The 115687-nt window shown below is 40.3% G+C and overlaps 1 protein-coding gene across 2 annotated transcripts; it reads left to right on the plus strand.

Annotated features, from left to right (window-relative positions):
* Positions 1–6477: 6477 nt before the first annotated feature.
* On the plus strand, positions 6478–98200 carry nell2a (neural EGFL like 2a). Of its 2 annotated transcripts, none has more exons than XM_055009309.1 (20): positions 6478–6897; positions 7163–7291; positions 17746–17896; positions 19288–19461; positions 21911–22007; positions 24760–24832; positions 25922–26004; positions 26428–26556; positions 28511–28613; positions 31688–31779; positions 33327–33432; positions 34237–34365; positions 52165–52290; positions 65814–65936; positions 67792–67887; positions 82780–82920; positions 86143–86336; positions 90593–90769; positions 93942–94163; positions 97438–98200. In XM_055009309.1, the coding sequence occupies exons 1-20, from the start codon at positions 6846–6848 to the stop codon at positions 97477–97479; spliced, it is 2439 nt and encodes an 812-aa protein (XP_054865284.1). In that variant the 5' UTR covers positions 6478–6845; the 3' UTR covers positions 97480–98200. The 2 variants fall into 2 exon arrangements, with proteins under 2 accessions (XP_054865284.1, XP_054865283.1); XM_055009308.1 differs by having other exon boundaries at positions 6480–6897; positions 93939–94163.
* The last annotated feature ends 17487 nt before the right edge of the window (positions 98201–115687 follow it).

Below are 115687 nucleotides of genomic sequence, written 5' to 3' on the forward strand. Positions count from 1 at the left end.
GATAACATTCAGGATATTTGTTTTTTTCACTTTTCTCATAAATTAGCCTGTGAGCAACAAACGAGACTCTCTGAAAAGTTTAAAAGTTGCAACAAACACCTCAAAACAGCAGACACTCATTACAGGATTGTGTGTTCATATTAAATTGTATATTTCTCTGTGTTCACTGACATTTTAGGTAGAACCAATCTCACGCGACTTTGTGCACAATTTAAATCACTAAGAGCGTATCATTATTAAGATTCACCACTGTGTAATTAGCCAGATTCCAATAGAGCTCTCTGGGAGAGGGAGGTATAATTAGGCTATTCTTAAACAGTAGGTCTTAGAAACAAGTTCATGTGAATTTATTTGATGTCCATCTCTTTTTAGAAATGGAGGGAAAAAAACAGGGGTCCCTTCATTCAGAATCCTCACAATGGGTCTGTTGAAAGCTAGCACTCTGCAGACCGGCTGAGATCCCTTTTCTCTCTTTCTTAACCCCACTAAAGCTCTTTAAAAGATACCGGCCCATTGCACACGCAATTGATATTCCACCACTCGAACTTAATATTGTGAATGGAGGGCCAGGTTCTATGAATCAGGAGGACAATGCGCTTAGCTTAGCAGCAAACTGGCACTTTGTGTGCGGTGTCTGTGCCCCAGAGGAGGAAGTTTCTAATGTGAGCCTCACAATTGTGTGTCTATAGAGTTCTAATGAGCTTCTGTATGCTGAGTGAATGGCTGTGGGCCATTCACCATGAGGGCCCAATGAGCCAGCTCACTGCACACATTCACAATAGGATCCAGAGGGAATGGGAGTGGCTGTGTGGAGCAACTGCGCTGCTTAGACAGTCTATAAAAGCTCAGCATACGTGTGAGCATGTTTTGATGAGGAGTACGACCATATTATCCTGGTTACATTAAAAGCATTTCTGTCTGGCTCAATTTCAAGTCTCCATTTGTACTAACCGGATGCTGTTCTCATCAAAGAGGGTGGGCTTCTTTAAAATGATCAGATGAGAGGATATAAGCAGAAATGTCAGTTTGCTGTCTTTGTGTGTAACTTTCACAAAACAGTGTCACAAGCCAGTCCATATATATTTATTACATTTATATTTGTGAAACTGCAAGATTTCGAAAAACAAGCACATACACTTTGGAGTACTTTAGAGTGAAGGACCTCAGGCATCTGAGTTTTCAAGGACAGAAGGAGCAAATTTGTTCTAAAAAGTCAATGTTTTGGTGCCTCAGTTAGGCTGTCTTTGAAACAAAAGAGTGATTTTTTAAAAAGAGTTGAAAGTTAAGCATTTGATACGATGACTTTCATTATTTGTAATGAGATGTATTTGATTATTTCTTTGGTGCAGTGCTCATTGAACACTAGCAAAGCCTCAAACCTTGACTGAAGGAAGAGCCAGCTGATTAAAAAATAGAATATTTGGAGTAATATTTGAAAAGAGGCTGTTGCTAAATGCTGTAACACCTTGGTCTAAACATCCCAGTGATAAAATGATATAGCTCCTCAAAGCTGTTCCTTTTTCGCTCCACTGACATTTGCAAACTACTTGCCAGCAAAGCTAATACATAAAAACACATTATAAGCTAAACTCTGCTATATGATGAAATGTTATTTCACATTTTTCTCTACACCAGTTCACATTTAGAAAGCTAAGCAATTATTTTATTACCTTCCTTTGTATGTTCTGCGTCAGAAATAATGGCATACGCAACAGGTGGTCATACCTCCTCTGATATACAACATCTAAGTAATATTTTGGATTTAGCATGTAACCTCTATGGTGTGCATACTGTTCAATCATGTCTGGTATTTCAAGGTACTTCTGCTCAGTAAGTCAGAGAAGACAGCATCACCAAAAGAGTAAATTTTCCACTCCTCTTTGGGGCACATTTGCCCTCAAAGATCCTGAAGTAACGACTCTGCTGCTTTTAATTAGCTTGCTTTCTAGCTTGTGCCTGCAGTGACATCTTTCATATAATCAAGGATTCAGCCTGGGGATGGTCCAAGGGTGACACTGTCTGTCTGACCTCAGTATTGCTCCTCTGTGAAAGTGTGGTTGCAGTTCACTGCCATGCACACAAGATGGCATTGAGAGAACGAGAACCATCAGTACTTAGGGAGCCTCAGTTCAATGAAAAGTCACATTCTGTGTGGTGTTTGCAGCTGTTACAATGTTTGATCCTTTTGTCAGAACAACAGCATCAAATCCCTGAAAATGCAACTGAACAGTCACCAGATGGGCACCTTTTGGAATCACCAATACTTTGAATCACAGGTTAGTTGGATGTTGAAAGTTAAAGCTCTTCTTTGTCATCATTGCTTAAATCACATTTTTATCCATAGTATGTTAATTAGGAAACATCAAACTCCTCAACTCAATATTGGGCAGACTGATAGGCTGAATAATTACAGTTATTGCTAAAACTGATGAATGTCTATTGGTAAGACAGGCAAGGTCAATATAACACAGAATTATACAACAGATGAATCCCAGGAGAGCCCTGTGGGAACAATTGGCCAGTGTTTTCTTCGGTTCATTCAAATCCTGGCACAGCTACTGCAAGTGATTCCATTTTGTCTGTGGCATCAGTATGTCTATACACCGCTGTTATGGCCAAAGTGAACAAGCCCCTGAGAGCTCTGAAATGCATCATCCATCTGGTTCTTTCAGAGATAAACGAAAGAACTTTCACTGTTCTTCTGTCCTTGCCCTGAGAAATTTGCTGTGTTTGCGTGCAATGGCAGCAGAGGAGGTGTGTGTTGGCCCTATGTGCGTTTATTACTTTTCATTCTTTCCTGTGCACATGCTTTAATGACTCTTATTTTCCTGATGGCACTTTAGGAAATGACAACTTGTGGGCAATACAAAGTAATTACATTTCCTGTGCCTGGACCCAGAAGAAATCTTGTTATTATTAATAATGAATAGAGGGTTGCAGGCCCTCTCACACAGCAGATGTGGCACTGCATGAAGAGCCATTGCTTGCCTTTGTTTTATTGACAATAGCCACCCATTAGCTGCTCAATATGGACATAGGAACGAGCTATCTCAGCGGGTGATGGATAACGGCATTGTTGTCAGAACACATCTGTTTTGCATGAATAATATTTAAAACCAAACATATTATTGGCATTAGTGAAAGCTATATCGAAGGGGAGGCAGATTGCTATGACAAATATGTTTTTGTTAATCTGGGGTCCTTGGGATAGATCTGTGCACCACACAGGATCTGGAACAGTCCCCAGAATCATATCTGCTGGCGGCTACTTGTCAGCACTTCTTCAGCAGACCAGCACAGCCAGCAAAAGACTTTCCCTGCGATCCAGGGATTGGCTAGACTTTGTTGTGGACTTGAGATTGCCTCTGAACAAGCCTTTACGAAAAAGCTTCAATTCATGTCCATCTGGCAGGAAATATATTAGAATTCAGGGAAAATGTAACAGTTTATCATCCGTGGGGAAAGAAAACAAAACATCACTGGCATTTTATGGCCGCTCATAAAACGGTTATGTTTCAAAATGGTAATTGGCCCCATGGATGAAAAAGATGCAAGACGAATAAACAAATATTCAAACCACAAAGCATCTGTGCTCTAAAAAAAGGTATTAAACGGCTGAGACGCACAGGCTGCCAAGCACACCATTTTTTATTCATTTTCACATCACCTGCTCAAAAACCAAACTGCAACTTTAGTGAATGGCTTAACCATTTGAAGGAATGAAACCATATGCTTCCAGGAGGTCACATCTCTGATCATAGAGGAGTTTCTGCATTTATGACACCCGGGTAAACTTGTGCTTTCAGACAGTTGATATTTTCTCCGTCGACCGCTATTCCTCACAAGGACAGAGAAGACAGATGGTTTGGAAGCAGAGTAAAGGAGGCCGTCAATGTCAAACTGGAATAAACATTCCTAAACAGAGGAGGGGGAGCTGCCGCACCACTTATGGGCTGCTTACAATGTGTCCCAGGCACTTTCACACCAATTTGCACTTTAATTCATGAGATCCTTATCTGCCACGATTAGTGTATGACCTTGGCAACTTCTGTGACCTCATGTAACATCAATGTAAACACACCATGTGGACCCACCGCCTGTCAAAAGAACAGACGAAGCCTCATGGATGAATGCTGTAATGTCCAAAAAATGAAGAGAGAGCAAATGTGGATACCTTTGGCCAAGGACTTCTGGACCACATAAATTTCCATCTAACCAAGTATTTTCTCACACTTATCTAGGGTGAGGTTTGGGGTTGTGATGGCAGCAGGTCATTCCAGGCCCTTTTTCACAAACAGTGCTTTCCACCTCCTAATGAAGGATGCCTAGGTGTTCCCAGGCCAGATGAGATATGTAATCCCTCTAGTGAGTTTTAAGTCTATCCCAGTGTCTCCTCACTGTTGGATGTGCCCGGAAAACCTCAATTAAGATGCACAGGAGGTATCCTGATCAAATGCACCAATCTCCACAGCTATCTTCTGTAAATGAGCAACATCTCTACTTTGAGATCCCTCTCAGATGTCCTCTCCCTATCTCTAAAGTTGAGTCCAGCCACCCTACAGACAAAATTCATTTCTGACCCTTGTATCCACTACACATAGTTTCTGACCATAGGACCATAGGTGAGGGTCGGAACATAGACTGAGCAGTAAATTTAGAGCCTGCTTCCCTCTTCATCATGATGGTCCGGTACAACTCTTGGTCTTACTGCTTATGCTGCTGAGCACTTTGCTCCGTCTTCCAATCACTCGTGAATAAAATTCAGAGATACCGAAACTCTTTTGCTTGGGGCAGGAACTCACCCCAAACCCAAAGGGAGCATTCCACTGGTTTCCAGCAGAGAATGACTTTATTTATATGGACAAATGGAAACAGGCATTTCTCACCAAGGTAACTAGTAATGTTCATGTATGTTAGTTCAAAGCCACAGCTAACATGCTAACTGGTATACCAGTTCAAAGTAAGAGGAAATTATTAAAGTCCTCACAGGCAAGTCTCGATACTGTGCACTCTTGCTGGCAGCCTCAGGCAGTTATTTCAGGCTAACAACCAGTCCCCTATCTAAATAAATGAGGAGAGAGTCATAACTACAATTTAAATAGTCACAGGGACATAAAAATTGCATGTATACAATCACCACTCATGAAGGTCTATCCCAGTTTGCCATGCAAACTGGTAAACCTAAATAATAATAATAATAATAATAATAATAATAATAATAATAATAATAATAATAATAATAATAATAATAATAATAATAATAATAATAGCTGGATAAAAATATGTAAAAATTAAATAAAATAAAAAATTAAATACAAAAAAAGATACAATTAAAGATAAAGCTAGATGGCAGCTTTTGAGATCAAATACTAAAATATAGTACATATATCAAATACTAAACAAACAAGATAAAATTGAGTAACAGCTTGTTGAATGGAATCCAAAATAAAGTAAATATAAAATAAAAGATGAAACAGGACTGCTTGTACGATCAGCATCTAAAATTCAATAGATTTAAAACACAAAAAAACAGGATAACAGCTTGTGAGATCAAAGTCTAAAACTAAATCTTAAATACTAAGAAAACAAGATAAAATGGTATAGCAGCTTGTAAGATCAAAGTCTAAAATAAAATAAATTTAAATACTAAATAAACAAGATAAAGCAGGATAGGAGATTGTAGGATTGAATTCTAACAATATTTTATATTATTAAATCAACCCTGAAACAGGATAGCTACTTGTAACATCAGAGTCTAAAATAAAATAAATTTCAATACTAAAAAACAAGATAAAACAGGACAGCAGCTTGTAAGATCAAAGCCTAAAATAAAATAAATTTATATACAAAAAAGGAACATGATAAAACAGGATAGCAGATTGTAGGATCAAAGTCTGAAATAAAATAAATTTAAATACTAAAAAACCAAAAGAAGATATAACAGGATAGCAGCTTGTAATATCAAAGTCTAAAATAAGTTTAAATTTATATACAAAAAAAAGATCATGATAAAACAGGATAGCAGATTGGAGGATCAAAGTCTAAAATAAAACTAATCTAAATCTTAAAAAAACAAGGGAAGAAAAAAGGATAACAGCTTGTAAAATCAAATTCTAAAAGAGCATAAATATGAAATATCAAAATATCAAAATAACCAACAACCAGTAAACACATGAACAATATGTTATGGAGGCTGCTTGAGTTTTTAAAAGCTGATCTTTGTGATCTTTTCAAATTGAAGCCCTAATGTAGAAACATGTCACCTGGCCAAACGACTATTTCTCCATCAGTGCGCACTGGAGACATGATCTTCTCTTGGAGCCGGACTCTGTGTACTTATTAAACCGATGCAGGCTTTACTCATCTCAGGCCACAAGGGGGCTTTATTGTCCCTCTCAGTCTGTCGCTCCTTGACAGTTTCTCCCTCCCTGCCTCCCCCTCTCTCCCCCTCTCTCCCTCTCTCCCTCTCTCTCTCTCCTCCGTCGGCGGACGCAGCTCTCCTCATTCACGCTGCTGTCGGAGCGTCTGTGGAGCCGCTGAGGCGGAGCAGCTGCTTTTGTGCGTCCTCCGGTGCCCACCTGTGCTGCGGACGGTGCTGATGGAGCAGAGCCTGCGGTACATGGAATAATTTCTGCAGCGTTACTATTGTTTTCTCCCCCGGATTTGCCTCTTTTCTCTGCACCATCGGGCATCTAAAGTTGTGATGATGCCTCCGCTCAGCATTTGGGATTGGTAACAGCCTCCTGTGCGAGGGCGAGACATCATTTCGCATGTGATTGAACCACACTGTCTCTCGGAAGTGGACAAAACATGGACTAATTTTTATTTTTTTTTACACATTCACCATGGGATTATTACAGCTATTTCTGGTTCTCGGCATATTCTGCCCCTCCTCAGGTAGGACACAAGGCTGACAGTGATTTTACAGTAACCATCTCTAGCAACATGTAGCCCCTTAAGATGATACACTGTGTGGTCACGTTGTGTGTTATTTTGGAGAACTTGCCACCAAGGTTTGTTAGAAGTAATCACATCAAGCTTGCTGTAGACAGTACAGTAACCTCCCATGTCTTCCTCTGAGCATTTTAGAGCATCACAGGTGTCATTTCCTGCTAGTACCAACTGTAATAATGCTTTTTTCTGTTGTGTGTTTGTACATTAGTTGTAGGTTTTGGGGTTGACCCTGCCCTGCGCATCAACGTGTTTGATGAACTATCGCTTGGAGAAGGCTTTGATGGAGTTACTCAGGTCCAGGGCTTCCACAGCGAGTCTAGAGCTTTCCACTTCCAAGGTACCCAAACACACACAATCACTGTATTTTTGTCTGAAACCAAAAATGTGCTCAGATGAGGTGGTGTGATGTGAAGCAGAAAAAAACTGCTTTCATGGAAACTGTCACAAAGAGTTTGTTTGCACAACTTGCAGGACTAACATCATGCGGCACAGATCGGCTCCTCTGGTGAGATGACTGTTGCAGATATTTTTCTAAAAATACCAGATCATCTGATAAACTGGTCCATTTGCTTTGATATGATTCTTCCTGCTCCTAGCACAACTATGTAGCAGACTCTCAGCAGCAAACACGGTTGATTTTCAGTTTTCCTTTATAACAGGAGTGAGCTGGGGGGGCCCTCAGACTGCCACCTGCCTGAACAATAGGAGATGTTGGGTCCCCATGAAAAAGTGGGGTGACCAGGGCAGGCAGAGGGGGAGAGATCGGAGGATCATGCAAAGAATCATAGAATGAGTGAGCTTAATCAGATTAGGCAGGGACAAACTCCTGTGCTCACAGAGCCATGATGATGTGAGTCTTTATGGCGAATGGGCCCCCTGTGAGAGTTTACCCATTGGTGATCCTATGAAGTGTGTAAGTAGTCTGAATGGTTTTTATCCCCAAAATATGAGTGGATTACAGAGTGAGTCATGAGTGTTGTCATTTGCAAGGTAGTGTGTAGGCTAACTACTGTTATCTGCAGCATTTAGTAAGTGGCACTGTGCAAAATGGAGTTATCAAAGCTGCGGCCGTGTTTGAGTTTTGCATGCATTTTTTTTTTTTTTTTTTTTTTTTTGCCGGTGTTACATCTTTGTCATTTGATGTCAGACACTCATTACAATCCAAATGAAACCGTTAACAGCCTCATAACAGGGATGGGGATGTCTGTCATAACCCAGCCAAAAGTAGCAGCGCAGGAAATTGCTTTTGGCTCCCAGATCAGTAGCAAAAACCGAAGATGTGGCGGCATGCAAATCTTCACAAGGAGGATCTCATCACCGATCACATAATGTACCAAAGTGACAATGTTGTTTTGGGCCAGAGAAACACCACGATCATTTGTCGACATTTCTCTTCTTGCCTCCCTCCTTGCTGATATCTTCTAATCTCCCCGCACAGCCGCTGAGACAGCAGCACTTCTGCATGGAGCAGCAACTCCAGCATCTTTGTGAAGGCAGGCCATTTGATGTCCTCTGTGTAGACAACACTCAGAAGTGCTCTATCCAGGCAGGTAGCAAGAGGCAAGAGGAGCGACTACAAGGAAGAGTTAGAGCGAGCAAGAAAGGGAGAAACAAAGGCAGTTAGAGAGAGAAGCTCCCACAGCTTTTGTCACGAAATGAAAAACACGACTGCTCCTCGACTGGCACCTCTCTGTCATTACGCTGCCTTATTTTTCTGCATTCCCTTTGCTAAGTACATTCAGTTATCCAGGCAGAGAGGGCGGTGTGTTATTTATGGCCGAGCTTGCCTCCATCCTTCATTTGGGATGGCTATGTTAAGTCAATGATGTTGGGTGAGGGGGAGGCAGAGCTATAAGGGCGAAGGAGACCTGGGCCTCGGTTTGTTTGTGATCAGAAAGAGACAGGGAGAGGCACATTCTGTAGAGATGCAGAAATGAGTGAGTGAGCTAGAGAGAAAGAAGCTGATACAGAAAAAGGAGAACCAAAGGAGAGAGAGGGAGAGCGAGATACAGGGCAGAGCTGTCTGCCAGCTGTTTGATAGACTGTGCTGATTCCACATGTATGGATGCTTGGCTGGCTGGGACCAGCAGACAGGCCCACGGTGACATTCCGACGCTCATTAGATGGCAGGCAGAACATATCCATGGCTGTCCCCTCTACAACCTGCCTGCCCGCCCGCCCGAAGGGATGGCTGTTATCTCTGGGTGCTGGGTGGAGGTGGGAGGAGGGCTATAGCTGCTGAGAGCTGAAAGAAAAGTAGAATGTAATTCAAAGTATAGAAATGCGTGTATGTGTGGATAAGAGATTGTGCTGTTTGCTATCTTTCCATCTCTGCCCGCCAAACTATGCTTTTTTTTGTGTCTGTGAAAGAAAGAGAAAAGCAGTGAGCAGAGGGAGGATTGCTGTTTAGCGCACCCCTGCTGATGCTTTTGAAGGCAGCTGTCAGTGCTACATTGCATGGCATTAGAAGAGGTGGGCCTCAGGGACAGGCATAATAAAGAGGGAGAAAAGCCCTCGGGCGAGGCTCCTCTCATGTCCTGATGCCAGGTGATGGGCAGCCTCACCTCAGAATTATCACATCATTAGCACTTCCCCCACAGTTTTTAATATCTAGACACCCATATATCTCTGTATCTACAAGCACAGGGGCCACACCCAGAAGCACTCCCCTCCCCCAGCACACATACACCCACACTCTCTCTGGCTACATGGACCAAACTCATTCCAAGTGCAAACAACACAATTGCTAGAAGCATCCTTTCAGCTGCAGCACAAGACTCCCCTGTAATTGCATCTGTGTGTGTGTATGTGAATCCTGTCTGTCTCAGACGCAGGTTTTTGCTCAGACTGTTTGAACACTGCCAGTGAGGTGTTTCTGTGTATGTTGTGGTGATAATGTCCCTGACTGCAGCAGCACTAAAGTGTAACGGGATGGAAGAGACTCATTTATAATACAACCGTGCTGTGTGTGTGTTTTCTTGTGCATGTGTGAAGGAGGGAGGAAGACGGGGTAAGACAGGCACACTATGTGTGAATGTCAGTTTGTTGTCCTGCTTTATTGTGTATGTCACAGATGTGAGGGTTTCTCTTTGAGAGACTACACTTACCAGCTGCTAGTAACAATGATACAGTGGAGCACAGCGCTACAGAAGGATGTAAAGGGTTTGGAGAGTAGTTTAGTCCTTCAACTGTAGAGTCCAGATTCATGCTTCCATATGTTAGAGCAGCTTCTGCACTCTGCTGAGTTGTGTTGAGCAGGTTCAGATGGAGCTGTTGTGCAGCTAACCTCGCACTTAAAGGAATGACATTGAAAGCTTAACAGGAATGTAAATACAGGAATACATAATGAAGTAACCATTGACAAAAGAGGTCAGTTGAACACTTTTGCTGAATTTTTGTGCCCTAATTATACTGCAAAGTTCTTTTTAACACTGCGTTGACTATATTTGCTGTTTGCCTTACTGCAGATGAACTGCAAAATATTACTTAATGTAGAGAAATGCAGCTCTACCATTTAAATAAATAAGTAAAAACATAGAGTAAATGGTAAAATCTGCAAATGGGGTCAAACTAGGATACAAATCTAGGTTCAAACAAGGCATTGAAGTATTTGTAACACTTGACACAAGTGACCTGGTTTTGTTTCTTTACAAAACAGAATAACCTGCCAGAGGGATATTTTAAATGAATGATAAAAGAGGAAGAATTTTGTCCTTAATATGGGTCAAGATCTAAAAACACTGCAACCACTTCCCATAATACTAATCAGTGGTGTCTATCCCTGCCTGCCTGGAGCTGTCGCCGGCTTGCTAGCAAAACTTTTCAGTTAAAATTTAGATATTTCCTCGTAGATTTCTTCCTCCAAAAAAACAGGTTGTGTCATGCTGTCCTACATAAACTGCATTTATTTGACTTGCAAAGCTTGTGGAGATTTAACAGTTTTAATTTGATGTAAATCATAGTTTTCGAAGTTCAAGTGAAGATTCTCAAAACAGTTTCGATACACAAAACCAAATCCTTGGAAAATGAATCCATCCTCATGGTGAAGAGCTATGAAGTTCACTATTTTTCAGAAAGCAGTGCTGACACAACCAGATGTACGTCAAAAAGGGTTAATGAGGGGTTAGTTAATGGTTCCTCTTGTCCACACTGGATACAAAGAAATCCATTCATAAAGTGATGGGAAGCAAAATCCACAGTCCTCCCTCTGTTTTAAAATGCACTCCAAAGTTTAGCTGAAGCAAACATGAAGGTTTTACAGTCTGAATCAGATAAATCATTTGGGGTTTTTCCAAAGTTAAAGACTTCTTAGTATGAAATTCCCTCTTTGTGCTTCCGCAGAGAATGTTTCCTTGGTGAGCCACAGTAGAGGGATTGTAACACAAAGTGACAATGTGGTACTAAAGAGACTGTAAGTCTGGAAAATACCCAACTGACTGTCTAACTCCGACTGCAGATGCCTCACATTGGTTTAAGCAGAATGGTAGAATTTTTGCGTGGAACAGTGACTGAAAATTTTGTCCCACATCATTTATGTTAAAAATGCTTTAAAAAGGGATCTTTGTGACAGTATGGACTGGAGGAGAGACACATTATTTTTTGATTTTTCTTAAACCGAATGTGATTTTTATTGATAATATAAGATAAACAATATCTGTCTTATTCTGTCTAACCCCCCCCCCTTTTTTAAATTAAACACTTGAATTAATTCCACATTTTGAAATGCTTGCACAGTGAGGATTCCCTTTCAATAGTTTTCAGAAAAATAAGACATTATGGGACTTCTTTGTAATCCTGTGAAGATCTTTAACAGCCATCATGTTTTTAGCCAGTTAGAAATAAAGACACCAAATAAAGATAAAACAGGTGAAATTTACCTGAACTTAGATAACCATCTAACTGGATAACCTGAATTTTAAATGTTAATATGAAATGATCCCATTTCCTTTGCCGTATTCAGTAGTCTTTGCTCTATTCTGTTGCATTCCCTCAAAAAGTTACCCAGTCTTTCCAATCTGATGACTGACATTATCCCAACTCCCTGTGGTCAAAGTCATTTTTGTTTGCTGCCTTCTGAGGCGAACCTGATCCCACGCTCCACACAGGAGGGCTAGTGAGCATGGAGGGAGAGATATTTCTTTCCCCCCAGGGCAGTTATACAGTTGGGTGACTGGAAGGCTGTCATTAGCTTTGTGTGAGTGTGAATGTCAGACAGGCGGTCACTGAGGAGCCGATCTGAGAATTGGGGAGAAATTGCTGGCCAAAGCATTCCTGGAGGTGCCCTTGGCTCAGTTTAGTATTTGTTCCAGGAGAGTGGAGACGCAGCGGGGGGAGATGGTCCGCCGAATGCAGATTGCCCGAGTGCGGTGGAATATTCAGGAGCTGTAACGACCAGCTTCTGGGGGTTGGTGTGTGTGTGTGTAGCACAACCTTACTGCATATCTCTGCATCCGTCTCTCTCTTTGTGTTGACTCAGTGTTTGTTTAGAGTTGTAGCCTAGCCAGAATGCCGGTGTTATAGTTCCTGTGTGAGTCTGTGTACACCTGTTTGTCTACGTGCATGCGTTCACAGACATCCATGTGTGTGTGTGTGTTTGCTGACAGTAATGAAGGGTTTGGAGTTTGCTGCCGGTGGAGAGTTTATCATTACTCTAATCCCTCTGGAGAGATATTCTCTTGCCTAACCCTCCCACACATATCCCTCTGCACTCCGGCCAGCAGATAAAATATCTTATTTGAAATATGCTCAGTCATTTTTCAAATGAGAAACATTATGCAAGAAGGGAATATTTCAGTTTTATATGGTTTACCGTAGTGCTGCTTTGCCTCGTGCCGCTGATTGCATCACCATGTTTTTTCGGACATCTCTTGGCTCCGTGCATTCGGTGCATCTCAGGGCTCGCTCACTCTCATTTGCAAAGTGCTGTTGAAGTGAAGAGTTGTTGCAAAGATGTAGGAGGTGTTATTTTGTTCTGGCAAACCACTAGAGACCAGAGAATGAAAGTCCTCATTATTCGCATACAAAAGTGTCTATGATCTTATCTAATATCAGTGATGCTGCTTTTAGTCACAATTTCCTCAGGGAAATAATTAATTTAGAATCCAAACTTTGTAACGAACATAAAAATGTACCTCTGCCTGTCCTTCAGAGTATGGTGGTGGGTGGTGGGGGTAATGGAAACGCTATCTCTTTTCACTACAAAAACTTCCATTCTGTAAATACAGGTAGGAGTGAAAGCAATGTGTGAGAAAAGAACGGTGGCAAAGCTGGGAGTATCTGGACTCTCAAGCTGTGCTGTAGGACACCTGTTCTAAATGCTAAATGTGTGAGCTGGTGATTGGTGCAGCACTGCCAATACACTTCTTTGAGAATGCAGTGGTGGAAGGGTGGGGGGGGGATTACAGCTGTGTGTGTACTAGGGGTCAGACAAAATAAGACCATTAGACAGTTTAAGATTAGGAGTGAAGCTGAGGGATGGAAATCGTGGTCTGAATGTAACTATTAAAGCACAATGTACCCAGGAGATAAGATTAGGCTGTAGCCCAAAGCTGTGCTTCCTAGGGATGCTATTGAGCCCAAGGCTTTCAGAGATCTCTAGTCAGCTGATAAAACTCTGCATGTCTCAAAAACATAGTTTCGTCACAATCAGCTGGCCCAAATAGATTACTAGAGCTGTGTTATTGCACTGAAAATGTGCTGATTAGAATATTTCTATACTAGATCATCATTTTCAAGCTATTTTGTGTCAGTAACTCACATCAGAAGCCGTTAGGAGCAGGTGGCTGCCCCATCCAGCCGCCTGCCAATAGATAATCGACCAAAGGCCCCCTCAGCAGGGCCACATAGATTTGGCACAAGGGAAAGCTGGCCCACTCATCCCAGCACAAACTCATCCACTGCTCTTTCATGTATGTTTTGTAGGAATGTAAAGATATTACTGCCGTCGCTGTTGAGATTATGTGCTTTTTATAGCGCCAGCTCTATACAGGCCATTAGTAGCACTACATCCAAATGAGGAGATGCTTCTGGCCTCCAATCCCCCCATGTCCCATTTGAAGCAGCCCTTTCCCCTCAAAGTGTAAAGACTGGTGATGAGAATCATCCACTTATAGGTCAAAAGCTCACTGCTGCCAAGTTGTGGTGCAGCCCGGTGGTAGATTTTCCTTGGTGCTCACCATCCCCCTGCCTCATCAACCTTCTCTCAGTGTGGGCCCCGCCCTGACACCTGCTCCCACTGTGCTCATTTTGCTCATGATTGAGATGTCAGCGTATTCTCTGTTCAGCCCCGTGGCATGGCAATAGACTGACCAGTGCATATATTCTAACTGACATTATAAATCTTGTCTGGCTTCCACTCGTCTTTTCTTCTAAGACAGAATATGCATGACAACATAGAGCACAGCAAAACTGCTCCAATAAAACAAACGTGCTTGTGGTTTTAATTACAATTCAATCATTTGAATCAAAATAAAAGTCATTTCTAATAATTTCAGAGATTATTATCAACTGTGCCATTTGGATTTGGATGCTAAGTAGGATCTGTTGATTGCAGCAGATTATTGCTAGGCAGAACTCCTGTTGCAGTCATTGGACCATCTGTCCCTCCTCAGCCAATGACACTGGGATAATATTCCACTGGTGATGCAAAATGCATGAAACTCTGCCTTGTGCATCTCTTGTGGTGAGGGACAAGTCTAGTGAACATTTTTGTTTAGACAGAAATGACTCAAAATATGTCCCCGGTGGGCTTAAAAGCCTACATGAGGCAAAAGCTAAGGACAGTGAGTGTACACTGAAAGTATAACAACAGAATGAAAGCATGCTCTTCTTTCCAGCATGCTGTCATTGTATCTTTTATAAGCCACGAGCATGCTGTGGATTCAGCCTTCATCATGGAGTTGCTTGCTATTTCACAATTCATTGTGTTAATTGGATACTCCCACCAGCTGGAAGTAATGTTAATACACTGAGGAAAAGCCGCCATGCTAGCTTCCTGGAGCGCTTAAGTGTGCCAGGGCATCTTGCATGCATCCCATAGCTGGAAGTGCGCTCTTTGATGTGATTGCTTCTGAGAAACGTCATCATTTATTGATGCTTCCATTAAAGTAGCATAGACGTCTGCACAGACTTGGAAAGGAGAAAAGGGGCACACTGGTGCAACAAGAGCTTACGACCTAACTATACACAACATGCAGAAAATGCCCTCCCATCTCCTCCAGCTCCAGCATCCTTTTACATCTTCCCTCCAAGTCTTCAGCTTCACATCTTTAGACCTGTACCAAGCCAGAGGGAAAGTGTTAGATCCACTGATGTGATTTTTGGGCTACAAACTAGCATACACCAATGAGCCAAAACATGACAGCTCACAGATGAATTTGTTGACTATCTCGCAATACAACCTCATGCCATGATCTGGGCTATATTGGATAGCAAATGAAGAGTCAGTCCTTGCACTCATCATGAATAGATGTAAAATCTTGAGCCATTTTAACAAGCCAGGCCAACTCATTATGGCAGACGACTGGGGCAGTGTATTTCCAAAATGACAAGGCATATGGGGTGCCAGCAGTGGTGAGCACCTACTGATAGTCTGAGGAAAGACACACTAATAACCAACAGTAGTGTTGGACGAAGTCTGATTTGCAGTGGCTCCAACTCACGACACACAGGACTTAAAGGATCTGCAGCTAACGTGTTGATGCCAGATACCACAGGACAAGCTTGAAGGCGCTGTCCGGTCAGAGTTGATTTGACAGCAAATGAAGCACAGACAGCATATTAGTTAGGGCTGTTATGATGTTTTGGTTCTGATTGGTACAATATTTGGTAGAATGACTTTGTTTTCTGCTTGTAGAGAGTGAATACTATCAGGTATTGATGGCGGTGAATGACCTAACCTCAGCTTGAAGAACAATTAATCTTCATAGTGACTGGCTAGTTTCCTAATGCCTTTGACAGACATTAATGTTATTTTAGTCCTGACGTTAAAACAAACGCAATCAAAAAAGTCTTGAGCACAAAATTATCAACCAACCCTGCTGAGTAGAAGACGGTGAAAAAACACAAAACGTGTCCTTTTCTGACATAGAGAAAAAGTTAAATATCTAATATCTATTTGTTTGTGAAGGGCTTCTGGTTAGAAAAGCCAACATTTAGCCATTATGCACAAACAGTTTTTCAGTTGTTCACCTGGTGACAAATTCTATATAATCCACAGCCTGGCCAGGTGTGGCTTGAAAGGACAGTGATCAGATAGTGTAGCCAGTACACACACACTTCTTTGACCTGTGGCTATAAAAAAACATCTCAAAATGCAGCTTTATTCAAATGACACAATGCCAAATGACATGATGACAAGAGAAAGAGGAAAAGGGGCTGTTGGCATGCTGGATGCTGCATGTCAGTTGGAGCTGTAGGCAGGCACTTGAATGTCTATAACTCCACCATTTGACATCTAAGAAATCGCTTCAGACAGCTCTAGATGGACATGTCTGACTACATGATTCTGTCCCCCAAAATGTATGCCAAGCCATTCAGGAAGTAGCGGGACAACATTCCACAAGCAGCATCGACAACCTCATTAACTCTGCATCCAAGTTGTGTAACTCATTACTGACTTTCTGCCCTATGATTCCACTCTCAATCTGCCCGTGGTCACTCCAAATAAACGTTGTTTCATGACGTTCACTTGGTTGTAGAGATGTCGTGTGCTGGAACAACAAATACTTATCACCTGATGTTAAAAAGAATGACTACAATTTAACAATCTCCATCTATATGTTTGTTTAATATAAATTAACAGCTTTACTTGACAAAAATGTTTGAGCTTCCACAAGTTGGAGCGAAGCTTTAAGCTCTGTATTTTTCTTTTAGATTATTTTTTGGCAGTTTGCCTTCAGTGGATAGTTGGCAGCAAAGAGGCAGACAGAGAACATGAGGTGAGAGAGAGGAGATGACATGCAGCACAGGTCTCTGGCTGGAATTGAACTGGAGACACTGTAATAATGTGGCGTGTGCTGTTCCTACCAGGTTATTGAGGTCCTATGCCCTGTACTATATAAACAAAAACTGAAACTTTGTGATTTTGTAAATCATATTTTTTTGTATCGTTAAGCCTGTTTTATGTGTTTAATGTGGTTCTTTCATTTATGAATTCACATTTGTCAAGGGTTTGTTATGTGATTACATCAAATATTTACAACATAAGGCTTGTGAAATCCCAGTATAATTGCTTTTAGTTTCCTGCAGCAAATTTTCCCGATCACTACAGTAGTTTCCTCTGTAAAATACTTTCCTCATCACTTTGTTAATTGCTGTTGCTACACTTTTATTTCTGTATTTCGTTAATGATCATAGATGGAGTTACCATCAAATCAGCAGTGTTTTCACTATGAATTCAATGTAGGAAAACTACTTGTATTTAATTGACTTTGTCGAAGGGAAATAATCAAATCGAGAACATGTTGATTTAGAATTTTTTTTGGTGCCTCCATATAAACTGTTGTACAATGTCATCAAATCTGACTTTAGAAATGCAAAATACAAACTGTGTTTATATGTGGCTTTAACAAGGGATCCTGCAAGCCACAATCACAGATAAAACCAAACTTTCAGCTCTTTATCTGTGTCTTACTGTCAGTAAATCATGTCAAAATAGTTTCAAGATTAAACACATATTGTTAGTTCTAGTGTTATTTTCTGTTAATGTTTAGACTGATGAAATTACAGGTATTCCAGTGAGGCATCTTCTAATGGTGTTAATAAATTCTGATGTTCTTGTCTTCACTCTAGGGTCCTCCAGGGAAGTGAAAGCTCCTGCTGAGGTCTCAGAGCAAATGGTCCAGAAGCTTCGAGGCAAGAATGAGTTTACTGTGCTGGCGACCCTCAAACAGGATCACCTCAACTCTGGGGTCATCCTGTCCATCCATCATTCAGAGCACAGGTATGATCAGGTCACGTTGCATTGTCATATGTGTGAAACAGGGTTTATTATAGATGGTATTCTTATTTTTATTTAGATAATATGTGCAAATATGCATACAGATATACAGTTTTCAAATCAGTGTTGTATGCACTATGTACAGAATATGTTTAAGGAATATTTAATTGTGCATATTTTAGTTAAGTGAGCTAAAAATGATAAATAATAAAATCTAGGGTAAAATGTCACATGGAACACAGTAAAGCTGTTTACCAACCCATTGATAGACCATAATTAAAGTCGTATCCTAAATTTAGCACCTCGCTGTTTTATCATATTAGCAGACTGGATGTTTGTATTTGATAAGCACTTAGATGTTTTACACACCAGTCGAGTAAACGAAGCAAATCAGTCTGTATGCCAATGTGTTATTCACAGTCCATCAACGACGCAAACACTGAGTCGGTAATTGTGAATCGAAAACTGATGGGACTATCTGCAGTTAGCATGCTAATGTTTTCCATTAGTTTGTGGTAGCTGAGCCGTTCCATGATCAGAAGAGCAATCTGAATTCCACATAATGCGCTGATTGAACGGTTTGTACATTAAAGTCATTCCTGAGAAGAGAGCTCACACGGATGTTAATGACTTTCCCCACTGCTGATCAGCTTTCCCAGCCATTCATATGCAACAAAGCAGCGCTGCATGGTTTCATTTGGAAACACGGCCAGGACTAATTCAGTGTCAGATGTGTTAGCTAGTGCATTTATGGAGCCAGGATGAATGTGCATGCATGACTAGGGGAGAGTAAATCTATTTGATGGGGTTTGCAGATAAATCAATTCCACTGCTACACTTTTGTGAGTGTCTATTTTTCTTTTGAATAATGTTTCCGGCAAATGACTCTAGTTTAAATAAGTCTGTCTTTAAAGGCAGAGGTGATGAGTGTGTATCGGCAGCTCTTTCCATTAGTGTCACTATGCTGGGTGAGTCTCAGTGGTGTGGAGAAGAGGATTCTCCCAGAATACTAATACTCCAATGTAAAGAGTTGAATCAACACACGTGGGACATTGTTGTGTGCTGCTGAAGTTGCACTAAACACCCATATAGTACCATTATGTTTGACTACTGATGTGATTTAATCCTAAATAGTATTGCATATGTGGTAAAATGTGGGTGCACTGCTTGGAAAAGGTGTTTATCTCCCAGCACTCTACTGAGAGGAGCCCTGAAGTTAGACACTATGGTGATGCATGCAGTTTCCGTACAAAAAGAAGTCAGGATTTTGTTTCAGTAATGAGAGTTTAATGCAACAAGACACACTGTACAATGCAGGGAATGCAAATTCTCCGAGAAGCTGTCACTGCGTGGTTGTTACTAGAAGCAGTTTTGCTGAAAATTTTATTCTGCAGATTCCTGGAGCTCGAGAGCAGTGGCCAGAGGAGTGAAGTGCGTCTTCATTATCGCACCAAAGGCCAACAGGATCACACTGAGGTGTTTCCTTACAGCCTGGCTGATGACCAGTGGCATAAAGTCTCCGTGGCCATCAGCGCCTCTCATGTCATACTACACGTGGACTGCAACAGGTGAGGTATTGTTACTGTATGCATATGCTCTAAATATTAGATGCAACAATAAAATATGAAGTCAACACCATGTGTGTTGTGTATCTTGGAAGAAAACAGGTATGACAGGAGAGGCTGTCAGCTTTCACAACTCATTAAAACTGAAAACACAGATGGGATTTTCTCCTGTGTTTCTGAAACTAACTTGAAAACTATGGATGCACTGATCTCAGCCACCAGATTGGTATCAACCCCCACAATATCCTTATTAAATAGATCAGCTATCTGCCACGATGGAACCAATCCACCTTCTGTCTCGTTTCTTTGTCAGCATCATCATAAAATTCTGTGTGTTTCTGGTTTCAGTAACATTTTTTGTGCCAATGTAAGCCACCAACTCACACAACAATACCTCCTGCTATGATGCCTTTTCAAACAATGATTCCAGTGAGTTCACACAGTGACAAATACAGATTTTAAAGTAGGTAACATTCATTCTTAATTGGCACTTGTTATTTACTTGTAAGAACAGAAGTGTATTGCTGTCACACCAGAAAAAGAAAAACAGATCAGTTTTATGTTAGAATGAGAAAGGCTAATTGTTAAAACAAGGTGCTTTTAACGTTATAACGCCATACCAATTTATCGTGTGAAAGGAAACTTTTCTTGTTAAAGCAATAGACTATTTATGTTCTGCTTCACATTCTAACATTTTAACTTACACTACCTTTCAAAAGTTTGGGCTCATTTCTAGGGACGTTTCTAAGGCTCACTTAGAAATGTTCTTATTTTTGAAAGAAATTTCAGTGAAGATAACATTAAATTAATCAGAAATACAGTCAGTGTGGTAAAAGACTATTCTAGCTGGAAACAGCTGATTTTAATGGAATATCTACATAGGAGTACAGAGGAACATTTCCAGCAACCATCAAATGTAGACATTGTATATTATTGTGTTTTTTTTGTCTCAGACTTTCAGATATTTCTGGTTTAATGAATGTGTCTTTGTCAAAAAATCTATAGTGGTATCTCTAAAAAATGCTTTAGAAAAACACTGTACTGCTACACAGTAGATGTCCAATTCAGTGCAACTCTCCTATCAATGTTGTTTAGCGAAGCAGTCTTTAGTAGATTAATGCATACACTTAATGCACTCTGTTATACTGTACGCACAAAGGAGAAATTACTTTGGGTGAAACTACCTCTTATTTAAAAATGCTATCACGAATAAGAATAGGGACTAATGCACTTTTGGATTGGCTTGTTGCCCCATTTATCCCTTTTCCCAGTATTTATAGGTGGATAACAAAGACAGTATATGTAAGGGGATGTACGCTCTGCGATGTCACCTAAAGGTTACCTGACAGGTAGCTGTGAAGCTCAATGTAGAGGCTCTGAACTTTGTCAACTTGGCAGTGTCTGACTCTGCCTAACTCTTGGCTAATCCAGAAATGAGCAAAGAATTAGAGTGTGAGTGGAGCTGAGGCGGGACATACAAACATCTCATGAACCGTCCTGTGACAGCACCCACCTGTCACTCAAAGCGGCCACGCTTGTTGAGCCTAAATACAATTTAAATGGATTTTAGTTTGTTGTCATGATAAGGGAAATCAGTTATGGTGACAAAACCTGTGTTATGCACCAGACTGTGAACACATTTATTTGTGTTGTAAAGGATCTGCAGTTTTTGCCACTTCCACATTGGCTTTATTTTCATCCACAGAGGTTGCTGTATGGTGGGAGGACGTTAAAGGATCACATCCCTGTACACCCAATTCAGACTGACACAGTATTGCAAGACAAAAATATCAAATCTGTCGTAATTAGGCAGTGTGAGTCAGGAAATTCTCCTTGACTATAATCCTCTAGATCAGGGTTTTGTTGTGGTTGGAAGCTGCCTGTATTTAGTGCTCAGACATGGAAAAATAATTGCATGATGCTGAAGCTGAAATATTATTTAACCACCTCCCACAGAGGAGAGAGGGAAAAACAGGAAAGAATGGAGGAGAGCAAACATATAGACTGAAAGACAAAGGTCAAACAGAAATTATTATTATAACCATTAAATTACAGTTAAGTATATAGAGGTATGTTCACTGCACAATGGAGTCTCTGCTGACTGTAACATCCACATATTGACCTCGGTCAGCCGTCTCATGGATTCAATGCAGACTGAATGTAAACCTGCATTATACGTGTATCTGTTACGACTTGGGTGTTACTGTTTGTGTGCGATGATCCTTCTTGGCACAATAAAAGAAGCAGACGGCAACACTGTGTGTATCGCAGAAAGCATGTGGCTATCTATACCCTCCTCAGGGAAGAAGTTAACAGAAGGATTTAAAAGGGCAGGACCTGCCGTGTGGAGGGGAACAGCTATTGATAACATGACCTGAGCAGAAAATACTCAGGTAGTCTAACTGCAGTTTGTGATGTTTAATATCCACCGCTTCATGTATTTATTTTTCAGGATCTATGAGCGGGTGGTGGAGGCCCCCTACATGGACATACCTGAGGATACTTCCTTCTGGCTCGGACAGAGAAATGCTGCTCATGGCTTCTTCAAGGTTAACACTGCAGTGCAAACTTCCCTCTCAGAATACATGAATGCTGATGCCTGTCCTGATCTGTCATCTTACTAAGCGATAAATGATTCAGAGTAGCAAGTACAAGTAACTCAACTCGCTATCTTTGCACTCCCATCTTGGTTTTTACTGTATCTTCTGCCTCTTTGTTGGGCTTGGTTTTTATTTATTATAGCTGTTGGATTTAATTGCATGCATTTCTCAAGGCTTACCATTTTAATTCGAGGGTTGCTCTGCCTACCCTAGAAATTGACTTTTTTTTTGTCATTGTTTGTTCCCTTTCCCTTAGTCTGCAGCTAAGCCCAGTGCAATTATCTCAGCAACCCCCACAACACTGATTTGGGAGAAATCATTAAATAGCCTCTGGTCTATGCTCATTAAGCTTAGTCTATAGACTTGTTTACCAGGCAGAGAGACATGTATCGCCTCTCTCAGACGAGACTAAACTCCAAAATTTCCCACCTGGGGAGATATGTCGGGGGCAAAATGTCAGCTTACCAGCAACTCTAACCATTTTAATCAGTCTGTCGGTAACTAGCTGTGTGTGTGTGTGTGTGTGTGTGTGACGGTGTGGTGATCTTTGTGTATACATGCACCTGTTCATGCATCGTGTTCTGGCTGTTGAGTTTCTTCTGTGTTAATTGGTTAATGAAAGTAGCCTCGGAGTTCACCCGCTAATCTTGTCACGGCGCCGCATCTCTCCTCGCCGCTCTCTGAAGCCTTGATTAGTTGCTAGGAAGGCACATCTCCTCTTTAAAACACACTGCTTCATTAGTGCACATGCACTCACACACACACACACACACACACACACACACACACACACACAGAAACAGTCAATGTCTGTCTGTACGTGGGCGTTAGCTGAAGACGAGAAAATCACAGCCCGAGCAGTAATAGTAAAGACTTTAATCAGAATCAGCGTATCTGCACCTCTGCTTCACAACTCAATAAATATCTTCTTTATAGTCTACACACAGAGGGAGATGGCTAAATCTGTTGTATCTTGCTAATCTGGTGACATAGTTCCCTAATTCCATCAGTGATGTGTCATTTATATGCAAATGAAATAAGTTATTCAACATCCTAACTTGAAAGAAACAATTTACTTTTAATTCAAACAATCCCCAATGCAACGAGAAGCCACTGTTGAACCAGACAAATTGCATTTTGCTGCACAGTCAGATTTCATTCTTGAGTTATTTTTAAGCCTGGCAGGGTGGATCTCCTCGTGACTGTTTGCTTTATATAGAAAATTAATGTAACTGTATGATTCAACCCTCAGCTTGCCCCTCGCTGTTTTGCACAAGTCTGTGTTTCCGGCTCAGACAGTATGCAGAGGACTCAGCATGGAGCGTTTTAAAAATGTCACTTTTTTGGGTTGCCAGAAGGTGCAAAGCAAAATCTGGCAACTGGTTGTTTTGATAGAGCTACATAACAGCACAGGCTCGAGAGAAAGAAGAAAAAAAACAAAACACAATGTTAATTTTTAATCCTGTATCTCTGTGTTAACTGTTCATCTTATTCTTATGCCATTATACACTAAAAAAAAGTTTCTTTTTTTAATTTCTTTGCAACTGCTATATAAATCTGCACTTCACTGCGAGTGGATTGTAGCTTGCAGAAGGATATCAGATGAGGCTGTTTTTAGATGTCAGTGGGCAAAATATGTTTACATTTTCAAAAAAGTGAGGTCAAATTTATTAGATTGTTGTCAGCTTTCTTCAGCTCTGCATCGTGCCATGTTTGCAAAGTCACATCCACTTTTAAGTGATCCAGGATAATCTGAAGGATTTGATTTAAATCCTTCTCATATGTAATCCCGCTCACATGTTCAGTTCTACTTGCAAATACATCACAATACTGAGATGAGTCCAACTGTTGTTTCACTGTGGCTTTAACTGCAAAGACTCGAAAGAGCTCGAGTGGCATTAGCGCAGCATTAATCACGGCTGAGAGGAAGTTTACGCAGTTGCTCGGTGTGAAATGTACACAGCGGCCCCAAACAAACGTGTGGTTTTATGGTTTCATCACAAGTTTGATAGACACAACTCCCATCTGCTTCCATTTCTGCGCATTGCCGTGAAAAATCAGCAAATCATTTCCGCAGGATTTTAAATTTATGGCCGGTAAATTGAAGTGGCAAGACAATTTAAAAAACAATTTCTCCTAAGTTGCACCGCTCCACTTCTGTAAGGGTAATAAATGCACTCGAGGAGCGAAACGGGCCAGGTTACCATGGCAACAGAATATCTCTGTGTATATGTGTGCATGTACGTATGCGTTTGGGGTTTGGAGACAGGACAAAGGGCTATCAATTTGGACTTATGAATCAAATTGAATCTGTATCTGCTGTTTATGCTTGTCAGAGGAGATTGGAAGAAAAAGAAAAAAAAATCATGTTCCAACTAAAACATCATTGGTTCACTTAACTTCGGTTGGCGTCCGGATATGAGACGAATCATCAGAGCAACAACATAGGAGACGGAACACCTCACAACCATCTTCTCTGTGTGTCACTCTCCAGATTGAAAAATAAATTTCCGCTCGCTCTCAGATTTACTGCTGTTTCACTGTATTCAGTTTTATGATTGCATCAATTACCAAGACTCTCGTAAACAAGGCGGTTGGTTTTGTGTTTGCGTGCGCTGCGTATACCCTTCTGGGTCCTCATCTACTTACTGCTCATTAACACACTGGCTGTTCTCTGTTCTCCATGTGTTTGTGTGTGCAGGGAGTGATGCAGGACGTGGAGATCCTGGTGATGCCGCAGGGTTACATCTCACAGTGTCCTGATCTGAACAGAAGTGAGTGCAGTCTCTTACTTAACACATTTAAAACAGTGTTTTTCTGAGCATTTAATTTAATCTAAATTACCTCAACTCACACTTATTTTGCCAGGCTCTCGAGTGCGCTGATCTATTTTTTATTTAAAACTCTTGAAAGGCTGTGTAATCACTGGAGTAAAACAGCTTAACACAACTTAGCAACCGAGAAACGAGTTTTCCCTCAGTAAGACTTTGGGAAATATAATGTTTTACAAATAGTCCGTCAGTTACTGGCAGGAGGATTTGTCACCGCCTCTCCTGTGCATGCATGGAGGATCTTTTTCGCCTTGACTTTGGTGATGATACTGTTAAATTCACGTCAGCTGCGACTAACACTTGTTTACATCAGCGTACAAGTTCTAAGATTTCATCTGAGTAGTCTAGCATGACTTTTAAGTGGTAATCTGGGAGATTCTTTTGAGCTGGAAAATATTTTTGACGCAATGCTGTTTTTACAATTCAATTACTCTCCAGTGCAGTGATGCCCTTTGTCTTCTGCGCTATGATGATGATGTGTTTTTGTAGGCAGCCTTCTTTTCTGTACCAGGTGACTGTTGCAGCTCTTTTTGTTATACAAGTTTGTTGCAGACAAACTGCTTTTTTAAATCTGCTGACAAGGAAACACACAAACAACGCATGATTTCAGTTGATTTGGATAATTTTTCCTGTGCTTCCACAAGTTTGCTTATTGTGTTTTAAAGTGAGTGAGGTCCTTTTGAGGAGGGTGTACTTTAGAATATACGTCCAATGGCAGAAAATGAAAGGAATTTGAAAGGAATTGCAGCAACTACTGATCAAGTCGCTTAAAGAAAGAAAATGTGTAAGCAAATAAATAGAAATAAATGGCTGCATTATATGTTTGTGCTGTGGACCATAATTGCATGAACCAGTTTTACTTAAAAAATGTATTTTCTTAAAATTCTTTATTGTATTGCTATTTCTTGAAAGAATTAAGTTCCTATGTATCTGCTACAATTACATTTGTTTGCAATTACCATAGATTATCATAATGGCAGGTAATTGTATTCCATGTGCTGAAGCTGCAGTATATTGCTTTTTGTATCCCAGCATGTCCAACCTGCAACGATTTCCACGGACTTGTGCAGAAAATCATGGAGCTGCAGGATATCCTTGCAAAAACATCCAGCAAGGTAATGCAATGTAAAAAAAAAAAAAAAAAGAAAAAAAGAGAGAAGTGTCCATATTTGACATTTAGTCCAGAATTATTTCTTAAAATAAAACCTGTTACTACAGCTCTGAATCAAATGTATAATTATGCTATAGTCTAACATATTAACTTGCTAGCGTGCTCCTGACATTAACATTCATAGCAACAGGCAGTCGAAGGCATATGAACATCAGACGTTGGCTGTTACTGAAGTCTTTTCTCTTCTTATGCAGAGACAGAGTAAAAGGTGTTAATGGTTTTTAATGACTGACTCTTGTGGTGCCGCTAGTTTGCTTTTGAGGCTCTGCTTTCTACATGCCAATATAGACACAGACTGAGCTGTATCTTCTCTCCTTCTTGCCTTTTGTCTTATTTTTTTTTGGGGGGGGTGGGATGGCGTGAGCAGCTGTCCAGGGCGGAGGAGAAGATGAATGGGCTGGATGGCTGCTATTGTGAGAGAACCTGCAGCGTCAAGGGGGTCGTCTACAGGGAGGACGAGGGCTGGACAGATGGCTGCAGGAACTGCACGTGCACGGTGGGGCTTCACACACGGGTGCTTGACTGTGTGTGTGTGCGTGTGAGTGCATGTCAGTGTGTGTACGCCGGGTACAGGGGTGTGTATGTTAGAGTAATAAAGAGCAAGGGGGGGCATTCAGTTTTAATTAAGTGTGTGCGTGTGTGGGCCTCTGTGTGTGTGTGTGTGTGTGTCTGTGTGTGTGTGTTTCAACATACTGAGTCTGAAATTATGTGCCTGTCATTCTATATGTGATTGTGTGATTACATTCGCAGGCATGTGAGTGTGTCGTAAAGTACATGATACGTGCGTGTGTGTGTGTGTGTGTGTGTGTGTGTCTAAGAACATACATTTTTAATCACGTCTACATCACCTTGTAGAGATGCTGTGTGTGTTCACGCCTCCGTGTGTGTGCGTCTGTGTGTGCGGGAGACGCACACATTCTTTGCTCCCATTGTAAGTGTTGGCTTTTGTTTTGCTCCCCTGTTGATCGAGTGTGTGAGGTTGGGGGTGTGTGGGTGCGTGTTTGGGTGGGGAAGAGGTGCAGAGCGCAGGGGCCCCGTTGTCGACAGCTTGTTTTGTCATTATTTCCTTGCATTAGAGGAGGGTTGCCCCACTTTCCGAAGAAAAGATACTGTATTAAAAACCTCCACCGTACTCAGGATTAGACACATCAACAACAGTGCTTAGTAATGCTCCGTTCTCTCAAGGGTCTACTTTGCGCTGCGTAAAGTGTGAATAATTGCCAAAAGAAGAATTAGACGCGACTGGAGATCTTGGGCTTGTACCACATCAGCAGACAGATTTCACCCCCTGTCAGTCTACTCAGTTTTGGAACACGGAACTCATTGGCTGCCACTGAACTGCTCCAACCAGCCAATCCGATGCCTTCGCGCACCGCTAACCAACATGCAAAAAAAATAGGAAATCACATATCTCTCAGTGCACTGCACCTAATTGCTCTTGACAGATGATAATTATCATCAGGGATTTGTTCTACCCACTCATCCAATGAAATGGCTTCATTCACCAGGAACGGCGTTGTGCCATTCCTGGGCTGCAATTAAGGAATTAGACAGGATGTGTTTCTTACCTTATGTGTGGCAATTAGCTGTGACCTTTAAAATTCAAAGGTCGTGCATTAAGATGTTATCAATTACGCGGATCAGGTTCATAGATGTTGCTGTCATAGAGCTGTCATCCGTGGAAACAATGTTAATTACAGGGACAGCTGGAGAATAGGAGATATTGGATGTACAGGTGGAATTCTGCTACAGAGCACATTGAAAATGCAGATTCCTTTATTTAAAGAGTTTGCACAGCTTTGACTTCTGCCAGAATCATGTAAGCATTTAAAAATGCAGCAAAGCCTGGCCCCACCAGCATTATAATGGGGTTATTTCAGGATAGAATGATAAAATTTTAATGCAAGTCACACATAGAGTGACGTGTTTCTTTAACTTAGTTGAAATGGGTAGACAGAATAATAGAAACACCTGTCAGTGTAATGTAAGGAAGGACCATAACAGTGAATCAATGCCTCTCAAAAGCCGTTTCAACAAAAAGGGAACATTGTGACCTTCATAAAGCCTAAATTTAATGTGAACTGTTGTATCAGATTGAATGTACTATGTTGGCCAGTAAATAATAAGAAATAGCATATAGTAGGAAATGTCAGTGCATTAGTTTAGAAACAGTGTTTCCATGATAGTTTGTTCAGCAGAGTGCCCTACAAAGTTTATTTTTCAGTTTTAAAATACTCAAATGTATCACAATTCTGCAATTACCTCATTTAACGGATCCTCATCAAAAATGTTTATGTGTCTGTAAGAAGGCAGGATCAGTGTAAATATTGTTAAATTTTTCCAGATCTTTGATTTTTGTGTGATATCGCTCAGTATAGGCCTTTAACATTCCAAATCGACGGGTTTCTCGTAGTCGCTCTCTAAGTGTTGTGTTTCTCTCCCTAAACCAGAATGGCACAGTGCAATGTGAGGCCATCTCCTGCCCTCCCCCTCAGTGCCCGGCGGGCACATCGCCTGCCTACGTAAAGGGTGCCTGCTGCAAGGAGTGCCAGCGTGAGTGGAGTACCCTTAACCTCAGCACCCTCCTACACTCATACAATCATGGACACAATTGCACACAAACACGCACACATAACAGCGATGCAACCTCCACCACCAGATTTAGAGCGCACATAACGCCTCCACAAGGACTGCCTGACAATTGACCAGGGCTCTGCTGTGTTGCTAAGCTACCTCCTAACATGTCTCTCGAGATGAGTCCATCCTTTTGCATATACATGGACCAATCAATTATTCACTAGCTGGCTTCAAAACACAGATGGCCACCAGTCACACAGACATGAGCCAGTAAATCTGGGATCACTGCATGTGATGTAAAGTGGCTCCTGTTTATGGCGTTACGTGTTGACGCTGTGAGGAAAGTGTAGAGGAGAGAAATGTTAAAGACCTGAAATGATGCGCACACTCTCACTGGTGATAGTGTCTTCATAAATGTCCATTTTATTTCCCCCACTTTTGAGTACTGATATGTTCAGGCTGGATAAATAATTCTGTTTCATCACATTGCTACATAGAGGGTCTGTTTTTCCAAAAGACTTTGAGCTAAGCAATGAACTCTTATTAGCCTCCTCACCGCAGCACTCTGCATCTCATATTCTCTCAATTCCCCTCTCAATAAAAAGGGATTTCAGTGGATATTATCTTTTCTCACCCCGGCATTGTTCTGATGATAACCCATATGAAACTTTAAAAGATGTGATATATTTGTTTTTGAAAGGCGGGAAGAACTGCCTGCAATGTAAAGAACCAAATCAAGCGAAGTAGAGGAATTTATAGCCTTATTAAATGTTAATAAATGATATTCTTACCTGAGAAAGGTTATGACTGATGGGAAAATACTGCAGAATTCATCTACGTATAGTACTTCTTTGTAGACTTGACTTCACATCTTGTGCTAGTTGACTTAATTTGAGAACTTTCTCATCATGAACTCCCGCACACTTCTGCCATGGCCCCCCTGCTTCACTTGCAAGCAACTAATACACACGATTTAACTCTCTATCAGGGCGAAACCATTTGTCTTGGATTCTAATCATCTTGCGTCAGCATCATTTCCATTGACCCAAGGGTCAGAGCTGTAACACAGGGCTGTTCAGCACGACTCTGAATCAGCTGCTGAGTTACACAAATATAAACACGGAGCAGGTAATACCCTTAAAGTCAATACCCCAGCGCTCACTTATCTCAACGAGGTAGACAAACACGCAGCTAATTACGCATGCTCCGGCTTTGGAGAGAAGAGAGCCACAAGTTTCCCCACTACAAAGACACGATTCGCTCTCCAAATTAAAGCGTTATCTCACAGCACAAGGCCTTGCAGGGAGGAGTTCTGCCTCTGTTGGGTTTTTTTTTTTTTTTTGATTGTCTGTCAAGTACGGCGTCAAATGGCTGTTTTAGAAGTCGCTTCGCTTTCATGATACACCGCTTTGTGATAGGGCCTGACCTGCGGTGTCAATCATCTCTCCCCCTTATATCAGTCTGAATCTGTCTGACCCCAACTGCTCATCAAACACACAGTTTCTCCCCCGTGTGATTATTTCCGAACAATGCCCCCCTCCTCCAGTTACATGAAACGGCTTCTCCTCGGTGCTGCGGCGAGGAAGACTTCCTCTCGCTACATATTAATTATGTCGTCACTCATTTTGTAGCATTACCTAATTGAGTTTAACATGCTTCATTTGGACTGAATTGCATTTACCTGGAGACTTAGAAAAAGCTTAGAACTGGTGCACAAAATAAAGAAAAATGGATTCAGGCATGCACAACAACACTTAACTAACACTCATGGGTTAAATATTTATGTAATTAGTATTAATAATGAAAAGAATTAGTAGGGGACAATAGGAATAATGTATGTGATGATTTATTACTCCGCCAAGGAACGCAGCAGAGTTATGTGACAATCAGCGTACATTTGTCTGTCTGTTTGTCTGTCCGTCTGTCTGTGCACAACACTACTCAAAAACTAACTGACGGATTTGATTGAAATTTTCAGGGAATGTCAGAAATGGCACAATGACCAATTGATTAGATTTTGACGGTGATGCAGCTTATAGTCTGGATCCATGGATTTGTTAAAGGTTTCTGTATCATTGCGAGATAGCGGCACGGTGTCACTGTAACTATGACAACAAGTGAACGCTCGGGCCAGCTGCCTGCTGATGATCACATGATTGTGATCCTACTACAAATTGACCGCTGTGGACTTATCAGGACTTATCCGTTGGAAATGATACAAGGAACAATTAATTAAATTATGGAGGTGTTTCCGAGTCCCATCAATTCCCGCCACCCGCTACAGATTTAGGTTACGTGATTCCGTATCCGTACATAACGTACATATGCCTAACACACATCTGTGCTCAGCGCAAGGTCATTTTGTGTGTAGGTACATCTATATTAAATAGTGGTTTTGCTGTGATTTTTGCCACAAATTTTTTCAAGATTTCAGCTGTCGGAAATGATACAACGACTGACGTACTGCATTCTCTGAGTGCTTTTCTTGTTTATATTTAAAATGATTAGGTAATTTACAAATAGAGAAAAAATTGTGAAAATGTGATCAATAAAAAGAATTTTTTTCTCATTAATGAAACGACAAATAAAGTAATTTGCTTGCTTTTCTTTGTTTCTGACTCTTAGTAGCTGAAGACATCACAGACACACACTTTATAACATATTAAGTGTTAACAAACTCTTTGGTTGTTTTGCCAAAATGTTGTCATCATTTCAGAAAGTGAAACATTTTCTGTGCTATATCAGTTCTAGTAAAAGCTCTTCCATCAGTTGTCATTGTTTAAATTCAAAGCATACTCAAAACGCACAAAAATAATAAGAGCTTCTTCAACTATTTGATCAAACTTACCATCTTACAAATCCTAAAAGTCTGATGCAGACACGTTTGTTTAGATGTGTATTACACTTCTAAAACCAGGCCACAACCCCTGAAGTAAAGAGAACCCTGAATAAGACACTGAATAAAGGTGGATTTGAAGAGAGCGGTGTGCTTTTATGTGCATGTTTGCTTTACATGTGCTCATTTGTGTGTATGCTGTGTCTGCTACCAGCTGTCTGCTTGTTTGGTGGGAGAGAGTTGGTGGAGGGAGATCAGAAGGCTGTGCGCGACTCCTCTGGCAGGTGCCTGCTGTTTGAATGCAAGGTAAGTCATGTCAACACACACACACACACACACACACAAGTACACACGTAACCATATTTATTCAAAGGGTTTTCATCAAACTCCTCTCCAGAAAGACACCCCACAATAACTCTTGTAACCAAACAGTACGGCTCTTTTAATTTCCATGTTGCAGCGCAGGGCAGCTCACTAAATAGTCCCTCCATAGCTACCGTGAGGCCACCTTGAGAGGATAACTTTCAGTGAGCCAGCATGCTAAATTGTCCACTTCAGCTGAGTTTCATTGATCCGTCTTGTCACCATGCTTTTTGTGATCTTAAAAAATTAGCTCAGTCCTGCTACTTGAGTTTACATTTGGAGGCCAAAGCAGTGCATCTGACAATCAGAGGATGCCACAATCATTTTTCAGTCCCAATCATCAGATACCACAGTGGTCCCAAATTGAATTCATTTCCCAATTATTCCGAATATTTGCTTTTGTCTGCCTGATGCACCAGATGGGTGGGTCGCTCACTTTTGGGAGTAGTTCACTCGATGCCATTATGCCAGGCAGGCCCAATCAATCACAGAAAATTGATTTGAAGTTTTTAATCACCTGGCTCTATCATATCAACCCGCTCCGCCATGAATTCTGCAAAGCTCCATTAGAATCTGCGGTTTCAGACAGCTGTCTGGCTTGCTTGCCCACACCTGGCCCATCTGTAGACCCAGTTAACTGACTGGCAGTCCCAGGCAGATCAAAGAAGTGGGGACGGGGAGTGCTGTCAGTCAGCCCACTGCTGCAGATTCCTGCAGGCTTCCCCTGACAGCTGCTTGTCACGCCTCTGATCTTCTGTCTGCCTGCTGGCTGCAGGGGAAGGGGGTGCAAGTTTTGGATAGTGGGTGGCAAGAAGTGGATGGTGAGGCTTGTTTAGAAAGTTATTTGCGGACTTTTGGGGGAAGTTAGTTCCAGAATTTTCACACATGCGCCCTCAGCCTATATACGAGCCAAGTTAATGGCACTTCATAGAGATGTCCCGTAGACAGACGAGCTAAAGATTATCCTTAAGTGAAGCATTTGTGCACGAGAAATTGATAGACAAGGTCTATTGTTTTTGTCCAACTGTCTGTGGTGTTAATGAGGCTAAATTAGCATCAGTTGGAGGTGCACGGATGAGATCATTAGAGAGGCCTGCCAAAGGCATGCAGGGAAAAGGAACCTCCTAATCAGGTTTTACACTCTGACTAAACACACATGCAGGGATAATCCAGAAGACTGATTCAGTGTTTGTATTATAAGGATGCACCATGAATCATGATGCAAATCGCTGAAGATAACAGGAAGAGAAAAGAAGAGAGCTTTTTTTTTTCTCCCTCCAGAAGTAGTTTGACAAAAGACTGTGATTGACCAGTGAGTAATTGGTTTATAATGAACACACACACAGGGTGGAGGGAGAGTGGGAGAGTGAAAGCGGTAACACAATAGATGAATAATTACCTTCATAATTACCTCCAGGCCGCACGCAAATGAAGGGGGCAGAGTTCACCTAAGTAGCAGCTCTTGAGGATTTTGTTTGTGCCTTTCACAGGACAGGACGATGCATCGAGTGGTCCCCAGTGAGCCGTGTCCTGAACTCACCTGTCCAGAGTCGGAGCAGATCACGCTGACTGGCAGATGCTGTAAAGTGTGCAGAGGTATGGCAGAAGCACCATCCTATACTTCAGTATTACCCCTAATGTTGTCTTTAATGGTGAAACATGATTATTTTTAAAGTATTTGTTATTTGTGAGTGTGTATATAGCAAAACACACAAAGGAGGAGTACTATATGCAAGGCGTAATAAAAGCCAGACCATTAAGTCTAGTCAGACGGGTCATTTAATGTTTTTTTAAGAACTTGGTCTTAGATTGCTACCTTCCAGGCAGCCATTATAAAAATCACCTTACCCTTGTGATGTTGTTTTGAAAGCTTTGCTAGAGAGTCCAAGAAAATTTTGAATTGGCAAACGGCCTTTTCAAAGCAAATAAACTCACAAAACCCCTGTAATTCCTCCCACAATATGTGTATATTATTTTCATTGTTTGATTCCTACATTTGAAATCACAGTATACAGTAAGATATTAAAACAACACTGTGCTCAGTTTTGCAAACGCCTCTGCAGGTTGATTCAATGGGTTTCTTGTACTATGAAATCTATAAAAGAGGAACCCATTCTAAAAACACCAATTAGAGCACTCAGTAGTTATTTCGGCCTTTCGTGCAGTGTGTTTTTATTTATTTTTTGATGGCTAGAAAGTCATATGTGGGGGAGTGAAGTTAGAGCAATTTGGTATTTCGACCTTATATTCCAGTGAAAAACACCACAGTAGAGACGCTGTAAGAAAAGGGCGTGGCACTACGACATAACCTTTCCCTCGGCTCTGTACGCCTCCATCACTCCTCGCCTCGCCTCTCCTCTCATCTGGGTCTCAACCTTGTCGTCTCCGTTCCTCCTGCAGGTCATGACTTCTGCTCGGAGGGCCACGGCTGCGTGGAGCACTCCGACTGTGCGAACCTGGAGGCTGGAGACTGCTGTGTTTGTAAGGATGGCTTCCGCCCACTGCGAGACGATAATGCCTACTGTGAAGGTACAATGGCTCTGAATAACAAACCCTGACTTCTAGCTCAAGTTTATTTGCCCTCTAAGAAAGAGCATGCGGCTGGTTTTAGTGAATACGCCCGAGTTGCATCAGAAGAGGTCATGAGAGAAACTTGTGCTTTCAGCTGGAGCTTTGATTTCAGTGTTGTTTTTACAGTGAAGAATTTACAGCGGTCATGGTGCTTTGATTGCCAGGTCTCTGATCTGATCTGTTGTCTGAAATGCACAGATAGTGTCTTCTCCTCCTCCACTTGTTTGCATCACAAAAAGTAACAGAAAAAAGAAAAAACATGTCTGACTGTTAAATAATTAGTGTCTTGGTCAGCGGAGTACATATACACTTCTATTCAAGAGTTTGGCATCACCCAGGCAATTTCATGTTTTCCATGAAAACTCACACTTTTATTCATGTGCTAACATAATTGCACAAGGGTTTTCTAATCATCAATTAGCCTTTCAACACAATTAACTAACACAATGTAGCATTAGAACACAGGAGTGATGGTTGCTGGAAATGTTCCTCTGTACCCCTATGGAGACATTCCATTAAAAATCTGCTGTTTCCAGCTAGAATAGTCATTTACCACATTAACAATGTCTAGACTGTATTTCTGATTCATTTAATGTTATCTTCATTGAAAAAATTGATTTTCTTTCAAAAATAAGGACATTTCTAAGTAAACCCAAACTTTTGAACAATAGTGTACATGGATCTGGAACTTCATTTATTCACACATTCACCCATTAGTTGGGCATTACATGAGTATTACAAGTGATTCCTTTATATGTTTTTATTTTTCTAATTACTTTTTCTCCTTTAGATATGCCCCTATAATGCCAGTCATACCGTTTTTTTTACTCCTGCTAGGGTCATCTCACAGTCAGCGTAGATGTCACAGCTTATTTTCCAGCTTTCAGAGAAGAGTGTTTACTGCTATTCACTCTGGAGCATTATAAAAGCAACATCCACAGACTTGCCTCAGGCCCGAGGTAGATAATCCAGTGCAATAAATCCAAGAACTTACGTCAGTATTTCAAAATTTTGGCATTTTTGTTTTAATAAACACATCAAATGAATCTTTGCTGACATGATGCCTGGAAGAATTCACAGATAAAATGTTGGTTTGCTCACTTTATTGGTGCCACATTTGTATATTTGAGTGATTCTGGGTTAGTTTGAATTTTAACCAAAAAACGATGTATAGGAAAATGGAGACACATCCGCCATAATATGCAAAATACTGTAGACATTTTCTAAATACCCATAAAGAACACTTTGTTAGATTCATGCTTTCATCGCGTAATCCTTTTGTGATGGGAGACTGTAATCCTCTCATTATTTGTGCCCACAACATGTAATGCTTTTTAAAATGCATTTTGAGCGACTAATGTTTGTCTTCTCAGTCAGTAGATTAATGTTTGATATAAAAACAAACATATTCAGAGCCACTCTGCTGGGCATCCCATCTATCACAGACATGGTCATTCATGACTGATTGCACGCGAAGGCTCGGACGTCTCCAACCATGTTGCACTTTAACGTCAAGCAAAATGCGATTAATTATACAGCGCTGCTTTTATACAAACTGTTTTCCTTGATTGCCATTTGAATGCCCCCTATTTTTACATTACCCTGCTGTAAAGCATCCTCTACACCTCATTGAACAGGTCATTTCATGTTGGCGGTGACACAGTGAAAAACCCGAGTTCAAACGTTCAAACATGAACTTGACGACTCTTCAGCTGATTTTCTCATCTACCATCTTGGCTGAATTTGCCCAGATGCATCATTAAAAAGTGATAACTCCATCATCATGCTATCCTGCAGTAAAAAATGTAGTAAACATCGTGTCATAACTGCTACCCCAGTGTATCTGGTATTAATGAGAAAATATGGCATCAAAGTTACTCAGATTCCTCTGCTTTTGACCCTGACAGCTGCCCTGTCAGTATACAGCCTTCTTGATCTTCCCTTTCCATTGTGTGTGTGCAGTTTTAGAGCATCTCTCAGTGAGTGCATGTCCTGGCCTATTTTGTTATCTGCAGTCCACACACTTTCTGTAATATATTTTCTGTCACCTACATCAAGATGAGGCTCAAGCGTCAATCATGCAGCAGAGCTTTTTGTTACTGTAACCAGGGTGAGTTATAGTGCACTGCTTCAGCACATCTCACATTAATTTACAGATATGAGCAGTTGTCCAGGCAATTAGTCCGAGCGAATCTGCATAATTACAGATACTATCAGACTTAAGTTAATGGAAAGCAATGCTGTGGGTTGTAGGTTGTAATCTAACGGCGATTGCAGGCCTCATTCACCATAACGGTGCGTAACCATGGTCTCCTGGAAAACATCGTTCACACAGAGGTGGAAGCTAATTAACGTTAACTCAAGCACAACTCTGAGGTGCTTGCAGTTCTGTTGTATGGTAGTTTGCACTTATATAATAAATTCCAGATGGTGTTCAAATTTACATAATTATATTCACTTGGCTGCTGTAATAGTTGTGTAGTTTGCACATGAGGAAATACGAAAAGATTAAACTTAAGCTGATATTGAAATTTATTTTGCATTTTTGAAGCCACCTTTATCAAGAGGTAGATACAGAATTACTCAAACATAGAAAACATCAGTTTTAGAATATGATGTACAAAGAAAGTAAGTTTCACCTAAACAAGAAATTATATATATATTCCGTATGTATGGTAACACATCAGCAAGATTGTCAGACGTTTTTACTGGAAAGACTTCTGAAACTGTGAAAACATGAGTAAGACTACAGATATTAGGTAAAAAATTTAAGTGAAATGAATTCAGAAAAATAAGCTGTCTCAATTTGAATATCTTGTGCTTCATATCATAACAAAGTGTCACTAGTAAAAGAACCAATGTAAGTTTATCCAGTGTCATTTTAACTTCATTGCTTGGCGCTTTTGCACATGCATTTTGATGTCTATGTTGTGTTTTGTCATGAAGCTGTCTGTCTGTAACTCAGTGTTATATTGTATTGTTATATTGTCTAGTACAGGTCCCTAAGTGTTGTTTGTCTGTCTGTCTTTCTGTCTGTGAGCAACTTTACTCAGAAATAGATTAATGGATTTGGATGAAATTTTCATGCAAGGTCAGAAATGACACAAGAATCAAGTCATTACATTTTGGCAGTGATGTTACTTATAGTCTGGATCCACAGAATTGTGAAAGATTTCTGTATCATTGCGAGATAGTGGCACAGCGTCACTGTAGCTGCGACAACAAGTGAACGCTACGTCAGCTGCCTGGTGACTATCACATTAGTGCGATCCTGCTACAAATCCACTGCTGCGGACCATGAATTGTTTAAAGACTTAATCCATCAGAAATCATACAACGACTGAGCAGCCTAGTACTGCGCTCTGTCAGTGCTTTTCTTGTTATGGTATTTGAGGATGAGACCCCATGTCTCTATGAGATTACCTGAATAAATAAAATTTTTTAAAAAGTACGACACATTAGGAAATTTATCAGAATACAAGTAAAGTCCAAATAGTAGCTTCATCAAATAGTTACTTATAAATAACACATTAGGGGATTGCTAGTGTAGCAGCTAGCTTGGCTACCTAACTGATTATAGAAAAACTAAATTCTACAAAGTCAGAAATCAACAATCGCAAAGCGGCTACAATGAAACAGCACCTACAGATGATGCTCCAACAAGGCCATGCAGGGAGTAAATAAAATGTCTGTCAATATTTCTGTACAAAATTATGAAAATAACATTATCAGTTATGTAGAAACTGCTGTAGGTTCATCATTCAAACTTTAGTTTAGTAATGATGAGGGCTATTCAGATAAACCAAAAGGTGCTTTAAAAGCGACCAACAAACACATAAGGTGAGAAAAAATAGGTAGATAAAAGGTGAAACAAGCAATAAAAAATAAAAAAATAATAAGTAAAAATTACAGAATGACTTAATTATAGTAAAATTTATATTTATTATAAAAAAGTAAAATAAGTATAAACACTAAATCCGCGAACATAAAAGCCAGGATAGATGCTGTAGCTAGGTTTCAGTTTTATATTTCCAGCTCCCCTCACATTGTCTAAAAGGTTGTTCCAGCAACTCGGAGCATCATGACTGCAAACAGCTTCAGCGAATGTTTTTGTTCTGCTTTGTGAAACAGCAAAAAGTGAAGAACTGGAGGATCTGAGTGTCCTTCCTGTGTTCGTAGACTGAAAGCATTTCTGAAAGACAGTCTGATGCAAGGCCACGCAGTGCCTTATAAACCAATAAAAGAATTTTATAATCAATATGAAAACAAACAGGCAGCTGCAGTAAAAATTTCAAAGTAGGTGGAATGAATGCTCTCCTTTTGGTCTTATAGTTCTCAATTCATTGTAGCTGGTTTGTTGTATTTTTTCATCGACCATTAAGGAGAACAGTACAATAATATTGCTAGATTGTTCTAATATAAAATGTGCATCAGTCTCTCTTTGTTGCTTAGAGAGAGAAATTCTGTCCCTTTAGTTGAGGGATCAGTTTCAGTTGCTGCTGTTTGATCCTTTTTGGGCTATCAAATATTCCATGACTTCCAGGCCTTTATGTCTAAACTAGTGACATCAGGAGACAGAGCTGAGTGTCGTCAGCGACAAGAAAGACCCTAGAAAGACGTTCAAAACCTGCCGAAAACACCAAAGCAATATTTCATTTGCAGCTTGACTGCTTTTTGTTTTGTTTTTTATCATGCTGTTGTCACATGTTTATCATCGACGCTCCTCAAACATTTGCAGCGGTTCATTGCTAGAAAAATAAGGAAAGAGCAGCCCATCTCATTACCAGTGTGAAAGTACAAGCAGACAGACTTTTGCCTCCAACATCAACACTTCAGGTGCAGACTATTCATCTCGAGAGCAGCCTGACTCTCGCTATGAAATTGGATGGCAGTGTTTGTGGTGAGCCTTTGCATCAGAGACTGCACAGAGAAACCTGAAATTGACTCAATTTGCTGATGGAGTTCTCTCAAAAAGAATTGATTTTTTTCTTTTTTTTTTTGTCTGTCTCTGTAACTCACTTACTATATGATTGTGTTTGTGTGTGCCCTGTGTGGAAAATATAAGAAGGCTTGCCAAAACATTGAGGATACCGTGGCCGGACTGGAGAATGTTTGTGTTTGTGTAATAGATACGCCATTACGTGGCTGCGAGGAGATGTGCGAAAAGATGAGTAAAATCGCCTGCTTTCAATTGGAGATGAGCTTCGGTACGGTACTGTGTGCGAGATGAGATGAAAAGTCCAACTTTAGATGCAATTTCGTGTATTGAGCGCAGCAGGAGGATCATAAAACAGAAAGGCACAGAGGCACACAAATGAGCATAGGTTTTATGCACGCACAACCACACACAAACACACACACATTTTTTGGGTCTAGTCAAATGTAAAGACAAACTTCACAAAAAGCAGAGACAGATACTAGCTCTTTAAAACATTCCTAGGTCAGAGATGGGCTCAAAATAGCTGGTGAGATCACTTCTGTGTAAATTTTTCATAGAAACAGCAGTAGGGAAAACTCAGGGGGATACTAGCCCTGCCTTTGTGTAAGTCTGTGTGTGTGTGTGTGTGTGTGTGTGTGCAGGTGCATGTCTATGTGTGTGTGTGTTTGAGTGCTGAGTTCCCCAACAGAAAAAAAAAAGCCCAGTTTTCTCGCAATCCTATTCTCACAGCACAGTCGGGCTGAAGGCCCATTTTGCTACATGCATGCGTGTGTTTAGGACAGAATTAGACAGAGGGGCGAGCAGTGGAGGAGTGACAGACTGTGTGATTGTCTCTAAATTGAACAATCAGTAGAGTTCAACGTGTTGAGATAATACCATTATTCAACTCAGCATTGTAGAGGACTGCAGGCAGAGAGACATCTCCCATTGTTGTCTGGTTTTGAAATGCCCTACTTTAGAAATTCCCTGTCAGAATTGCTCAGAAATAAGGTCTGCTTGGGTATTTTTGTGGCATTCATATGGGGAATGTGAAAAACAAAATGCCATTCTGTTAAATCGTGGAAATGGAAGGAGACAAAGTGTGCAACAGGATTTTATTTTGATGCACAGCATATCCGAAAGAGTAACTCACTTTACTAACTTTATTTGGAACAGCCACATTATTGAATTGTTTATGATTTATTGTGGCACATTTAGACAAAAGCACAGTTTAATAGGAAGTTAAACAACAGCACAAATATTAAACGGTCTGTTTTTCCATTATAAATTAATTATAGACATTTACCACTTGGACATAGTTTTATATGTCTAAGTTTAGAGATATCAGTCAATGAGATCTCTTCCTCTGCTGCAGTACAGTGGACTCCGTTTGCAGTGTGCACAACATACATTTAAGGAAAAGGCTGGCAATAGTCTGTGTTTTTAGTGTCAACAGATCTCATAAAAAGATGACATCCGGTGACGTGATGTCTCAATGCTTTCTGTCTGTCTTGTCTGTAGCTCTCAGCCCCAAGCCTGTTTTGTTAATGTAAATCCTGAAAAACGGGTCACAATTTGTTGTTTGCATTTAAAATGGGAAGTGAAACAAAAGAAAAAAATACTTCCTTTAAACAGCTGTGTACTGAAGTTTTCAGCAAACTCAGACTGGAGTGAATAAAACATGTGTGAGGGACTATTTTAGGCTTTGTAGTATCACACATTTATTGTGCTGTTGGTTGATTACAGTACAAGCACAGAGTACAGTATGTGGGATTAACTTGGAATAAACTGGAGTGCCCAGCATTGATGGTAATAGAGGTTGGCCAGTGCAACAGTGTGGCTTACTGATGTGCATTTGATAGGTTTTAATCAACACTGAAGATCTAATGGTACAGAGGAATGAGCCAGGCTTTGGCATCAGGGCCAGTGTGTGCTGGTAGCATCGCTTTAGTGTTTGCTTTGCTCTTTGAATGGATTTTTTTTGACACAAATATGGTCTTAGTCCAAAATACAAACAAACTGAACAGCAGCACCTCCTGAAATGATCCTGCTCTTACTAAAAAAAATTTTTAAAAAACCCAAACAAAACAAAACATTTGGACGAGTCCTTTAATGCACACATGTTGGTTACAATATACATGAAATACAATCATATAGGCACATCGTAGAGCAAGTAAGTAAAACAAATCACAGTTGTAATTCCACAACAGATGATTCAACAAAATATATATACAGTACATAGCAAATATTAACAAAAAATCATACAGTATACACAAAAAGAAGTAAGACGAGTAGAGGAGAGAAGACTAACTTAACAGCTTGTTGGAAACCAGAAAATTATTAACTATTATGCTGCTCTTTTATTATGTGGTTTGTCCTGTAAACAGAAATTTCATGTGAAAATTCATCTTATAAAACAGTTTGCACACAGAATGTGTTATCACGTCTCAGCCGTGACTGAGTTGTGTGCGTAGTGTGTAGACAAATGGCGTGTGTGCACAGACCCGTCTGATTGCTTCTGCTGTCTTTTAAATGTCACAAGGTGGCAGCAGGCTAATTGGCAGCGACTGAAGAGCACGGCCCGCTCCAAAACCCAATCTCTGCCGGGATGAGGCCCGAGCCTCCCAGCTCCCCGCCGGCCAGGACCCTGAACCCCTCGCGCTCACATGAATTGCACACAAATACACACACGGCGACATATACGCAGTGTGACTGGTTGTGTGTGTTTGCCTCTGTGACCCTGCTGAAATGTCACCCAAAACAGACAATCCCACCTTCATCGACGCTCCTCTCTTCTGTCAATAACAGTATCGCAGCACGGCATAGGACTCTTCTCTCTGCTCCTTTTACACATGGAGCCACACTAAAATCATTTACTGCTTTATTTTTGTGTTTCATTCATTTCAAATTTAAGCATGTACTTTCTTAAGTACAGTCATACTTCTCTTAACTCTGAAAAGAAAAAAGAAAACACTGACATTATCACCTTTTAAATAGTTACAGCGAGCTAATCTCCAATGTCTCCAATGTAGACTCTCTGTTTGCTCAGTTTTTGGTTATTACCCAGTAGCACCTTCTTGAATGGCTGCTTGAGGCTGTCTCCAAATGTGAGTCAATCCCCACAGATCCTCATGTTAAAATGCACAACTTTACAGCAGAAATAAACATGTTTACAACCTGATGCAAAAGACGTTTTCAGTCTCCACAGCTGGTTTCTCCTTTGATGACAAATGTACGGCGTGTGAATGTTTATTTAACTCACTCGTTTAAATTGTATTAAGGCTTAGATGAATACATTATTAGGGCGTGGCCGCTGTGAGTGGCAGATTGACGCCGTCAGGGGACAGTCCATGTCAACTCCACTCATGCTCCATCTCTTTGCTCATTTTTGGAGCACTGCTGTGTTTATATACAGTCTATGGACACCACACACTAATGTGGGAAATATGTGGCTCTTTAGCTGCTCAATGTTTCACCACGTAGAAACAGCTCCTCGCTAATTGTGTCTATCTTCTGTTTGGTGCTGAACAGGTAACACACAGTGGGATGTTCGAGCTTCTCTGTTGACTGCTGCGTCAGATAATGATGCTCTGAGAGTAATCCAAAACAGTAAAGTTGCAGCCTGAGCAGCTATAAACTAAAACTTTGTAAATCGAAAGGCAACTGCAGATATAGACGATAATCATATTTTGGTTTTTCCATGTGAGAAATATTCCTCTTTCTACTAAGCTACCTTTACTCTATTGTTACTAATTATTTTAATTACAAAACATTTCATATTTTGTAAAATATGTTGTTCATTAGTATAGCAGTACATACAGTAGTTACAGTTAGCTCTGCTCTGACCAGCCACAGTGCAAAATGCTGCTAAGATGTTTCACTCGTATTAATCCACTTGTATAATATGCTAGATATAATTATTATTACACTAAACGGGATCAGTCTGCAGCATGATTACTTTTACTCTTGATATTTTTCAATGTGTTTTTGCCTCTTTTACTTCAGTGGAAGATCAAAATATTTTGAATTTGGTGGCATAAAACCAGAGAAGCTCTTTGATATACGGCTAACCTCTCCTATCTATTTTCATGCATCCCACTCAGTGATTACTGGGTAATGGAAGCGCATATATTAAAAGTAAATGAATAAATAGCCACATCTTAGCTTAATTTTGGTTAATATTCTGTTCTAGATGTAATCAGAGTTATTCTGCAAGTAGTTAGGCAATGCAGTGTGCTTTACATTCAAATACAGCAATAGAATAAATCCAATAAATCAAACGCAAGAAAATGCAGCAATTTCAAATGAAAAGAGAACATATCTGGCAGCACACATATTTCAGAGCTAAGTGTGATCTTGGCATCAGCCTCTCACTGAGCTCTGATGGCTGTTACTGCTCCTTGCTGCTGATTGTTTAGACCTCTGGCCCGCGGGCTACAAATAGTCACAGAGTGACGAGTGATGGATGATGATGTTCCATCGATTGACGTGTGGTTGAAAACGTTTCCCAGATTAATGAGAGCTATGATGGAGAGCAAAACCCCCATTCGCACTTGCTGCACGTAAACAAGGCAGTTTTGTCCGTGCGCTTCACCAGGCTTGACTTGATTCATGCCAAATCGAATTGTGTTAAGTGCATGTTTATTATGACATAGAGACACACTGGAGAGACCGGTAGGTGTTTGCATCGAAGGTTCCACGAACGCTGGTAAATTGAATAGTATTGTATCCTCATGTGGAAAGTGTCATGTATGGTTGAATTTGTTGCATTGTTGCGACCATGTACACACACTGACAAGAAAATAACAATAAGTACACGTTCTCACACCTTCTTGCAATTCTGCCAGCAGTCTCATACACTCCTCCTCTATCTTTTCCTTATTTGATGTTCATTGTTCTAAGTCAGGTTGCAGGCTTCTGAGTGTTTACAGTGATTGATCACAGTGTGAGTGTCTGGTATTTAGACAACAACTGCACTCTCGGAATGATTTTTATTCTTGTTCCCTCCTAATGGGATTCTTTCCACTCAGTCATCCTAATTGGCTCCTGCTCCTTCCTAAATTGACAGTGACGTTTTGCATATTTGTTTTGGGTCTTTTTGGGCCTGATTAGAGTGAAAGGGAGAGAATGGAATAAAAGGAAAGTGGAAGAGAAAAAAAAAGAGGTCTACCTGAGCTGTGAACAAAGTAGTCAATTTAGAGGCATCACTGTTGGCTTCCTAATCATGTAAATTAAAAAGTAATCAGTAGATTAAGTGACTCTCATGCTAATTGCAACCTTTCATTTCAGAAAATGATTTGAAATAGATAAACTGCAATATATACAATGTCAGCATTTCAATTAAAGCAAGAGCAAATATTAAAGAAATGTTAAACCTTTTCCAAAGAATAATAATTTGCTTTCTTTCATATGGGGCGGAGAGAGGGAGAAAAATCTACTGTGCCTCATTCATTTCATCCTGAACGGCAGCTTTAAGTCAACATTTGATGCAGTGACACTCCCTTAAACCAAATCAGGCACCCTGTAACATCCTCTGACACCTTCCTCCACCCATTAGGAACCAAGGCCAACAGTGGAGATAATTTGCCGAGTGGCACGTAGTTTGGCCGGCAGGGACAGCTCTTTGTCTTACCGCCCTTTTCCTCTGACTGCTATATACTGTATCTGGCCATGAGGGAAATGACTACTGAGGAATATCAGACAATGTTTTGGCAAGCGTGGGCCCTCTGCCATTTATTGAAAACCATCTGCTTGAGTAAGTGAGATGGTTAGAGAAGGGATGGATAGATGGGGAAAAAGACAGAAAGAAGGAGAGATAAAGTGAGGCTGCTGATGGAATGGCACATATTCGGGTGTCTTTGTGGGACGTCCAAAGGCAACGGCAGTGTTATCTCCCTACTCCCAGACCTCGGTGTACTGCAGTACGAGACACAGATAGGAAGACAGTCCCTACCAGAAAGTCCATGCTATGCAAACGGAGAGGGATAAGCTGCTACTTCCTATTTACATAGTTGCAGGATCACTTGAATGAGCTATAGTGGGAATATTAAAATGTCAACAATTGGTGATGGCATGTGTCGTATCCCCGTGAATTTGAATGTGTGGATACATATAACAGGCTGTGGCACCCAGGCAGCTCTTACTACCATCAGCCATCTGGAATCTTTCATTACAATGTTTCATTTCAGTCAATATTGATAATTATTGATCATTTTGAATGACATATTTTTAGTAAAAGCCAGCAGAAAAACATTTATTTTTATTTTACACACACAAAAGCAAAAAAAAAACAAAAAACAAAAATTAAAATCTATGAGTGCAAAGAAATTATCTTACCTTGAGACACAATTAAATAAAGAAAGTAAATAAAAGTGCAAGGATGGTGGCCAAGGCAAATCTGCTGCAGTGGACTGTGGTTAATGGCCAATTTATGCTTTTCGAATGTTCTCTTCATACCACAATAAGTACGTCAGTTTTCCACACGGATAGTCGTATTTCCCCTTGTGTAGAACACACAAAAAACACAATTATATAGCAGTTGGTTACAGATTACAATGTAGCACCATATTAACGTGATTATTCTTGGATGTTCCAAGCACAGTACGTGAACAGAGCACTAGATTTCTGGAGAATTTAAGACTTCCTACTGTGTACTTGGCTCCGTCAATGGAGAGCGTGTACAAATCCAATCAGTAGCGACGACTTCAAGTGCAGCTCTTTAAATGATGAATTATGAAGGTGTGGATGACGAAGAATCTCCTTGTGCAGCCTGTCATCAGAGTCATTTGTTTAAGCACCACTTTTCTGCCTGGCACATGTGCAGTTGGCGAGATGTAGTGCGTGCTGTCCACACGGTCATGAATTTTGATATGCACGCGGACATCCTCAGAGGAGAAATCACGGCTGTGGTTTGATCAGGAAATTTCATGTGTTCCCTGATGGACACTGGCGCTGAAAGCATTAAGTGGCCTTAAGGTTCAAAGGACTAGTGTGTCTCAGAAGATCTGCCCCAAAACCGCTGGGGGAGCAGCAGAGGGAGGAAGGAGAAAGGAACTCCACTATCAAGGGATATGATAGGCTAGAGAGGAAGCCTGCTTGGAGTGTGCTCATGTAAACGAACTTTGCACTTTCAGTCTGTGCTTTCATTGGCGATTTGCATCTAATACATTTAAGTGAAGCTATTGACATTCAATCAAGCTATTTCCTTATTTCTATGATTAACTGCTGCTATATATCGCTATCATTTATCACCCATTCTAGGTTTATCCATCCATCCATCATCCATACACCGCTTAGTCCTCATTAGGGTGGTGGGGGGCTGCAGTCTATCCCAGCTGACTGAGGGTGAAGGCAGGTTGCACCCTGGACAGGTCGCCAGTCTGTCACAGGGCTACATATATAGACAAACAGTCACACTCACATTCACACCTACGGGCAATTTAGAATTACCAATTAACCTGAATATGTTTTTGAACTGTGGGAGGAAGGCCGGAGTACCCAGAAAAAACACATGCATGCACAGGCAGAACATGCAAACTCCATGCAGAAAGATCTCAGGAAGGCAGGGATGTGAACCGGAGATCTTCTAGCTGCAAGGCAAAGGTGCTAACAACCAAGCCACTCTGCAGCCCAGTCTAGTTTTAGCCTCGTTTTGCAAAAAGTCCCTTCTACACAAATATGTTTTACCATCATGTTTATTGATGAAGTTAGCAGTGGTGTGCACCTCCAACTTAAAGATGGGCCTTTAAATACATTTTAATGTTATACATATACTATTAGTTTATTGTTTTTCATATATTTTGAGACAACTAAATTTTTGACACGGAGACAAAGGATTTGAACTTACTTCCTTATGGTGTTCAAATGTAAAAAACACAGATGAGACAAAAAACATACACGTCACTGGTAGTTGGCAGCAGAACAAATAGAACAGGTGCTTTTGAAAGACTCTTTAAACAATATTTCAACACACTTTTTACATTCCTTTCCTACATTATAGAAGTGAACTGCACCTCGTATTGTGTGTTTGTTGTCTGACAGCAGAAACCAAAACACGTCCCCCCTTATGCATGAGTAGGATGTTTTTTGTTAAATAATGCAAAGCTCTTCGCCCTCCTCCGATATGACAATGACTGATTCAGTCGTTATGCAGGAATGTACAAAGGTGAAAAAAAAAAAAAGAACACTGCCGTTTTCCAGTCATCCATCGCTGTGTGGCAACAGATTGACCCTGAGCACTCCATTCAGCGATAAAAGCCGCCGCTGAGTCCCGGCCAGCCTTCTTTGCTTGTAGCGTCACGTGTGTCTATGTGACAGGCCAATCAAGAAAATGGAGTGCGTTAATGGAGATGGAGAAGGTTGCTCTCCCCCACACGCTCGTGCTCTGCCCCTCATCATCTCACCTCCTAACATATTGTTTTAACAAACGTAACTGCTGTCACCAGGGCCGGGATGGATGGTTGTACTTCATAGGCTCCGAATCAAAGCCGTACCACGGTTGGCCAATCAGAAAGTGGCAAAGCTGTCACCCAGCATGTCTGCTCAAGGTTACCGCTGTGGACAGACTGAATTTGTTCTCCTACTTTCTGTCTCTTCTGTGACGGTTAATACCTTTTGCTGCTTCCTCTCTGCTTCTCTTTCTCTGCCATCTAAATCTCTTTCTCCTGCTATCTCCGTTGTTCACTCTCTCTCACACACACTACACACCTTCCACCACTTTTACTCCACACTGACTCTTTCTCATTCTATATCTTTTCTATGTTTAATCCACAAGTTCACCTGCCCTTTTCTCCCCACCGGCCTCTGTCTCTCTCTCACTTTACAATCTCAGTCATTCACTCTCTCTCCATCTGTCTCATCTTCCCTTTTTCTATCTATTTTTCTTTATATCTCGGCAATATAACATGTTGCCACTTCATCTTTGTCTCCAATCCAGTTCTTCTACTTACCTGCCCTGCTGTCTGCCCTTCCCTCTACTTCCCATTATGTCCCACATCCCTCTGTTTCTCTTTCTTTTAAACCCAAGCAAGTAATTAGCCTCCATTCATTTAGTGAAGGACACATGTACTTTCATAGGTGTTCGGCGATTGTCTGCCTGCTTCATTTATATGGGAAGCGTTTGAATAGCTGGAGGCAGCAAGTATTGATGGAACTGTGAAAGGAAGAGGACCAAGGAAATGTGAATGCCACAGTTGTAGGCAGGTGGTGAGCCCTTAGCTTGCAGGGTGGTGGGCGGTGCTCTACCCAAGGACATGCGAGCTGAGTGAATGCCAATGCAAATCTATTGAAATTCAATTTCGAGTGCTCTTCGCAGAAGCATCTGGCACAGAACATATTCAGGGTGAATGTCCTCTTGTTCTCTTACAGACACTGAATACAGTGAATGAATAATAAATTGGTAATGTCAAGGACTATGGAACATGACTCTCAGAAAGTGCCTACATTTGACCTGTGCTATCAATAGAAAAAAGCTTTGGGGCATAGTACATGGCGAGGTTTGTTCAGTTTGTTTTGTATTTGCATTTAATTGCAGTTGGTTGCATCACATTATCAAGATTACTTTGTTTACCCTGGCAGTGTTGTGCATCTTCTGTCTGAAGGTTTGGCACGCAGTTTAAAACCCAGGAATAGCTGTTGCTAAGGCAACAGCTAATATGGATCCAAATATGGAATCATGAGAGTGAGAAGAAAAAACAAAGGACAATCTAATAAATGATGTTCTTAAAGCTGCACCAACCAAGTTTTAATTCAGAAATCCTCTATGGCAAACTCAGTAAAACACACCTCTGACACAGCATTGGTTTATCATGTTGTCATGGTAACGTTGGCAAATAACTGTTTATACATCCAGGAAAGGCAGAACAACATCAGTACAACCTTGTTCCAGACAGCTGAAAAGATGGATGAGTGTTTCCCATTCAGAGATGCCACTGACTAATCAAAGCTTAGGGATTAAGACCGGAGGCGTCATCTTGTTAAAGAGTTAGCTGGTTATCGATAAAAGACAACTGTATGAGTTGATGTAAGTCAGTTTACACAAATAATAGCTTTTAAATCAACATATTTTTAACCACTGCACTTTCCTCTGTGGTGAAACAAATGGACATTAGCAGGGCAGATGTGTCACTCTCCACTGATTGGTTGGTTCAAAACAGTTATTAAGCTAATATGAAGTCAATGTCGGGCTGAATGAATGAACTGCAATTTAGTCCCATTACCATGATATATTCAGTTGATTTTTAGCTCAGGTTTTCCGCAGGATTCTCTTAGTATTTATTGTTTCATGTGGGGCAGATGAGCTACACTCTTCCCGTTTGGGCTTCTTTGCTTCTTTATGAGTCACACCACAGCAGTAAGCAAAAAGTGGGAAAACGTGCATAAAGCTCAGAGCTAATCATTAATTCTTATTGGGTCTGGTGCTGCGAACAACTTTTTGATTATGCACTGTGTCCAACGTGGCTCTGCAGATTCTCATAGCTCTTCAGGCTGATTAACCATTACTCTCTACAAGTTGAAGTTGGGTGTTGTTGTGCTAGGAATTTTGCTAATTAATTTCCTTAGGGCACTAAAAACTCTAGAATGCCAAAGATGAGATCTACTTTATTCATGCCAAACACAAAACACTGACAAAAACAGATTAGTCCCGAGATGTAAAAGGTGCAACAGGTGAGGAAAGGAGCTTCATGGCTTGTAAGAAGTGCAAGCAAAATTCAAAATGAATTGAGGAATCAGGTAACTATTTGGTCTCTCCTCTCTGAGTTTGATGTTGCTGGAAAATGCGTTTCTTGGTCTGTGTGTGTCTTGCTTACTTGCTTGCAGCCACTTCCAGGGCTATGTTCTGTGACTTTGTGTCTGACAAAAGTGAGAGAGATACAGCTAGTTTATTATGTTTGGAAAATCCCACAAGGTAACAGTGTTACTAAACTCCAGCTCAGAAAAGATAACCACCTTACGTGTGAACATGTTCATATGTGGATACACAGAATTCAACTCGTGTTTTGTAGCAGCAACCTCTAGACAACATATGGACCTGATGTGCACAAAACTGGAACACAAGATAGTGATTATGCATAATCCTTTGCAGAATTTTGCATCAGAACCAACTCAGAGTGGTGCTGCGTCTGACTCTGAATCTTGTCTTTAAAAATCTGACTTCTTCAACCAGATAGGCCTACTTCTCTGCTTCTATTTAACTATTCTATTCTATTTACTATAAAAACTAATAAATAAATCAATGATTTATGATGAAAGAGAAAAGTATAAATGAACACAGGAAATTTGTGAAGTTTGTTCAACGTTGTGGCTAAAACAATCAAAATTCAGTCAAATGACAAATGTCTTTATTTTATGTAGCTATATCGGACCTGCAGTCCGATATAGCTACATAAAATAAAGACATATACAGAGCGGATCTGGATATCACCATAGATTTAAACTTAAAAGCCGACCAGTGGGATGGGATATCAAGTTTTAAAATCCTCTGTGATGTAGTATTGAACAGTCCTGAGATCTGGTCTAGTGAGCAGCAGTTTTAAATTTGAAAAGAGATATACTGAGGTAGCTTTTTCAAAAGACCTTTATAAATAAAAATGAGTGTAGTTCTCATCTAGTTGCCAGCCCACTTTTTCATACAGTACACAGTGATGAGTATGAAATTTATCTCCTGTAATGAAATGCAAAGCACTATGATAAACTCCATCGAGGTGTTTAAGGTCGAGCGAGCAGCATGAGAATTAGGAATATCACCATAGTCAAGCACTGACACGATGCTTGTCTCGTCCCTGAACTCAAGACAGCAGCATGCTTTAGTCTAATTTACAAAACCCATTTATATTTGCCAACAGTGTGAAGAGAGTTTAATATGTCTAATAATTTATAGAAACCGGGTACAGACAAGTCATATTTATGCGTGTTTTTAAAGGGGTAGATACTCATCATATGCCTGCACAGGTGCTTTCACTTGTTTTGCTAGATTATACCTTTGAGTCTGGACTGTGTGGTAATGTACAGAGGCTGCTTGATTGACATCACCTTCACTTTCCTGCTGCAGCTGTTCCGATGGAACATTATCATTTTTTTGGACACATTGTTATTTGATGACCTCATGTACCGGCAAGCAGAACTGTGCCCAGCCGAGCGGAAATATAATCACCCATAATCAGTCAAAAAAAAAAAAAAAAAAGAAAAATCTCTGTGTTTGTGTGTGCATCCTTTTCAGTGATCTTCTCCAGTGGAATACTTCTTCCTCTGCTGTATCTATTTACAGCATATAACATTTAGAGTATGTTCATTGCACTGCGAGGAGCTGAATGATCAGGAGAAAAGCAGCTAATCCACTATGTGCAGTGCTTTATTTTTAATAGGGTGAAAATCGAGTGGTTCAACCTTAAGTGCTTCAGCACCCACCTCTCTTGGACCTTCTGCATTTCGACCTCTGTCTCCCACTGATGAAGACAAATAGCCCTTTTCCCACTGGCTGAGCAGGAGGCTTTAGGAGCCTTTACGTGGTTGAGAGCTACACGATCTGTATGAGGTGATTCCCAGGATGGGGGAGGCACCTTAAATAAGCCACAAAATAACATGACAAAATGCTATGCAGGTTCCTTGTGGAAGTGGTCCAAAATGGCAAATACTAGTATTTATGTTCAGATGACAAAGCCCTCTGTGTACTGTAGTAATTAGGAGGGGTGGATGGAGAGGTCAACAGTCCATCTCCGATGTTGAAGGTTGTCATTTCATTGGTCATGCTGTCAATTGATAGACTGCTTCATGACAGCAATTCACATCTCATCTATCTTTGTTCTCCTCCTTTCTCCCTCTCTCTCTCTCTCTCTCTTCAGATATTGATGAGTGCGCTGAAGGGAAGCACTACTGCAGGGAGAACACCATGTGTGTTAACACCCCCGGTTCTTTTATGTGCATCTGCCATACGGGCTACATCAGGATCGATGACTATTCCTGCACAGGTGAGTTCCTCCTCCGCTGGCCTTTTGACAGACTGGAATCAAGTCGAGAGCGCTTGGTTTTTTATTCTCCTTTCATGAGCTTCGGTTTCTGGAGCCACCATTTTGTGTCCACTACTTCGAGTCTCACACATGAAGGTGATTTTCTTGTAGCTGTCTGGCACGCAGACCTACATCCATACACTAGGTTGCTGCCAGCTAGAAATGATTTAATTAGCATCTTTAGTCATACCCTGGAGGATGATATTTGATTTCGTAATGATAAGTTCTGCTGCCATGAGACTCACAGACTCAGGCAGACATTCAGATGCAAACATTGTGAGTTATCGATGTCAGAGTGCAGTGTGGCAGCGAATAGGGAAGCTGGGTAATAGAAAATCACGTTATGACCGGGAGACATTGTTATCAAGCAATACCTGCAAAACATGCAGTGAACCTTAGCCATGTGCTACGCCTCCTCCCTCGCTCCCTCTGCCACCCTACAATTACTCACTGTCTGCTTATTTGATGTGTATATGTGGGGATGAATGTCAGAATTTGATTTGCTTCTGTTGGTATTGCTCTGATTTGTAGCCCCACATTTGAATAGAAAGCACAAACACACACAAATAACTACCAGCATTACTACTTGATACCGTGAATAAATTTTGATTTGGGTTTACTTTGTAGATTACAAACTGTATTTATTTTCTTGTTTCGTTAAAACTTTCATTTTGTCAAACTGCATTTATTCAGTAAGAAACCCGACTATCTAATCTCTATTATATTGTGACACAAGTCAGTTGTTTGCTGTATCACATATTTGAAACACTGAGATCTTTTTCTAAAGTGATTCCCACCGTTTGTGAGACTTTTTTTTTATCCCGTCCTTTGGAAAAAAAAAAGAAAAGATTCACTTCGGGTCTCTTTGGAGGTGTCAAAGTGTCTGTGGACTCGCTGCCTTGTTTGTGCGTATGTGTGAGTGTACAGTCATCGTATGTTGTGTGAATGTACTGTGTGTGTGTGATACGGAGAGAGGAAGTCACTGAGAACCTGAGAAACAGCGAGACTGTGAGTGGAGGCGGCAGACCCATTTGTTCCTGATCAAAGTTGAAACCAAAGTCAATTTCAAAGCAAACCAAATCAATCTAGAAAGATTGGCTGGATGATTCACCGTCTTTGTTCTCTGTCTGTGTTGTGGATGATTGTGGTTGTAGCGCCGTCTGGTCAAAACAGCTTCTTCCATCGCTAGTTACACACTGTTAGATATAAGAAAAATAGGCCCGTATTACATCATCTTTTTTGATCAAAAACGCAGTAAATTCAGGAGTAATTTATTTATTGATGCAATATTGTTGTTTGCTTTTGGCCTCAACAAAGACTAGAAGCACTAGGACTTTAAGTAACATTAATGTACCAATAAAAGGACAAACAAGGCTGTTCCAAAGCAGTTCTTAAGACAGGTGTATCAGGGGCAATGTTCCCTGTAATTGTTCATGAGTCTGAGCAAACACACAAACTCCCTGAGCGTCCCTTGGACCACTGTGAGCAACATCAGACGTGTGCACTGTGGTCACACCAGCATCACATCCATTCAAGTTACATGGTTCATTAAAAGAATCAAATTACAGCATTTACATTTCTGTTAAAACACTTTGTCAACAGGAGCCAGTTGAAGGCTGCAGTGATTTTAGTGACACTACAATGTATAAGAGTGAAGTTATTGAATATTTGTCTCTCTTTACTGTTGCAGTGGTTTTGCAAATTGCAGACGGACCCTGTTCACTCCGTAGACACCAATGTTATTCCTGTAGCTTGAAAGACAGCTACTTTTGATAAAACTGGGCTTGTAGCACATTGTCTGCCTTGCAACAATGGGAAAGAGGCACCGTTTATGTTTTGACAACCTATATCTAATGAGTTATTGATGCTGGAAGTCCGAATCTGTGAATATCTTTCCAACTTTACTGAACTTGGGACCACTACCACCTAAGGAGTGATATATTTAATTCTGAAAAAAGCATTTAGCCATACTTAAAGCTTTAAGTGCTTTATTAACACGGAACTAAAAATTTTGTATTGTTTTATTATCACAGGTTCTGTCTGAAAAGAGGTGGCATCATTTTAAACAGTGAAATCAAACTAATAAAATGTAATGACCAACCAGTGAGTAATACTGGATTCTGCAAAAACATAAACAAATTTTTTAAAAAATCTAAATCTTATCTTAACACAGTTAATGTATTAACTTATTTTTGTGTGTATGCATGTATTTATTGATTTATTTAGTACTGTTAACATATCAGAGTTCTGAGTGAATTTTTCTTAAGATAGGCAAAGGCCATTTATTGATTACATATAGGCTCTTAAATGTTTATTAAAAACTAAAAAGCATTAAAGAAAAAATCCATTCAATTCAATTCAATTCAATTCAATTCAATTCAATCTTATTTATATAGCGCCAATTACAGTCAAATTGTCTCGAGACGTTTTACAGAACCAATATGCCTGACCCCCAGAGCAAGCCAAAAGGCAACAGTGGCAAGGAAAACACCCTTTTAACAGGGAAAAAAACCTCGAGCAGAACCCGGCTCTAATGTGGGGGGACCCATCTGCCTGCTGGCTGGGCGGGTTGACTTAGGCATTTATTGAGTCTCTAAAATACTGTAGAGTACAGACCACATCAGCATGATTATAAGCATCCTCTGGTAAATGAACAACCAGATACTGATGTCTCTCACCATATGGACTTCAGGAGATGACTGGGGGATGATAAACTGTGACCTACTGGTTGGGTTCTCTCTGTTCTCATGTTTCTTACATGTTTGTCCCCTGACAGCCGGGTCCTAATGTTTTTTGAGCAACACACCATACTATGACGTTTTTACAATGAGTGTTCTACTATGGAACCAGTTTGACATGTTCAGGTGTTCTTTGTGTGAAAACTCAGAGATTTCAGGGATCAGAAGGTGGTTTTCAACTTTCTTTGTTAACTTTCTGCTTCAACTTTAAACTAAATTTCCTTCACTAACCCCGCCCTCTGGACTTCCAGTAAGCTGTGTTCCTATTGGCTGTCCAGGTGGCTGCTAGGTGTTATCAGGAACACCTGAGCAGCTCAGTGTTATCAGGAACACCTGAGCAGCTCAGTGTCTTCCTGCTGTATGTGGCTGCAGACAAACATTTCCTCTGCTTCTCTTCACCACAGAACTGGGTTTGGCTCCATTGCTTTAGTCTGTTCTTTAGGTGTTGGCTTGCAGCTTCCAGCAGTAAAATCGTCTTTAATGTGCTTCTTGGTGTGTTTTAGGGCTTTGTACTGGATAGTTGTCTTGGTAAATGAGGTTCTTTAGCCACAGTTTGCACATGGTGCTAATGTGTGCAGTGATTAGTGGATTTGGTGCAGCTGAGTTGTGTCTTTGTCTTGGCTGTAGTGAGTCTTTAGAGGTTTTTGGTCAGACACATTCTGTATTCTTGTTTGAGAACCAACGTTGGTTGTCCAGAAGGTAAGAGTTCCTGTCCTGATTCTCTGTTCTCAGAGGTTCTCTGGTAGGCTGCAGGAGACTTTAGTGTTTGGGTTGTACTAGTTTGGTTTTTGTACGGTTTCATTTGGATGACTATCTTGAGGCCCCTCCATGTGGTTTAGTGAGGTTTTCTGGAACAGTTCTACAAAACAACCTGCAGCAGAAGAGACTTTGAGAGTTTTTAGGAAGTTCTGGAGACCAGACTTTAGAGCAGCAGAAACATTTGTCAGCAGTTTGAGCAGGAGAAGGTGAGCTTCAGAGTAGAAATGAGAAGGAAACCTTCTTGACCCGTGTGGTGAGGTCCTGTACCAAGAGTTTGAGCAGGTTGTGAAGAGTCTGTAGTTCTTTGGTCTGAAAGCACAAGAAAAGTCGACTCATTAAAGGAGAAAACAGGAGATATTGTTGGTTCTTCTGTCGCTCTGCAGTTTCCTTAGACTGAATATCAAGTTTATATTTTAAATGATTTCCCATGTGAGCCCAAGAAGACTTCAATAAACTCCCTCCATCCCCTGGACACAACATATTTTATTACATTAAATTTTTTTTTTTTTTTTAAATGTGTTTTTGAGTTTTAATCATAGTTTTAATCATAGTTTTTTCTCTTTGCTTGTTTAGTTTTGTCATCTGTGTAAAAGGTGCTAAACAAATAAAGTTGAATTGATAAACTGAATAATTGACTAACTCATGATTGTGACAACAGAAGTATTTTCATTGTGATTTAAGGGTTTATTTCATTTTTAAGGTTGGGGTTAAAATCTTGACAGAAAAAGAAGATTAAAGAAATAAACTACATAACAAAAAGCAATTAAATCAAAGGAAAAAAATAATACAATAAAACTTTTAAAAAGTTTTATTATTAAAAAGATTTAAGAAATTTAAGATGTAATTTTCTAATTAAACATTTAATTTTTTAATTAAATGTTTTGTCTTTTTAAAGGTTTAACGATCTAATTAAATGTTTTGCATTTTTTTAAATGTTTAATATTCTTCTTGTTTAATTATATTTTTTAAATGTTTAATGATGGAAAATATTTTATCTGTAATTTTTAATATTTATACTTTAAAAATTTTGTTTAACTTCATAATGACATGTATTGTATCTTGTTGAATTATCTAATTCAATATTTTGTCTGTTTAATATAATTTAATGTAATTTAATGTTTAACTCTATTAAACAGACAAAATATCGAATGAGATCATTCGACAAGATACAATACACGTCATTATGAAATTAAACAAAATTTTTATAATACAAATATTCAAAATTACAGATAAAGTATTTTCCAGAATTGAACATTTAAAAAATACAATTAAACAAGAAGAATGTTAAACATTTTAAAAAATACAAAACATTTAATTAGATCGTTAAACCTTTAAAAAGATAAAACATGGGTACCCGTATAGCTCAACGGGTTAAGCAGGTGACCAATGTACAGGGGCTGGTCCCTGACGCAGTGGCCTGGGTTCGGTTCCCATTTGCGGCCCTTTGTTGCATGTCTTCTCCCCGACTCTTCTCCCCTGTTTCCTGTCTGTCTCTCACTACGCCTATCCAATAAAAAGCTGAAAAAGACGAAACATTTAATTAAAAAATTAAATGTTTAATTAGAAAATTACATCTTTAAGACAATAAAACTTCAAATAGGAATTACACAGAAAATACAATGAAGCATTTAAAAAGAAAATTAAACATTAAAAGGTGGTAAAACATTTAAAAAGAAAAACCTTAAAGATTTAATCGAAACATTAAATATTGGGAAAGGAAAAGAAACTCAAACAAGCCGATAAAACATTTGAAAAAACAATTAAACATTAAAAAGACAAAACATTTGGAAATCAAATCAGACATTAGAAACGAATAAAAGGTGAGAAAAGAGCAAAACTAAATGTTTAAGAAGAATCAAACTAAAGACGAAACATTTCAAAAGACACCAGTTAGACTTTAGAAGATCAAATTAAACAGAAGAGACAATAAAACGATCAAAAAGAGCAAAAACAGATAAAGGTCTTGGAGCGTTTTCTAGTCTGAAATGAAAACATCAAGTTGTTTCTTCAAACATTTCCTCTTTCTATGTTCTTGGTTTGATTGTGGACAGATTTACTAAGAACTCATTTCAGAAAACTGCTTTCCAGATAAAGTCTACTAGTAGTTGAAGGCATTGATCAAACTAATGTTACCTTCTGATCTCCACAAACTTTACTGTTCAGTGAAGAGAATCAAAGTTTGTTGTGGATTTCTAAAAAACCCACAGGTGAAGGTCTGAGAAGAACTCAGATGGATGGTCTAAATGTGAAATCAAGACTCATGGTCACAAGTTTTAAGGCTCCTGTTAACCAGAAAGTTCAAACTAACAGAGAAGTACTGAGAAACTTTTAAAATTTCAGTCCTCAGACTGTCTGAAGGTTCAAACTAACAGAGAAGTACTGAGAAACGTTTTTAAGGTTCTGAATCTAATACTCATGAATTTGAGCTTCAGGGAATTAAATCTGACAGAGTTGTAGTTCTCAGACAGTGTGCAAGATGTCTTGGTTCTCACAGTCAAAACTTAGAGGAATCTTTACATTCAGCAGAAATATTGATTTAATTCATATCTAAATATGCTGTATGTAGATATCAACTGATGTTTGCCGTAGCATCTCGCCCAAGCCCAGGAGAGCTAAGTAAACTAAAATAAATATTTGCACAGGAATTTAGTGAGAACCAACAGTAAGTAGGCAGCATCAGTGTAAAATCAGGATGTGTTGAATAAAACGGTGGTGGAATTCTGTGACGTCAGAGATGTATTTTAAAGTCGGGAGTGAAGAGATGTTGCAGAAAAACACAAAAATACTTGCGTAAAAGGACTTTTGTAAGGTCACCCATGCGTCTGGTTAAAATGCTGACTTTTTTTATATGCAAATGCAGGTCCACATGTAGAGTAAAATGCGTAAGAAACACCTGAGTCAGTAATCCTTCCCTGATGTAACGTCTGTCTTTCATCAAGGATGACACAGCCAGTGATGAGCGGCAGATCTGCCTCATTCCTCGGCAGTTGTTTGGAGCTTGTGAAACACGATGCTAAGTAGCTCCCTGTGTGCATCATCTCCAAAGAGGTGGCAACATGCTGCATTTCCTCTGTGCCTGTAATTAAAAAAGCAATTTGCACCAATGCAAACGAACTCAGCGGCGGCATAGTGAAGCAGCTGGCTGCCGCCTGTGTTCTACGCCAGAGGATTTAGGCCCGCAGCCTTCCTGCCGTGCCGCTGGAGTTTGAATTAAAGCCGTACGACTCAGAAACACGACGAACACCCTTTGAAAACTCCCATTTCCTGCTCCATCCCCACCCCTGTAGAGCTTCTCCCTTCCCTTGTCAAATAGAAGTCAGGAAATAATAGAGCAAATTTAAGCGTTTGTGACTTTGTGTCTTTTCATGAACAGGCTGCCGAAAGGCACTAACAAGTTAGAACTGAGATTGAGGAATAGCTTTTTAAAGCAGTAACAAATGCACATTCATCTATTTTCGTGTGTGCTTGTGTGATTTATTTTGAGAAAAAAACCTTCGTGCTTACTCAGTCCTTTTCCGTATTATCTTTAGACCGCCACTGTACCTTATGTGATTTCACTCACTGTGTTTTCTGTAGTCTTCTGTGCTGTGGGCAAGTTTTATTGTTTTACTCATTTGTCTTTCTTCCACAGTGCGCTCATTCTGCAGATGCACAATGAAGATTAATTCCCCCAAACCCAGTAGATTAAATTGTGTCACTATATTTTATGTAGTTTCCTATTAAAACGCCTTCAAGTCACTGTAGTGGAATACACAGCTATGCGTCTCCTTATAAAAGTCAATTTGCGTGATTAAACCTAGGCGTATGCATAGGCTTGATGTAATGACTTTTTCCCTGCTTCAGTCAAATTACCGTCGTGATCTCCCACTGAATTATTGGACTATGATCTCGCAGCTCTCAGTGCTCGGTACTGAATGCAATCACCACTATAGCAACGCCTCACCTCTTAGACTACATTAAAAAGATGAATTATTTCCAAATTAGGTGTCAACAGTGGCATTTCCTGTCCTTAAATGAACAAATGAAGGATGCAGCAAAACACACTCAGAGGCTTCTTCTAATATGTGTCAATATGCTGAGTTTAGTGTCACCTCTGCAGTCGTGGTGGCGTTAATTGACAGTAAAAATAGGAAGATGCTGCAGGAATCTACTGCTTATTAATAGCAATTGAACATCTGCTTGTGTTTGAAAAGAGTCCGAAGGGAATGCTGATTCCTCTAAGTTGCTCACAGATGAAATATTACAGCTGCACAAGGAAGCATTAAACCACCCCCTTCAGTACCTATTGACATTATACATTCGCATGATATACGAGCGACTTTGTCATCTGCAGTGGCTTTTACCAATTAATGAATCGCCAACTCAGCAGAAACAATGGTCCCGGTATTGATAGCCGTATTTCCACATGCATTACAGTGTTGCATGTGAACCAGTCAGCCTAGTAAAGAGGATTAAGTTGACCCGGGCTCATTTCATGGCTCAGTGTTTATGTACGGAATACTGTATTAAAGGACTGATCCACAGATTTAAGCCTGGGAGGAACAGCATGGAGTCCTGGTTTTATTTCTTCTCAGCTTGTCATGGGGTCAGCGAGCTCAGACAGAAGTCTGTATTTTACATCAAGACCACCTGCAGGGAGGCAGGCGGCAGGTTCAGATCCCAGCTGGTGGCAGACTGGAACATGTGGACTTCTTGTCCTAGTTTAAATGAAATATGTACAACCAAATGCCCCCAACTTGGCCCAGGCTCCGTGTCTGATGAAGCCTTTAGTAAACGAAACATCCACAACTTTCTTTTGCCCCTTTCTTTGACTAGCACTTTATCCTTGATCATGAAGGTCAAGATTCCTCCGCTTTCTTCCCCCTCTGCTCTTCGTCTTTTCCCCACAGTGCCCGAGGTGCTCCTCGCTCCGTGAGATTAGCAGCTAATCCATGAAAGGTAGCGGATTGGTTGTGCTCTCCGTTTGAATGTTATTAAAGAAGGCTGTCCTGAGGTCTGTGTGTGTGTTAGGTGTCCATGTGCATGCCTTCTACTTGTTCCCAAGGTGTGTATGCAGTGTGTGCGTCCTTGTTCTAATCCTGTGATAACCAGACCTGGGCCCCTGAGGCTGAGGAACCGTTGGAGGGATGTGCAGAGAGGGGGAGGAAGGGATGGACGGAGGCCAGAGGTGGAGCAGGAGGTTTGTCTACAACAGAGATCAGAAAGATGACTTTCAGGCTGGAAGCTCAAACGGTCTTGCAGCTGAGGTGGATTTTGGCAAACAGAGTTTTTGCCTCCTTTCTTTTCTAATGACATCTGTGTTCTGGTTGAACAGTGGAATCCCATGGGCAGTTAGACTCGAAAGTCTTTCATTCTGCTGATGGGGACAGTGCTATGTATTTGGCATTTTAAAGACGCCTGCGGAGCTTTGTTATAAAACTTATTGACATTCAGTGATTCCCACCAAAACACACTGTGTGTATCCTTGATGTTCAACAAACAAGTCGAATGCATTTCTTCTTCTTATAACATTTACATAAGCAGTTTTACAAAAATATTTCAAATCGTACATTGTGTATATCTAGTTTTTATTAGCTTGCAGACTTCTTGTGCCAGCTCTTGTTGGCAGATTGTTAAATTTCTTAGTGCAATGCCACAGCAATTTTTGATTGAGTGATGTAAACCCCCTGGCTGGACTGTGTATCACATCGTTGTGCTCTCCAGGTGCATGTACGTCGTATTGCAGCTGCAGTATACAAAAAAAAAAAGAACCCTGTCAAAACTTTGTACTACTTATAGTCCAAACTCCACAGTGTCTTTCCTAATTTGCCTTTTTTTCGGTATAGCATTTCAAAAAGTATGAAAAATATACCATATCTTCCTTGCTTTTTGTCACTAAGAAGATTGTGTACATGGGGTATGTTTTGCTTGATTGTTAAAAGATGTTATTCCATAGCCCTTAGTCTTCTACAATTTCCCTTATCTTATTGCCAGTTTGTCTGTTTGTCAGGGAAAACAATGTATCAGATATCCCACAAAATCTGTTTTGCCTTACAAAGTAGATATGTAGAGGTTGTTATCCTTCCAAACAGTACTTTTTCTTGATATTTACATTATTATCCTAATTAATGTGTTCATAATTTGTTGGTGTTAAAAGGCTAAACGATGTACCATAAAATGTCTTTAGGAAACGAGTCTTAAGCAACGAGCACATTAAAAATATAATTAACCCATTTATACTGACTTTAACTAAACAGAAGACAGCATTGGTCCAAACAGCAATGAGGAATGTGTTATTAGTGGCTCTTTTGTGGCTTCATTTTTTCTATTTTCTTGGTTTAGTCTCGCAGATAAACTGAGAAAGCACAAGAGGTTTCTTTCCTTTCAGGCCAGTAATTGTGAAATTAAATTGGAGGTTACATTGTTTTGAGGACAGCAGCCCGAGGTCAGACCTCGCTGAGGCTGGTGTTGTTTTGGCAGAAGGTGGAGGGAGTCGAGCGGGAGGAGAAACGGCCAGCTAGAGAGAGATCCCTGGTGACAGCCTGTACATAATTGATTGTTTATCTGTCGGCAGCCTGAGCAGCAGCAGTCAGCGATGAAGTACTTCTCTCACACTAACCCACATGCACACATTTTAGGGGATTTAGTTGATGATTAAACTGATAGTCGCTTACAGTGAGCGCAGGGGCGTAATAAGGCTAAATGCCTGAATAACCAAAATGACAAGGAACCAATGCGAAACTCAAGGGTTGTAGTGATAATAAACACTGAGCATGCACATACACACACATGCACACACACAACTGGTGGCTCTGCTGTCTGCTGAGAGTGACGACTGGATGTTTGTGACTCCGGCAGATGTGACCTTGGAAGGAGAAAAAAAACACCTAATTCTCTTTCCTCTCTCCTGTGCTCTTATTACTGTTTTTATATGCCTGTGAGCAGACTTTAATTCTGCCCTACAGCAGGTGAGTGTGTGTGTGTGTGTGTGTGTGTGTGTGTGTGTGTGTGTGTGTGTGTGTGTGTGTGTGTGTGTGTGTGTGTGTGTGTGTGTGTGTGTGTGTGTGTGTGTGTGTGTGTGTGTGTGTGTGTGTGTGTGTGTGATGATGCCACAACAAGAGCAGAGCAGTGGGTCCTCCTAAGTGCCCTTTAATCCATCTCACATGCACGCACACATACATCATACCCTCGATGGAGGAGCTCATCACAATGTCACTTTCAATTTGGATGAGCCCACGGTCTGTTCAGGAGATATAATGGATTGGATGATGGCAGGGAAAGGGATGATGCGGCTCAGGTCTCCTGCAACAAGCATTCAGGTGTCTGATCCTCTCACTCTTCAGGTGCCATCTTGCAGTCTTCCAATCTTGCAGTCTTTCACAACTGTTTGCTTCCGGAAATCCCCAAGTTGCGGCAAAAAAGACAAACAAGTCGGTGGTACACAGGAAATCACTGTATTTTTGCAGTCAAAGAATGCTCCAGAGGTCTTCTTAATGTCTGAACAAATCTGCAAGAAGCAAAAAGCGCAGAGAAATTATTCCCTTCCCCTGCCAGAGTTTGTGTTTTCCAACAGCCTTAACCTTTTCCAAGAGATTTAGTCAACTTCTTATCCTTTTAGCAGCCTCTGAAAGTGCTGTCTGCACTATAAAGACATGATAATATGAATTGAAAGCCAGACTCTCTGGCTAAATTACTAAATGTTTTTCAAATACTGTAGTCAAAGAGAGAGTCTAGCCAAAAGAAGGACCTTTCATGATTGGTTTCTCTTGTGCATCCTTTTGGGGCATGATGGGATGTTAGATGAAAAAACAGAAGCTTTTAGAGGGTTCAAAGAAGTCCAGAAAGTTTTCAACACTTCAGCTTATGCAGTGCTTGGTGCAAAAGTATATATCAGAAAGTCATATTTATGTGAATCTCCAAGATACAATGGATTCTTCTTTTGTGTGCCTCTCAGAGGGATAAAGATCCGCCTTTGTGTTCGGGGGGCAGATGAAGGATATGTATTAAAGGCCCTCCTCATATGGCTAAAGGAAAGGGCTTAGATGCTCTACTCTTCTTTAACTGTTTAGTTTAAGTCTGGGTTAGAGCAAAAACTAAGAGGCATCTCTCCACACAAACAAACCTGGAGGCCTCAGCGGATAAGACCAGAAAGACTCGATAAGTGAGTGCAGTTTGACGGACTCAACTTTAACCCCTTAATACTCAGCAGTCCAGATACAAGCCAAGTGAAAGACCTGCAGCCGTGTTTTGAATGGAATCAGCCCATTCTGAATCAATATGATGAACTATACATTGAAAGTTGTGTTGCCATTTTACGATACCAAGGCAACAGCAACAATAGTTTCTTCCTTTGTAATAAGAGAACATAAACATTCGACTGCTGTCTATAGGAGCATATACTGGTTGAATCAATACAAGCTGCACACTGTTTCCACCATATCATTCCAACAAACAAAGTTTCCAGTCCTTTTTAGTTAAAGGAGGTGAATGGTAAGGGGTTCATGAGGGTGCGCAGTAATCAGCAGTGCACAAGGCTGTTGAAGACATTACCGAACCGGTGTCTGGTGTAATATAGGCTATAAACTACTGATATCATGCACCTTTAGGACTGCTAAATGTAATTTTGCTTCTGAGAAGTGCTGAGATTCAGCAGCCAGCAGACAAATCAAATCACATTTGTCTGAGCGCGCAGCTTCTTGAGAGAAAATAGTGGAAACACCAGGAGTGATATCTTCATAAAAAGGAAACTTCTCTCCTGCCGCTTCAAATGGTCTCGTTTACAACACTTAAATTCTAAAGAGGCCTATTTATAAATTCTGTTCCCCTCTGTAAAAATTTGAAAAAGAGACAATTAACTGTGAAATTCCTCATCATCTATTACATTTCTGTCTAATAAAGGTAGAACATGATGCAGACGAGATTACGTATGACAAGAAGACCACTGGAAAAGTGGACGAATAAATCGATTTCCAGTTTGTGTGGACACAAAGTGCACTGAGAAGAAACATTATCAAGCTCTTTTTCCTCCTACTTTAGCTGTTTTGACTTGTTTCCTGCTTGAATTTTTAGTATTCTTCTTGTGGTTTCATTACAATATTTGTCCTTGGACTGGGCTGTGTATAAGCCTTTACTCCAGGCTTTCAGTTTATTGTGTTTTCCCACTTCAGTCTCTGAATCCTATCCTGCGGTTCTCCACATAGAGGGGAAGAGATTTGTTTGCCAGTTGGATACAGTGAACTGTCACGGGCTGTAGCCATTAGTCAAGCCTGTCAGTGATTCATAACACTATCACTTACTCCACAGTGATGGGAGCTTGGGAGTTCTGCTTCTAAAGGGACGTTTTGTTAATGCTTGTATAAAACTTGCAAAAAACATCTCCGGTGGGTGCTTAGAACGCCAATTGTGCCAATTTTCAACACTCCAACTAAAGGCCAGTGGCTTGTGTATGCAGTCTACAAGACAGGAAGGCACCTTATTAGTGTGTATGTGCAAATTAAGGAGTTTATTATCAGTTATTTTAACACTTAAATAGTCATTGAGCCTTTTCCATCCCTCATGGTGTGCCAAAGAAACACAACAAATTACAGCCAAACATCTGAGACAATTTTTTTTTTTTTTTTTAATGACAGATCATGAAGGGAGATAGAGAAATGACTCATCCTCCAGTTGGCTGTTTTTCACTGATGTCTTATTACTTGACTCACAGCTGTCTAACTATCAAATCATTTAAAACAAGATAGAGTTTAAAATCGTATTTTTTCTTAATGAATAGAAAAAGAAATTACCAGCTGGTAGCAATCTTTCCTTACATTTACAGGGAAAATAAAAGCTTTTCTTTCAAGTGTTATTTTCTTGATAGCAGTAGTCATTTGCAGATGTGAGGATGATGTCTGAGCTGTTGCTGCTGCACTTTCTTCCATTTTTTTCCCCATAAATATAAATGGCACAAATGGATGTATCCTTGAAAAACTTGGTTAGATTGACAGCGTTGTGTTTCCTTGTTTGCAGAGCATGACGAGTGCCTCAGCGGACTCCACAACTGCGATGAGAACGCCTTGTGTTTCAACATGGTTGGAGGCCACAGCTGCTCCTGTAAGCCGGGCTACACTGGCAACGGGACAGTCTGCAAAGGTAAGAACCACCAGAATTCAGCTTCACAAGAGGCTATACCACTGGTGCTGTTTTTGTACCAAACCAGACCAGGCCATCTTCTCTTGTGCTGGAACAATCTCTGCTGTCCATCATAAAATTGATTCATTTCCTGCCACCCTTTTTTGAAAATTAAAGGATAAATTAATCATACCAAACAAAGATTTCACCTCACTAATTGAGGGATGTCTGGGTTGACTTAAAGAGCTTTATGTTGAGCTGTTGTTGCCGTATCAAGTCTGTCGTCATGGTTATACTCTCTCCAGCACCCACAGAAAATCCTTCAGTTACCTCCGTTTAATGAGTGTTTCTCTCCGTTTGCTGTTCTATTTGTAATCTATAGTCTTACAAGAAAATCGACCTGACCTCAGCTGTTAATCAATTAAGTGATTAGAAATCTATTTAAGGGGGAGCTGCACTTATTTTACACATTAAGCTCAGTTTACTAGTCACGGCGAGTGCGAGACATTCTGCAAAAGCAATGAACATAACAGATAACTTCTTTTGCCTAATCAGCAGACTAAATCCCGAAAGCTTTCAGACAATGAAAACGACTCAGTCCTTACAGATAAGAAGCTGATACCTGAAGAATTGTTACTTTGCATGAGTTACCTGAATTCCAAGTAGTTTCTGGGCATCCTTTGCTTCTATCACAGGGAAACACAGTGGCTCTCCATACATATAGATATTCCACTACTTACATTTTTCAATCGGTTCTATCCTTGTTTCTAATCAGCTCTGTGCTTACACAGCCTGCAGTTCAGCCTAGTTCAACCAGAAAGTTCCTGATTTGTTGTTGCATGACTGCAAGTCTTAGCTGAGTGAGTAATAGCTCCTCATTCGCACCATGAAGTGCAGATTTCTTTTTCTCTCTGCAAAATCTGGTCATTGTAAATGGCTTACTTTTGACACATTTTTTTTCAGTGAGACATCATTTTGAGAGCGAGAGTGATTTTAATTAAATATCCAGATTTTTAGCTTGAATTTGATTGTTTTTTCTAATGAAACCAAAAGTTGAAAATCCAACAAATTTTTCCCGTTTTACAGTCTTTTGTTATGATTAAAGATTAAAGTAATTATGTTGATAAAAAAAAGCAAAACAAAAAAAAATCCATGCCTTTAAAACACACTGGTGAGTGTTGGGGTTCAGAGGGTTAAACGATTAATCGAACATAAGAGTAACATAAGAGGTACCAATTATTTTCCTGTCAATTGACCTAATTGATTAATCAACCCTGATGATGCCACAGTGTAGAATCAGGGTTATTCTGGCTCGTGACTGAGTAGGTAATGGGAGGATCTGACATTCAGCACTTTTGGAGCTTGACCCGAATTAATCAATAAAGGCATATGAATCCTTTTTGCCACTATTTTGACACTCCATTTTTAATCTGTCTGTAGTACAGCCCCCAACTTCATTAAGACGCAGCTCTTAGTTGCTGCAATAGTACTTTAATTTTGATGTGCTTTAAGCTGCATGCTTCACTCAATCAGACTTCTTTAGTTTCCAGTCCTTCTTCCTCGTTATTCGGGGGAAGCAGGGTATGATTTGTGTCTAAGTTACATTTATTTCCATTTCATTCTGTCAACTTCAATGACTTCTCTGTGTTTTGGGGACACATTAACAGTCTACACATGGATAATGAACATTTTTAAATTAACCTTGGTGAGATGCATTAATCACACGAAATAATATCGTTCGTGCCCATAATGAATCACATCACCAAATTAGCTCTTATTCTGTATGCAAATACATATGCTGCTGCTGGTCTAATTACATAGTTAATGCTCGTTAATCTTAGTGAGTAATGGCTCTTCTCCTCTGGTGCATCTCCAGCAATGTGTGACGGATTGTGCCAGAATGGGGGAACCTGCGTTTCACCTAACAACTGTGTTTGCCAGCAAGGATTTACTGGGAAGAGATGTGAAACAGGTAAGAGTTCATTTTCGTTCCACTCCTACAATTCTTTCCTCAAGGTAAGGCCTTTTGTCTGGGTGAGAGATGAATGAGGCGTAGGGACGAGAAGCAGGAAGAAAGGGTGTTTTACATTCTTCCAGTCCACACAGAGTGGAAAATGGGATGAAATTGCTGTAGAAAGGAACTTAAAAGGAAAATTGTTGCTTTAGTCATCTTGGCGTACCTGAGAACTTGTTTAAAAAGGCGGTGATTATTCTTACTTTGTGAGGCTGTCTTTGCTCTGACCCCTGACCAAACAGCTGATCGGTAAATGCTGAGTGTTTTCGGTGTTCACACTAGACGATATTTACTATGTGTGAGTGTGTTTGAATGTGTTTGCGGCTGTGTGTGTGTGTCCATGAGTGACTGTGTGGGTCTGCACTCCATGGTGAGTAATGAGCTCGTACCTCGTCCAATGGCCCGATGGAGGATTTCAACTGCAGTTGCAGCAGTATGGGAATTACCCCGTATCACAGCCCATATTAATCAGCGTGGCATTCTCCTCATAGGCGCCATGCTTCACCCACGTTACAGCTGCACAAACTCCTGATACATGGTATCCGAGAGGACATGATGGTTTAACTGAGCCTTATATCAGCCAGTGTTTATAACAGAGGCCATATTGCTACCTGCTTTTATGCATAGAAATATGTCAAACACAGTCTTAGGGCTTTTGATCTGACTCAGTGTGATTTTCCCTGGTGATCTGAAGTAACCAAGAAGGGTTGCAGTTCTCGTGCTTGTGCTAGATACACTATATGTCTAATCTATAGCAGCAACATCTTCCTCATAACCTGCTTCAACCTTTTGCGGAGTGTCCTTCAGGAGACAAGCGGCAGAGCTAATAGAAAGTCACGACAGTTCTGTGTGTGCGCTTGTGTTTGAAAGAGGCAAACTGAGCCTCTCTGCTCTCTCATTGGTTCAGGTATTGATTGCACATAAAAGGTCTTTTTTTTTCTTTTTTTTTTCTTTACGAGGCGTCCTTTTTACTGCCCGTCTTAAAGTAAATGAATTTCCTTGTGGTGCTGCTTTCAGATGCTGAGAAAGGAGTGTGCATGTGTGTGTGTGTGTGTGTGTGTGTGTGTGTGTGTGTGTGTGTGTGTGTGTGTGTGTGTGTGTGTGTGCATGTGTGCGTGTGTGTGTGCGTGTATCTGAGAGCTGCAGAGATTGCGTTAACACACTGGGCCATAATAACTTATCCTCCTCCCCATTTTGTAGCAGAGAAGGTTCTGAGAACCTCGTCCCGTCGTAATGGCACATTCCAAGCAATCACACATTTCATTACCTTCTGTAGTGTTTTAGATCCCTGCTCTACTCCTGTTGTCTCCTTGAGATTTTTTATCTTTCATCGTTCTGGTTGCAAAATAGCCAAAGGAGGAATCCTACAAAATATATTCCATCTTGATTTTTTTTTAATATATATATATTTTTTTTATTTTTTTTTTTTACTGGATGTCATAAAAGCAGCAACAACAAATAAACATGTTTATAGGAAACATTTCTTAGTTGTAGAGTAAGTTCTTTTTTTTCTTATTTTTCACATTTTTAGATTTTATCAGTCACACATTTTCCATCTCTACATCCCTAATCGTACCTGTTTGATGTGCAATAAATGATCACAATGTCACAGATGTTGGCAAAGAAAAAACATTTTAAAGGGTAAACAAACAGAAAATAGCATTTTCATTCATGAGCCTTAGAGATGCAAGGATTTAGTTAATTTTGGACAGAGCCACGCTACATGTTTCCCTCTGTTTGCAGACTTTACACTATGCTAAGCTAGCAGTATTCTGGTTGTAGTTTCATTTGTAAAGGGCAGATATAAAAATGGTATCAGTGTCCTTATGTTGGTCTTGCTAGGGAACAAATTAGTGTCCTTTGCAAAAAATCCAAATTATTTTTTTACTGCGAACAAATAATCCAAAACTGGCAGGAATGGAGAATTTTTTTAAAAAAAATTCTTATTTTCTCCAGAATATTTTCTCTGCAAATACAGTTGTCTGTTTCTTAATCACACCATTGGGGAGGTGGGGGGTTTATTGGTAGCTCGGGGATCAGTCTGTTTTTAGACTCCTCTCCACTCATCATTGTGGCTAATTAGAATTTTGAGGTTCAGGAACGCAAACACAAGCACATGCACACCAAAACTCTCGCTCTTCCTCATGCCTCGGGCGACAAGATGTCACCACAGCTGCTGCTGCTGTGTGCACTTCCATCCCCTTCCTCCCTCCCACTATCTGACTCCCTTGCGATCTCGTCCAAGTCAGCCCTATGACAGCTCTTGTTCTGACGGGTTTTTTTGTGTGGTTGTGTAGTCCAGGACCACCATCAGGGCCCCATGCTACAGGGCTAAAGCCTCTGGCACCATTTAGAGACTTCGCCAGTCATTCATTGTGAAAGGAGGGGTCCTCCTTACTGTCTCCTCAGTGTGACAGCAGCTCCCAGTGTGAGATGTGTCGACTGCAGAAGCTCACAAAGATGTATGGGGGTTAATGTACTGTTGGATATGCTGCTCTACTGGTGGGCCTGAGGAGAGGGAGGGAGGCAGAACAGCAGCAGTTTGGGGAGAAGAGATGGAGATGTACGTGGGAGAGTGACAGATGCAAAAATTGGAGGAGGGAGAAGAAAGAGAGGTAACGACTAGGAGGGGGGTGAGAGGAGGTGAAGTGGAAAAGGAAGATACAGAGATGTAGGGAAAAACTGACAGATGCAGCGACGGAATGGGAAATGCACGGGGAGAGATGGGTGGTTAGAGGGTAGGGGTTAGTGAGTGTTTCTCTGCATTTGGATGCGGAATGAGGCTGGTGGAGTCGGGGCTATCGGAGGAGGAGACGCAGAGCTGGGTGGATGAACATGGAAAAGCTTTCACTAAGTCTGGGCTCCCCACCCCCAGAACCCTGTGAGCTTTTAGAGGCCTCCCCCGGGACGCCACCACTTCTGCTGCTGCAGCGGCAGACTGACGTCCTGTCATAAGACACCGAACAGGAGCTCTTCAAGGCAGAGCTGATACACACACGCACACATTCACGTACGACGAGACGCCAACGCTTTGCTGATTGTCGACTCGCCGCCTTATTTCAGACTATTGTGTATGGTGGTGTAATAGTTTGTGTGTGTTTGTGTCTGCGTAACTGTACAAGTGTGCGTGCAAATGTGCTGTCTATTTCTGTGTCTTTGTTTATGGTCTTTTCAGGGCTGTGTGTGCGTTCGCTGCCTTGTCATTACCATTCAGGGGGAATGGATGGGGAGGGACAGGGGACAGGCATGCTGACAGACAGACACCAGCTAGTGGAGAACTCTGACACATCATGAATTATGCAGGATACAGCTGCGGTTGGGCACATACGCTTCAGTCATGGATATAAATGTACGCAGGGCCAGTCATGTAATGCGTGCCCCGAACATGAAGCACAGTCAACATGGTTGCCCCGGGCTACCAATATGCCTTTTATGGCTAGAGTGAGAGATGGACAAATACAGAAATATTAACTTTATTTTTCAGTAAAATGGGTGGCTATTTTCTGCAGTAGCTGGGAGAAATTTTAAATAATAATGTGCCAGAACAGCTACGAACATAGACAAATTAACGTGTTTTTTTAGCTTATAACTGTAACTTTTTGAAACAAGTAGTGAAATCACAGAAAAATAATATTAATGTACACGTTGCCCCTAAAAAACAGACTAAAACTGTAAATAATGTCCACATCAAATATCTGTATTTTTATAAATTGTTTTCATTCTTTATCAGTGTTCAGCTCAAAAATTTTTTTATTTAAATCAGCAAGAAACATTGCTATTGTGCAGATATTTACTGTTCTTTAACTGGAAAGGAGGAATGGACATATTCAGGATTCAAAAATGGTAATTTTTTATTTATTATTATTATTATTATTATTATTATTTTTTTTTTTTTTTTTTTTTTTTTTTTAATTTACAGATTTCCCTTGTTTTGTTAAATTCCGTACAATATCAGGTAAAATCACAGAAAAAGTAGCAAATATAATGGGAACTCATTCTTTTACACTGTCATTGTAAATGTAATTCGTATTTAAATCAGATATAAATGTAGTTATGCTACAATTATTGGCCTTATTTTGACCATTTGGACAATTTTTGCACAGTTTTTGTGCTGGTACCCTTCCTGCTAGAGGTTTATCATTTTTTAATCATTATTGTTGTTTTTTACAGTGTGATGAGGGTTTATTTTGTTCTTTTTTTTTAACCTACAGAGCTTTAAAACCAGGTAGAACAAATCTGACACAGAACTTATGCACACTTCAAAGTAGTTCAGTGTCATTCTTTTCCCCCCATTGTATATTCATTTTGTCTTTATTTTATATTTTGCCTGCCACTAAATTAGTCAGACGTGAGATATATGTGCTACATATCAATACATACGTCTTTTTCAAGTACAAAAACACAAATTGCAGCCGCTGTACTGTTGACTGTGATTCGATTTTGCTTTTTCTTTTCATTTGGGTTAATGTTCTGTTTCTCATAACATCAGTAAAGTGCAGACGAGCAAGGCTGTCAACTGAAAAAAAACTAAATATATTTGTTCTGCTTTCTATAAATCAGAATCAATATTAGATTTGTAGACATAGTTGTCTGAAAGCCTTTCTATGAACACCTGTTAATTTTTAACATGCTTTTACTAAAACAGCACATAAAAGCAAAACAGCATGCACCTAAACTCTGGCTGTCTGCGATGCAATTTAATGCAACTTTATGAGAACCATAATATAATCTAAACATACATTAAATGCAGAGCAAGCATTTAAAACCCAGTGAACTTCAATCATCATGAAAATGTAGCCAAACTTAAAATCATCAATCAGAGCTTCTCTGCTTGCAGCATTTTATTAATACACGTCACTGCAGTAAAAAACTGGTGTACTTCAATAAATCTGTTCATTGTTGCACTTAAGCCAAAACTGAGCCTCAAATTATGTGGATACTTTAAAAATCGCAGGGGACTAATGCACTAGAATAAAAGAAGACATATTGAAATCGAAAACAAAAGAAAAGTAAAAGTGGCACTTTAGCCAGAGGAGAGTTCTGTAATATTAAAGATTTACCTTTTTATTGGCAAAAACTTTACTTTGCCTCAAGGTTATGCTGACAAATAAAGATTAATACAAGTAGGTTACATCTCTGTCCATCAAAATGCAGTCGTCATTGTGAAGGTTGTTTTGGATATAATTTCTCCTTATGCCTTTGCATATCCATGGAATAATGAAGGGGGATACCAGTGGAATTGTGCAGATGTGATCATGCACGGTTCATGGCCATGCAATGTAAATCCACAGTCTTATAAATAATTCCTTGTAGAAAGAAATTCACAGAAATGAATTCCCAGGTTCCCCATCTTAGCCCCTGGGATGATTTATTTATTTAATATTTGCTCTTATATATTCTCACTTATTTTAATAAATAAAACAAAGAGGCAACATAAGGCTGCACCTTTAGACAAAGAGACAACCCTGTCCCCTGAAAATAACATTCATATACAACTAAACTGCATTCTCAATCCCATCTGCATGTGGAGGCTGGAGGGGAGGTGGAGTCATCAGTCTACAGCTGGATCATCACCAAGAAGACTGCATGGTTTGGCTTTGGCACCAAAACTACTTAGTTAATTGAGTTAAATATCACGGTTTGGGTTGAAATATGACTGAATGTATGAATGTTTTGCCCCGTCTAGGGGTGGCTGAGACTTAACATGAATCTTCCTCAGGTCCCCAGCAGCCACAGAGTGCAAAATTGGGGAGGTTTTTTACACTATTTACACAATTAAGGAGTCACACCTTACCTTCGTGGTGGATATAAGCCAAAAGAACAACTAAAATTATCATTCTAGCTAAACATAACCAAGACAACCTAACCAAAAGTATCAAACCAAAATACAATAGCATATCTTCCTATTTAACAGCAAAAACTATTAAACAAAAATGGCTCTCATTCCTGTAAACTCCTACAGGCAACCAACAATCCACAACGTGTCGAATCCACAGGTAAAGAAACCGGATGCAAGTGTGATTGGTTTAAAGGTTTAAATCGTAGGTTCCCCACAACCAGGCAGTGCCGTCTTGAATCTCTCTTTATTCAGACATCATTGGCTTGGTTCTGGTTCACCAACAACAGCCTGGCACCAGCACACTCCAATTTGCATCTCTTACTACAGTCACACCAGGCATACATCCACTACTTTATATGGAGGGAGAGAACAGAATGAGCCTAAAAAAATATATCTGTGGTTCTGACAACAACACTTTTACAGCACGTTTGAAGCTTCTTCTCTATTTCCAACACAGGCCAGACAAGAGCGACAGTAAAGCTATGAAATAAATAGCAATAATATGTTTATTAGAGGGCTGCACAGTGGTTCGGTGGTTAGCATCATTGCCTTGCAGCTAGAAGATGCCCGGTTTGCGTTCCGGCCTGGGATCTTTCTGCATGGAGTTTGCATGTTCTCCCTGTGCATGGGTGGCTTTTCTCTGGGTTCTTCTGTTTCCCCCCTCAGTCCAGCAACATGCTGAGGTTAATTGGTGATTCTAAATTGCCTGTAGGTGTGAATGTGAGTGTGATTGTTTGCCTCTATGTGTAGTCCTGTGATAGATGGGTGACCTGTCCAGAGTTTCCCCTGTCTTCACCCTAAGTCAGCTGGGATAGACTCCAGCCCCCCGCGACCCTAATGAGGATTAAGTGGTGTAGATAATGGATGGATGGATGTTTATTAGAAATGTGTTTGTGATAAATATGTTATTAATGTGTTAATATGTCTCAAAATGTAATTGAGAAAACACCTTCATTGTACATGAATATCATTTTTAGTAGACAGGGTTGAAAGAGAGCATCAGTGATCTTGATAACATGCTAAATCCTTTAGTAAATAAGATAAAACTATGAATACTTTAAATAACTCATGCCCCAGTTCCATCTGAAGGTGTTCAGCCTTCTTAACAGAAGTGGGACGGACGAACTTGTAATCTAGGAGTCTTAGAGCATCTTTAGTAATGAAACTTTTTGAAAACACCCCACACATAAGAAGATTCACAACAAGGTCTTCATGAACATCTTAGCTTTAAGATGCTTTTAGGCGTCGGGCTCCGGGACTCTAAAGATTTTCTTTTTTTTTTTTTTACCAGCCACTAGTCCCTGCATGAAATAATTGGAGCCAGCATCTGTGAGCACCCTCTCCCTGTTTAGGTCTCAGATGTGTGTTTATTGACCGAATTGCTGAAGTGTTCCTATGAGATGAATGGGGAGGTAGCCTTTGTATTTCCTGTATTTTCAGCTCATTATCTTCTCCTTTCAAGCCCCTCTAAGCTTATTAGGATGCTTGGCCACCAGTTAAAATTTTCTGTCACTATGCTGTCAGATCTGTAACTAATGGCCATCTCAGCTGTCCTTGGCTGGCCTATTGCTAGTTTCTCAAAGGACACTGTGGGCTGCTGAAGGGAGAGGAGCATTTGATCAGATGCTGAAGATGGACACCTCTCCCTTTCATCTTTCAATTCATCTACAGTTTCAAGTCCAGAGGAGCACTTTTAATCAGCGCTCCTGAATCACGCCGAGGCTAGTTTAGCATCAACAGTGTTCTTTAAGGACAAGGAGATAGAAGAAGAAGAAGAGATAAAAGAATTTTATGTTCAGTGTTAATGATGCAATTTAGATTTGTGACTCCTACACACTCCTGGAGGGTTATGTTCAAGAGCACCATCAAGGAGCCCTGCTGCATTACACCTACACTGTAAATTGATGTTTTATTGGAAGGAGAAACTCTCGCTTTCTCGAGTTGTGATCATTTACCAGCACACGTCTCCTTCAGAAGTGATACTCTAATAAAGGGACACGATCTATAGCGAAACTGCACTTATTTCATCATATTTCCCATATTGTTTGTTGTACCAATGATATTTTCAATGAGTTTTCACAACCTTTTGTCGAACCCTAGGTTTCTCTGTGTTGTGTGAGGAAAGAAGACAGAAGAGAGTGTTTGTTTGAGGAGGAAACGTGTGGACAGTAGAGAAAGGAAGAAAGGATATTTAATTACTGCGTGATAGCAGATAAGCCGACACGAGAGGAGGGAAGGGAAACGAACAAAGGGAAGCAGAAAGAAGGTGATTTATAATAGGGTGTAAAAATGGAAGAGGAAAAATGGCAATCATGAGGAGGAGGAGGATGGGAGGAGACCTGGGGATGGCCAGTTAGTTCATGAGGAAGTGCTGCAGGCGGTGAGAGAAGGAGTGCTGAGGTCATGCTGGCATATCGACGAGGACAGAGAGCAGAACAGGGCCAGACAAACAATTTGTTCACTCAGACCTCATTTACATTGATGTCGAGCACCGGGAAGGTTGTCAGAGTTTTAGACAACATGACGCGCCAGACAGACAAAAACTTGGAGCAGCAGAAACAGCAGATAGACCAGTAAACAAACAGCCACAGGAGGGAAGATTAATAGCAAATGAAGACATGCACAGATGGAGAGGCCCTTATAAACTTGCATATTAACAGATTCAGGTAAATAGAGACGTTGCATGAAAAGCAGGGCAGTCCAGGCGATATTGCATAAGACGGGAACAGTTGTGAAAGCTGTTGATGTATAGTTTTAAACAGCAAGGGTCACAATGTGTGTTTCTACAATGGTGGGCAGGAAGAAAACATCACAGCCTCATCATAGCTGAAACCTCCCCTGGGCGCCTCCCACCCAGCGCTCAGGCACAGGTAGTGAATTTTTAAAACCATATTAATTTTTTCACCCCCTTGACAGCTCCCATGATGCATCGCTGCAGCTCTCGCTCCTCTGCTCCACAATCTACCCACAAGGCCTCAGGGCCAGTGACTGTTTAAGCTCAAGCGGCTTGTTTAAGCACAATGATTATGTATTCATTATTTATTTAGAGACGGCCTTACAAAGCACTCACTCCATCACCCGTAATTAGTGTGTCTTAATTAGGCCCTGCTAATGGCCGGAGCTGTCGTTTAGCTGAGCGCAACCTGCTGCTTCTACCTAAATGACACCTCTCCCAGGGATAGCTGGGTACCGTAGCGGCTACAGTGCTGCGAACTGCACCGGGCGCACCGCAGCTGCATTGTTATAAAGGCCAACAGAAATTAGAAATGCATGTTTTTCTCTGCAGCCGGTGACAGATCTCCTCTGTAAATGACATATCCCGTACTCTGTTATAAGATAAAGATAAAGATAAAGTTCTTTATTTCTCCCCACTCCAGGGGAAATTTACATTGTTACAGCAGTTTTATTTACAATATATACAAGGGTGGCAAAATTTTTAACAGAAAAAATAAAAATAAAAATAAAGTTTAAAAGTGCAAAGATGTTATGACAAAAATAAAAAGAGCATTCTAATGTGAGCAATAGCAAATAGTTGCTTATTTACTAATCAAGCAGATAAAACGGTGAACATTCCTTTGGAGTTTGTTTCAGTCCAGTAAAAGAACAAAATTTAGGTTTGGTCTCTACTAGCTTGCATGGAAAATGTCTTTAGTTGCTAAATTCATCATTTTGTTCACCAGCTAGTCACTAATCTGATCTTCCTGTTGTTTAGTGCAGGATAGCTGTTGTCTAGTTGGTTTGTTTGAGTTTTTTTCATTCAAAACAGCTGAAAATGACTTAGATTAGAGTGGCTAGAGTGAACCAAAACTAGGGCTGCCACTAAATACTATCTTACCAAGTGGTCAGTTAATCTTAACAGTTAAAGACCCCCTCTAGTGAAAATCACTGTGTTTTTTTTCTGACTTCTTGAAACATCCATATGGTTTTATTTATATAGTGATAGACATATCATGAGTGAAAGGAGCAGTATTTTCACCTTGAAAACACAGTGTACTGATGACAGTCTAAAAATCACATCTTCAGACTTTCAGGGTTTCATATGTAACAAACTAAAGGAACCAATCCTGTCAACTTGCTCGGTTGGACTTTTTGCATCATTGTTCATCTTCAGAACTGGTTTCCGGTTTGAACATGTATGGTTGAATGACTCCAATATTGCAACTTGCCAATGTGTACCATAGAATAGTTTGATAGTGTTTGAGCAAAGTTGTCGGTGAGCTGGCGTGCTCAAGCTGCAAAGAGTGGGGAGGAGTGAGTGAAGACGGATGGATGTTGTATGTAACTCTGATACACAGTGATGAGGCTTGAACATCGCATTTAGGATTCCTTTCATTTTTCAGTTTTAAGATTTCTGACAGTATTTAGCAGTAATGAGGCCAAAAGATAAAAAAAAAAAAAAAACTTCCCTCATCATCGCATTCTTGTTTCTTTCTTTTTAGGTGCTCATGCTACTACTGCCTTGGCATGCCATTGTGGTTAACAAACCACCCTTTTTTGTTTTGTAATAATTACAATGAGTGATCCAAGTTTGAATCTGCTGCAGCCACCGTTTTCTAAACCTGTTGCACTGACTGCATGTGACCAATGACTTGAGGCGAAAAACAACTGACATCATGACATAGTAATTACATAGTGATACTGGAAAAAAAGCATTTGTTACGATGGACTAAAGCATTTTTTTCACTGCAGCATGGTTTAAACACATTTTCAGCAGAGTAATCCCCTTAGCCGGAACCTAACCGGCAAAATTATGGGCTATGAAACCAAAACTATTCACTGAAAGATGCTAAATCATTCCCAGCAGCTGAATGGAACCATCGCTGTTTAATTATTTGTGGGTTTGCCATCATGAGAGACACCACATTCCACTTTAAACATTTGTACAAATACAATATATTGATCACAGCAGCCTTAAATGCCGCAGCTAACACAACTCGGGGTCTTACAAGCTACGAAGCAGCAGTTACCAGCCCAAGTTTGTTTATTTTGAGTCTCATTGGTCCTGTTGGCTCAGCTGTCAGTCAAACACGTGCATCCATCCTCCCACTCAGAGGTTCGGAGACTACAGGAGCATGTCTGATATCGCTAAAAACCCTTATTCATCTTTTAGAAAGCAGGTGACAAACTGTGATTTCAGCTGTTCTGTGAGGGGTGGGGGGATTATATACAGTGTGATTGCATTCTGTATGCGCTTGCAGCTACCGATTCACAGGGCTTGTTTCCAATTTACCATGATTACTCATCCACTCTCCCACTCAAGTGCTTGCAGATATGGATTTGCGTTTCAGTGTCTGTTTCATCTTCAGGAACTCAGTGTGTAACTCCGTTTGCCTCGGGTTTCATGATGATTGATTGATTATTTGAGTTCTCTCTTTCTCCTAATGAAGACCAAGCACCAGTGACAATCACTCAATTACACTTTACTGTGCATAAAAATACAACGATCCACAACCCATTTTTCACCCCATGGCTGGATCATGTGCATGCCAATAACAGCTTTGTACACATTATGATCGACTCAAAGGTTCTGCAGTTTTCCTTCAGCCGACACTGTAACCATAATCTGACGTGACAAATTCTGCTCATTTTATAATCCACTTTTATTCAAATGGCATCTGAACTTACTAGCAGGAGTTGAGATCCAGAGATGTTTCTCAATAACTCCTCCCTGTCAGGATTATCAAGTAAACCTGAAGGGAGATGGAAATCGGTTTAAATTAGGTAACTGTACAAGAGATGTACATGTGGTAGCAGAAGCAGTTTTCACACTGAGTGATGCAGCACAGCAGAACTGCATCCCAGCCCCTAGGGCTATCTGTCAGTCAAAGAAGGGAAAAGACATGTGGAAGGAACTGAGAATAGCGAAAGGAAGGGAGGAAGGAAAGAAGGAAGGGGTAAACCCAAAGAACTGCACCTGTCCAGTTTCAGAATAGGCAGCGGGAACGAAGTGAAGAGGTTGTCAGGAGCGTAGACTGTGAAAGGGAGACATGAGGAGAAGAGGCCAGGTGAAACTCAACCCTAAACTCTGCCTTTTTGCTGCTCAAAGAGAGATCAAACTGCTGGGATTGGCTGAGGTGATAATGAGAACACCTCTGTTTTTGTCTCAGCTTTGAGACGGACAGGCGAGGGAAAAGGAACACACAGAAAGGTGAAGGTGGAGGATGAATAAAAAAGGAGGACGGTGGGTTCATGGCAGAGCTGCATAACAAGCCCGGGAGGGTGCAGAGGAAAGACCGTCCGCTTGTTCCTCGCTTTGTCCTCCGAGAGCTGCCTTAATAGAGCCCTTGTTTCCAGGCTGCCACTCAGGATAACGAGTAGGATAACTGCAGTCTGTCTCATCCTCTCTCCTTTCTCCTCCTTCCAATATTCCTCCTCCATCTCCTCCTTCTCTGTCTACTTCCTACGCACCCTTCGCGTCCTTCACCGCCTCCGCCTTCTTCCTTTCCTTCTTCCTCCTCCTCGCTCTGCGTAGATATTTCTGTTATTTTCCACATCTTCCAGTCAGCAAGGTAACTCTGAAATAACTGCTCTACCGTGGCCTTGACCTCTCGAGCAGATAGAGACAGAAAGCCAGATTTTATTTTGTTTGTGTAGTTGTTGTTTTTCTCACAGCAGAGAGAGGAAAAACACGACATGCTTTAACAAGTGAAAATACTGCGCCATCCACATCTATGATTCAACAAAAGCAAAAGCCTCATGATTCAGAGGAGACGGTGCTTCTCGGCAGTGCCCTTGTCTGACTGTCACTGTTGATGGTTTAATTACAACGATCTTCCATTATCATTTACGCAAGATGATAAAAGAAGGCGAGGCTTTTTTTTTCAAGCGTGCTGTATCCTCGCTGTACCTCACACATTCAGTCTCGTCGAGTCCAAGGTGTGACAGCAGCGAGTTTCACTGTCCTGAAACACCACAGCACTTTAAAAGTTGATCTGACAGCAGGTTGAGAAATGTTGCGCCGTAATTGCGGCTGACAGGTTTGCTCAGATCAGACGGAGAATTATAAATCTTTTGTTGAGGGTGTTAACCCTCTGTTGTTGTAACCAGACAGTCGAGCATTTAAAACACCTGAATGAAACTGGCTGAAAATAACCATTTGCGTATTTTTAGACTTACCTCACCATCGATCTCTGTTATAAATAGAATCTGACTCAATTGTACTTTGAACTACTTCATACAGCCATGCAGGAGAGAGGAGGATGATTCAAACAAATTCAGCTTGATTTTTTTTTTTTATACGCCGGCGATACACCTCATGCATCTTCTCCCTTTTTAAAAACTCGCCGTGCTTTTATCACACTGAAATTCACAGGCAACAAAGAGCATTGGATATTTCTCTTCAGGAGTGGGCAGAATTCATATTAATTTTCAAAGATAGGCTAGTTATACTATTTGCTGTAGACTCACGGTTTTTAAGCAGTGTCCTTTTAACCCAGCATTGCCGTTCTAAGGGGAGAAAATGAGGTGCTCTGCTCTCACCATACTGATGTAATTAGTGAAATGTGGGCTTTCGCTTTAAAGTCTGCCACATTATGAGAGCGTTCTGAAGCTGGCCAATACTGAATCCGGCTACAAAAAAAAAAAATGGAATATGCTGTAGGTATTTTTAACAAACCTGCAGCTGACTCAGACAAATGCGGATAATTTTTAAATAGATAAAGCACTAATCTGTGGGACATTTGATCAACGCTTAATCTGCTGCAGAAATTCTATTAAAAGGCTGAGGGCTCATTAGCCAATAGATCTTAATCCCATTACTGCCTGGGCGGTGGGGGACCATGAGCCCGTCTGCCTGTCGCTCTGTGGGGGATACTGTTGCAGGCAGGCGCAGAGAAGGTCATACACGGCACATTGCCATTTTCATAATGAGAGCAGAGCATCATGCATCATGCACAATCATAAAAAAGCCATCACTGGCTATGCAGACTCATTTAATCACGATGCATGTCTGGACCTAACATATTTAGCCCTACTGTGTAATAACAGGCTTTATTTCTGCTCTCGTGTGGGGCTGGCCCTTAGTTTAATTAAATGGTAACTGAAATATCAGAGTAATCTGTCTCTCTGCGTATATTATGCTCATTGTTGAAAACTGTATCGGATTTGTTCCTGGTTGATGTTTGCGGGGTTGTTTGTCGTAATAAAAGGGTTGAACGTTGGCCCGTTTTAAGCCGAGAGAGGAGTGAAAAAGAGAAACGAGGAAACCAAATAAAAAAGATGAACGGAATAAGAGGGGAAAAATAGAGGAGAACTTCAGAGCATGTAATCTTGGTCTTTGTATTAAAGACAAGAGCTGAAAGAGGAGGAGGAGGCAGAGTCAAGGATATTTCTAAGTGGAGCTCTGTGAAAACAAACATCAGCTCCATCTAGCTGTGCCAAAAGCCCTTTTGCTGAGCTTCTTCGCACATCACATTATAAAAACTCCTCATGTCCTAGAGCAAAGTTGAATAAAAGCACGCACACACCTTGGAATTTTATTTATTTACCCGCATGCGTTGAAGGATGGCACTGCGTTGAAGTTTTACTGGCATTTCAAAACACAAGGCAGTTACATCTTTGTCTTGTAAGAATAAGCTTGTTACATTCATTTCATTCATTCCCTGCTATCTTTTATTGATACAGATGTCCTTCTCTGGCTATAAAACTGTGCTTGATCAATAAAGTCTTTGGACTAGATTCACTCAAATGCTAGACATGTTGATTTATCAATTATGAATCAGCCACTGTTGAAAATTCCTACCAGGCAAAAATGGAGCTCAATAGCTCACTCACTGGAAAAGAATATTTTGAAACCAACGTGATATTTTCGCTGCACACAGATATCTTATTGTGTTTCTCTTCTCTTCTCTTCTCTTCTCTTCTCTTCTCTTCTCTTCTCTTCTCTTCTCTTCTCTTCTCTTCTCTTCTCTTCTCTCCTCTCCTCTCCTCTCCTCTCCTCTCCTCTCCTCTCCTCTCCTCTCCTCTCCTCTCCTCTCCTCTCCTCTTCTCTTCTCTTCTCTCCTCTCCTACAGATATTGATGAGTGTGTGGACGGCTTTGTCGAGTGCGATAGTAAATCCACTTGTGTCAACTTGCCCGGCTGGTATCACTGTGAGTGCCGGGATGGCTACCATGACAACGGTTTGTTTTCCGCCAATGGGGAATCGTGTGTAGGTGAGTTGTCCGTCTTTACTTTCTTTACACAAATATATATATAAAAAAAAATGATAATAAGGTTTCCTTTTCCTTTTTATTTTAGGATGAAAGCTTTGTTATGTTCAGGGAATCTCAGTTTTCTTCAACATACGATACAAAGGTGCCAAGTAGTGCACATACATGTTTATCAGATATAAAGAGGCAAAATGTAAAACATGCAACTATTCCACGTTTGTTTTTTTTACTAGTTCATTTACTTTGTGTAAAAAAACATCTCGTGTCAAAAATGGCATAAAGGCATGTACAGTGCCTTTAAAAAGTATTCAGATCCTTAGGACGTTTTCTGCTTTTATTGCTTTTCATTTCATCATGTACAATTTGGTTTGCCTTCTTCCATCCATCCATTATCTATACACCGCTTAATCCTCACTAGGGTCGCGGGGGGGGCTGGAGCCTATCCCAGCTGACTCGGGCGAAGGCAGGGGACACCCTAGACAGGTCACCAGTCTGTCACAGGGCTACATACAGAGACAAACAAGCACTCACACATTCACACCTACGGGCAATTTAGAATAATCAATTAACCTCAGCATATTTTTGGACTGTGGGAGGAAGCCGGAGTACCCGGAGAAAACCCACGCATGCACAGGGAGAACATGCAAACTCCATGCAGAAAGATCCCGGGAAAGCCGGGATGCGAACCAGGGACCTTCTCGCTGCAAGGCGAAAGTGCTAACCACTACGCCACTGTGCAGCCGGTTTGCCTTCTTTTCAACAAGAATTTACAAATAACTAAATCAACAGATTATTTTATGTTTTTTAAAAGGGAAAATGAATTTCTTTATGTAATGTCAATGCAATAAAAAATATATGAAGTAAAATAAGTGGTTGCACAAGTATTCACCCCCTTTAAAGTGACTCACCAAATTCAACACAAACACTGAAATGGAGATCAACTGAGTGCAGTGAATGCGTCTCAAGTTACTGTATTATAAAACACCTACATCTGGAAGGTCCAGTCACTGATGAATCAGTACTCCTGGTTATAACTACAGCATGAAGACAAAAGAACACTCCAAGAAACTCTATAAGAAGGTTATTGGAAAACATAAGTCAGAGGATTCATACACGAAAGTTTCCAAGTCATTGAATTTCCCTTGGAGTACAGTTAAATTTATCATCATAAAACAGAAGGAAAATTGCACGTGTGAATCAGCCTTACAGCAGGCCGTCTCCAAAACCTGAGTGACTGTAGATGAAAGTGAGGGAGGCCACCGAGACACCTATGTCTCCTCTAAAGGAGCTACAAGCTTCAGCAACTGATATGGGAGAGACTGTGCATACAACAATTAGTGCCTGTTCTTTACCAGTCAAAGCTTTATGGCAGAGAAAGCTACTGCTGAAAGAAGCTCATATTAAATCTCAAATACAGTTCACCAGAAGGCATGTGGGAGACTCTGAAGCCAGGTGGAATAAGGTTGCTTGGTCTGACGAGACCAAAATTGAGCTTTTTGGACATCAGACTAAACGATTAGTGGACACCAAACACTGCACATCATCACTAACACACCATCCCAACCATGAAGCATGGTGGTGGCAGCATCATAATGTGTGGATGCTTCTCAGCACCAGGCCCTGGAAGCCTTGCAAGAGTAGAGGGTGAAATAAATGCAGCAAAGTATAGGGAAGTCCTGGAGGAGAACCTGATGCAGTCTGCAAGACTGCAAACTGTGACTTGGGAGATTTGTTTTCCAGAAAAACAATGACCCGATGCATTCAGCCAAAGCTAAGCAGAAATAGTTTAAAGACAACAAAGTTGAAAAAGTGAATTTTCTGGAGTTACCAGATCAGAATTTGTGGCTGGACTTGAAAATGGCCGTTAACTCATAATTCCCATGCAACCTGACAGAGCTTAAGCAGTTTTGCAAAGAACAATGGAGTAAAAGTTCAGTGTCCAGATGTCTCAGGCTGATTATTTTATGGAAATCTGTTGTCACTATGATAAGAAAGAGTCCTTTCACATTTTTTTGGGTCAAAAAAGCCAAATTAAATTAACCATAATTCAGTGTTGAATAGCAGTATAAAGGGAAAACTTCTGAAGAGGACGAATCCCTTTTAAAGGCACTGAATATTTTTTGTGTGTTGATTATTTGAAATTCACCTGAAACTATTTTTATTATAATTATTCAGCAAATATGTTTATCTTACTTTTTAAAAAAAGTTTAAAATTTACATTCTTATGTTATCTTTTGACCAGTAGAATTTAATGTCACTATCATAGAGTTTATTCAGTTCATTAATCAAAGTTTTGTTCTAGATTTTAGATTAAGCCTTAATCAAGTTTTAATTCCACTTTATAAATCTTAGCAATGTAAAAATATTTAACCATATAGATGCTTGTTTTCATCACAAAGCTCCAGTATGTCGTGTTAATGAAAACATGTTGATTTTGTATTTACTACCCTTTAGTTTTGCGCATCTTTATTACAACTTTAAGTGTCCTGTCTTTAGAATTCTAGTTTCAGGATTGAATGATTCAAACTACTAAAGCAAACACTGAAAATAGTGTCTTTTTATAAAGCAGAGTTTCATCAGAACCTCACACAAGTTTTGAGTGCTTTTTATTATTTTTCTATAGGTATGTCATTATGAGTGTGCTTTCCTCCCAAAATGTCGATTTTTGCAGCCTTTTTTGCAACACTGTCTCTGATACAGCCTGTCAGAAGAACTGTCAGCTGTCAAAATGGAAACCCTCAATCTACAGTAACATCCGAGCACCGTCTGTAACAATAGCGCCAGCGCTGCTCCACTCCTTGACCCATCTTAGCTGTCAGTTGAAGTACAAAGAGGGAAGGGACAAAAGCACATTAAAGTCGCTCTCAAAAAAAAAAAAAACTAACCTGTCTCACAAAGTAATAATTTGACCAAAAATGGGTTTCTAGGTTACATTACAGCTGTATACTGCATGTTTCCATTCAAGCTTTGAAAAATGTAGCTACATATTGCTGCATTTCAAGTTGTGACACTGTTGTGTTCAGCATTTTTCAAATGCAAAGCGCAGGGCAGGTCATTGACACATAACAGAAAAAATCTTCAAGGGAAATGTCTTGTCATCATGATACTAAAACATCGCTACTGGACTTCTAATAAAAAAATATTTAATTTCCACCACCCATGCATAAACTACGGCACCTGCACAGAGCACGTGTGTGATGTCATCTTTTTTTGGGCTCCCTGCAGATATTAATGAATGCAAGACAGGAAGGAACACCTGTGCCAACGACACAGTCTGCTTCAACCTGGAGGGAGGCTATGACTGTCGGTGCCCCCACGGCCACAACTGCACCGGTGACTGTATCCATGACAACAAGGTTAAGCACAGTGGGCAGATCTGGGTGTTGGACAGCGATAGGTGCTCGGTGTGCTCCTGCCAGGTAATAAACAGAAGGAGATGGACACAGAAGACAGACACAGGGAAAGCTGAGGGAGAAATACAGAGAGAGAGTAACAAGTAGACGGATCATCTGAAAGAGACAGAGGCAGACAAGTGGAAAGACGGATATGAAAATAAAAAAGAGACAGACATGTCCACTGCCATATATAGTTCAGCAATGATGTTCCTTCTCTCTCTCTCTCTCTCTGTTTTAACTGTATGTGCATCCAGATGGTCTTGGAGTGATTTTTTTTGTCGCTTTGTTTGTTCTCTCTCAACTTTCCAAATGTCTTAGCTAAGAATAACACCAGTATAAAACAAGTGTAAACCTCTTCTTCCCCATGAATGATGCCGTCCCCCACAGGGCCAATCAGCAACAAATGTCACCTTGTGTTGTCCTGTAACCACTCTGCTCCTTTTCAACCATTCAGTGACATTTTGAAAAACCACGAAAGCACAATAGTGCAATGAATGATTTTTTACTTTTAAATTATTTTTTTTGCTTATAACAGACCAATGGTGTGCTGCCTTTGGGCTAACAGTGTTTTCACCCTGTGACATTAACATTTATAAGAGCCACGATTCCAAACTGTGGTAATTTTAATGTGTAAATTAGCTCCTCGTTGACCTTTAGGGGAGACGAAGTTAAGTGTAAAATCCAGAGTTTTAAATTTTTTTTATTTGCAAATGACTTTTATTCACTGCCTCTTGTAAAAGGGGTACTTTGTAGTTTGCACTCCGTCATGGGAACAAGATTATGTAACTGGGATTTTACAAAACAGCACTAATCAATATTTTATATTACAAATGGGTCAAATGAGTTTGTCTGATGCGTCTGCAGTTACAAACCCAACAGAAAATTAGGAACTGACTTTGCCATCCCTGTGGTGAATCTAGTGGAGCATTTAGCAGCTTAAGAACACGTCCATATGGTGTTTTTTTGTATGCTTAAATGCACATCATTAGCGAAACAATCAGTCAACACCATGACTGAGACTTGGCAAATTGAAGCTGTTGTGTACTGATGTGAGACGAAAAACCACTGATTCAGACTTACAGGGTTTTTATAAATGACAAAGTCAAGAAACAAACTTGCAGGTTGGGCCTGACTGTATCATTATTCTTCAGACGCTTTCTGATTCTAACATGTATGGCGGAATTACTCCAATATTAGAACCTGCCGTTGTGGTGCATCGAGTAGTTTAACAGTGTTTGAGTAGAACTGAAGGAGAGCTGGTGTGCAAGAGCTGCAGCGAGAGGTGCATTTAAAAGTAAGCAATAATGTGGAGTTATAGGCAGGCATTATTTTCATGGAAAAACTTCTAAATATAGAACTCCTAACAAATCCTAATGTTGCTGTTTTCTGTGTATGTAAATAGGAAACAGTGGGTTAGCGAGTTGTCATCCATAAGTTAGCAGCATGTGATTAGTTAAATACTTTATTGCAAGCAAAAGACAAAGCAACACATATAATTTATCAGGGTTGCAATTCTTAGACTTTACTTTGAGTCATCTAGTCAGCTGGGTTGCTCACCCTGTGGTCTAGCTGGTAATGTATCGAGTATCTTAGCTGGTTGTACTGTGGTGCAGTAGCAATGAAATGTGAAGAAATTGCAATCTTTTGAAAGAAAGACAGAAAAAAAGAAAGATCACATAAATGACAGCGATGCTATAGTGGTGAGCGATTTAATTAAAGCGCATAAGCTGTGTCGTGGTTTTTAAAGGTCTATCAGAGTGAGTCAGACTTTTGATGTAGTTGCTTTGATTGATTTCTGACACCCAAGTGACAAGGCATGTGGGAACAGTTGGTCCGGAAAACTCATACCGTCATCCCAAACACATTTTTCCTCCGCGATTATCAGGTCACGGAGCAGTCATACTTTATATTTCAGCGTTTCACTCAACCTAATGCCAAGTGTCTGGCAGTAGTGGAAGGTGATTATAGTGAATTAGTGTCGGTAGTGAATGATAAAGCAGCAAATTATTCATTTGATTACAAAGGACCAGGGCAGAAATGGCTCCCTAATTAAATGAGTCATATTAATTGATTTGAGAGATTGAAGAGCTGCCTGTCAAAATTAGTTGTATTGAGCAGTTTAGGGACCACAGGGATAAACATGTTATTGTTTTGGAGGTAGGCGGACACAGCTGGATATTAGATGGAGAGCTGAGACTAAGTGATGGGGGCAAACCAAGGTCAAACATAACAGAATAGATAAAGATGGGGATGTGTCCACACTGAGGTCCTGCAATATGCAAATAGTTTATTGTTTCAACCTGCCTGGAACAATAGTTGTGTAGCGGTTACTGCATTGATGCTGAACAAAGAGAGCGACAGATTAACAACATAGAAATCACACAGTATTAGAATTAAACAGTAATAAGATGACAAAAACGTGGCAAGAATTGTGCAAAGGATTGCAAATGACTTTTAGTGGATACAGTTTAATCATGGATTAGCACACATTTAATAAGACAAATATCAACACATCTAAGAAAATGTGTGAGAACTTACCCATCATGTAATGATTCTGTGGGTTGTTGGTCCTGTTTGATAACAACCTCAGTGAAAATCAATATAAAGGACACATGTAGAGCCTGTTTCTATTACCACCAACACAGCAGCATGAAGGGCTGCAATTAAAGATCAGTTTTGTTATTTTTTATAATCAATTAATTTATAGTTTGTCTATAAAGTATACATGTAAAACTCCTGTGACAGTTTCTTAAAGCCAAACGTCAAAAATCCAAAATCAAGGACACCAAAAAACAGCAAATATTTCAGCTTCAGAACCAATTTTTTGGGGCCCATTTTTGCTTAACAACTCACAAAATACATAATTATTAATCAAATATGATACTCATGAAAGGGAGCTCAGTCTCAGAATATGAGAGAAATGGTTGCCATATCTTACGATTCTTTGGTGTATTTAAGCTGTTCAGGTTTAAGATGGGATGTTACCGTCTCCACCCAGCGTCTATACAAAGTTGACATAACCGTCGTCCTACTGAGGAGAACCAGGCATCTAAGGAGTAAGGTGGAGAAAGTCGTAGCCTCAGCCTGCTATGCTGTGATCGGTATCTCCTGCGGGATTACAGCCCCCAGTGCAGTCACTAGGTTAGGATCAATAACCGTATTACACATATATTAAAGGTATTAAATATACCTGTCTGAAACGGGGTCAGTTTGGGACATAACCAAAACATGTGACCACCGCCTTGTTAAGTGATTAACTGGTGGTGAGTGGATGCTCTGAATATTATCATGTAATGCAAACACCAGACCCCTACCAACCAGATCCACGTTCAAGGATTCATCTGTCCAGCGCTGACATAACTATGTACCTCTAAATATTTAAAGAAACCTGACAGGAGAATATTAAAGTCCTCCTTTAAGTGATGAGCAGAAATAAAGGGCCCTCCTTAAAGAGGTCCTTCACATACTTGATCCATCTCTTGTGCCATAATTGAAATAACGGGTCTGTGAAGGACAGCGCAAAATTGTATATTTGCCAGAACAGTGGAAATGATAAAGCTTGTTTATGTTTAAATTGGATTCTGAGACCTTTTATTGACAGAAACTTGAATAACTGAGTTATTAAAAGAGCAAATCGACATGAAATTAATTGAATGCTGCTTCACACAGAAGAATCATCAGATCGGCTTCATCTTTTTGTCTTTCCAAATATTATTTACTTGTTCGAGCTATATTTTTATCCCAAATATATCTAGATGTGCAGTTTACTTGAATAATTAAACAGTTATCAAAATAGTTGCTGATTGTTTTCTGTCGATTTTCCAACTGATTGTGTTCACGTGTCTGCTCGGTGTGTCTAAAATAGACGTCATTACTGTTATTTCCTTTGTGGCTCAGACACACTGAAGTGGCAGCACCACGAGTGAGTAGGAGAGAAATGTCTGACAAAGGTAATAAGATGAATTCAGACCTGCGCCAGTTGGAAGGCACCTTAAATCACTGACACAATAAGACAGCCAACTTCTTCAAACAGAAGCTCAAGAAGAGCATCAGTATTCATAAAATATATTTCAGTCTGGTATGTCTTGCCTATAGTAAGAGCTGAATAACCATAAAATATAGCCTCATAACACTTGCTGCATAGCATTTATGACATTATTTACTATCAACATATATGTTTAATGATCCCATCAAACAAATGGCTTTGTCTTTGCACGCGTATGTTCAGTCATGCCTGTGTGTGGCCCTGCGTTGAATGTTTAATTGTGTTTCGTGCTCAGGCTGGCCAGGTGATGTGCCGCAGGATGGTGTGCGACTGCGACAACCCCAACGCCGACCTGTTCTGCTGCCCCGAGTGCGACCCTCGACTGAGCAGCCAGTGTCTGCACCAGAACGGCCTGCTCACCTACGGCAGCGGCGACACATGGGTGGAGAACTGCCAGCAGTGCCAGTGCCTGGTGAGTGTTGACGGGTAAAACGAGTCCCCGCGCGTTAATGAAATTTACATGGCACGAATTCAGCGCCTTTATCTAGAGGGGCTGATAGCGACAACAGCATAAGCATTTATTGCCGTGCCGCAGTGCCCACACAAGAAATGTAACAAATACTCCAGTCTCCGTTGAAACACTCATCAGCGAGAGGTTTGCTCTGTAAAGAAAGTCAAGGAGAGATGTTTTGTGGCGAGGCAGGGAGAGTGATTAAGAGGTGAGTAGGAAGGTTGCAGAAAGGAGAAAATGAAGATTGGTTTTCATCTTGTGCAGAAGAAAGAGAGTGCAGTGATTATTGAAATTTTCGAGAATTCAAAGGACCGTCTGCACTGTTGTGTGCTGTGATGGAATTACACGTTTTAGTGAAGGATGCATCCAAGGTTAAAAGAACAGGAGGAAGCGTGTGTGCATCTATAGTGGGAGGGTGCAACAGTGGGTATTGTCCGTATGCTTTGAGAAGGTTGTACACAGCGTACGCACAGTGTGTTGATTGATGAGTATTTGCAGCATGTGTGTTTCTGGTAGTTCCAAATGCCCTCTACATGCAATCCTATTTCTCACGCTAAACCAAATAACATTGCATCCACCGCATGAATCTTTCACAGTGAGACATATCCACTGTTTTCTTTGTGTTCACATCTTCTGCTGTGTTGACCTTTTCCAGGGTTTACACAGTGCTGCTGTTCAAGCAACAGGGAAGCCTTTTTTTTGTAAGCGTTTCCCAATAAACCTGACTAAAGCTATAAATCTTTCCACCTGAGATGCCCCTTTTACCATATAGACATATGCATATTAAATGCAAATGGAATGCTTTCCGTTCCACCCCACTGTCGTGTCTTCACCACACTCGAACATGCTGTAACACACACCCACACCAGTATCACTTCCTCTGTTGAATGACTCACAGATCATCTTCACTGTGGATCTCAGGCGAGCACTTTACGACTCCTTTTTCTTCCTTTTATCCCGTCTTTGTAGCTTTTAAAAGATCAGCCATACTTGCAGCTAAGATACTGTAAGTTGCCTCCAGTCTGACAGATTTATGGTCTGAGTAGTAACAGCAATGTCATTTCCACCCTCCCCTCCCACCGTTGTAATGCTGTCCTGATGCCCAGACCTGAGGGCTGCTCTTTGGATTTCTTACAGCGAGCCATTATAGAGGAGCTCGAAAATCGCTGCTCAGCTGAGAGGCGGCGGGGAAGCACAGCTGGCTGAAAATGGGTTTGTTCGGCTTCACTCTGGGCGAGGCTGCGCTCGCTGTGGGCACTTACACCGTATATGTTGACCCAAGCAGACACAAACACGTTTGAGGATGCGGGCTCGCCTGTCACAACAGCAGAGTACAAACACACACACACATGCAGTGTAAACAGGAGCGTGTACACAATGTACACGTGTTCGAGAGTGTCGGCACACCTATCACCAAGGCAACGCACATCCTGCATATGTCCGCGCGCACGTAGGGACGGACGTGAAACAGACTCAATTAAAGATGCGCAGATGCACATGAAGAGCAAAGGACCACCAGTACACAGAATAAAGAGCTGCACTTGAAAGGGCAAGAGAGAAGGCTGCTCCTACGATAGCGTACAGAGGCTCCAGTAGCGTGACAGGGACGTGAAATGAACCTTGAATGCTGCTACACTTAGCAGAGCTATGGCTGTCCAGGCTCAGCAGGGGCCTTAAAATACACAGTGACAGCAGGCAGATGGGCAAAGCATTCTCCCAAGACCAAGATGTGGATCCTTCTCTGCTAACTGTCCACTCATTTAAAGTCAGGAATGTGGCCTTTGCAGACTGCGCACACACGTGCCACTTGTGATTTGTTATCTTGTTAAATAGTAATGTCAAAGAAGCACCGATTTCCATAACCACACATGTAGGTTGTACTTTAGGTTGAAGCGCATTTTTTTTTTTTTTTTTTTTTTTAAAAGGATCGTGATTATTACAGACTAATTCCCAGGCAAAGATAAATGTCACCAGCTTTAATCTCCTGGAGGCATTTTCATTCCTATACACGGTGAAACCTTGCATGTAGCAAAGCAGAGAGATTAAACTGCGGCGAGATACCGCAAAACGTGGAATGAAAATCCAGATTAAAATAATAACCTTCGGAAATATAACAACGAAATCAAAGACTGGCTTCAGTCTTGGGTTGATAAAGTTTTCGTATCACACTGCTCCGTGTGAAAGGAGCATCAAAGCTTATTGTATAGCAAATCTCTGCCTCCTTTGTGATCATAGGCCACATCTGCATAAACAGACAAAGGTGACAGTGCCCCATATCGCAGTGTGGGGCAGATACCTGAGGATACATCCAATCCCTCCCTCTGGCTGCGGGGAAAATGTGCCACTTGGGGGGATTTCCCACTTTGAATGTTTACACTCCACACAGAGGCAGGGTGTGGGCATTAGCGCCATGTGAGTCTGCGCTTTATAGCCAGCCTAATTTACTACAACGTTTCTGAAATGCTGAGCCAGACGATTTTCAGTGATATTAAATATCCCCGGTGGGACACTTGCCTCAAGCCTCTTGTAACTTCATGTGTGCATGTGTTTGCCTTTTGTATCTGCTGGTGTGTTTAAACATATAGAGAGTCGACTCATATTTCATTTCCCAATAAGGCATTCAGCAGAAACGCTCACGTATGACAGTATAAGCAGAAATGGGTCAGGCCAGAATGATATAGCGTACAGTTAGGATTTGCTAAGATGGCCAAAATATATGACCTGTTTTGTCAGGCCAATAGAGAACGGTGGATGGGGGGTGAAATCCAATAAGGCTCTCTGTGCTGAAAGTTTGCTGTGAGATTAATATGAGAACAACAATAAGACTAGAACAAGTCAATTAAAAAGCTGGAGCATTTACGTCTACAAAAACTGCTGACTTTGTTGGAAGATTGCTCAGCTCATCTATATTTTCCAGGTACCTTAACAACTTTTTTTTTCATCAAGAGGAGACAGTCCCTCTAGCATAAAAAAATGCACAACATCAGGAGAAAATATGTGTATTTGCATGAATAAATTGTTTAGGCGTGGAAAATGCAATCGTGCGTCTGCAGAGATTATTCTGAACTTCTTCTCTCTCGCTGTCTCTTTGTCTGTCCGTGTCAAACTGTCCCTCTGTCCGCCTTGTCAGCAGGGGCAGGTGGACTGCTGGCCTCTGCCATGTCCGCCCGTGGACTGTGAGTTTACTGTGGTGCCTGAGGGCGAGTGCTGTCCCCGCTGTGTCACCGACCCCTGCCAGGCTGACACCATCCGCAACGACATCACCAAGACGTGCACGGACGAGCACAGCATCTCACGCTTCAGTGGCTCCTCCTGGATTAAACATGGCACAGAGTGCACCCTGTGCCAGTGCAAGGTAAGCCGCTGGCCCCGCCGGCAGCATTGAAACTGCAAATTGCAGTTTGGCTCGTTCAGCGGCAGACTAGACACCCAAGAAAAATGCTTTAGAAAGTGAGAAGCGTTTGTGCTTTTTCAAGGAATAGGGATCACGTCGTGGTCTAGTATTTGCACCGTGAAGGCAATTTCTACATCCTTAAATCTGGGATAGGCGGTATTTTTTTCATTATTGGGCAAACATTCTATCGTAACCTTTCAATGTATTTTAATTCAAGCGTTCTGAGAGGAAACAAGACTTCTGCACCTCCGTTTAGCTCCGTTTTCTGGCTTTACACAATATAGCCTGAGACAGGAGACTTCAGCTGATCACAGGGGTTTTCACCCAGATCAGATAGGAGCGTAGAAAGAGGAACAAAAAAAAGTATGTCATGGTGCAATGGAAAAACACAAATCTCACTTAGGAATGTGGGCTTCAAACCCTCTTTATCTGTGAAAGCAGTAGCTTGATGTTTTGGGAAATACACTTATTCTCTTTCCTACAAAGAGTCAGATGAGAGGATTGATAGTAGGGCTGCACAATATTGGAAAGATACTACATTGCAATGTTTTATTTTTCTACGATATACATTGCAATACCAAAAAAATGCAGGATGACCTGATGATTGTTCTAGAATAATTGAGGTGATTTTGTAGAGGAGTCCTCTGCCTAGAGAAAAACTTGTAAAGGTTTTTTAAAAAGCAGAAACATTCCTTTTTTACTGTGAGAACTTCTTTTTAGGCACACACCAGTTGGCACCTAATATTGTGTAACACTTGCTAAGGCATCCAAAATACTTGTTTGCTTTGGATGGCTTTCAAATCTGTCTGATCACTGCTTTCACCTCCATTTTGTGCTACATTTGTGCTAATGTACAAATCTTTGCATCAAAATAAGATTTAAAATAAGCGTCTTCTTCCCCTGAATTCAGTGCATCCATGAGACAGAAATCTAAATGACATTGGAACCAGAACATCTCACATGCTGAGCATCTGCTTATCAGCAGACAATGCCATTTGCCAGTGTTCTTTAAATGCATCAAACACTGGCTCCAGTAGATGCTAGCTAGTCGACTGTGCACACAAAGCCTCTAGTCTCCATTCAGTCACTGCAGTGCAGCAGCTCAAACAGGTAGGTCACCAAAAATGACTTTGAGAAGAGGGAAAAAGGTCAAATTTACTCAAGGTTAAAAACAGATTTTATTTACATAGGCCATTTGTATAAGCATCAACCTCACAGTTGATTGTGTTCCTTTAATTGTGTGAAACCAAAATCCTGTTTAGTATTCCATTTTTCTATTAACTGTGCATCTGTACAACTGAGTTTGCATTTCCTTTTCAGCAACCAAACCTTTCTCATGCTTTTCCCTTGTTCTTCGCTTATTTTGCTGCGCACATGCAGAGCCTACAAGTCAACAAACTCTGTATCTTGTAACTAAAGCCTTAAGAAAAATGAAAGACCCCTTTAATTGGTGTGAAATACATAAGCTTAGACATACAATTCTTGTAGATTAGTCTTTAAAAATGAGAATCTATGACTTTGCTATTTGTATCAAGCAGCAAAAAATGCTGTAGCATGTTGAGTTCATGTTAATTCGCCTTACTTTATATTGCACATTCCAACATCGCAATATCATTGGGAAAACCATATATATTGTGCAACCCTAACTGATACTACTGACATATACACTACCATTCAAAACTTTGGGGTCATTAGAAATGTCCTTATTTTTGAAATAAAATCATTTTTTTTAGTGAAGACAACATTAAATGAATCAGAAATAGAGTCTAGACATTGTTAATGTGGTAAATGATTATTCTAGCTGGAAACAGCTGATTTTTAATGGAATATCTCCATAGAGGTACAGAGGAACATTTCCAGCAACCATCACTCCTGTGTTTTAATGCTACATTGTGTTAGCTAATTGTGTTGAAAGGCTAACTGATGATATTATGTTAGCACATGAATAAAAGTTTTCATTGAAACTGTGAAATTGTCTGGGTGATGCCAAACTTTTGAACAGTATTGTGTGTTCACTAAATATGAAGCTACAGCCAGTTCGCTTAGTATTAAGGCTGAACACAGCTTGACTGGGTTTGTCGAGTGGTAACACAATTCACCTACCAGCTCCTCTAAAGCTCACTAATTAACATTTTTAATTAGCTGTTAACAAAATGTGAAAAAGTGTAAAAATAAGTTCCAGTTTTACGGAGGTTTATGAGCTGTCCTGCTTCTCTGTCAGGAGCAGTAACTTGCAGGAGTCTCAGATGATTGCTTTGCAAAGTCACAGTGATGACTGCTGTTTCCAGTCTATATGCTAAGTTAGAATCAGGATGTTTCTCTAAATATTGAACTGTTCCTTTTAATGAAAACTGAACTCTCAGGCAAAGAGAAACCTGCACTGAGAAAACAGCTGTTGGCCTCTCATCTCCTGGCCTCTGGCTCAGTCACAGCAGGAAATCACAGTGTGCTCCCTCCTCTGCACTGTGTTAAACGAGCAGACATGCTTGCACATGCAGTACTTACAATGTATAGAGGCTCGTCTAGGACACCAAGACAAACTCCCATAATTTGCTCCAGTAAGTCGAGCAGAGAAAGTTGCTCTGCATAAGTTTTTCTTTTGTGCTGCTGAACAGTCGCGGAGAGAATAAACTATGCAGGCGATATCCTCTTCATTACCAAATGTGAGTGCAAAATGTTTGCCTCAGCTTTAGGACTAATCCGCCAATACCAACTCCGTCGCCTGAGTTTCTTGGATAAAATATTCTCTCCCTGCTTCCCTGTCCACATCTTAGACACAAGATAACAGCCATTCTCAGCAGACTTTCAGTAACTATTCAAAGTATTTATGCCATCTATTGAAAAAGATTTGCATTCAATTCAAATACACGGACATGCATTTCCTCATTTTAAAATGGTTCTGTGCTGACATTCAGTAGCGATTTGGCCAGATTGATGATTTAACACATACAGTCTTCTTCTCTGGCAGCCTTTAATGATGCAGGGAGTTTGCTAAGTTTAAAGCAAAATTCACTCTGTGACGATTCACATTTGAATTCTCAGTAGAAAATTGGCGCCTTGGATCAGTTGGTGCAGAAATGACACCCAGAGGATCTCTAAATGCCAAACTGAGTCTGTGTGCTGCATCACTGCCGCCACCTGAAAATATTATCTGCTGGGTCTCAAAAAGAGCTTTCCCGAGGTTAAAATGTGGCGATAATCCACTCATGTTTCTTCCCTGTCTTCTCATTTCCAGAATGGACACATCTGTTGCTCAGTGGACCCCATGTGCCTTTAGTCCTGGCAGACCTGAAGGCACCTGTACAGCGATCTACATGTAAAAAACAGTAACACCACCCTCCGTGTCTCCTCACTGTCCTCCTCACAGGCGTGGGTCAGATTGTGTTTGCATCGTCAGGATGGGTTTAGGCCTGTTGAACCAGATGAATGGAGGTTACTATCAGGATCCAGTGTCACTATGTCAGATACAGACAGTTCAACCTTCAGGTACTTTCTCCTCTGATTATCTACAGAAAAATTCCACTTATCTGGTACCTCATGCACGTTAAGCATTAAAATTGTTCTGCAAATACTCCGTGACCCATGCCTGCTTCCTCAATTCCTTTATACCAAATGCAAACCTATATCATACCAAACAGATGACGGACTACAGTTTCCTCAGACCCACTCTCTTTGTTCTGTCTCACCACTTAGAGTGAACCTTTAAGGATCACCATTCCCCACTCCGAACCATTGCTACATGAATCTGTAAGATATTACTATTGCTGGCATGACTGTGCTTGATGTCCAAACATTTTTGCTGATTTCTAAATTCTCAATGATGATGATACCTTAGATAGAGTAAAGGCAGTTAGCATAAGGTTCCGTTGCCACATTTACGAGTCGTCTATATTAAGTGGTGCTTTGTAGCATTTTGTTCCATTTCTCTTTTTTGTAATTTTTCTTTCCAAGCTTGTTATTGTGTAATAGTGAAATAAAGTATTTCCATTTACATTTAATTCTTGTCTTTGGCTTGTGTTTGGATGTCATTTCTTCCCATTTATTGTTTGATGAAAAGGATTCAAACATTGGAGCCATTTAACCTTATTAAAGGCTAGCAAATAATTCAAAACACCCTTTTGTCAGGGTTTATTCTTTCTCTTATGTTGGTTTTCTTTTTATGAATGGTTAAACTTCGTCAAAAGAGATTTTTCACAACTTGTAACCTAAAATGCTTTTTTATTAACAGCTTACACTGCAACTGACTGATAAAGCATCAGTAGTTTATTGGCTGCTAACAAAACCATTAGTTATAGCACTGAGTATCATGCTTCACTACTTACTGATTACATCTAATAGCATTTAATAAAACTAAAAGCACTCAGAGAGCGCAGTACTCCGTAAAGGCTGTTCATTCTCTCTTATGGCATTGTCAGAAATGCAGCATTTCTTTTTAGAAATGTAGCATTTGTTTATTAGTTATTGATGATCAGAAATCATGGCAACATAGAATGTGGCCATTTAATATAGATAAACCCACAAACAAAATGGCATTGCAGTTAGCACAGGCGTGTGTTATGCATGTGTACATTATGTACGTTTACTGAATCATGTGTCCTAAATATGTAGCGGGTGGCGGGAATTGATGGGACTCGGAAACACCCCCACAATTTAATCAATTGTTCTTTGTATCATTTCCAGTCGATAAGTCTCGATAAGTCCACAGTGGTGGATTTGTAGTAGGATCGCAATCATGTGATCGACAGCAGGCAGCTGACGTAGTGTTCACTTGTTGCATGCTTACAGTGATGCCGTGCCGCTATCTCGCAATGATACAGAAATCTTTAACAAATCCTTGGATCCAGACTATAAGCTGCATCACTGCTAAAATCTAATCAGTTGGTCCTTGTGTCATTTCTGACCTGCCCTGAAAATTTCATCTGAATCTGTTCGTCCAGTTTTGAGTAATGTTGCTAACAGACAGACAAACCAACGCTGATTGTCACATAACTCCATCACATTCCCTGGCAGAGTAATTATCTTACCTAACGACACTTTTACTGGGGTAGCTATTTCGTTGCCATAAAATTAAAAATGATGAAGTTTTGGAGCACCAGTCTTTAGGATTTAGATGCACCCAGTGGTGAGGTTACAGATTGCAACCAAGTGGAAATCCCTTACTTCCCTCTCACCTTCCAAACATGATCCTATGGTGGCTGCTAAAAATTAAGAAGGTCCTAGCATGTGTTTAAAATATGGCAGTGCATTATGACAGGCACTGTGCAAGAGGACATGCTCCCTCTATAGACAAAAAGAGTTCGTTCTAATGTATTGAAAAAACAACTGGAATTTTCAGGTGACTGTATGCGACTTAAAACATAAATAGAAATTCTGTATTTCATTTCTACCAGTAGAGCCCCCTGAGTCCCACATGCCACACCTTTAAAGGTCTTCTCATCCACGTTAGTCTGAAGTTTTATATTTGACCGAAAATGCAGCTGACATATCAGAGCAATGCTGGATCTGCTGCGATGAAGGTAAAATCTCCACAAAACTGGACTCTACGGGGTGATTGTTCTCTCAGAACAGTCTGATTAATTTTTTTTTATCAGTCACTGTGTGGAATGCAAGCAATAGTTTTTATCTTTTTATCTATCTCTCTTTTATCTTCTCAAGCTTTTCTAAAACTTTAATGATTTAATAACAGAGGTATGATGTCTGCCTTCACCATTTCACCCTTTAGCCTTCTATAAAGTAAAGAAGACTCATGTCTGGTCAAAGATAGAATCTAAAAAAATGGATATGCAGATGTGTGAATATGAATCACCCATTACATTAAAACAACAAACAGGTGAAGAGAAAACATTCATCATTTTGTTGCAATGCCGCGTTCTGCTGGGGAACCTTGGGTGCTGGCAGTCATGTAGATGTTACTTAGACATGTATGACCTACCCATGCCGTAGACAAAACCCTTCTCCCCAGCGATGCCTTCCCCAGCAGAACGATGCATCCTGTGCCACTGCAAAAACTGCTCAGGAACATGTAGAGGAACAAGACCAACAGTCCAAAGCACCGATCTGGCCCTCGACCTCCCAAGATCCCAATCTGATCAATGTGCCAGAACAAGCCCAGTCCACGGTGGCTCCACTGCAAAACCCTTGGGACCCAAATGACCTGTTGCCAGAATCCTAGTGCCAGACACTGTGGAACACTCCAAGAGGTCCCATGTTCATGACGCCATGGGTCAGAGCTGTTTTGGCTGCATGAGAGGAACGTACACAATACTAAGCAGGTGGTTTTAATGTTGCGTCTGATCGGTGTAAATGCAGCCTTTGTAGACGCAGCAGATCACGCTAGAGGGAAACACTGTTCTTTTTACTTCACTACCTTGCCTGTTACTATTGTTGCAACAAAATACTCAAACTGATATTATATGATGCATTATTAATTGACTGAACTCTGCCTATGTGCATAAAATACTTGCCCAGCTCCAACAGTAAATAATACCTTCATGTGAATATATTAACAGTAGTGCAGTTATATAATGCAGAATTGCATAACATTCATATTAATAGACTAAATATGCATTTTAATAGGTCAGTATAAACTATATTCAATGCATTACATGCTACAAAATAATACAAGTTTTTAAGTGTGCATTTCTAAACATCCCCTCAAGCCATGTTAAAAGAAACAAAATAATACTCTAAGAAATTTTTAAACCACATCTTCTCCTCCTTTTACTGAAAAAAATAAATAAATAAACACGCAAATATTTTTCCATTTTTTTTTAAAAATTTTGCACAATGAAGCTCAAACATCAGTTGACTTAATCAGATTCTGATTCTGACTCTGAAGACAACAGATTTTGATTCCCACCATCAACTTGGTCGATGTGACTGATGCTGTAAATTGAATGAATGAGATGACATTTCTGTTGTCCACAGATCTCGTGCTACAGAGTTGTATTGTGATTTGGGTTTTAAATAAGGCCCCTTGTGTTGGATACACTTGCACATCCGTGTATTTGGATGCAGAGCGTTGACTATGCCTCGTTGTAGCACACAGATTCCTCTCCTCCCTACTTTGTCCTGTGCCTCTGGAGATGGTAGTAATACTTGTATCGCAGAAGAGCACTTAAAGCTCCTAATATAATTATCTATCCGTTCACAGCCACAGACAAATGAGTTCAGCCTGGAGATGGCTTTATTTCCCTGTGGAACAGTCTCTCTCCACCAACTGATTCCCCGACTCTACCTCGCAGCTGCTTACATTAACAAACACACAACGTAATGGGGCCCATTTATATTCCGACACACTCTCCGTTCACCGGAGCTTTTTCTGCACTGCTCTCACCCCGAAAAACTTTTTACCTCAGGTTATCATGACTCCAAACTCATTCCTGAGTTGAATGATAGGGTAGTGGACGGTGGGCAGTGGACAGTGGGTAGTTCGCAGTGGCTGCTCGTAGGTTGGCAAGGGCACCATCTGGCCTGCTTTGGTCCAGTGGCTTCTGGCTGGTGGTGGCATGAAGCCAGTGGGCACCTGAGTAGTGGTGGCACAGCAGGGCAGACTGGTCCTCCAGCTGGCTCCTAAATGTCCAATTTTCCATGGCAGTGCTGAACCCTCTGCAACAGATGCCTGAACCCACAGGGAGTCCACTTCACTGCCTGTCCTATATTCACCATTAATGACCGCACATATCATTGTGATTGTAGCTGGTGAAGCAAGGCAGCAGCGAGAAGTCACTGTTACTTTAGCAGAGAGTTTAAATTGATAAAATGCGTTAGCAATATTTTGTGCTGACAGTTTTTTCATTACATTTTCTAGCAATCTTCTATTCTTGAAAAACTTCTAATTGGTCTGCAAAATCCACTGCAGTGTTGAGGGAGAGTGATTTTTTTTCTGTCATAAAGAGAACATGGGAATGCTATTACTCCAAAGTATTCATATGTTTGCACTTGGCGATGTTGTGTATACAGTATGTATAGGAATATTATATGGACATGTGCAGCTTAAAGCTTTTACGTGTAGAATATTTACCTCTCACTGCTGCAGGGTAAACTCTGTGTTTTCGGTTTATTTGTCACAGCTCATGCAGGATTGACTGAATGCACAAACATATAGAGCCTCTGCCAAGATAAGAATTGTCTGTATGAAAACAGACATCTACACAAGTACAAATGCCCTACAGTCCCACTGTGCCTATAGCATCTGGTTCCAGATACAACTGTCGCTGCAGCTTACAGTGGAATAATCAGTCCTGCCACCGTTTCAGGGAGAAAACTGGGAAAGAAGCTAGTAAAATGACAGTTTACAAATCATTTTATTAATGCTAAACAAATGCAATACATTCCAATTTAAATGGTTATGATGATATTACAGCTGAAACCAGATGCTATGCTGGCACACAGGAGGAGGTGGTTCAGTGTTTTATCAGGCAAATTTTGATGGACGGCAGATGTTTCACAGGAGTCATCAGTTGGGTTTCATGTATGTAGAAGAGGATAAGCTAGTTAAGTAAGTTAAAGACATGCTTCGGGGTTTTTTTCGCCATTTTTTTCACCTGACCTAAACCCCTGGCATTATATATACTACATATATAGCTGGTAGTAAAATTCAAACAGTGTGTAGATGAGCATATCAAGTATAGTAAGGGCAATGCAGAGTAGATCGGTGGAAATGTTCAGCTGGAAGCAGTGGGCTGGAGGAAAGACAGCAGCAGCATCCCACAGTGGACATCCCACAGTGGTTGCAGGGTGGGACCTACCTAGATCAGGCTTATCCTGGCACATCCCAGAGATGCTCAATAAGATTTGGATCTGGGGAGTGTGGAACCCCGGTGAACACCTTTGCTCTGTCATGTTGCCACTCCTGAGCAGTTTTTGCGATGTGTCGGGGTGCACTGTCCTGCTGAGGGTGGCAACTGGCATCAAGGGTTACTGTTGCCATGGGGAGGTTGAGGGTTCGGGGTTGCTTGACTTGCAATGTTTAGGTGGGTGGTACATGTCAAACATCCACATGAATGTCAGGACTCAAGGTTTCCCAGCAGGATGTTGCATTATAAAAACATGATCGATGTTATTCCCTTTAAGCCTGTATGATGGAATTAATCCAGTATTACAATCTGCCATTGTGTGGTGTAGACTAGTTTAAGAGTGTTTGAGCAATGCTGCAGGTGAGCTGGTGTGCTCGTGCTGCAGCGAGCTAGGAAGAGTGTGTGGAGAAAAGCAGAGATCTGCATATTCTACAGTGCAAAGTTACATCTGAGACATTTTAAGGTATGAAGGGATTATTTTTGCAGGAAAAAAACTCAGCTTTGGTACACAGAGATGAGTTTTTAGTGATTTAAGCAAGAGAGGGACTTTAAAGTGTATTTTGTCTTTATCATCATGATTGAAAGACGTGCAGTTTTTTCAGTCACACTTTATGGCTACCTTGAGTACACAAAGACCTCCGTTGTGTATAAGAAAGTGGAAACTGAGTCTGCTGAACAAGACTTGGAGCTGCAGCTTAATCTTCTCTAGTAAGAATAGTTAACCCTTTAAAACCCACCATTGTGCAAGTCCGCCAGGACATATTTTTACATTTTTACATGCTGGAGTGCCATTTTTTGGAGTATTTTTATTTGCTTTACATCAAAATAACCCTGATATCCCAAATTTTAATAATATGTATTGACTTATGTCTTAACTACTACAAAAAAATTGCTTAAAAGTGCAATAAACCTTAAAAAAATGAAAATCGTTTGTTTTTTTCCACATATATTTCAAAATACAGAAATTGCATAGTTGTATCCCTCAAATTTGTAAATGTAAAAAAGTTGCACAATATCCTTTGGAACCACAGGAAATTTATTTGGAGTCTGTACATAATTTGCTTTTTGAGATATGGTCAATTTTGTAACCTGTAAAAAAACGAAAATAAACAAAACTGCAAAATTTGCAGAGACATCAACATCAAAACAAATTATTTACAATAGTGCAGTCAAGTTTCTAAGTGTGCCAGATACTTATGAACACACATATTTTATGTACAAAACCAGGGTCAGACCATAAAAAGTGCATTTGAAAATGAAAGAAAATCGTTTTTACTGAGTTGAATCAAACAGTATTTTGATGGTCTCCTGGTCCAAGTACTTGGACAGGTCTGATGGAGAAGGGCTGTCCACATATTCTGACAGAGGTGGCTGGACACCTGGCCTCCTTTTCGGCAGGCAGGAAATGTGGCAGAGAAGGTAAGCTGTCAGGTTCCTTCTCAGTTTTCCAGCCAGCTGTAGGGAGCGCCTCTGGCCCGGAGCGCTCGCTGGTGGAGCGGCTGCTGCAGCGTCTCCTGGCTGAAGGCGGTCTGTCCCTCGACCTCTCGCTGGGGTACCAGGACAGCAGGAGACCTCCATTCTCTCCTCTTCCTCCTCCTCCTCCTTCCCAACATTGTAAATGCTGCACACAGAAAAAGTTACGTGGTACGTTAGCTGTGCGCAGCACATGACTTGTAAAAATGATGCGTATTTTGCGCGGAATGCTTTCGGCGGCGTTCCATGTATATTATACTTTCTTTACTTTTCTCCAACTCAAAACAAACAACTTCTCATGAATACAGACTTACATGTCACTGGAATGATCAATTCCTTCGATAAGATCGGCTTCATCCGCGCTGGTGGCAGAATCCGGGCCAGACGAGTGGATGAACTCTTCATCCGACGCTGTAGTTTGCTGGAGAGCTTTGCGCCAGATGTAAAATAGTTTGGCGCTACCAGGTTTTCGAGACTCCTCAACTAATGTATGGAAGTGTGTCAAAGGTGTGTGTGGTGGGTCAGTGTACGGATCTGGTAATTGGATTTTCCCTTCTGAAACGGGTATTGAAAAACAAAAAACGAGTGGTTATTTGATTTTGGTTTTAAAATACAAAAATTGAAATTGAAATACAAGGCCTTTTTCCTTTTCATGATCAAAAGGGGATATACGATTTTTTCAAAAAATGCTTTGATTTTCGTTTTATATTTAGAATAACAAGAAAGTAAAATCAGTAAGAGACAGAAACGAAAAAAGGTCCGTTTTTTCATTTTCTGAGACCGGAAGTGGTCATCAGCAAGTGTGGAGCCAAATGACAAGAAGATTCTCAGAGGGCGGAGCCAGAGAGCAGCGATTGGTCAGACCATAGATAATACAGAAGACAGCGCGCTAGCGTATCTAGTCTATGTATATCTATGGTCGGCACGTCTGGTAGCATCTCTGGCTGCTGTTGATCTTGTTTATGGAGTAAAACATGGTAAGAAGATAAATACTTCTAACCAGTAGCGTTGTTTTGTTGTACGTTAAGTCAGCGAATTGTGAAGAGTTGTGTTTTGTCGTGTTTGAGCAGTAGGTCCGGACGCGTTAGCTAGCTAAGCGGCTAAGTTAGCTAGCGGGCTAATTAACACAGGTGGCTAACTTACCGCTGAACACCTGTGTTAGTTGCTGCCTGTCCGTCATTATTTGACGGACAGCTGTAGGAACACAACACTTCCTAAACAGATAAATTGAGGCTGTGAGGTTGAACGTTTGAGAGTATATCAGTGTGTTTGTTTGTGGTCTTTCTGTTTCTAGGTGGAAGCTGAATTAGTGAGGATGACTCCTGCTCCTGTCATCTCTAAGCTCCTCACACATCTTTACCTGCACATGAGGAAAATCACTCCTGTAGAATGCAGGTATGTTTGTCATTATTATAAAAAGATGTTGCCTGGTGACCTGTCAGAAACCCACTATACAGTCAGCCAAAATAATGTTTACACACATCAGGAAAAGAAAAACTTGCATGAATGTTTCAATACCAAATCTATTCAGACATCATGAGATTAATAAAAGTTATCTTTGGCCTCTACAATTACAAGAGGTGCTCAAAGTGGTGGCCACTGGTTTCCAGACATTTCTGTTGTGTTGTAGACGTCACTTGTTGATGCTCCATTCATGAGGGTAGCGCCATCTGTTGGGAAAACATCATACAACAGGACACAGAGTTATCGTGATTTGATCAAACTTAGAAAGAGGAATCTATATGTATAGAAGTACTTATACAAATGAAATATTTATAAAAGTTTTTCTTTTCCTGATGTGTGTACATTATTTTGGCTGACTCTGAACTTAATGAGAACAAAACTGTCATTTAAGTGTTGCTTTGAAAGCTTCTTTAGTAAAAACCAGCTGGTGTTCTGCTTTGAAACAAACTGCTGTTGAGGTCTGTGTTTTTAGGTTTAACCCCACAGTTTCTGAATGAACTGATAGTTTGTTTTTTTTTCCTGATCAATGTGGACGTTATAATTGATGGTAACATTTCCTGATCATATAATCAGCATGACAATATAACAGTATAACATTCTGACCACCTGACTAATACTGTGTTGGTCCCTTTATGCTGCTAAAACTCCTCTGACCCAGTGGTTCATCAGAACCTCTGGGGATGTCCTGTGGATTCTGTGGGTCCTGTGGGTTGCAGGGTGGGTCCTACCTAGACCAGGCTGATCCTGGACCATCCCACAGATGCTCAATCAGATCTGGATGTGGGGAGTGTGGAACCCAGGTGAACAGCTTAGCTCTGCCGTGTTCCTCGGACCACTCCTGTAGTAGCAGTTTTAGTGTGTCCTGCTGAGGGAGGCAGCTGGCATCAAGGACTGCTGTTGCCATGGAGACTAGGGGGTTGTTTGTCCTGCAGTGTTTAGGTGGTGGTACATGTCAAACATCCACATGAACGTCAAGGTTTCCCAGCAGAACGTTGCATTAGAACAAGATGATGGATGCTGTTCTCTTCAGCTGTCAGTGGTCAGAATGTTGTGGCTGATCAGTGGATCTGTCTGCCTTTACTCTGACATCCAGAGTTATACATAGTGTAGTATGTGTGCAGTGCAGAAGAGATTTACTTTATTGTATGCATTTTTTTTTTTGTTTGTTTTTTAAGGGAGAGCATTTTTTTTATCCACCTGAAGAAGACCTAATCTTTCCCTTCAAAGGATAGTTAATAATTACTACAGCTTCCATAGTGGTCCCATCAGAGAAAATCATATCCATATACAGATTTTTATTAATTCCAGGGCTGGTTCAGTAAAGATTATAATAACTACATCAGATAATTCTTGGTCGCAGTTGGAATTTTGCAGCCTGAGAGATGGTTGAGAAGGTTTGCAGTTCTTGTTTTAGCAAAATATGTTATAATAGAAGATCTTTATTGTCATTGTACATGAAATTATCTGCAAACCAGCAAAGTGCATCAGTCTGAGATATCTAAAAATAAAGAAAGAAAAATGCTTCTAAAGCCAATAATAAACAGAATCTTTTGAGGGAATATTCTAAAAAGGAAAGAAAAGCTCCATTCTCACTCCTCTCAGGATAAACTGTCATTAAAATTGACTTTAAATTTAGCTTCAACACGAGATAAAAACATTTACTTTCATTACTGATATTGTCAAGTTTTAATAAAGTTCATGCTACTTTTATAAAATGATGAAAGTGAATAAATTGTATTTCTGTGATCTGTGTTTGATTTCTGTCTTTTCTCCTGTCATCCAGATGTTCAGAGGGAGATGATGCCACATCTGGTCCAGCTGATGGAAGTTCTCTGACTGGCCTCGACTGAAGATGGTCGTCTCACTGGATTTAAGGTTCAGATGCTCAGTAACAAACTCTACCAATGTGCCAACAGGGAAGCTTTAGGTTTATTAAATGTTGCTATGAAGGTTTCACTGTTTTTCTTTGTGAATGCAATGTGCTCCAACTGAAACTTGAATTAGAACTTGGAAGTAAATCCTTCCATCTGAAAGGATTTAGTTGCATTAATAACCTCATAACATTCTAATTTTTCTTCCAGTCTTGGCTGGAAATAGAATCTCTGTATTGATTCAGGTAAAAACTGAACTTCACAGCATGTTGAAGCAAAACAACCAGATGAAAACTGTGATGGTGTTGGATTGTCAGACCGTAATGTTGCAGCTCAAAGCAGCTTTTCTATCTCAGTTCATTCTGACATTCAGCTATGAATCAACACAGCAGATGGTGATCCATGCTGTGGAAGTCTCACATCTCCTGATTTAATGGAGCTGCTTTGCACTTTTTACACTGTTTATTCACCAACACTTTATTTAATAAAAGTCCCATCTAGTTTTTATGAGGAATGTGATGTTTTAATTTCTCTGTGAATAACTGCAGTCTAATGCAACAGCTGGAATTGTAACATCTGTCCTGATATTGATCATGAAGTATTGATCAGAATACTTATGGTCAGCAGTCATCCCTGAAGTTTTACATTAAAATCTTTACTTGCGTTGTGAACTTTGGTAAGAAGCAGAAACTTTTGCGTTGCCATGGATACATGAGTGTTAAATTCTGTCCATGCTTCCATTTTGGGAAATTCAGTCCAGTTCCAGAATGTGGAGGAATTTAGTCTCACAGTCACAGACAACAAATATTATCTGAAAGTTGGGTTATTGTTGTTTATCAGCACAATACAAAAAGATTAATGTTAGAAATATTCCAGTTAAGACTCTAGAATATCATGATTTATGTAAATTTACCTCAATAATATGAATGTTCAGGTTAAGATTGTACAGTGATATTTATTATGCAAGTTTAGCTGATTAAAGTTTATGACTCTGCACTAAAATATTATTTAAATTGACATCATTATTATAATATTTAGGGTCAGACCCTACAGTATTGAGATTAAGAAATCAAATATTCTATAAAATATAAATACAATGAACTCATTTGGATATATTTAAGTGAGACTCTACAATATTATTTGACACAAATCTATCTAAATCTAAATTTTAATAATTTTCACGCCAAACATTTACTGGACTGATTTAAACATTAAAATCACTCCTTTCTAATCCTCTGCTGTATGTTCAAACCTGAGGCCTTAAATAGAAACACACAAGTATCTGTTTGAAGGAACTTCTGCAGAGTCCTGGTTCCAGAACATGATGATAGAATTATAGACAAACTTTAACAAAAGCTGCCTGAGAGTTTACAGGTTTTTATGTTGGATTTCTTCAGTAATTTAATGAGAGTTATCAGCAATAATCAAGTGTTCATTTGATGAACTTCTTTTCCTAAAACATCCAGAATTGGAGCTCATATCTTTGGCAGCTGTAAAGTTTCTGCTCCTTCAAAGTTCACAACACAATGAATTAATTCCTAAAACACTCTCAATGCTGGAGAGCGTTTGTGATGCTGAAGCAGTGATCAGTTTTTCTGTTTCTTCTCTGGAGATGCACAATGAGGGACGTCTGCAGAGACTGAGAAAGAGTCTCACCACATCCTGACATGAGGAAAAAGACTTTATTGAAGACTACAATGAGAAAAACTATCAGACAGCAGACGGCTGCATTCAAGGTGAGCTCTGAACATTTGATCTGGAACAGGAATTCAATAACGGCAGCATGAGCTTCATTTCAGTCTGTAGCTGCTGAATTCATGGATGAATCATCTGGCACTAGAGAAGAAGACCATCAAACATCCACGTCATCTGATGGAGGTCCAAGAGTCTCACCAAACAAACAACCTACAGAGTGAAGACCTCGAATCTGATTGGACGGCCTCCTATTCAGCCACGTGTGAACAAATGCCTCTAAGCTGATTTGTTTTCTAAAATAAATGTAGTTTGAGTCCTAATCTATGCCTGTGTGTTTGCTTCTTTACACTGCTGTTAACAGTTTAGGCTGTTAGATTGTTCCAGATAAGACAAGTACAAGATTCTTCAGAGCCGTTCAACCACAAGCCTAACAGGAAGAACTCCAACAGCTACTGAATGTTCCTGTGGTTCCCTCAAGGCTACAGGAGGAGTCCTACGAGGACGAGCCGGTCCACCTGATGCCGGCCAGTCGCTGCGGTTCAAAGCCAACACCGACTACGTGGACTTCTACTGGACCACATGGAGGCCTTCAAACCGGACCAACAAGTTCAGCGACTCCCCGACTCGTGGGTCTGAGGACGCCGCCGAGCCTCGGTCCAGCCGGCCTCCTGTCTGTGGGTGTTTGAGTGCTGAGAGGTTTGTGGATGCATGTGAACGTGTCTGTGTTGAAACAGCAGCTTTTGACTCACTAACGCCGGGAAAAACCAAGAGCTCCTTTATTTGTGACTTCCACTAAAAAACTGAAGAAAATAAGTTTGCCAGGGTTCTGACTGATAACAGATGATTAAATAATGAAAATAATCGTTTAAATATTCCTTTAATCAATCCTTTTAGGTCTACATTTCCTTTACACTGACTTCTTGGTATATGTACAAGTATTTTGGGTGGAATATACCATTAAGCCCAATGTTCAAGGGTTCTTCTGGGAATATACCATTAAACCAACCTTTTAGGTAAATGTTCCAGGATGTTGAGTAGAATATACCATCAGATCAATCTTTTAGGTCTACATTGGAAGATTTTAGAGTAGAATATTACTCCAAACCATTCTTTAGGTCTACATTTAAGGTGGAATACTCCTTTACACCAAGATTTTTTGGTCTACTTTGAAAGATTTTAGGTGAAATATTCCTTTGAACAAACTTTTTAAGTTTATGTTCAAGGATGTTGGGTGGAATATACCATCAGACCAACCTCCAAGGTCTACAGTAGTGAATTTTAGGTGGAATATACCATTAAACTCACCTTTTAGGTCTACATTGGAGGATTTTAGGTGGAATTTTCTTCCAAACCGTTTTTTAGTCTACATTTAAGGATGTTTAGGATGGTATATTCTTCCGAACCAACTTCTCAGGTCTACATTTCAGGTGGAATATTCCTCCATACTAACTTTTTTGGTCTACACTGAAGGATTTTTTCTAAACCACCCTTTCAGGTCTATATTTGGGGTTTTAGGTGGAATATTCCTTTTAACCAGCCCTTCAGGTCTCTTTGAGGATTTTGGATGGAATACTCGGTTAAACCAACATTTAGGTGCATGTCCAAGGATTTTTGGTGGAATGTTCCTTTAAGGTGGATGTTTGAGGACCTTGTAGGTGGAATACTTCCTGAAACCAACCTTTTAGGTCAACATTCAAAGATTTAAGGTGGAATATTCCTTTAAACCAACCTAAATTTGATGTTTTGATCATTATCAAGTGAGAAACCTCAATCCAGACTCCTCATAATGACGTTTGAGATTTATGCTGCTGTTATTTGTTTAGTCCAGACTAAATGACAGAAATCCACATCTGTAATTTTATTTCAGGACTCGGTTATTAAATGTCAAAACAATCCATGTGACTCTAAAAACTCAACAGCTGTACAAACTCTATTAAACTCTCCACAAGGATCCAAAATAAGTTGGACTTCTACATGAGAGCTTTAATTATTCTTCATCTACTTCCTAAAATGTTTGGTCAATAAAAAAGACAAAAACTAATATTTTCAGCTGAACTAAAGACAGACTGTGATTTTTCTGCTCACATGTGTTGCTGTAAACTTACTCTTTCAAATAAATACCCTCCTAACCCCCTGGAAACCAGCGTTTGTCCTGTTTTTGTGTTGCTCCTCGGCGACCCTAGACAGCCGGGTCGTAATGTTTTTTGAGCAACACACCATACTATGACGTTTTTACAATGATGGTTCTACTATGGAACCAGTTTGACATGTTCAGGTGTTCTTTGTGTGAAAACTCAGAGATTTCAGGTATCAGAAGGTGGTTTTCAACTTTCTTTGTTAACTTTCTGCCTCAACTTTAAACTAAATTTCCTTCACTAACCCAGCCCTCTGGACTTCTAGTAAGCTGTGTTCCTATTGGCTGTCCAGGTGGCTGCTTGGTGTTATCAGGAACACCTGAGCAGCTCAGTATCTTCCTGCTTTATTGAGCTGCAGACAAACATTTCCTCTGCTTCTCTTCACCACAGAACCGGGTTTGGCTCCATTGCTTTAGTTTGTTCTTTAGGCGTTGGCTTGCAGCTTCCAGCAGTAAAATCGTCTTTAATGTGTTTCTTGGTGTGTTTTAGGGCTTTGTACTGGATAGTTGTCTTGGTAAAGGTGGTTCTTTAGCCACAGTTAGCACATGGTGCTAATGTGTGCAATGATTAGTGGATTTGGTGCAGCTGAGTTGTGTCTTTATCTTGGCTGTAGTGAGTCTTCAGAGGTTTTTGGTCAGACACATTCTGTATTCTTGTTTGAGAACCAACGTTGGTTGTTCAGAAGGTAAGAGTTCCTGTCCTGATTCTCTGTTCTCAGAGGTTCTCTGGTAGGCTGCAGGAGACTTTAGCTTTTGGGTTGTGCTAGTTTGGTTTTTGTACGGTTTCATTTGGACGACTATCTTGAGGCCCCTCCATGTGGTTTAGTGAGGTTTGCTGCAACAGTTCTACAAAGCAACCTGCAGCAGAAGAGACTTTGAGAGTTTTTAGGAAGTTCTGGAGACCAGACTTTAGAGCAGCAGAAACATTTGTCAGCAGTTTGAGCAGGAGATGGTGAGCTTCAGAGTAGAAATGAGACAGAAACCTTCTTGACCCGTGTGGTGAGGTCCTGTACCAAGAGTTTGAGCAGGTTGTGAAGAGTCTGTAGTTCTTTGGTCTGAAAGCACAAGAAGAGTCGACTCATTAAAGGAGAAAACAGGAGATATTATTGGTTCTTCTGTCGCTCTGCAGTTTCCTTAGACTGAATATCAAGTTTATATTTTAAATGATTTACCATGTGAGCCCAAGAAGACTTCAATAAACTCCCTCCATCCCCTGGACACAAAAGATTTTATTACCATGTTAATTTTTTTTTTTTTTTTTTTAATGTTTTTGAGTTTTAATCATAGTTTTAGCATAGTTTTTTTCTCCTTGTTTGTTTAGTTTTGTAATCTGTGTAAAAGGTGCTAAACAAATAAAGTTGAATTGATAAGCTGAATAACTGACTAACTCATGATTGTGACAACAGAAGTATTTTCATTGTGATTTAAGGGTTTATTTCATTTTTAAGGTTGGGGTTAAAATCTTGACAGAAAAAGAAGATTAAACAAACTACATAACAAAAAGCAATTAAATAAAAGGAAAAAAATTAATGCAATAAAACTTTAAAAAAGTTTTATTATTAAAAAGATTTTAGAAATTTAAGATGTAATTTTCTAATTAAACATTAAATTATTTAATTAAATGTTTTGCATTTTAAAAAAATGTTTATTATTCTTCTTGTTTAATTGTATTTTTTAAATGTCTAATTATGGAAAATATTTTTCTGTACGTTTTAATATTTGTATTTTAAAAATTTTGTTAAATTTCATAATGACATGTATTGTATCTTGTTGAATTATCTAATTCAATATTTTGTCTGTTTAATATAATTTAATTGTATTTAATGTTTAACTCTATTAAACAGACAAAATATTGAATTAGATAATTCAACAAGATACAATACATGTCATTATGAAATTAAACAAAATTTTTAAAATACAAATATTAAAACTTACAGATAAAATATTTTCCAAAATTAAACATTTAAAAAATACAATTAAACAAGAAGAATATTAAACATTTTAAAAAATGCAAAACATTTAATTAGATTATTAAACCTTTAAAAAGACAAAACATTTAATTAAAAAATTTAATGTTTAATTAGAAAATTACATCTTAAAGACAATAAAACTTCAAATAGGAATTAAACAGAAAATACAATGAAGCATTAAAAAGAAAATTAAACATTAAAAGGTGGTAAAACATTTAAAAAGAAAAACCTTAAAGATTTAATCGAAACATTAAATATTGGGAAAGGAAAAAAAACTCAAACAAGCTGATAAAACATTTGAAAAAACAAACACTAAAAAGACAAAACATTTGGAAATCAAATCAGACATTAGAAAACAATAAAAGGTGAGAAAAGAGCAAAACTAAACGTTCAAGAATCAAGCTAAAGACAAAACATTTGAAAAGACACCAGTTAGACTTTAGAAGATCAAATTAAACAGAAGAGACAATAAAACGATCAAAAAGAGCAAAAACAGATAAAGGTTTTAAAGTGTTTTCTAGTCTGAAAGGAAAACATCAAGTTGTTTCTTTAAACATTTCCTATTTCTATTTTCTTGGTTTGATTGTGGACAGATTTACTAAGGAACTCATTTCAGAAAACTGCTTTCCCCAGATAAAGTCTACTAGTAGTTGAACTGTTACCTTCTGATCTCCACAAAACTTCTACTGTTCAGTGAAGAGAATCAAAGTTTGTTGAGGATTTCTAAAAAACCCACAGGTGAAGGTCTGAGAAGAACTCAGATGAATGGTCTAAATGTGAAATCAAGACTCATGGTCACAAGTTTTAAGGCTTCTGTTAACCAGAAAGTTCAAACTAACAGAGAGGTACTGAGAAACTTTTAAATTTCAGTCCTCAGGACTGTATGAAGGTTCAAACTAACAGAGAACTACTCAAGAACTTTTAAGATTTCAGTCCTCAGACTGTGGAAAGGTTCAAACTAACAGAGAACTACTCAGGAACTTAGAAGATATCAGTCCTTGGGCTGTCTGAAAGTTAAATCTAACAGAGAACTACTGTGGGACTTAGAAAATTTCAGCCCTCAGACTGTGTGAAAGCTCAGGTCCTGAGGACCTCGGGAGGTCTGTGGAGGGCTTTGGAAAGTCTTGGAAACTGAGGGTTCAACCCTCCAGCACAAAGGCTGAAGTCCAACCTCCTGAGAAAAAACGGTCGAGTCGAGACTCGAGTTTAAAAAAAATCTCGAAAACGACAAAAAATAGATGACAAATGCGCAAAAAAAAGAGAAATTAGTATCTGAGCGAGTAGCTCAGGGGATAAGAAGACAGACTACCAAGTGGAGGGTCGCAGGTTCAAGACCCCCACCGGCAATTTCTTTCTTTGTCTTTGTCAGGATTTTGATAAAAATTTAAGAAGGGTCTGGTCTTGAACCAGCGACCTGCAGCTCCACAGGCAAATCCTTAACTCACTGAGCTACAGATCAGATGAAAAGAAATAAATTCGTCGTCCCCTTTGGCATCGTAGTTCGTTGAAGTGACCACATGGGCAGAGCCAAGGCGGAGTCTGGGTGGAGTCAGGGCGGAGAGTAGGCGGGGAGGTGGGTGGCTGCCTCCCCCCTCTACTCCCCACCGCCCACCACCAACCCCACCACACCTTCCCCCGCGCCCGACGAGTTCTTCGAGTCTCCACGAGTTCTTCGAGGTCTCCATGGGTTTTTCCAGAGTTTTCTGGAGTTTCCCACCAGGTCGGAGGCAGAACAAGCTGTCAAGAAGAGGTGTTGAAGTCGGCCAGATGACTGACATTTTTACAGCCACCTCGAAGGAAGACCACGAGAAGAGCAGGTCTTTAACCACCATCCATAAAATCCATGGAGTCAGCTCCAGAGAAATGAAAGAAGATCAACCTCCATCCACATGTTTCAACTTGATATCTTTACTTGACATTTCGCGAGCACCACAAACCTTTAGTATCACACTTTTATTTTCATTTATTAGGACTTTATGGAATCCACCAGCAGATTTAGTTTTTGTTGACAAACTTTATTCTTGTCATCGTGGGACTGCAGTATTTAAAACTGTTCCTTCTATTTGACCTCATGTTTATT

Source organism: Amphiprion ocellaris, chromosome 3 (assembly GCF_022539595.1).
Source record: "Amphiprion ocellaris isolate individual 3 ecotype Okinawa chromosome 3, ASM2253959v1, whole genome shotgun sequence".
In the NCBI taxonomy this organism is placed as follows: Eukaryota; Metazoa; Chordata; class Actinopteri; family Pomacentridae; genus Amphiprion; species Amphiprion ocellaris.

Bases quoted from the DNA above. Each gene is read 5' to 3' on its own strand.
- nell2a (XM_055009308.1), top strand. From the start codon at position 6,846: ATGGGATTATTACAGCTATTTCTGGTTCTCGGCATATTCTGCCCCTCC. The intron at 31,780-33,326 runs GTAAGTCATGTC...TGCCTTTCACAG, and splicing joins GCCTGCTGTTTGAATGCAAG to GACAGGACGATGCATCGAGT. The intron at 90,770-93,938 runs GTGAGTGTTGAC...CCGCCTTGTCAG, and splicing joins GCCAGCAGTGCCAGTGCCTG to CAGGGGCAGGTGGACTGCTG.